Here is a 144,179-nt window from a genome sequence, read left to right as displayed (position 1 = left end):
GAGAGAATTTAGAAACTGACAGCTGAGTTAGAAGACATCAGAAAGACTTTGCCTGAAGTAGTAAAGTTCATCAAACAGCGAAGGAAAGCTGAGGCCGACGCTAGAGCAGTTGACCTTGCAGCTGTCAGGGATCATGAAGTGCCGGTGATCCAGGTAGACTACAAAGTCAAAAAACAATGGGAACCACTATCCAGTGTTATACTGGATGGAGGGGCCGGTGTCAACATCCTGGGGGCGCACCTTCAGCAAAGAATGGGAATCCCGAATTTGAAATCAACACCATTCAAGATTCGGATGGCCGATCATAGAGTTGTGCAAGCAACTAGGATGATTGAGAATATGCAGATAAGGATAGGAAAAGAAAATTTCAAGACCATTTTCTTAGTTCTGGATGTGCAAGGCGCATATGGGATGTTACTGGGACGGCCATGGCTGCGAACAGCACAGGCTGTTCACGACTATGCCAATCAGACTCTGACAATCCAGGGTTCCAGTAGAAGAATTCAGGTCCAGACAAACAACACCAGAAACTAGAGCAAGGCATTGCGACCAGAGGAGCTTTGCCAGAAGTATGGTGTAAAGAAAATTGAGAGAATGCTGGCAACAATGAATATTTTCCATTGGCTGAGATGGGTCTGAATGCAGTATTATTTAACAAAGGCCAGGCTGAAAAGCAAAGGAAGAAATTTCTAGATCAGTTCACTGAATTAATCCTCGAGAAAGACCAATTCAACTAACTAGACACCCAGAGAACCCATTTGACTCTAAAGAAGAGTTGTTAAATTCTAGTACACCAATGGCCATTGAACAAAGGCACTCTGAAAATATTTATGAAGTTCAGAATGACAGTTTAGAACTACAAGGACCATCCTGAAATTATGTTGAGGAGACAACCAAAAGGAAAGGAGGTGGGCCTAACTCGTTGCTTCTAGATGACCAGGAAATCGAAGAATGGAATCTGGGTTCTGAGAAAAATCCTCAACTGATCAAGGTAAACAAGCATTTGAATCCAGAAATGCAAGAAAAATCTCAACACATGTTCCAAAAGTACAAAGATGTGTTCGAATGGGAACATACCGATCTATAAGGTGTAGATCCAGAGGTTTGTCAACATAGAATACCTCTGAAGCCAAATGCCAGACCATTGCGTCTGCAATGGTGCATAATGAATCCAAATTATGCCAAGAAGGTCAAAGAAGAAATCGACAACCTTCTGAAGGTTGGATTCATCAAAGAGGTAGCCAGTAGTGATTGGTTGTTTCCAACTGTGGTTGTGCCCAAGAAGAATGGAAATATTAGGGTGTGTGCGGATTATCGAAAGCTGAATGCTCAAACAATCAAGGATCCTTTCCATTACCTTTTACAGACATGCTTCTTGATGAGATTGCAAGCCATGAGATGTATAGCTTCGTGGATGGTTATAGTGGTTATAATCAGCTAAAGATTGCTCCTGAATATCAGAGTAAAACCACATTTATTGTGGAATGGGGTGCATTCATGTATCTGGTTATGCCATTCGGTCTCTGCAATGCTCTAGCAACTTTCCAACTATGTATGATGGAAATATTCAGTGAAATCCTACACCGGTTTCTTGACATATTTATGGATGATTTCACTGTGTTTTCAATAGAGAAGAAGCATATATTATTATTTTTGGAAATGGTCTTTCAAAGATGTAAGGAAAAGAGGATCTGTTTGAACCCATTCAAATCTGTTTTTCTGGTCTAGAAGGGACAGCTATTGGGACATATAGTGTCCCGAAATGGCATAGAGATGGCCAATGATAAGATCCAGAGTGTCCAGCCGGTCAAGGCATCTCGCACAACATCAGAGTTAAGTTCATTTTCGAGATATATCAATTTATATAGAATATTTATTCATATGTTTTCTTCCAAGGCATTACTCTTGTATGAGCTCACAAAGAAAACAACAAGTTCAATTGGACAGGTGAATGTGAGGAGAGTTTTCAGAATTTGAAGAACGCCATCATCAGTAAGCCAGTACTCCGGCAGCCGGATTGGGAAGTTATCTTCCATGTGCATGTCGATGCATCGGGACTGGCAAAGGGAGCAATCCTAGCTCAACCGGAAGGGAGGACTGACTATCCAATATATTTTGCTAGTCGGAGATTCAGTTAGGCTGAACAAGGATACACTACTACGGAGAGATAAGCTTTAGGAATGGTTTTCAGTGCCACTAAATTTTGACATTATTTGTTGGGCAAGCTGTTTCGTTTTATGTGGATCATCAGGCATTGTTGTTTTTTATCAACAAAGTCATTATTCAAAGGCCGATTGATTAGATAGATGATGTTCCTCATGGAATTTGAATTTCGTAAATTCCATAAGCCTGGTAAATCCCATTGTGGAGCTAGCACTAATGGTTGTTTAGAAGTATCCTTGAGAGATTAGCCAATAGACACAGAATTGTTCCAGGTAACAGCTAAGAAAAACACAGATTCAGAATGGTCGGATGTATATCAGTTCCTTTCCAAAGGAGGATTCCCAAACAACTGGACCCAAAATCAGAAGAAGGCTCTGATTATTAAGAGTTTGAAGTTCACCATCATTGGAGGGTTTCTCTATAGACTGAGAGTAGATGGGGTTCTTCGATGGTGTGTGCTGATCCAAGGAAGGATGCAAGTTATTTTCAAAGCACACGAAGGGGATTCTGGAGGACATTTCTCCACTGATATTACTTACAAGAATATTTTACAGGCTGGATTATGGTGGAAAACTCTGATATATGATCTTCGAAGTTTTTGTAAAACATGTGATATATGTGAGAGGATGGGCAAACCAACAACAGCAGATATGACTCCATTTACCCCAGTTCAGCCATTGGGAGTATTTATGAAATGGGGATTGGACTTCATGCGTCCATTCAAGAAGATCACTCCTAGGAAGAACCGGTATATATTGATGGCCACTTGTTATGTCACCAAATGGGTTGAGGCCAAGGCTCCTCCAAATAACACTGCAAAGTCCACTGTTGTTTTCTTATTTGAGAATATTATCTGTCGTTATGAATGCCCTGTGGAAATTGTGTCTGATCAAGGAACACACTTTATTAATGATACTATGGAGATACTCTCAGTGAGGCACGGGAAATCAACTCCTTATTATCCACAGTGCAATGGTGAAGCAGAGGGTAGCAACAAAACCATCAAGAATATTCTTACTAAGATTGTTCAAAAGAAACCACATCAGTGGGATTTGAATCTCCAAACTGCTTTATGGGCCTATAGTACAGCTTACAAAGTCACTATGGGAATGATGCTTTCAGAATGGTGTATGGGACTGAAGTTGTGTATGGGATTTCCAGTCTCAGGATTGCAGTGGAATATGGATTGGATCTCAATCATAATCTTAAGCATAGACTGGAGGAGTTAACACAGTTGGATGAGCTAAGATAGAGGGTTGTGTTGGAACAGGAAATTGTTCATCAAAGAAGAAAGCACTGGCATGACATAAGAATCAAATTCAGGGAGTTCCAGAAGGGAGTTTTTGCTACTTTATCAATCCAAACTTGGTCACAAAAAGCTGAACTTAAAGATAGCTTGGGCTAGTCCATATGAAGTTGACGGGGTATTTTCTAACGGTAGAGTAAGGTTGAAATATTTATCTGGATTACTGTTGCCTGGTGTTTATAATGGGGCCAAAATCAAGCTATAATATTCTAATGAAAAAGAGATTTCCAGAGAACAGGATACTGGTTTTCAGGGTACTGAGGACTATGAATTTTCAAATCCACCTATTATGAACCTCTTCCATGTACAACCAGTACCAGAACTACTGACATTAGGAAATTCTCAGTGTTATAAATCAGTGCTAGTAGCTGAATCAATAAAGTCTACATACCAGTACCAGTTCTTATGGGAACAAGGGCCAGTGGGTATGCATGTGGTCATCATTAAAGGGACTATGGAAAGACTTAGCCAATGCATGTTTTCACGTCGCCGGTGGTGCACAGAACTCTAGGAACGATAAGTAGTGGATCTTTTATGGCACGGATGCATATAACAATAAGGCGGGTTGGCATTCTTCCTCATAAATCTCGTGCGTGACATCTCCCTGTTGTTACACATTCGCCATCACCGAGCTCTGAGGAGTCTTCACTACAACCGCAAACTTCATCGTCGTCTAACTCTATCGAACACTACCTATCTCTACCTAACACACCTGGCTACGTCTTTGACTATCCAAAGTCTTCTTCCTCTATAGATTTATCATCCTCATAGTGTATGGGTAGGAAGAAATGTCAAAGAAGATGCAGGATACCATAGACGAGACTTTGGCACTCATTACCTCTATTAAAGCCTCTCTCCCACTTATTCCCCATAGCAAGATACAAAGGTATGTGCTCACTGAACAGGCCGATGCGTTACTGCAATTATGGGACTTGCATGTGGTGGTGCAAGCCACCATAATAGATTTTGAAACGGCTATAATCAAGTAGGTTCTTGATTCCTTCAATGCCAAAGATGGCAGTGTTGTTGTCAATGGTATGAGAGTCACAACAACTCCTGACAGTATTGCGTATGCTTTCAAAATGCTCAATGAGCCCAAGCCAACCATAGAAACTGCAGAACAGATAAGTTTCGCTCTCAAAGAAGATGAAGCAGCTAAGAAAATACATAAGGCTAGTGCACAAGGGGTTCCAGTACAGCAAGTCTGGACGTCCATGCAGCTTATATGTTTGTTGCTGAAGCAGTGAGTCTGAAAAACAACCCCACGTATATGTCAGAAAAGTTTTTTGCCATGCTGCTTGCAAAGAAATTAGATGCTACCACTAAGATCAACTTATGTCATGTCTTATCTCATAATGTCCTCCAGCAGACCGCCAAGTTAAAATCCCATTACGTTTTTAAACCTTGGTATGTCTGGAAATTTCTTTACTGGGCAGCCTCTCCAGATGCTCATTATTAGGTATGGATGGCTTGGAGTCAGAAGCCCATTCCAGAGACCAACAATGTTGAGCTCTCTTCAGATGAAGAAACTCCAGGCAATCCGTTGGCTCTAACTGGACAAAGGAGGAAGGCTACACCAGTTGAAGCCAGTGGTTCAAAGAAAACAAGGCCTACATTGGCTAAAATCACTGCTTTTATTAAGCAATTGGAGAATCAGGTAAAGCCTTTGCCTACTGGGAAAGCTTTAGCGGTCCAAACTTCAGCCAGAACTAAAGAACAAACTCCAGCAAAGACCAATGTTGCGAAGGACTAGCAACAAGAGCAGACTGCAATAGATAGCAGCATTGTAAAGGGCCAGGAAACAACGACAAGTGTTGAGCAGACGATAGTTAAAGCTAAGGAAAAGGGACCATTACCTGGCAGTCCATCATACAGAATTCCTTTCTGTGAATTAGCCTTGTCCATAGCCAAGAAAGATAAACTGCAGCAATTGCAGCATAATCCCCTTAAAGGCAAACTGACATTTCAAACCCCACTGATTTAGCACATTTACCATACATGGCTTCAGTAATGTTTTATGAGCTAGTTCAACCTGACCAGGAAAATGTCATTGATGGCTGCTCAATGCTTATCCAATCATCATGGAATACCATTGTCAATGCCTTAGGACAGATGATGGATGCATCGGTGCCTAGTGAGCAAGTGGTTAAGCTCAAAGAAGACTTGGAGAGCAGCCAGTATAGAAGGTTAAGAAACTTCAGCAAGATGTAGATGCACAAAGACTCAGGCACACTATTGCTAAGAATCAGTCAGTGAGGAAAATCAATGATCTGCAAACAAAGCTGCTAAAAATAGAAATAGAAAATCAGCAGTTTAAGGAAGACAAGGCAGCAGCTTTGAGAGATGCTGATCGCTTTCAGACTCTACTCCTGAAGCGGATAGATTACAAAGAATTGATGACAGCTCACACTGCAATCAAGGCTTCTTTGACAGAGAGATATGTCTACAATAATCTTGCTGATATTCTGAGTCTAGACTGCAATGTCACTCTGAATATGGACAATCTGAAAGCTCTGATAAAGACTATTTAAAGTGATCTACAGGATAAGCTCTCAAAATACAATACAGCATTGGCAAATCAAGCCATCATGGATTACATTGAAAAGAATATTTATCCTCATGAGGATTCTGAGAGGGAAGAAGAAAAGGATGACGAAGGAGATGACCACCAGGCTGACAAGCCAAATGGTGAAGATGATGATTTTCCTCCTTCTCCACCTTCAGGATCTAGAGTTGGTGGATATGCTGCCACACTACAAGAGGCTCTTCACATTAGCGACGCTCACACAGCGACGCTCAAAAAAAAAATTCCCGGCGTCGCTATGAGCGTCGCTATAAGCGTCGCTATGAGCGTCGCAAATTTACAAAGAAATTTGCGACGCTCATAGCGACGCTCATAGCGACGCCAGCTGGGGTAAAAAAAATAACCGAGCGCGCCCAAAAACTCAGATCTCAGATCTGAGTTTTTCGGCGCCCTCAAGCAAAGAGCAGGTAACGCTCTCCCTCACTCTCTCTCTCTCTCTCTCTCTCTCTCTCTCTCTCTCTCTCTCTTTTTCTTTTACACACACACACACACACACACACACGAGGAGAGGAAGGAGAGCCAGGTATGCTCCTTCCCTCTCCTCATTCTCATGTTCCCTTCCCCTCTTTCTCTCTCCCTCGCTCTCTCTCTCACACACACACATACACACACACACATAGTGTTTTTGAGAGAGAGAGAGAGAGAGAGAGAGAGAGAGAGCGAGAGAGAGTGCAAAAACGCACACACATACATAAACAAAGAATCCACACACACATTGAGAGAGAAAAAGAGAGAGAGAGCATGCATAAACAAAAAACGCACGCATTGAGAGAGGAAAAGAGAGAGAGAACATGCATAAACAAAAAACGCACACATTGAGAGAGGAAAAGAGAAAGAAAACATGCATACGATCCAAAAAAACGCACACACATTGAAAGAAAAAGAAAGAGAAACTAAGGGAGCGTCGTAGGAAACTAATTAAAATTAAAAGACCTAAAGATCTAGCCAACAAAGAGTTGAACTGAAGACCTATTATTCAAGAGAGAAATGGCATAATCAATCTATCATACTTGGCATGGGTGATAGAAAGGTTATACCATTTATCTCTTTTTATTGGCACACACATCCACACACGCGCACACACACAGGAAGAAGAGAGTTATAACGTCGTATGAAACTATCTTAAAAGACGTTAAAGATTAGGTTATATGTAGACTTACATTAAATTAGATTTAGGTTTATTTTTAACTAGATTTACGTTTATTTAAGCTAGATTTAGATTTACGTTATATTAGATTAGATGCGGGTCTCCATAGACTGCGATGCCTGCATGAAGCGGGTGAAGAAAGCCCTCAATGGAATATAGGGTATTGCTGCCTTCACTCATGGTGGGCTCCGTCGATCCAAAAGTACTGGTGAAATGTCTTCAGAAGATAGGGAAGAAGGTGGATCTTCAGGGCGGCAAGAGTCACTACATCCCCGACACAATGACCATCTAGACAACCTCTAGTCATTAGACTTACGTTAAATTAGATTTAGCTTTATTTTTAGTTAGATTTACGTTTATTAAGATTTACGCTTATTTACGTTAGATCGAGTCCACGCAAGAATTACTTACGGTTTAGGGTTTAGAGTTAGACGAACAGTGAAAAGATCTACTGTGAAAAGATGTTAAGATGAAGTGAAGTGCTACAGCTAGAGAAGAGGCAAAGGGATTTTGTCCACTACATGCAGTATCATGTAGACGTGGGTGTCTAGATTTCTTGTACCCACAAATATAGGTATTGACCAATAAAGACGAGATTATAACCCGGTGGTTCTGATCTCCGTGCACCTCTAGACCGAGGTGTGCGGGGATTGGACATGACTAGAGAATGTGAGGTAAAGAGAGAGAGAGAGAGAGAGAGAGAGAGAGAGAGAGAGAGAGAGAGAGAGATATAAGACGAAGAATGCCAATAGAATATTAAATTTGTTGTCCAGGTTATAAGTTTTTTCTCCTCATTATGAGTAGCGACGAGGATGTGGGACCGTCCAACCGAAACACCTATCTCTCAACGAGGGTCTTATGTCCTTGTAATCAATGCAAGCATGCTGTGCGACGGACAAGACGTGTTTCTTTGCAGCACGTTCGCGAATTTGGCGAGTTCGATCCATCTATTATAGATCGAGTTGTTGCCAATTATAACTCGTCGGACTCTGACGCTGGCCAACAAGCAGCAATCTTGCAACCCAATAGACGTATTCGCAGGCGCTTTGGTCAAGCAGCATATGTGAGGCCACAAGATGTAGCCTCTGACAGCTCGGGGGATGATCATGCAGAGCACATTCCCAACGAGGCAATGTTTGAGCCCGAGATTGATGAAATGATCGAGACGATCATGGATTCAGAAAGGCTTATCTATGATGATATGAAAAGTGAAGCCGATACATCATTGTATAATGGAGCACGTATGTCTAGATTGAAAGCACTCCTGGTTCTTCTCAACATGCAGGCAAAGTTTGGATGGAGTGACACTAGCGTCACAGCGCTTTTCAGGTGATCTATTACAATTAGTTTACTTTAATAGAACTCTAAATGTATAATGATCTGATAGATTTTTACACGACTGTATCATATTTTTATGTTGTGTAGATTGTTGAAAGAGCACATTCTACCAGCTGACAATGTGATGCCAGATTCCCGAGATGAAGCAAGAAAGATTTTGCGAAACTTGGGGATGGATTACAATTCTATCCACGCTTGTCCTAATGACTGCATTCTTTTCAGAGGGGAATACACAGACATGGAGAAGTGTCCGAAATGTGATTCCGAAAGATATCGAGTAGATCTCCACGGGACAAAAATTCCACAAAAGGTTTTGCGACATTTTCCTTTGCTTCCTCGCATCAAGCATTTCTTCGAATGTAAGTCCATGGCCGCCCTAGCATCATGGCATGAGGAGAATAAATCTTCGGATGGTGTGCTACGAATTCCTGCAGATTGCGCAGCCTGGAAACATATAGATGGAACATGGTCGGATTTTGCCAGGGAAGCTCGAAATTTGCGCTTAGGCCTGGCTATGGATGGCGTAAATCCATTTGGTCAAAGATCAACATCTTACAGTGTATGGCCCGTTGTCATCGTCAACTACAACATTCCCCCGTGGTTGACTACGAAGAAGGGGCACCTATGGCTAAGCTTGATTGTGCCAGGGCGATATAAAGTGGGGAATATGGATGTGTATCTTCGTCCACTATTGGAAGAGCTACAACAATTGTGGATTGGCATAGAGGTGGTGGATATGAGCCGACACACAGGACGACGGAATGCTTTGATCAGAGGTATTCTAATGTGGACCATGCATGACTATCCCGGGCTAACAGAATGCTCAGGTGATCTATTGACACTCCTCTCTCAGACACTGTAAATCTTGTTTTTCCCCATAGTTGATCTATTATCATGTGTATACATGCAGGGCTTCAAACAAGCGGATACAGAGCATGTGTCACATGTGGACCTAGACTGAATGCACGTAGGGCACCCTCACTGAAGAAGCAAATCTACGAAGGTCATCAAGCGTATCTTCCGGAGAATCATGTATTACGCGACGGCTTTTTGGGAAGAGAGCCACCAAGGATGTCTGCACAAGCATGGTTAGAGCAGAAGGAGATGTGCGATGACGGATTGCCTCCAGGGATGAAGAGACTATCTCTATGGTACGAGTTACCATACTGGCCCCGACTCGTGATCAATCACTTGCTCGATCCAATGCACATATTCAAGAATGTGGGTAATCTACTATGGGACCATTTGACCGGCAAGAAAGATACTTTGGGAGCCAGAGTTGACCTTAGAAATGTGGATCGTATGGAGCAATATTGGCCGCAAACAGCGTCTGATGGATCGATAAAACTTCTTAAAGCACCATGGATTTTCACAGGAGCCCAAGAACGCAAAGTAAAAGAGGCCATTCGATCTTTGCGGACCCCCACTGGCGTAATGCACTCGCTCCGAACGTGTTTTACTAAAGAAGGAAAGCTTACCGGTTTGAAGTCACACGATTGGCATAAAATGTGTCAGGTACGTTCATAGTGGACTTTAATATCATTGCATAAAATGTGGACTTTAATATCATTGCTGCACATACTTTACAGTTTATTTTACCGGTTGCCATTGAGGGATGTTTGTCTCTCGACATCCGTAACACAATCTACAAACTTGCAAAGCTGGTGCAATGGATCTCACAAAAGGAGATCGACGTAGACTCCATACCATTCGCCAAACTAAATGCTGCGGAGCTTGTGTGCATGTTTGAGAAACATTTTCCTACTACAATGCTAACCATTCAGGTGCATCTTCTTATTCACATAGTTGATGAGGTGGAAATAGCTGGCACAGTTCATTCCAGATGGATGTTCTTCTTAGAGCGTTTCATGAAAACGCTTAAGGGATATGTGCGTCAAAAGGCACGTCCGGAGGGTAGCATGGCAGAAGGTTGGTTGGTATCAGAGTCCCTAGTGTACATTGGAGAGTGGCTAGACGGATTTGATAAATCCCGGGACACGCTATGGCGAACCATAGATGATGAGCGCATATCTGGGATTGTCATGTGCAATCTCGGTGTTGAGAAGAAGATGACGGAAGATCTAGAGGCTAAAATCAACCGATTTTGCATGCTTCACAATCCAGTGATGCAAAAGTGGATTTCACAATATGAGGATGCAAAGCAAGAGCGACAAAGGGCACGAATCGAGTGGAGACGGGGAAGACGACCACCGATGCACTATCCAGCGGTTCTGGAGAGCCTACCAACCTTCATGAGCTTAAGATGGTTGCACAACCAATTGAAAAGCGCACAACAATGCGGTGACGAAGTGACTGAAGAAGAGTGGGAGTACTCTCGGGGTTGCGCGACCAAGGTAAGTTTGCAATGTACGACTAGCAAGTGACTTTATTTATAAACGTTTGAACGGCCACTCATAATCTTTGTTCGTTGTAGTATAAGTCATACACAACAGCATGGTGTAAAGGTCGACATTTTAGGGTGGAACGAATCGACAAAAAGCGTTTTACTCAAGATTGTGGAATCATGGCAAAATTTGAACAGTCTAGTCGACGACGTTCCTCTGATGCAGATCCCGTGGTGGCGGAACTCACTTACTTCGGCACGCTGCAAGAGATTTTGAGGATCGATTACAGAGGATTTTTTGTCGACTTGTTCGACGTGCAATGGTTCAAGATAATCATGGAGGGTCGAAACGCTACTGTGCGTAGAGGAGAGTCTGGTTTTCTTGAGGTGGATTCTACTAAGAAATGGACTGACCTAAGAGACACTTTCGTACTACCCGAGCATTGTGAACAAGTAAGTATATAAATAGTTAACATCCCCCTTTTACAAGTTATGTGCTTGAAAGCTCTCATGTAAGTTATGTGGCTCTGGCAGGTAGTATTTCATCCTACAAAGTCTACATCAAACTGGTGGTACGTCATAGAGGTAGCCCCTCGTAGTGCAAGGACGTATGAAGGCTACCATGTGCCAATCACAACGACATCAATGGAGGAGATCAGAGAAGATGCTCAATCAGAAGCCGCTGCGGTGGTGCCAGACGAGCATCAAGATGCTACTACTCTATATGGGGTGCATGCAGAGGAGCTACAAAATGAAACAGAGGATATGTGTTTAAACGGAGAGCTCTATATAGATATAGGAAGTTATGCTGAGTTATGCGAGGATGAGAGAGAGATCTCTTAAAGCCACAAATATTGTATTTGAACAATTTTGCTCCGTGCTGTAAAAACTCTAGCTCTCTAAGTAGCTTCCATGGTGTGTAACGCTCTTTTCTACTCGCGCTCACATCTTTTGATTGAAAATTCTGAGTTTTTGACTTGCCTCTTCTACCACTCGATTCATTGCGTCATTGTATTTATATGCGTCATTACGTCATTGTATTTAATGGTCTTTGCGTCATTGTCTACTCTATTCATTCAATATTAAGTTTAAATATTCGTGTGTTTAATGCAGGTATGGATGATGAGGAGTTTCTTTCTTCTTTGTCACAGTAGCAGAGACAGTGGTACGTGGAGCGTCATCGCTCTGGCGCATCATCGCGCGTTCCTACACCATCCGCATCTCCCTCTCTTTCGGAGCATTCGGCGCGCTCCGAAGCTTCGGCGTCGACGAGACGAGCGTCACACTCGTCTAGACACCGGCGCTCTAGTGGTGGCGGTGGCGGTTGTTGTGGGGATTCCGCCACTGATGCCTCCACACCGCCTCGTGTTCGACGAGGCTCTTTACCCTCCCCTTCTTTGCCCGCCCCCACACCAGCCACAGCATCGCCGTCTACGCCAGGTTTTGCACGGCTGACTGTTCCTAGAAGCTACACACCTCTACCTACTCCGCCAGGAGCCACCCCACTCGACACTCCTCGCTTCGGCGCCCAGACGCCGATGGAGACACCTGACGTCCGTACCCCCATTGACACGCCGCTAGAGACCCCTGCCGGGACACCCAGGTTCACGCGTCACCGGCCAGAGGGCTTGCCTTACTCCGTCGACATTAGCGGCGGCATCATCATGGATGATGACGGCAAGAAGGTGATCTCGCGCATGCGTGGTCTTTGCTCTCAGCTGTTTAGACACTATATACTAAACAAATGGAGTGAAGTACCAAGTGATTTAAAAAACAGAGTCATCAGCATACTTCATGATGAGTTTCCCGTTCCAACACGGGATCAGCGCTTCAATGAAGACCTGATGAAGATTCGAATGCGTGAATACTGCAAACACAAGCGTTCCGAAGTGCAAAAAGCAATCAAGAATGGGTGGAATAGGCCAGATTGGCTGGCCAAAGAAGATTGGAAGAATGCGAAGAAAGCAGAGCGCGAGAATCCCGACAAGTGGAAGCAACAAAAGGATGCAGCCAGAGCGCGAGTAGAGGCAGGGAGCTCGCACCACTTGGGGAGCGGTGGATGGGCATCATTTGAGGCCGATTTTGTAAGTCTTTTCACATTGCTCTTTATGCATGTTCGATAGTTTAGGGTTTATGAGTTTTTTAGTTCTAACATAATGAAATCTTTGTATGTTTTGACAGTGGTCGATGACAGGACGTGATCCCACACCGTACGAGCGCGAGTACGCAGGCAGGAAGGGCTTAAACGCCCTGATGGACATTCTCAGTTCTCGCGGCGGCATGGTTAGTATTAGGGTTTACTCTTTTTTATTTTTTGTATTGTTTTATAAATGTCGTTATATGTTTATATTTACTGAAAACTGTCTTATTGTCTTTTTTTGCAGAATCCGACAGATACGCTGCTTGGACGCGATGAGACGTCTGATTAGACGACGTCAGTTTAGCCGTAGCTAGATAGCATTAGTTTAGGGTTTCTCATAGCTTATGTATCATGAGACGGATTTTATACGTCTTTTTGAACCATGTATATTATTACATTTGTCACCGCAATTCCTTTTGCCAATCAATTTTTTATGCCTATGATGTTGTACAATTGTCATTATTACATTTGCCAATCAATTCAGTTTGTCTATGATGTGTACAATTGTCAATTTTGCAAACAATGCGTCTTGTGGGTGACTATTTTGGGTCTATTATTTACCTTTGCACTTTTTTTAAAAAGTGAATCAAGTACAATATGGTTGATGGGTGGCAGGGCATTCAATGCCCTGCCACCAAAAAAATATTCTCTCAGGCGTCGCTATAAGCGTCGCTATTTATGGCTCTGTAGCGTCGCTATATGCGTCGCTATACTCTTCTGTGAGAGCGTCGCTATAGGCGTCGCTATGAGCGACGCTATATAGCGACGCGTATAGCGACGCCTATAGCGACGCAGATAGCAACGCTCTCGTAGCGACGCTTTTAGCGACGGTTATAGCGACGCCGGGGGTTATAAAAACCCAGTGTATTTCCGTCGCTAAGAGCGTCACAAGAGCACACAACCTCTTGTAGTGCCAGAGGAGCCAGTCAGCCCAACAGAGACCAGCCAGACCAGTTCAAAGACAAGCCAGACCAGCGGTTTGATGATCAGCAGCTAGGTAGTAGGCAAAAGAGCAACACTGGAGATTCTCCAGAACACCAGTCACAGCACCTTGCGGACAGTAAAGGAAAATCCAAAGCTGTGACTAAGTCTCCAAAAGGTAATGACCAACATTCATTACATCTCATCACACTAAATAAGAGACTAAGACATCAACAAGCTCCTATTACAAGGATGTATTTGGAGGATGATACTCTGATCTCTTATTGGCATGCTTTCAAATCCTATATGTGGGAGCCAAAGAAATGATTCAGCACTAGAAATCAGTTGCCTTCCATGATTAAGAAGTGTGCCAATTACCTAAGCATCCCAGCAGAATTCAGCTGGGACAGGGTACCTGAATGGGTGCTGAGTTCTGATGATAAGCTATTCAATCCACACTGGCAGCGACAGTCTACTATAGACTATCATTCTCTACCCATTGAATTAGAGCTACTGCTTGGGAACAGGCCTACATATAAATGTATGAAGGAGGTCAAGGATCAACTAAAAGAAGTTCTACTTCAGATGCAAATTGTCAGAGGAGTTTTAGACCAGAGAGTGCAGGCTATGATTGAAGACCATGCTTCTAGCAGCAAAGGACCTTGGACTCAAATGACAGTAGGAGAACAGGCAACTACTCTCCGAAGACTTTTTCAGCTTGTCCGAGTCACCAGGACGATGATGCAGCAAGAGAACCAGGCTCCCACCAGGCTGTCCTCAACTTTCTAGAGTTTGTACTTGATTCCCCAGTTCTCATGTATGCATTTCCTGCTAAAGAGGCTGAGCTACCTAGGTTTTTCCCAACTTTGTATCCTTAGCATCCAGAACCAGTGGGTCAGCTCACATACTCTAATATCACTAATGACCTTCAGGACTTCTATGAGCGAGCCACTGTAGAATGGAGAACCTGTCAAACACTGATCAATGATGCTCTCCACCTGAATGATGCTATGGAACTGCAAGGAGAAATGCAACGAATCAAACTCTATATGGGAAAATGGAAGATCCAGCTCTGTGGTCTCACAAAGATCACAAATCAGTTTCTTCAACTAACTGTGGAGTCCTCTAAGATCCCTGAAAAGGATATCACAGCTAAACCAAGATTGGGGCCACAATATAGAGAGATGACTGAAATTCTCTTTGAAGCAAGGATTAAAACAAAACAGCCTCTTCAGCAAGGATTCCACAGCCTCGCATTGTGATAAATTGGCCAAAACCCAGAACCCGTCTGACAAAGGGTAGATGCACTCTATATGATCCCGACACCAAAACTTACAATCCTCTCACGTCTTATGAATTGGAGATGACCATTGAAAGGTGGGATCCGCTTGAGCAGGAGGCCATTTACAAACTTATCCAGAAGGACAATGCTAGCACTAGGACTTCTGAGGCACCAACACCAAAGAATGGAAAGAGGAAGCGGGGTTCAATGGAAGGATACTGGGTAGTTCCATCTCAGAATCAAACGCTGGATTTTTCCAGCAAGGTACTGGGATCTCCTTGGGTGGGCACCCTTGGAATTACAATTATAGGGGTGTCAAGCACTCAACAAGCATGAAATATGGCATAAATCCATACCGAAAGAGTACTATCATGAGGAACGTTGGCTAAACTCATGAGGAACATAGGCCAACTCAGTAGCACCAAATCACAATCAGGTGGTGGATTTTTCAAAAATTCTGGGAATCATACCAAAATTCAAGAAAGGAGGGAACGATGTAGAAGGCGAAGACAGTCCTGGCAGGCAAGAACTGTCCCTTAGAAGATCGATCAGCGGAGGGAAATTAGACTGGCAATAATTACCACACGCAGTTACTGTAGTAACTCAAGAGAGATATAAATAGGGCCCACTATATTGTAATCGAGTCCCCGAACTGTTTGTAATTGGCTTTAGCTTTCTTAGCACTTACAAGCTCTTCGCCTCTAGATTCACTTTGTAAACATCAATTCTGTAATCATCTGAGCTTGAACCGTTACATACTGTACTGGTTGACCTTGAGCTGTTAATCTGAATTGGCAAATACTCTTCCACGTTTTCCAACTATGTCTCTTGTTCTAGTATCATAATTCAGTTATCTATTTCAGTTCAATCAATGCTCTGTTCCAGTCTCACTATCTGAACTTACGGCATACCCAGTAGCTTTAAATTCTAACACCAAAATTAGCTGACAGAGGTTAGCTCCAATTCCATACCCCACCAATGCCAGCCAAGCATCATGCAACCTTCTCTATATATTATCAATGAAAATTTACATTGGTGTATAGTCCTTTCAAAGATTGCTACACATGCTGTTGATACCTTGGAACATTGCTTGGAGGCCCTTGTGTTGTAGCTCCCTGTCTTTGCTATGTTGGTTCACAACTTTTATTGAGCTTTGAGGTTTGTTGCACCAGAAGAACTCCCCATATCCATCTCCTTTCCACGTAGGATGCCATGTCTATAGAGACATGTGACAAATCATGTGTTGGCATGTGATGCCTTAAGAGTCACGTAAAGAGACAAGTATAATGGTCAAGGGCCAAGCTAGCATCTTGCCCTTTCAAATAGAATCAACTCGACTATAAGAACTACATGTTATGCCTTAAGAGTCATATGAAGAGCCAAGTAGAAGGTTCAAGGGCCAAGCTAGCATCTTGCCCTTTCAAGTAGCATCAAATCACCTTTGGAGAGGTGTAAGCACTACATTCTATGCTTATGTAAGAAGCTTTGTAATCACTCTTGTGTGTTGAAATCAAGCTACATTTGTCAACACTCTAATCCATTGAGCATTGAGTTAATCTCTCTCTATAATCACTATGAATGATTAGTATTTTCTAATAATTATTAGATCCTTGATTATTAGGCTCTATTCTCTCTACTTCATTCCCTATGCCTAGTTAATGCTCCATTAGCTACTTTGAGGAAGTCCTTGAAATTTTAGTCTCTTGTGCCACTAATCAATAGCTATCAGATGCTTAACTAGCATTAGAAATCATTAACATGCAACTGAGTACCTGCATTTGGGCACTAGAAGCACAACAAAGCCTCAATTCTAGCATATTTTTGGCCAACAATTACTCCCCTCATAATGGCTATTTGGGGCTGATCAATGCTCTTGCTAGAGATATCTTGCAATAAGATCTTTCATTTGAAGCCCAAGATCATTGAGATTGTTGGTCATTATACCCTTAATTAACTTTGAAAATCTTGTGTTTAATCCTTAGAATTTAAGCAAAGTTTAAGACACTATTTTTCAAAAACAAGAGGGACATTGGCACGTGGGCCAAGTGGATTAGCTCACCTTTATTGGGTCATTGACCTTGAGATCATGGGTTCAAGGCTCATGGAATAATTTTACAAGAGGTGGGATGTGGATGATCTCCTCCTTTGTGATTAAATCCATCTGAAAGCTAGTGGTGTGTCTGCAAGTGGCACGTTGGACAAATGGATTAGCTCACCTTTATTGGGCCGTTGACCTCAATATCATGGGTTCAAGGCTAATGGAATAATTCTAGCAAGAGGTGGGATGTGGGTGGTCTCCTCCTTTGTGATTAAATCCAGTTGAAAGCTAGTGGTGTGTCTGCAGGCTCCAATTCATGCATCACGCCTTCTTTTTTTAATTGTCGCTCAGACCTCACCTTCCCTCTCAAATTGGTCCTAAGGCCTTTTTGGGTCCGTTGGGTGCTCTATTCACGTGAAAAACTACAGTGCCCCTCCTTGGCTTGCCAAGGGTACATTCACCCCGATGCCACTCCCCGGCTTGCCAAAGGTGCACACTTTGGGCACTAATGCCATAATCTTGGGAGTCTCTCACACCTGCAAAGCACCCACAAAGCCCATCAAGGGCGGTTTCCCACTCCCACATTAGGCTAAAACTAAGCAAGTCAAAAAAGGCATGAAGCAACTTGTTGTGAAGAATGGCTTTAACCTAGGCAAAGAGGTGCTTCACATCAAAAAAGGATCTCTCTCTCTCTCTCTCTCTCTCTCTCTCTCTCTCTCTCTCTACACCTAGGGTTCCATCTTTCTCTGTCGCCCCCTGGGCGAGGGCAACCCTGTGGGGTGTCATTAACCCATAGCCTTGCCCTATGCCTGAGCTACAATTGCCATGTGCTCATGCTATTTTTAGCTCTCGACTTCAGAACGCCTACAGCTCCGAGTGTCGTGGGTTACCTGCGAGCAAATATCGACTGCATATTGTGCTTCCATCGCTGTGGGTTACCTACATGCAGTTTTCGACCTCACTGACTCCCGGTTGCCAACGTCCCGACCTCAATGCAAACTGCACGTGCAGACCTCGACCTCACTGACCTTGCGTTGTTGCGTCTCCAAGTTAAATACTCGTAGCCTATTATTTTACCCAAAATTTTGAAGATTTGACAGCTTGAACAGGTAGTCTTTCACACCTTTGAACTAAAAACTCACTAACAAGCCTCTGCAGGTTATGTCAAACCCATTAATCTCTGTAAAGGTATTAAAGGAAGCCTCAATGTCTTCCTTTGGCACTCCAATCTCATGCAAAATCTTCCTCGTGGTGGCTGTAGCACCAAGAAAAGACCTCATCACTCGCCAAGAAGCACGGATTACGGCCCTTGAGGCTCAAATCCAAGATCTCATGGGAGAGAATGAGAAGCTCAAACAACGCTTATGTAAGCTAGAAGAGGAGAAGGAAGTAGAGAGCCAAGCTCTACTTGCAAAAGCTAACGAAGTTAAAGCCTCATTCACCGAAACCGTCAAAGTAGTTCAGCAAGAAGTCCATGAAGTGACACACAAGAAGATCGACACCAAGATACAAGTAGCTTTACAAGAATGCCGACTACAAGAATCCCTAGGCCTGAAGGTGAGGATTGGATGACTTCCCTCACCATGGTGCACTAGTGAGGACACTCTTGAGGAAGCAATCGACAAACTTAATGACATTCTTCAACCTGTCGACATCAAGTCAGAAACCGTTGTTTGGATAAACGACACACATAGACGTATGCCACCTGAACATTGTGTCCTGACCTTCAAGAACAAAGAAGAACGCATGAAGCTACTACACCAATCTCGCCTCCTCAAGGGAAAAACTCTTTGGATCACCAAAGAATTGACCACAAACCAACTCAAGGCTAAAGCAAGCGAGCTTAAGAAGGTACACAAAGCCCGCAAACAAGGTAAATGGGCAGTACACAAAGGTGGTAAAGCCAACATACAGGAGTTTCAAAACCTCAAATTGGCTCTCCCCACAGCTGACCCCCTCTAGGTTATGTTTTGTTTACTCATTTTCCCTCTTTCTTTTTACCCTTCCAATGGACCCTCAGTCCTTAACTGATATGTATCGACCATCTTCTACCTAGATGGAACGTTGTAATGTCTATTTTTGGTCCCATAGGTCATATCTGACCTCCGTGGATGATAATTCAATCTGTGTGTGTGTGTGTGTGTGTGTGTGTGTGTGTGTGTGTGTGTGTGTGTGTGTCAAAGAACTATATCCATGCACATTATAAATTTACAACATATCCTTTGAGAGTTATTGTGCTCTCTCAAATCCCAAGAGATACAAAAAATAGTGTTACCTCTACATGTTATGCCATCACTTTGGTTTGTATTTCATAATCTCTAAAGGGGTTTTTTACACAAAGAGGACTAGACACTCCCCCTAAGAAACTCGATAAGACCTTCCTCTCACTTCACAAATATAGTGCACCATCATTGGGAGGCGATAAAAGCCACTGAAAAAGATTAATAGACAGGGCATGGAAAGCCACGACCAAGGGGTACCTCATGCAAAAGCAATTGTGATATGTGGTCAAACCACTTGGGGAGAATGAAAGAACAAAAATCAAGAAAAGTATTGCTCAATTCCATGCCAAAGACAAGCAAGATTTAGGCATACTCCTCACTTCTCTTGATAAAAATTTTGTGCACTATTTAGATAGTTGCAAAACTTTTAACAAATCTTGGATCACCTTAGAGAGGCATTTTGGAGGTGTTGCAAAGAACTCCAAAATATCCGTAAAGATGCAACTTTATGGCTTAGTTATGGAGTCAAGGGAGGATGTCGCTTCACTTATAACTTTATGCAAAGAACTCCAAAATATGCCTAAAGATGCAACTTTATGGCTTAGTTATGCAAAGAACTCCAAAATATTCGTAAAGATACAACTTTATGGCTTAGTTATGGAGCCAAGGGAGGATGTCGCTTCACTTATGAACTGGCTCAAGAGCATTTTCACCCAAGTTGCCTACATTAAAAGTTCTATGGAGAATGAAGATCAAGTAGCCTTCTCGCTAAAATTTGTACTCGTGAAGAGGATGGACAGATAGTCACCATGGTGAAGTCGAAAGAGACAATATCCAACCTTCAAGATATGATCAACTCTCTACAACAACACAAGAAGAAAACCAAAGGAGGCACAAGTGAATCCAGTGGAGCTAATGCATTGATATCAAGGAGCTTCAAAAATAGGAAAAAAATCAATTGCCCTCATTGGGGTAGAACCAATCATCTCTCCAAAGATTATTATGAAGTAAACTCATGTAGAACATTTGACCAAAATAGCCATGCCACCAAATATTGTAGAGTCAACAACATACAAGTTAAGTTTTCCCACAACAACAGAAGAAACTACAAAGAAAGCTACAATGACAAAGGAAAAGCAAAAATCTACCTTACTACTGAAGATTCCAACGATGAAGACGTTGACAATAAAGTTAACATAGTCTACGGCGATGTGTTGCGAAGCACTATCATTTGTGTTGTAGGGGAGGATTTGTGTGTCCCCACTTGTGTTTGGGGGATTTTGTGTTACTTGTATAAGGGGGGGCTTGATATTAAGGGGATGCAAAATTGTGTGCCTATCCCTAGTGTGTTTTGAAGGGAGAAGTTTGTGTGATTAGCTCAACAAAATCCACAAGGGGAGGATTGTTGAGGTGCGAGGCTTGTTACACCACAAGAAACCCCCCAATCCATGTAGGATTCCATGTGTGTAGAGCCATGTGACAAACCATGTGTTGGGATGTGATGTCTTAAGAGTCATGAGACCAAGTAGAAGGGGCAAGAGCCAAGCTAGCATCTTGCCCTTTCAAATAGAATCAATTTTTCTCCTATATAAGAAGCCTTGTAATCACTTGTGTGTTGAATAATCAAGCTATATTTGTCTAAACTCTAGTCCATTGAGCATTGAGTTAATCTCTTTCTAATCTCTCTCTATAACCATTATGATTACATGATGAACGCTACATTAATCTTTCCACCTTAATCATCTAATTAGTCTTTCATCTTAGAGGCCTCTATGCTTCAAGTGCTGGCTTGCCCCCGTCTTTGGTAGCTCTTTGATAAAGATAACCTCGCCATAAATTTTAGCCAAGGTAGCTCATGGTTTTCTTGCATCCAATGGCCTCGGTCATCGTTAGTTTGGCTTTTGTTATCCATGCCATCAGCTTGCCTTGTTTGGTGCTTCACCTATGGCATGTGGCTATTGCTTTGCTTACCGAGTTATGTTCCATTTGGTTGTTGCCTCTGCACTTGGCCAAGGTGGTTGAGCTTGTCTACCGTACATTTTGTGAGATTCTTGAGCATTTTGACATAGAGTCCAACCCACGATGCACGATCAGTTCTTGTGTGTCCCTTCCTCTCGTAAGATAGTCTTTGGTGCTCATGCTTTGTAGGTTCTTTTGTGGTATTCTTGTGTTGTTTTTAGATTTCACTTCTATTTTCAGCACGTGTCTTCCTTGATTACAAGAGGATGTGTGTGTGTGGCGGGTGTATGGATATCGAATAAAGTGCACTATGTTTTGTTTATTTGTGTCTATACTATCAAGGTTTTCTTTTGTGTGTGTGTGTGTGTGTGTGTGTGTGTGTGTGTGTGTGTGTGTGTGTGTGAGAGAGAGAGAGAGAGAGAGAGAGAGAGAGAGAGTTTGGGGGGGGGAGTAGGAGCTCTACTCTCTACTAGGTTTCTTGTTGCTGCTAGATCTCTTTTGCCGAGCCCTGAAGTCCCCGCTATTAACTTCTTAGAGAGAGCCTCCCCAACTTTGGGTCACCTTCAATAATTGGATAGGCCTTCTTAGAAGCTCCAATAGCAAGTGGACATGCCTCCTTGGCATTTGCAATTGGGTGCTCCTATTGATTTCCCTATGTAGATATCTTGGTGATGTCATTGCTTTGTATCCATCATTTTATTGAATGTTACCTCTCTTTTATGATGCCTAAAGTCCATGGTTTCATATGGCACTAGTCGTCGTGCTTTCATTGAACGTTAAGGATCTACCTCTATAGCAAGTTCCTCACTCATTGATAAAAGTAGTGGCTTTTTAGCTATCTTTAATTTTTGGACTACAATTGTTTTTAGAACTTTTGGTGGTGAGTGCCTATCCTTTAGATGCACCTGTCATCATCTCTTCCTTGGATGGACTTCTTCTTTGGCATTGCCTCTTTTGCATCTTCCCACCCCCCCCTTTGCCCTCTCTCCAATTACCTCCTTATTTTGTGCCCATTATTGTGATTTCCTTATTGTTGATCTATCTCAGTCTCGATAAATTTCGTCATGAGTAACACATTTCTCACATTTCCATGATTGGGCAATTAGTTTTGATTCATCATTTAGTTAGTATCTTAGTTTCTTTGATGCTCTGTTGTTAGGTTGGTTGCAACCTCACTAATTTGGTTCATGTTCCTTCTCATTTCTTTGTGGTTGAACATTTTAGTTTTGACATGGCCTCCTAACTAGTTCCGGTGATATTTAGAAAGCCAATACTAAGGTGTTGTTATACAGGAATCTTTAAAATCATGGTATATTTAATTTTTTATTTGTTGAAGGGTGTTACAGTAGTTTGTCTTTCATTTTCTTTCAATATTTACAACTTCATTTCCAAGCAATAATTGCTACTAACATGCAATGATACTATGTATAAATGGCTTTCCCTTTGAACGTTTTAGTTGGCTAACTGGATGTCACTTGTAGTGACAACCAAATGGTGTGTATTTACTTAAAGGGTTGTCACTTGTATTGATAGCTCGCCAAATGGTTTAGTGAGAGTGTGAAAACCGTTTGGAAACCATTTGGACAGCTCGAACAATTTAGTTGGTTAAATGGCTCTCATTTGTAGTGATAACCAGATGGTTTAGTTCTTAGTGTGTATTTGGTTATATGGTCATCCCCTGCAGTAATAGTCCAAACGGTTTAGTGATAGTGTTTATTGATAGCCCAAACGGTTTGTTCAAACTATTTGGACTATCACCACAAGTGACGATCATTTATCTAACTAGACATTGACAACTAAACCATTCGAATGACATTGTAAGTGAGAGTCGTTTATCAACTAAAACGTTCGTGCTATCACTACAAGTGAGGGCTTATCAAATACACACTAACAACAGTTTATTTGGATGAATGGTTGTATGGTTAGTAGTAGTTATCTCTTAAAAAAAGGAGCTTTAAATACTTAAAGAAAATAAAAGACAAACTATTGTAGTATCCTTCAACAAATCAAATATAAATTTACCATGATTTCGAAGGTTCCACAAAATGACACCTTAATTTTGGCTTTCTGAATAATACTGGAGCTAGTAAGGAGGCCACTTTGCATTGAAATTGAAAAGCTCAAGTGAAACAAAATGAGACAAGAAGTATGAACCTAATCAGTGTAGTTGCAACCAAATTGATAGTAGAGAATCAAAGAAACTAAGAAACTAAGATACTCTCTCTCTCTCTCTCTCTCTCTCTCTCTCTCTCTCTCTCTCTCTCACACACACACACACACACACACACACACACATAACAAGACTTCCATCCCCCCCTCCCCCCCAAACTCTCTCTCTCTCTCTCTCTCTCTCTCTCTCTCTCTCTCTCTCTCTCTCTCTCACACACACACACACACACACACACACACACACACGAGAAATTTTATTGTCGTAGGAACTATCCCAAGAGACCTCAGATCTATCAAACATTAGTCTCGAACTCACGATTTGTTATTCAAGAGGAAACTAGGATAACTAATCTACCATGCTTGAGTGAAAACAGGTTCTTCAAATTTTCTCTTGTTATTTACACAAGGGCACACATACACGTGTGCATGCTCACACACATGAGAAAAGTAGTCTTAAAGTGGTGAAAACTATCCCAAGAGACCTAAGAGATCTATCCAAGGAGTGACACAAGACCTGTTATTCAAGAGGAAATTGAGATAACCAATCTACCACACTTGAGTGAGAGAGAGAGAGAGAGAGAGAGAGAGAGAGAGAGAGAGAGAGAATTATATTGACATCCTCTTGAGACCGTAATCAACGTATAGGAGAGATCAGATAGATCATTCTTAATACGTTTCACTTTAGGAAGCTGTAGGTGGAGTGTAAAGGAAACGAAGAAATTTTCTTAGAATAGAAAATGCTCTTTGCAAGAATGACCTACATTGTATGTGATCTTTGGGAGGCAATGTTAAGATTTGAAGGGCAACCCAAAATGTCTATTGATAGCCATGTTCACCTTATGCCCTGCTGCATTGAAGAGCAACTTTTACAATTGCCCTTCCAATGAACAAAGAGAAAAATTTGCACCTTTCCACATCAAAATACCCAAAAAATTAAAACTATTAAGTTTTGGCTTATCTCATGTTCTTTCATGCATTAAAATTTGAAAGATTCCTTTTTATAGCTTTGACGAAATTCAACAAGTAAACAATGTACTCTTCAAACCACAATCCACAACTTGGCAAATTTCAAACAATTACAAAGTATTAAAGAGCAAACCAAACCAATGACAACAAGAGTTAGTGAATTGTAAATCTGAGTTGATTCACATTATTAAAGTAGAAAATAGGAGAATAACCACCCTTTGAAACTTGGAAGAGAATGAAAAGGTTCATTCAATATTAATGCAATAGGGCATTGGTATTGGACAAACAAAAAAAAAAAGCAATTAGAAATCAATCTACCTATGTGTACACGTTTTCAAGTGCATTACGAAGTATGAAACACTTTTACATTAACTTAATGTGACACATTGGTTGTAAAAAATAACCGTATATGACCGATTGATGTGATTTATGCGACATATGCTTTTGAATCACACAAACAAATACCATATATTACTTTGATAGCTAAAAAATTCGAAGGTAAGAATTGGTAGTTCAAAATGACACACACAAGCCATATGATCATATGGAAAATTGAAACTATTGCATTTATGTGACACACAATAATATGTGACACACAGAACCAACATTATTACATTGCAATCTCACTCGGTGCTTATTAAATCCTATAGTCAAATGCTCTTTTTAATGTACAGAGAGACCTGTATTGTCTTTTCGTAAGAATCTGTAGCTCAAGATAACACCCGATCAAGCCATATGACCATGCAACAAATTGAGACGACGATATTTGTGGCTACATAGAAAACAAAGTGACACAACGTTTATGCTTTACAATCTTTCACTTGGTGCATTTTGAATCCTAAAGTCCTCAACCTTGTTTAATGCGCTCGATCAAGCAAGGCTGCCCCCTTGCCCCACTGCTTTTTGCGATTGGTTGTCACCCGTTGGTGACTTTACTTGAGGACAATGTGACGAAAGGGGAAATTCGAGGTCTTCCACTATCTGGAAGAAAGCAATTGCTTGCTAAGCTCTTTACAAATGTCTCTGTTGTTTCTCAAAGCTGAGTCAGAGACGCTAAGAAGAGCCCTTGAGATTGTTCAACTTTTTGCCACTGTCTTCGGCTCAATGTGCAGTGTTGAGAAATTTAGGTTGATATCTCTCTTAGAAAGCGACACTTTCGACCCGAGGAATGGTCAGGAAGATTATAGGCAAGGACACTATGTTCAGGCACCTAAATGCTCCACTTGCGGTGGGCATTACGCATAAACAGAGATTCGACTGGCTCTTGACCAAAGTTAACAACAAAATGAGAAGATGGAAGTTTGCATTCCTCCCCTTTCATAGTAGAAGCACGGTGATTAATGCTTTCATGATACCGTACATTTCCTTTGTATCGTTGTTGCTGAAAATGAGCAAATCCAATTGGAAAGAATTCCTGAAACCAAAATTTATGAATAAAAAGAGGCAAAAATTATGATTGAAAATTGATGACTCAAAATAACACACCCGATCAAGCCATATGACCATGTGGCAAATTGAGACTGATATTTGAAACTATTTAGAAACAGGTAACAATATGTATACTCTAAGCGGTTCTTAAATCCTAAAGTTTGTTACCCTCGTTGATGTAAAAAGAGACATGAACTATGATTTAGCAAGAGTTGATAGCTCAAGATAATACACGAAATCAGGCTATATAATGTCACCTCTTTTGTAAAAAGAGCCATGAGTTTCCCAAGACCATGTTCTCAATTTAAGAAGAGGAAACTGGAATGACCCTTCTATGAATTTCTCTATATACAATTCTTCGACTAAAACAAGAAAATTGAAATAATCTTTCTAGCAATAAACTATGGTAAATTGGTTATCACATTGCTCTCTCGAGTATGTGTCTTGAATCACACCTCACATAGATCTTTTAGGTCTCTTGGAATTGTTCCTACAATGTTAAAATCACACTTCACATTAACCTGACACTTTTCAATACTGCAACTCCTTGAATTGTGAATGGAAAAAACCTACGTTTAGTGTAATCCACACATCTAAGTTTTAATTATGAAGGTGAGAAAACCAACATAATTAAGGTTTGAAAGCCTGTCTATATAAACTATTTAATATATACCTCTAAAGTTTCTCATATGCAAGTTTTCCAAGTTTTTTTCAAGCACTAGCAATAAACATCCATGCAATTATCCAAATCACAAAGTCTAAATTGTTTAGAGGGCGCCTAAGTAATGCAATTGTTTTTCACTAAGATAGACGAAGTCACTATTTGACAAAAAAATCAACGTGCACAAAGTTTGCACTTGCGGTGTTCGGGAAAAATGTGTCTCAGCTTAATATTGTGTTGTTTTCAATTTCAAAAATGCCGGTTGAGGGCAAGCTCAAAAGGAGAAATTCCGCCCCAAAATAGGGAAAATAGTGTTAAAAATTAAAAAAATAGCTTAATTTTTAAAAATTTACACTCGGAAAATTCAAGAAAAAGAATTTAGTCTGTTTGGGGAAATGGTTTTTCGCGAACACCTAATAATGCTTCTGTCTTTCGAAGCCAAAAAATTAAACCTAGACAGAGTCGGACTCGAAAGACTCGCGAGTCACGATTTTCTCTGTCTTAAGCTTGAAGCTCCAACTTCCAAGAGGTACCAACGGGATGCGACTCGAGAGATGCCTTACGAAGGGATGTGAGGGATAATGAGCATAAGCAAAACGTGGCCTCCATTGCAGGTCGCAAGCTCAGGCGCTGACGCGTGTGAACACATATACAGCCAACGCCCTTCGATTCTTGCAAGTTCCTCTCTCTCACCCTCCACTCTTGTAACGCGTCTCTGCACTCCCAAGGGGTCACTAGGCAAATAGAAAGTATTATAATACTGTAAGGCATCACCAAAACTTTGAATTCGGATTTTGAAGGGCAATTGGATGCCAGCCCTTCTAATGACCGATTCGGCAAATTGACAATTGAAGGGCAACTTCAAGTTACGCGAGAGAGAGAGAGAGAGAGAGAGAGAGAGAGAGAGAGATTTTATTGTTGTCCTAGAGGTCAAATATGACCTATGGGACCAAAGACACCGTGAGTGTGGGGCTGATAAGTGATTTGACGAGCCCACACTTTGTATGGGAGAGGAAAGTGAGTAGGTTTGAGTCATGGCTAAACAAGTGAGGGAAGCAAGTTCGGATGCGAGCAAAGGCCGAGTATTGTGTGTTACATGGACTCTCAAAATTGCAATGAGCATAGCCTATGGGACAATTCTCCATTACCCTGTTTCGCATTGAAGGGAGTGGTACTGAGACTGTCATAATTGCAGTGAGCATAGTCTATGGGACAATTCTCCATTACCCCGTCTCACATTGAAGGGAGTCGGAGCGGAGCTAAGCCAAATGGCTACGATAGTGCATATCACCTACGAACGAATGGCTCAAGCATATAAGGGTGTGGACGGTTTCCATTTTAGACAAAGATGGTTTTGTAGTTGGGGGCAATATGGGTGGTGTAATGTATGAAGTGTGACCCACTAGGTTCCGTAACACAATGGCAATGTACAAAAGCTTCATTCGCTTGGGAGTCTATTGAGGGATCATGTGAGAGAGAGAGAGAGAGAGAGAGAGAGAGAGAGAGAAATGAAATGAAATGATATATTAATGTCTTCAAAAGGCCAAAATGACCTATGAGACCAAGCTGTTACAACATAGTGAATCTGAATCCCAAGAGACTTACAAGATAGATCCACCAAGTGTTGCACTTGTATTTCAAGAGGGGGGGAGGCAGAAGAGAACCGAGAAGCGAAAGACAACATAAAGTGGGGTGAGGAGGGGAAGCACAAGATTAAGGAAGAGGATAGCATCGATGACTAACAAGAGTTACATTGTAATAGACGTCTCGATTAGCTTTGCGTGACTTGTCACTAAATGTTTAAGCGTTACAGCTCAAAATAGTGGTAAGATAGTGATTTTCAATTTGCATGTCTACTAGAAATTGGAGGATCAATCAAGGAGTGATTACAGTGACAGCAGCATTTACTTTGCAAGTGGAAACTTTTCAACTTAACAGGAGTCCTTACATTCCTACCTGGCTTCCAACAGCCTAGATTAGAGAGATGGAGTATCAAAGGGAAGTTGGACCGAGAGGACCTTTTCAACAAAAGTATCAGCCAGCTCAACAGCCCATTGCCTAATCAATGCATCTTACAAAATTGTGCTTGTTCATTGATGGTTTACCTTACTTACACATCAAATCTCAGCAGTAGGGCTTAAAAGAACCTCCACAACATAACTGCAAAGAGACCTGCAAATCCAACATTATCCCTGCACAAAACAACAGTCCATCATCTTGCCTCTGACTAGCATACGCTGACCTGATTTGCAATTACTTCTAACACGTAAGGAATGGATAACTTGTTTTGCAGAGAAAAGGCCATATTTTTCAGCCATCTTTGAAGCGCTTCGAGACACTTTCAAGGTGTCACAAATAGGATCAATGATCGAATTTTATCTGACACACAGGCAATAGGTTTCTCCACCAAAGGCCTTCCTGTCTCACCCATTCTCAGCTCTATCATAAGCATTTGACTTATGGCGCGGTGTAAAAGAAAAACTTGCTGGAGGGGGGCCCAGGAGCATTTCCGAGATCCGAACCTAGAGACAGACGGCCAGTATGCTTAATTAAGATACAGGTAAATAATTTACATGAATTTTCAAAAATTGCAGCAGATTCAAGACCAACCCAATCAGCAGCAGAATCAGATGCCATGAGTGTCTCAAGATCATTACGCCCATAGTACAATGGAGGCCGCCAATTTAGCTTTTGAGGAATAGCTTCCAGCAAACCAACAGGAATATATCGGTGCATGTAGCTCAACCACTCCAACAAGAAATGCCTTGTTGTTTCCACACCTGCAGGAAGAGACCCAGTTTATACAGAGACGAGTTTCAACATGGGACAGCGCTGTGACGAGGGGAACGGGAGGACGATGCGGATGATGGGAAGCCCAAAAATGGGCGTCCCATTTTATTATGCTTACTAGACCTTGGAGTGTAAAAGTGGGAAGCAAACCTTTGGCATCTGAACCCCAGTGCTGAAGTCCATAGCGTACGTAGTCCTTCACAATGTCAAACCTTTCTGCTGATGATATGTCCCAATGTCGCTGCTCCTTTATTTCTGTGAGCAACCATGGCTATTGGCAAATTGCTTTAAGACTTGGATTGCAAAAGCCCCTCTGTCAAGAATCAATTTATTACACTACATCACAATACCTTGATCAGCACACCTCTAGCAAGCATGCATGTTGAGAGCTTTGCCGCACTTATGTGTTCATTCCAATCTGTATAGGAAAAAATATCTCCATTCCCTAAGACTTGAAGATTCTCCGATGCTAGGTAGCTGGTTTTATATATGTATTCCCAATCCGCAACCTTGCTGTACCGCTGTTGGCGTGTCCTCCCATGGATGGTTAAGGCAGAAGCGCCCCAATCATGAATGTCACCAATAAACGATTGAACACAATTTTTCCCTTCATAGTAACCCATGCGCACCTAATACACAGAAAAGTAGTGTACAAGCTCTCAATTACAAACTAGAATGAAATCTTTATCCTCTATGACAGCCATACCTTTACTGTTAGGGGAGTATCAAGTGAACCCGAGGTTGCCATCACAATCTGTTTTAATCTGGTTGGCTTTGTGAGCAAGCAAGATCCAGCACCCTTATTAACAACGAGGTCTATCGGACAGCCCACATTAATATCAATAAAATCAACCTCAGATTCTTTCTCAATCATCTCAGCTGTACGAGCTACAGTATCCGGATAAGCTCCACAAATTTGAACCCCAAACAAATCTTCACTGCGATGTCGTCTCAGTAGAGCCCATTCCGAAGCCTGGCCCTGGGGTCCTCATACAGTTGAAACAGAAAGAGGAAAAAAATTATTGGTGTAGAAATTTAGCTGTTTCTGCGTTAGAGACTGAAGAGAAAAGAATGTTTTAACATCATAAAAACAATACCGAGGGACCAAGTTAACCTGTCCAACTGGTATTGCAATTGGGCCTCCTTGTGTGAGTCTTTTTCTCTCTCTCTTTTTTTTTTCTTTGATGGGGTGGGGAGGGCAAACGCGTGCATGTGCATGAGAGAGAGAGAGAGAGAGAGAGAGAGAGAGAGAGAGAGAGAGAGAGAATTAGGCTCATTCACCTGAAGTAAATTGGTGCACATTGCCATTTCACCACAAGTGATGTCAGCTCCTAACTGCTTACATACTCTTCGAAACGGAAGGTTTCCTACTGTTGTCAAGGGCGCCACATACAGCTTGCCTCTAAAATCCACAAGCTTCTTTTCCCTCACAGTGAGTCTACATTCTGCATCATCACCAGAAGTTGGACTCTCACTAGCAGTACCTAATGAAACTGTCCCAGCAGAATCAGGCGGCATTGTTGGATAAGCCTTTGACTTCTTCCGAGCAGGTGCATCCTCTTCATCTTCCCCACCAGCAACTTCAGAAGTAACTTTCTCATTTTCAACAAGTTCGCAGTTAGTAAACGTTGTGCCATTATTCTGTTTATCAACAACATCACCTTCTACTTTCATTGCTTGAGATGCAGGGTCGATCTCCATCGTAATAACATCAGTTACCTCAACAGACACACAGTTTGGAGTCTTCCGCTTTCCTTTTCCCTTCAACATAAGAACCAAAATCAATCTCTCTCTCTCTCTCTCTCTCTCTCTCTCTCTCTCTCATATCAGGTCTTGAGTTCAACTCCTCGTCGGCTAGATCTTTAAGGTCTCTTGGGATAGTTTCCTACAACATTAAAACTATCCTCTTCTTGGGTGTGTGTGTGGGTGTGTGTGTGTGCGCTAATAAAAAGAGGAAAATGGTATAACCTTTCTATCACCCAAGTGTGGTAGATTGGTAATGCCATTTCCCTCTTGAATAACAGGTCTTGAGTTCAACTCCTCGTCGGCTAGATCTTTAAGGTCTCTTGGGATAGTTTCCTACGATGTTAAAACTCTCTTCTTCTCGGGTGTCTGTGTGCGCTAATAAAAAGAGGAAAATGGTATAACCTTTCTATCACCCAAGTGTGGTAGATTGGTTGTGCCATTTCCCTCTTGAATAACAGGTCTTGAGTTCAACTCCTCGTCGGCTATATCTTTAAGGTCTCTTGGGATAGTTTCCTACAACGTTAAAACTTTCTTCTTCTCGGGTGTGTGTGTGGGTGTGTGTGTATGCACTAATAAAAGAAGGAAAATGGTATAACCTTTCTATCACCCAAGTGTGGTAGATTGGTTATGCCATTTCCCTCTTGAATAACAGGTCTTGAGTTCAACTCCTCGTCGGCTAGATCTTTAAGGTCTCTTGGGATAGTTTCCTACGATGTTAAAACTCTCTTTTTCTAAGGTGTCTGTGCACGCTAATAAAAAGAGGAAAATGGTATAACCTTTCTATCACATAAGTGTGGTAGATTGGTTATGCCATTTCCCTCTTGAATAACAGGTCTTGAGTCCTCGTTGGCTAGATCTTTAAGGTCTCTTGGGATAGTTTCCTACGACGTTAAAACTCTCTTCTCTTCTTCTTCTTCTTCTTCTTCTTCTCTCTCTCTCTCTCTCTCTCTCTCTCTCTCTCAATCTGACTTGGTATCAGATACACCACATTGTAACTTCCTGGTCTCTTTGGTCACTTTGGCCTTTTGAAGACGTTAATATAACATTTCATTTCTTTCTCTCTCTCTCTCTCTCTCTCTCTCTCTCTCTCTCTCTCTCTCTCTCTCTCTCTCTCTCTCTCTCTCTCTCTCTCTCCACGTGCTCCTCCTCCTTTACAGCAGAGATGGTAGAGAGGGCCATACGCCGCATGCAGCACAGACGATCAGCTGACCATACTCGATTACAGAGTGAGCACATCATTTATGCGGCCTCCACTATAGCCCCATTGATTGCACATGTCTTCAACCGGGCTATAGGGGAGGGCTTCCCAGAGGAGTGGACACAGCACACCATAGTGCCTATCCACAAATCTGGCGACACCCTGGACCCAGGGAACTACAGGACTATCATGATTGGCCACACGATGGCCAAGCTATATGGAGCAGTACTTAGAGGCACAGCTCAGCTGCTACGCAGAGATCGAGGGTTTACGAGCTCGAGGCCAGGCAGGTTTCAGACGAGCTTTCTCCACCACTGATCACATCTTCGTTCTGCGCTGCCTCATTGATGGGGCAAAGGCGCTGAAGAAGAGGCTTTATTGCTGCTTCGTGGATTTCCGCAAGGCCTTTGACACAGTCCCACGCGAGAGACTCTTCCAGCGCCTTTACAGCATTGGGGTACCAACAGAGATGATTTGGGCCATATATGCTCTCTACGAGAGGGTGACGGGTCGAGTTCGTTGCCCAGGCGGTTTTTCAGAGACCATTGCTAGCACCATTGGTGTTAAGCAAGGATGCCCACTCTTCCCGACACTCTTTGGGCTCTACATCGACGAGATCTCCGACTACATACTGCGAGCAGGAGGAGAGGGGAGCGACTTGGCAGGTACTCCGGTCCACATCATGTTATATGCTTATGATATTGTGTTGATTTCAGAGTCACCCGAGGGCTTGCAACGCCATCTTGAGGCCTTGGACGAATTCAGCACACACAGGGGGTTGACTGTGAACCTTGGCAAAACCAAGGTTATGATCTTTCACACATCCAATGCAGTGAGGAGAGCTGCCACCTTCACAGCAGCAGGAGGACAGGTTGATGTAGTCACCTCCTATGTCTACCTTGGCATCACATTCACCAGCCTACCAGGACCCTTCACTATGAGGCAGGCTGCTGCTGACAGGCTCACCCGAGGATATGCAGCTCTGGCCATGCTAGAGCGGAGATGCCACCAGGCACACTTTCAGGAGCCCCGCACGAAGGGGTGGCTTTTCGACACCTTAGTCACCCCGGCCTTGATGTACTTGGCGACAGTATGGGCACCAGGATTGACAGCTGACCAGTGGCCACAGCTTGAGAGGCCACAGGTATGTATGATCTCACGCTTGCTCCGCAGCAAGAAGACAGTGCCACATGACATTATTAGAGCCGAGCTCGCCACACCACCTATGGTTGTAGAGGCACTATTCCAGACAGTCTGCTTCATCCAGAGGATGAGAGAGCTACCTCCTGACACACTTACTCGTAGAGCATTTGAGGCAGCTATACAGCTATCAGAGAGTGGGCATGAGAGAGCATGGTACTCACAGGTCAGAGCATGGTTTGAGGGACATGGTCTTGACATGGAGAGCCTACCACCATTCCAGTACGACCCCCACTCACCATATGTTCACCTCTCTCGCAGTGAGAGGAACTTGGTATTGAGACAGGATCTGTGGGAGCTATACACTAGGAGAGTCTGGGAGTCACCTGGCTTGGGGACGAGGATGTCAGATTACAGAGACCAGTTTCTCACCATATTGTCTGGGGGGTTCATACAGAGACCACGCTACATGGACACATATATGCCACATAGCTCACGGGTGGCGATTGGTCAGCTGAGAGTGGCTTCACACAGGTTAGAGATTGAGATCGCGAGACATACTGGTGTTCCCAGGGAGGAGCGAGTCTGCAGAGCCTGCACAGAGGAGGTGGAGAGTGAGGAGCACTTTGTATGTAGATGCAGAGCATACACTGAGATCAGAGGCAGGTATGAGGCCTTATTCAGAGGACAGCCCACTCTCCGAGAGATCATGGACACTCGAGATCAGAGACAGCTCGGACGTTTCTTACTAGAGATACAGAGCCATCGGGACACACTACTACAGCCACACACAGCTACACAGACAGAGGGGAGACAGTCACAGCTCACAGACTTCTTTCAGAGGATTGCCGCCCCTCCCTCACCAGACACTCAGAGGGGAGTGACACTCCCACAGGCGGAGGTGAGCCGAGCTAGACGACGACCACGAGTCACAGGCTACAGGGGCGCGAGCTCCCACCACCGACAGATCGAGGAGATCCGAGCCCAGGAGCGCCGTGCCACTGAGGAGCGAGTGGCTCAGATGAGGGCCGACCCGACAGCTTTCATCCGGGTAGCCTTGGCACCAGACCCGCCCATGTACCACATCTTACATCCCCCCATTAGTACAGGATGGAGCTAGATAGCTTGATGCATTCTCATGATTGTACTACCTTGAGCATATAGACATGCATATACCCCTAGAGATAGAGCTCCATCCCTCCTCAGATACTCCACTACCTACATTCAGTTCAGTTTTGTATCAGTTTTGTTTCATTTGTCTTTCCGATAGACGGATGACATACACACCATGTACATTTGATTTGTCTCATAGGCCGATTTCGGCCTGACATAGACGTTAAAAATTTTTCTCTCTCTCTCTCTCTCTCTCTCTCTCTCTCTCTCTCTCTCTCTCTCTCTCTCTCTCTCTCTCATCGGATAGATCTTTGAGGTCTCTTGGGATAGCTTCCTACGACGTTAAAATTCTCTTCTTCTTCTCTCTCTCTCTCTCTCTCTCTCTCTCTCTCTCTCTCTCTCTCTCTCTCTCTCTCTCTCTCTCTCTCTCTCAGGTCTCTTGGGATAGTTTTCTACGACAATAAAACTCTCTTCTTCTCGGGGGTGTGTGCTAATAAAAAGAGGAAAATGGTATAACCCTTCACTCACCCAAGTGTGAAGATTGGTTATGCCATTTCCCTCTTGAATAACAGGTCTTGAGTTCAATTCTCCTCGTCAGATAGATCTTTAAGGTCTCTTGCGATAGTTTCCTACGACGTTAAAACTCTTCTCTTCTTCTTCTTCTTCTTCCCTCTCTCCCTCCCCTTCACGCTCACTCCGCCTTCTGCAAATCTTTATGCTCACTACAGGAAAAAACGCAGAGTCAATTTACACAGTTTTGCGCGTTCTGTGACATACCTATCGTGTGACAGCTTGACTGAGTGGTCCGTGACAGGCCTACGACACTGTGACAACAGATTCGGGAAGTGACTAGACCATGAAGCCCATTGTTGGGGCAAGGCAATCATTTGCCTTCTTCCAAAATCTTAAGTGCAATCAGATGCAAAGGTAAAGCAGAGTCAAAAATTCCTGCACATCAAGCTATTTGCCAATCTTTAGGTCTTTTGGAGCTTAGGGATGATGAATACCTTTAAGACTCCCACCGGTACAAGACGGAGTTTTGCCACTGTGCTAGCAGCCCCTTGTAAAATGGATCGCATCACTCAACTCCAAGCAGCCCTCGATCGAGTTATGGAAGAAAATAGTGAACTCAAAGCTCGCCTTAGCAAGCTAGAGACACACTTTGATTCCATGGTCGATCGTGCCAACAAGGTGAAGGAAGTTTTGGGACTGCCCCATGGAAGAGCAGGTTTGTCTTCGAATTCTTCCATTGATGCCTACACTTTCTACAGCTAGCCAGTACACTTGGGATGTTGTAGCTTGGTCCGCACTCTAAGGCCTAGCAATTAGCCTTGAGATGGCTTCAGCCACCACGATGATTGTGATATAGGAGGGCCAGCCTACACTACATAGCTTGTTCCTCAAGAATGGAGCAAAGGTAGAGAGTGTTGTTGGGAGCTCATCTGCAGCCTGACATTGTGGTTCATCTGGAGAACCCGTTGCTTCTGCATCTTCAAGGTTCGATCCGTCCCATCCGCAGGGACTGTACGTGACATTTGGTTGGAGCTGATCCATACACTCAAGGGCCACTTTGAAAGACTTCAGGGAAGCTCTGATCACATGTGGGAGCGCCGTGAAGCCTTCTTGCAAATTTGGCGATCAAGGCCCTTCTTCACCATGGTTCATGGTGCGCCTAGATGGCAGTACCGCCCGCCAGTGTGGTTGTTTCCTCCTCCCATATCCTGATTTAGCCATCATTGTACATATCTAACCTTTTCATTGGGAGAGCCTCCCCACAGTTTGATGTGGCCCTCTCTAGCAGGAGCAGGTTGTAGCCCATTGGCAGTTTTCTTAACTAATGGAAAGATCTTTTTCTTGCTAAAAATATATATATTTAAAGAAGGCAACATGAAAAATACACCTCCAAGTGACACTCGGAGCATCATGACAATAAAACAGAAGTTGCTTGTCAATATCCCCATCCACGGGCACACACTTTGCCTTGTTTGGAAAGTAGTCCACCACGAATGGAATAATTTTCTTTGTAGCCAACCGACTCACATCTAGACCGCCATTGCTTTCCCGAGCACGCATCCCTCTTGGACGTGTCGCCATATCGCACCAAAGTGAGGGTCTATTTAGCAACGCCCTCTGAAAGAAAGATAGAAGTCAATCAAGAGGTGACTGAACAAAAGAACGTTCATCTCCGAGATCATATTGAGGGTGTCGGCCACCGCAGTGGTAGCGCCCTAAGGGTAGGCGCTAGCGAATGTCAAAATCGAACTTGTGCATGAGTTTGAGCCATCCTCGAAGGTCAGGCTTATCACAAAGATATTTCAATGAATGGTGGTTAGTCCATACCACAAAGCGGGCACACCATAGAGGTAATGACGCCAAATTTTCAAAGCATGGATGACTACCAACAACTCCTTCTCTTGTGTGGAGTAGCTGGTTTGTGTGTCTGTGAGCTTGTGTTTTTCAAATGCTACAGGTCCGCCCTTTTGATAGAGAACAACACCCATGGCTTAATCGATTGCATCCATTTCCACCACAAAGGGTTTGTTTGGATGCACGATCTGCAACATATGTGCAAATGTAACTAGTTGCTGTAACGTTGGAAACATTGATCGAGCTCATCGGTCCATGTGATAGTGTAGGGAATAAAGGCACTTTGACCTATTTCCAGTGTCCGACCGTGTGAACGGGGACTTAAATTAAAAAGTCAAAAGTCATCTCATGTGTATAATACTAAGGCTGCCCCAAAGACTCAATAATCGTGGGCTTCTAAAAATCTCAACGAGCTCTCTCCTTCTCTCATCTCTTGCGCTGCCCTTGTGCAGCCCCATACCTACGCACACTCTCTCTCCGAGCGCTCCTTCCCTTTCTCTCTCCTTGCACTAATAGCCTACAACAATCGCACTTTCTCTCGCCTCCTCCTATCGCGAGAAGATCACAGTAAGACCTCACAATTGGTATCAGAGCTTGGCTTCATCGCGAGAAAAGTAGGAATTGTGCACTTCTACGCGTGCGTAGTGATCACAGAAGTGTGTACGCAAAAAGAGGGACATTTTGAAAGCTGCAGAGCTGAAAACAAGAAATTCAGCGTGCAAATTGAGCGGACAGCAGTGAATTAAAGGTCTACGACAGTGAAAAATCAGCAAATTCAGGTTTCTACACAAGTTCTCACTCGATTCGAGTGGTTTCGGTGCCAATTCGAACTCAGAAATTGGGGCTTTTGCTGAAATTTCTGAAATTCAGAAAGTCTGGAATTAATTTCAGCAAATTAACTGAGTTTGATCCCGTTCGCATTTGGGGGTTTTGCTGAATTTTGATAATTCACGCAAAATTGGCCCTGGAAATGCATTAACAGGCAATTTCTGATGCAATTTTTGGCACATTGAACTCAGAAATTTGGGGTTTTGCATTTCGAAACGAAATTAATGCAATTTCTTATCGTTGAAAATTGATGCTGAATTTTCAAAACTGTTTCTGAACTTGATGTATTGACACTGTGGAATTGCCAAATTGATGACATTTTTGGTCATTTGGCATATGTATGATCAGCTGAGGTGCTGAATTTGTGTCATTACAGGTTAATTTCAGTGTTTACTGCTTGTATTGGAGTGCTTTATTGGTCTCTTGTGGTAACGCATGACCTCCAACAGTGATAGTAGTAATCTGTTGCACATCAAAAAGTTGGAAGGCGCCCATAACTTTGCTATATGGAAGAAGCAATGTTACAATGTTCTCTTACAGAAGAGGCAGGCGAGACCGATTAAGAAAAAGGGAGTTAAACCAGCACAGTCATTGATGATGAAGAATGGGAAGAGATGGATGAGCTTGCCCGCTCCACAATTATGCTTTCCGTGTCAGATTCTCTTTTGTTCAATATCGAGAAAGAAGAGAATGCATGGAATATGTGGAAGAGGCTCGATGAGTTGTATGCTCAACCAAGTGCTGCTAGCAAAGTATATTGGTTGAAAAGGCTCATGGACCTTCGTATAAAGAAAGGCACTTTAATGTCGGTGCATTTGAATGAGTTCAATTCAATTTTCAGCCAGCTGACAAATTTAAATCTCAACATTATTGATGAATTAGGCCAAAAAAGAGCAAAAGTTAGGAACGCTGCTCGCTGCTGCTGTGTTCGCCCACCCTGCTTCCTCCTCGAGCTACCCACCCCTCAGCCCCCGCGCTACCCTACCCACCCTTGTCCGCCCCCCGCGCTGTCCCCCCCTTCCACCTGTTGCCCCGTGCTGCCTCCCCCAGCACTCCCGTTGTTGCCCGCTATCCCCCATTCTCCCGTTGCTGCCCCCGCGCTGCCACCCCCTTTCCTCCCGCTATCCCCCATCCCTCCCATTGCTGCCCCGCACTGCCGCCCCTTCCCTTCCCGCTGCTGCCCGCTTACCCCCAGCCTGCCGTCCCTCAGCCCGCCAGTCCCCTGGCGAGCGCTTAATCCTGCTGGTCTCTCCCCCTCCCCGCAACCAACCCCCCCCCCCGCCCCCTGCCCACCCATCCCTTTGCACCCCATTCATTGCGCCCCCGCCTCCCTACCCCAGACCACACTCTACTTCCCTTTCCGCCCGCCAGTCTAACCTGTCCTGCTTGTCAGGCCACGCGAGCATATTCGGCGTGCTTGGTCCAGCGGGAATTGCCCCTCGCGTCGTCGTTTCTCCGCCTCTTCTCCACAACGGCAGACACAGATGGAGGCTCAAGCTCCACCACAGAGGAACTCCAATCAAGTCCCCTCGCCTGACCTCGCTGAGCCCACCATTCAACTTGCTCTTTTAGTGAGAGCAAGCGAGCCTAGCCGCAGAGGTTGAGTGCCTGCAGGCAAATTCTGTCATCTGCAAGATTCTCGGCACCAGACCTAGCAGAGAAGAGCTGCGTGATCTTCTCCAGGACCGCCTTCTCGCAGAGGTGGGCAAGATCTTGGACGTTCAGTTCCTCAGACAAGGCTACTATCAGATAGAGTTTGAAACCTCCGAGATGGCCTCCAAGGTCATCGCCATGAGCCCCTTGACCATCCGAGCAGTTCGAGCCCACTTTCGACAGTGGAGACATGGTTTTGACCCTGCTTTAGATGTTCTGGTAGAGGAGGCAGACCTTCCCTTCTCCATCTGCTTTCCTGATTTGCGGAGGGAGTACCTTATGCTTGAGTATGCGTACAATAATACGGTGCATTCGTCGACTAGCAAGGCACCTTTCGAGATTGTTGAAGGTGGCAAAAAAGTTCCTCCCATTTTGCATACAAAGGACAAGATCTTTGAGGTAGATCGATATGTTGAGAACATGGATGAAATGTACAAGAAAATTAAAGTTGCCTTGGAGAAGACTCAGGCAAAACAGAAAAAGGTTGTTGATCATCACCGTGGTCAATTGCTGTTATCACTTGGTGATTGGGTTTCGTTAAGGTTTGAGAAGACAAGGTTAAAGAAGATGAAGGGCAAGAAACGGCTGTTTTCTAATCTCAGCATGCATTACTATGGGCCGTTTCAAGTGCTTGACAAGATCAGCGATGTGGCTTACAGGCTAAAATTGTCTGATGCATGGAAGATTCATAATGCGTTTCACGTGAGTCTTCTAAGACCCTTCGTGGGTGATGTGCCACAAGATATGCTAGATGAGGATCAGCCAAAAGTTGAGGAACTTGATGAGATCCCGGTAAGTGAGCAATCTTTGGCACATAAGGACAGAAAAGTTAAACGATAGGTTGCAAGACGCTACGTGGTGAAATTCAAGAACTATCCACCTATGGATGCAAAGTGGATGGAAGAGCATGAGCTGTCAGAGTCACCAAATGTACTGCAGCTTTACCTTGAAGCTTTTGGGTTACAACCTACCTATGCCCCAACCCAACGTGTGCAAAGGAGGGCTAATGATAGAGCTAGCACATCAAATGTACATATGAATTCAGTGATAGATGGAAATGACAAAAGTATGAAGGTCTCATTAACTCATTTGTATCTATGTGTTACGACCTTTCTCGCAGATACATGCTATGATAAAAGAGTGCTAACAACACAAGATCATCAGTGGCGTGTATTTATGGTATGCAATCGAGGACGTTTGCGATTTCAAGAGTGGGGTGTGTCACGAGGACGTGGCAATTGCTAACCTTAGTTGTTGGTTTCTTTTCAATAATTTTTGTTTAATTTTTGAGACCCTCGTTTTGAAGTTGCAAACGGTCGGACATTGTATGGCCAATGTGAACAGTAGTTTCATCCGCAGACGGGAAGTTGGTCGGCACTGAAATTCGTATAGTAAGAGGATGTCTAGGCTCAATTCAAGATCATGTAGGTCCCGCGTCTCACTTAGCAAGTTGGTGAATACTAGGAAGTGAACTCAATAAAGGCATAGTGCCAAGGTGGGGTCACCAAGGGAAAGTACCCGACAGCTGGGCCACATTGCATTTTTGGATGCGGTCCAGTGGGGATAGATGGTCAAATGACCAATGAGAGTCCAATGGAAGCATCTCCTAAAATTTAGGGAATTGCTATTTTGGGCTACCAAATCTGTTCGCGTCATTAGCTCCAGAATGACGAGAGAGTCAACTGAGCAACCGGTTGAGATATTTTTAGCCCAGAAGGTCCAAAGCAGGGAATTAATGCATGAGTGCCACTTCGCACATTTTTGGGCATTTTCCAACTTAAGAGAGAGAGAAGCATTAAAACAAAACCTGGCCTGCATTTTCAGCCAGATGGTGGATTGTTGCAGGTACCAAAGCTTTTGTGTGCTTGCCTACCCTCTATGTACAGTGAAGTGCAAGAATTGAAGCCTTGCACAGCATTCATTGCTCTCTCTCTCCCCTCTGTGCAGTTATGTGATGCCCCACAAGAGGGCTCTTCATTTGACTTATGTACAGTTGTGTGGATGCATGCGCGATTGCCGACGCAAGAGCCTCTTGCACAGGTACTGGATTAGCTAGTTGCTAATCCCCCGCAGGTACAGGTGAATTCAGAGAGGTTTCACGAGAGAAATCTCGTCCGATTCAAAGGGCAAGTAGCCCTACAGGTGCGGGAGCTCGAGGACTTGCTACGGATGCCACAAAAAAAGGGAAATACAGCCTGCTGTGTATTTTTGCAGGTTTGGGGTTTCGGTCCTAACGGTCCCTAATACCTCCAGGAGGTCCAGGGACGCAAGGGGACCGCTATACAGGTGATTTGGCGCATTTTCAAGGCAGAAAACAGAGAATTCAGCGTGCTGCAGATTCTCGCAAGGTTTTGCAAAGTGTCCGTATGCATCGGGAAAGTCATCTATTGCCTGGGATAGTGTCTGTGAAGCGTCCTAGTACAGTTATGCTACCGAAATCGGGCCAGAACAAGTCGTTTTCAGCCCGGATTATGCCAAACAGCTTGTAGGAAATCACAAGTTTTATTCTCTCGGTTAAGACAATAAAGAAACACCGCCAACAGGTGTCAACGTTTGCGTGGTAGCGCTCTAGCTTCCAAGCCATGTGTGTTTGAAGTATCAATTCCCGTTACACGTTTTCTTTTGCAAAGTTTCTGTGTGTCCTAAAGTCTAAAGTAAAGTTTCGGATGAAAGCCTACGTCTACCCCCTACGGGCCGGTTTCAAGGTCTAGATGGATGAAGTTTATGTAGCTCCAGGGTTAAAGAAGATCAGGGCTTTCAAGCCCTTGACTTTGCCATATGCTCTGCACAATTGATTTGAACTCTCCAAATTTATGCCATAAATGTCAAGTACTAGTCCAATAGCACGTTGAGCTCTCTTAGCCAGAGGAGGGTCTGGAGATCTTTCTGTCGTGGGAGCTGAATGTTGCTCTGAAGACGTCGAGGCTTGTTGACGACATGTAGTGAACGTATGCCTTGTTTGAAAACATTCGAAGCATTGGGGTTCTTGTAAGAGTTCTTGTAAAAGGGTTTCTCGTTGACATTGTGCCAGATGAGGCCTTTGAGGTTGGGTTTCACGAGACTCCCAAGAATTTGTTCGTTGTTGTCGAGAGTTTGGTTAGTGGCCGGAGTTGCTTCTGTGGTAAACTCCATCTTTCCTTTCATCAGTTTGTAGCCGACTACGGATGGTCCATAAGCTCTTGCATGGTTGAGTCCTGCAATGGTGATGGTAGTCCAATGGGGTATCGCTAGCACTGGTCCTCCAAGGGAACAAGCTTAAATAAGGACAACGGGAGGTAGACGTTGAGAAACCTTTGGTTATAGTCGTCCATGGTCTCTGTGGCAATCATTTTCAAGTTGCCCCATTCCGACAAGATCTCGACTTCAAAGAGAGAAGTCATATAACTGCGTGAAAATATTGTCTTGAAAGCTTGCCAGGTCCTTGCAGCATGCGGTTGTATCGCGATTGAACTCCACCACTGCATAGCATTATCTCTAAGAAATCCCGCTGCTCGAGAAATCTTGGATTCTATTGTATAGATCCCCAAAGCATAGATGTTGTCGAATTGTTGTAGAAACTGCAATGCTTTCTTGTGATATTTCACCTCAGAAAAGGTAAAAAATCTGACTGTCCTGTCGCCATCCTTGAAATCTTTCGATTGGTTAGGCGCATATCCCGGGTACGATAATAAGGGTATCTATATGGGCTCCAACCATTGTAGTCTCGCAGCGGTGGTGGTGGGGGAGATGGGGGCAACGGCGGTGGCAAAGGTGGTTGCACTGGATTAGGGTCAGATGGCTACATCATATTCCTAAAGACTTCCCCGATTAGAACAAACGGCTGGGAAGGTTGTCGGTTGGAAGCTCTCATACTTTTTGGTGCCAGAGGAGGAGGTACCACGTGGGGCATCAGAGTGGATAACATGTAATTCAGAAATTGTTGAAAACTTTGCAACATTGGAAGATTCTAATGATAATGCCGCGAAAGAATGTCGCGAAGCTCGTCGAGAAGAAACTACAGGTACTCTACCAAATCCATGAACACCATGTGGTCTAGGGTTCTTTATGGCTTATGCCCAGTAAAAAATTTGACTGTGTCGCCATCCTTGAAATTTTTCGATCGGTCGCATATCCCGGGTACGATAATAAGGGTATCTATACGAGCTCCAACCATTGTAGTCTGGTGGCGGTGGTGGTGGGGGCAACAGCGGTGGCAAAGGTGGTTGCACTGAATTAGGGTCGGATGGCTACGTCATATTCCTAAAGACTTCCCCGATTAGAACAAACGGATGGGAAGGTTGTCGGTTGGAAGCTCTTATACTTTTTGGTGCCAGAGGAGGTACCACGTGGGCCATCAGAGGGGATAACATGTAATTCAGAAATTGTTAAGAACTTTGCAACATTGGAAGATTCTAATGAGAATGCCGCGAAAGAATGTCACAAAGCTCGTCAAGAAGAAACTACAGGTACTCTACCAAATCCATGAACACCATGTGGTTAGGGTTCTTTATGGCTTATGCCCAGTAAGACAGAGCGATGAAGATGGGAGCCCGATGCATGATGAACTAAGGGTGGGAGTGGCTAATAAGTCCACGGCAGGGACATGGAGATTTGGGAGCGCAAGTTTGCTCTATTTGCTCTTTGATAAGACTAGTATGCTTTCAGAAAAGCACACGATTGGAACTAAACACACTTTCGACGGTTCAAAACAACTGAACTGAAAGACATGCATGAAACACGAGACGTGGAGTGGCGGAGTTCCATCCCAAGAGAGCACTGGCTCCAAACCTTCACGCCCCTTTCGGTATTTCTTTATATTGCTTCACCATGGTACAACTCCCATGGCTCTGCTATGCATCTCCCGCGAGTAGACTGCCAGAGTGAGAGCGCATGGGCCATATTTAAAGGCCCTTGGCCTCTAAAAGCAATTTACATGAAAAGCATCAAGTTCTAAAAAATTTGGCCCAAAAGCTCGCAGCACTAAAAACAATCAGTGCTTTTTGCAAGAGTCCGTACTGCCACGTCAGCAAGCTGTTAGCATATTTTTCGGGTGTCCGTACAGTCTGCCACATCATCAGCCTGTCAACGCGTTTTGCGGAGGCTCCATACAACAGTGCCACGTAATCCTTCTTTTACGCTTATCAGTGCTTTTTGCAAGAGTCCGTACTGCCACGTCAGCAAGCTGTTAGCATATTTTTCGGGTGTCCGTACAGTCTGCCACATCATCAGCCTGTCAACGCGTTTTGCGGAGGCTCCATACAACAGTGCCACGTAATCCTTCTTTTACGCTTGGTTGTAGTGTGTGGGTCTTGCTTAAGTTCTAAGGACATGGGTGCCATCGGACGGGGTCCCATAAGTTGGTGGGAACTTCTTAAAATTAGGCCCACTTGGCGACAACTTGTAAGTTGGTGAAAACTTCTTCTGCTGCTGCTTCTTAGGGTTTAGGCCCTTCGGCCGGGAGCTGTAGGTAGGCTCAGCTCTTTAGTGGCTTGACACGTCAGCAGTTTGTGACAAAAAATCTCTTTAATCAAAAAAGAAAGTGTTTCCACTATTGTTTTGGTGACAGGCTTGAAGTTGCTGAAGTTACGAAGCTTGTAGTCTTTCGCATAGAGGTGACACAGTGGGGAGAATCCCCAATCCTGCTATCACCCGTCAAGATGGCCAAAGTGTTTTCACAGTTCTTCGCAAACTTGTAGACGTCCTGGGAAAAAGTCCACCAGATTGCGCAATACCAAGAGGGTATGTGAGTGCAATCCAAATATACATATTATTGGCAGTAGAGCTTGCAAATCTTCCAAAACCGTTGTCGAGGTCCTAAAAATCGAGCAAGCGTCCAAGGCCTTCTCGTCCATTCCCAACGTGAACAACATTCAATCGTAACCTTCGGCGCAAAAAAAATTGCCACTGGAGTGATCGAAAATGTGTCTAAGTCGTCGGTTGAGTGCGTATCGGAGCCCACCATGCATGAGCCTACGAAGGCCGTATATTTCGCCAATCAGGTGCCAATGGCGGTCACTTCGAACTCAACGAGTAGTCAAAAAGGGGGGCCAGACAAGTTTGAAGAGATAAAAGATGCCTGATCACACAGGCAAAAAGACGGGACATGCATGTAAAGCGGGAGATGGGAAGGAGTGTGTGGGGTCGGGGGGGGGGAGAAGCTTGAGTTTCCTCCATGTGTTGATGTGTGCTACTAGTGTCAATCTCGTGCGGAGATGCATCGTGTGATGCCATGGCAAAGAGATAGAGAGTGGGTAAGAGCGACATACTTGGAGAGGATGCCCAAAATCCATAGGTAAATAAACAGATGAGTGCGAGGGAAAAGAGAGAGATATAGAGCTTTGGGCACGAGCAAGTTTGCAACAATGCAGAAAAATGTCACGCCTTCCTGTACTAACACAATTTAGAGAGAGTGGTAAAGCAATCAGTCCGGAAGAGCTAAGCGCCCTAAGAGGAAGTGAGCCTTTTTAAGAGGTTGCCCCAAAAATGGGTTTTTTGTGCTCCTTTTTTGAGAAAATGTGAAATTTTCAAGTTTCAAACTCACTCGGCCATTAGATTATAAAAAATGCCAGTTCATATTTGCTTAAAAACAGTGGGTAGCTATCTCTTAAATAAAAGTCCACCATGTTAAGTGGAAATTTTCCTCTGCTTGTGAAGAATTAATGCGTTAACACTAGTCCTGTGATTGGACACTTAAGTGTCCTATTTTTCTACCAAAGTTTTGGTAATTTATTTATCAAGCTATAAAGAAGTTTTCTACCATAGGTTGGTTTTGAGGGAAAGAAAACATTGGATTTTTCTCCATGTCAAAATACAAGCCTTATGAGAGAATTACGGTAAGTTCTAAGTTGAATTTTGGTAAAATTTCAAGCTATTTTGCCCAAAAAAATCATAAAACTCTTATATCCTTTTGTAGAGATGACCTTTTTCATGTTTTTAAAATCCAAGTGTTAGTGCTTAGTGTTACAAGACAATGGAATTCCATTCAAGGACAAGTTTCCAAGATACTTGCAAGTTATAAACATAATTTCATTCTTGAGCACCTGCTGACTACGAGGATAATTTTGGCCTTCCAAACATTCTCTCATGGAATTGGGGCTAGTGAAGTTTGACAACTACAAATGATTGTATATGTTAAAACCAAAGAAACTATGTATTTTTTCGGCTCCCTAACTCAATTAAATCTCATCGCTTGAACTCTATCTTGAATTTTTTATTGTGCAAAATCTTGAGTCCTCCACAATAGCATTGAAACCAAGGTTTAAGGTGCCCCAATTGTGTCCGTACCACGTACTTTGACACATTCAGTTAATCTACGTGGAAATTTTGAAGTTATTTGAGATTTTGAATGCTAATGTCTCAAGAATTAAAATATCAATGTTTTCTCATGCACAATTTTGTATATTTGAAATGATCCAATAATTGTTGCTTACAAAAGCACTTCTACTTGCCATCTCGAGTCCTCAATGGACAGGGTAAGCAATGTATCACTTTCTAGAACTCATAAATACATTAAAAATATGTTTTTCTTTGTATACAACAATATTTTTGAAATGGCCATCGCAAACACGTAGAACTTTCCATAATTTTATATACTCTCAAGTAAATTTTTTTGCACATAAAACTTGCAATTATCTACATCACATTTGTGGAAAAGTCATGTAAAATTTTCTACGAGGTCTCTTCATTCTTTTTGAGCTTATAGAGTCAAATTTTTTAAATCATCAATTGCAGTCTTACGGGGGTCCACTTGATGAGTATAGTTCTGGATCATGACAGGTTCTAAAATGCAAGGTTATATTTTTAAAAGACCCTCTAGCTAACATATTTAAGCATATTAAGAGGGTTTTCTTAAATACATTGTGTGATGCACGTAGCTTTTAATCTAAATTTGTTAAAAAAGAACACTGAAAGTGTTCTTTTTTGTTTTTTTTAATCTAAATTTGTTAAAAAAGAACACTGAAAGTGTCCTGTTTTGGTACCAAACTAGTGTTAAAGCTCTGCCGATTGAAAGCTTGTCGTGTGAGAGTGTCGCTTGCATGTCAGGCTGCCGCATGTGATTTCCGCCCCACACCTTGCTGCTTGAGAGTGCCAAGCTGCCGCCTTTCCTTACACAGGCACTCTACTAGCCGCCCTTCTCCAAAACTGCCGTCGTTAGTCTGCTGTGTGGTCTTCATGCGGAAGTCCACCTACAACCAACATTGTGCCGCCCTATGGACGAGCCATGTCATCTTGCCATCCTGCAACGGGAGTTGCCATGAGTGTCGCCGCAGCCACCAAAATGCTGTCCTCAGCTTTGGTACCCTCATCCTAGGGACACATAACCAGCAACTCTAGAGTGACAGGGTGGCAGCCAATAGAGCTACAAGGCGAGCACATAAGAGTGATTCCGGAACGGGCAGCCAATGGAACGACCGAGCAGACAGCCATTGGCTCAAGGTGCCGTGAACTGCAACAACGAGGGACAAACAGCGATGACGCATCTGGCACAATAAGGGGCAAAAAGAAAGTTCTTCTCTCTCGCATACCACCTGCAAAACCCACTCTTACAATGAAGACTCTCTCATCGTATGTGCAAAACGAGGACTATTATCTCCTTGGAGTGGCCAGCTCCTAGTTTCCTCATGCACAAACAAACACAGAGAGGAAACATAGAGCAGACACCAAGTATCCACAAAACAATAAACATATACCTAGATATACTATGCATCCATGTGACGACCACTAGCATCAACCACTCCATACATGAGAGTTCATGTGCAAAACAAGAATAACAAAATTTACCATGACTCCCGCCATCAGCTTGCATGCGCCCCCCTTGCTCTCCTCTCTTGCTAGTACCGTCCCATACCACCCTATGCAAGAGGGTAGAGATCTTGGCTAGGCCATCACGGCCCCATGAGCTCTAATGGTATTTGCACATTGCCATGCCATGTTGAAAACAAGAAGTCGCTCTGATACCAATGTTAGTCCCTTGCCGGATCCATCCTCCACACATGACATGACACAAGCCATACTCACGCATAAACGATCATAGAGAGCGGACATCAAGCTCACCTCCGAGCCATAGAGCCAATATGGGCTCAACCCCAAGCCTGGGAGCCTACAACCAACGGGCTAGCCTCTACCACAAGAGCTGGTGTCCCATACCACCAAACCCATACCAAACGGGTGTGCGGGTAGAGTTGCCAAGGGCCTAGAGTCCAAGTGTGGTGATCACGCAAGATGGCTCACAAATAAGCCCAAGGTCCGATTTATAGCATTCCTTAACAGCCCTAACTATACACTTGGCTGGACATAGCTCAGACACCCGTCCTGACATTTGGGGACGTAACCCTATATCTGTTTGTAATGGAGGGCAATTACTCTTCTTTTAAGAGGAGGAGGTACGTCACAAAAGTGATGGTGTGGCCCTAGGACCCATGGAAACAAAGTGAATCGATGACGTGGCAGATCCCGGATTTACCACCAAAACACACAGCCTTTTACGCACTGATGAAGGGACGTTATTATCACTTGCTTTTGGGACTCTAGTGTTTAGCATACATTGCTTTTGGGGTGCCTTGTTTTTCACCGAGTCCTTTATAAGTGTGCCTTGAGGGCCCCCACTACATATCGTTGTATTGTTACACATTGCAGAGCGAGCTACTCCGGCAGTTGTATTCTATGATTATCAATACCAAAAGAAGTATCCAAAGGGGCGCCAAACTTTGGGGCCAATGCATCTGGAAGCGAAACTTTGCCGCTTCGTGTCAACTTCTCTCGTGTTTGCAGTTCAAGTGTTAAACTTCTTTTAGTTATGTTCATGTTTTGTTGAAGATTTCCGTCTTGGGTGTCCAAGCCCGGAGGCTCAACATATGCGTGACGGGAACTTCGGAAGCAAATGGTAAACAAGACACAACATATCCTCAAGCGAGCAATCCCTTTGTTAAAGCCTCACGAACGAGGAAAGAGATCAATAAACGTACTCTAACGCTTCAATTTGAGAGTGAATAAGGGAAAATAACATTCATAAAGAAGAGAGTGAAGCTATGAGGCCTTAAAGCCCCATCCATGTGGATGATGACCTAACAAAGCTTCAAGTCGAATCATGCAAGCTCAGAAAGAGGGCAATGAGGCCTTTTATAGAGATGGGTGGGTCTTCATTATTGGAAGACCAATCGCATAAAGATTGGTGGCCTATGACTCATGAGACAAAGGAGGATCCACCATTGATGGTTCCCTATGGACACACCCTAGGCGGTTAGAGGAGGTGATGGAGGGAGGGACATCATCCTATTGGGGGAGATGCACCAGAGTCAAGAGAGAGGCCTTCCCCACGTTCAAGGATTCCAATGGGGGACGTCATATTGGAGATTCACTCGAAGAAATGGCTCCTCTAGATCTCTAGAGGGTCAAGCAGGATTGCCATAATATTCAGATGGGAGCTATAGGTAAAGATAAGTGTGCTAAGAAGAGATGACGAGGCCAAATACATGTGGCTAAGGATATGACTCTCTGACACATAGGTGATCCACATTGCCCTATGCCATCTTCCCCTACAAGGATCTACATATGCCCGCCGACCGGGGATGGACAGCTAGATAGATGAGGGAGGGAAAGATGATAGAGAGGAGGAGAGAGAGACGATTGAGGCAAACAATGACCCACAGACACAGCCACCCTACTCTATGCTATCCACAGACACTACGTTCACTAAGAAGGGAAGTATTCTAAGTGGGGGACTTCAATGAGCATACACAAAGCCGCTAGTGTGATATCTTTGCTTTTGCACTGTTGCACTCAGCTAGCTTCTCACATATCACCTACACCCTTGACACCGCCAGTATTGGGACTATACCCCAGAATAGGTGATATGATGATAAGTGCGGACAATTATATCAAGGCCTCCGAGAGAAGAGACCCTGGGACAAATATGTCACATCCACAAGATACGAGATATGCACTCTTATTAGATGTAAAAGAAGCACATATGAGGAGGCACAGGAGTGGGACTTCTTCCATATGCTCATGAGTATTGAGTCTCGCCCATGCAACAACAAGGTCGACCACCTCTGCTGAGCATTTTCTTTTAGAAAGAGGCTACTTGTCTGACCTTGGAGGCATCGTGAAGCTCCTAAAGAAGTTTGGGTCACTTGATGCTCTGGTCGTGCGTACCATCAATTCTAACACCCACAATGCTCCAATCGAAGTGCCCAGTCATCAAAATTCATTTTTATGTGATACGATAAGTGGAAACCAAGTCGATATACCTAGATGAATCCAAGATAAGCCCCATTTCACCCTTAGAGGAAAGTGTAAGGTATAGACCCATGGTAGTCACCCACAAGACAATATTCAAAAACATTTTGGTGTTCGCTCTCAATTTGGATGCTGGCCCCTCCTAAGGAGTGCTTCGATATCGTGGCTATGGTCAAGTGATCTGTCAGCCTGTCCAATACGCCAATAGGCAGTCCAGGTACCCGGGAGATTGTCCCGCATCTGTATCGGAGCTGAACTTTGCTATTTGGAACTGTGAGGGTTCCTTGTGGACACACCCAGGCCGATTGGAGGAGGTGATGCGGGGTAGAGATGTCATCTTGCTCACAGAGACTTACCACAGCCAAGAGAGAAGCCTCCCACGAGTACAAGGCTGGTAAGCCAAGAGAGAGACCTCCCTCGTGTACACTGCTTTCAATGAGAGTTACCCTATAAGAGCATCACACAACCACATGGCTCTTCCGAAGGATCAGGAGGGAGAGCACCGCATTAATGCAGCACATAGTAGAAGGAAGAGGGAATGTTTTAGGAAAATGACTATTCTTTGGAACCAGAATGACAACCTGTAATGAAAGGGTATGGAAATAAACATGGAGCACCACAACATTGTGTAACTACGTTCATGATTTGCCACTTACATCTCCTAATGATTAAAAGAAGCAAAAAAGAAAGAACCTCAAACAATCTCATTATCGGTCATGAAGAACCATATGTTTGTCTCACGGACTCTCACATGAACTTCATTCACAAAAATTTGTAGGAACCGCCTGTGGATCAGTTCATGAGGGGCACTGAAACAGTTAGCTATGAAACGCATTCTCCCATCCCAAACAGCGGTCCCTGGTGATCATGATGTGAAAGAGGTGGTATTACACACTCTTCCCATAGCAGCATTCGAAGGAAAGAGCCTCAAGGAGAATCATTAGTGATTATGAGAATGCATATGTTTGTCTCACACAAAACGCACGCACAAAAAAAATTTAACAGTGTTTGGGATTATTTCAAATACGGGAAAGGGAACGGTTCTCTCTATGGAACGCGTTCCCCCGCTCCAAAAGCTTGGAATGGCATTCCCTTGTAACTATGATTCAGAAGAGGGTGGTATTGCACACACAACCAATCGAGCCAATGATTTTAGATGGACCTCGCACAAAATTATAGATAGAGCACAGACGGACATGCATGTCAGGGTCCTACAGGCCCGCAAGAGGGCAAAAGAGCTACATACCCGCCACCGCCAAGTCATCTTTGATGGCAAGGGGTCAAATAGGGATTTGCAGCCTATGAGACATCGCATCCAAAGCTTGTCCCTGCGATATGTCCTGATGTCTTCTTCTTGTTTATTTTCAATCAGAGAAATTGAAGTAAATGATAAAAAGAAAAAACTGATAACTAAGAGTTGAAGAATAAGATGAAGACTTAGAATATGCCCATTGCCTCCAAAATTCCTATATTGGCTCAGATTGTGAGCCATATGGGCCTTAAAAAAATAGTAAATATCCACATGGCCGGTGGCACATTAACTCAGCATCTGGCGGAGAGAGACAGCTGATGATGAGGGATCTTCTTTCTTCCTGATTGATTCAGATCAATGACTGAGCATCTGAGAGGTTGCTTTGTATTTTCATGTGAAAACACCAAGTCCTGGCAAACATGCCCAAAAGAAAAGAACAGAAGGACAAACCGTAAGATGGGGTGATAGCTTGCAGCAAGGCTACCACCAAAACAGTTCTCATGACTGACATCAAACTCCTTCTGGCCTTCCCATGGCCTTGTAATGAGTGGAGCTCGCCCAGTGAAACGGTCAATGATTCCGCAGGATTAAAGATGAGCTAAAAAAGCATGGACACAAACAAAAAAGATTTTTCATTTCTATCTTTCCTAAACCAAGATCATGCAAGAATAAGCTTGTGTTAAGACGTACCAAAATTCCCAAAGACATTAATTGCGCATCAGCTCTTGGGAACACAGCGTGATTTTTCCAAAGAATCTTTTGAAAATCTTTTCTAAGATTATTAAGCTCCTCTTTCTCCGCCTCCAAGGGCCTTGAAGCCAAGTCTGTAAGCATGTCATGGGTCCCAGAAAATCGGCATGCTGCACCATATGGACAAGGTTTTCTGGTATCCAAGAAAGGACATTTACCAGGTAAATCTGGGGGTTTCTGCATTGAAAGGACAAATTGAAAAGTGTTAAAGGCATACTGGCTGTAATGATGGATGCACACAGTCGCAACAAAAAATGCTACTAAGTATGCATAAACTCTCAACCATGCTGCACTCTCCCAATTTATGGATTGACACTTCCCCCTTTTTTTTCGTTTGAGAGAGATAGAGAAGAAGAAGAAGAAGAAGAAGACAATTTTAACATCGTAGGAAACTATCCAAAGAGAGAGAGAGAGAGAGAGAAATGAAATGAAATGAAATGTTATATTAACGTCTTCAAAAGGCCAAAGTGACCTATGAGACCAGAAAGTTACAATGCGGTGTATCTGATACAAAGTCAGATTAACAAAATAAATTAAACTAGCATAACAAAATATAAATACTGCGGAGTCCTAAGCTAAGTTGATAGGTGTGAAAGGTGAAAGGCGTGAAATGTGTGAACTAAGCAGTACAATGTGTAGACAAAATGGGAGGGAAGTAGAGATCCATCTTCATCTGCACTCTGGACGACGAAAAAGTATGGCTCGAATCCTTTGTTGTAGCCCCCTTCGAAACTGTGTAGCTCCTCTTCTCCATCGGGGTCGTCTAGATCTCCCTAGCTCCAATGCTCGGTCTATGAGAATGCCAGTAGTGCGGGAAGACCTCTCCACTGTTGGCTGCTCCTCTGTCTGTTCTTCTGGGTGTACATTATCTAGTGTAAAGAAATCTGTGATCTGTCTCTGGGGTTGTCTCTCTTCAGCTCTCCTCAGTAAAGTTTCTCTATGCCTGTGTAACTCAAGTAGATATAGCCCAAGACATCTCTCATCCTCATAACTCATGACCCTAGATAGAGGCCAAAAACCTTCTCTGAATAGACAATGAAAATGGCTTCGTATCTCATAGTACACTGTGCAATGACATATGTAATGTACCTCTGTCTCTGGCATAGTTACATGGGACGGCGGGTCGGGGTCGGGGTCGGGAACGGGGACGGGGACGGGGACGGGGACGGGGACGGGGACGGGACGGCAAAAGTCAAGAAACGGGGACAGGGGTCGGAACGGCAAAAAAAAAAAAAGATTTTTTTTGGCATTTTTTGACCTACACACATGCAACACACATAGAGCATCACTTTGACCACAAATTTACACTAATTAGACCAAACAACATGAGTAATATAGACGCAAATGTGCTTATAAAACATCGAAATTTTTAAAAAAGTCTCCTGCCGTCCCCTCCCGTCCCCTGCCATCCCGGGGACGTTTTGCCTGCGTTCCGGCCTGGCAGCCCTTTTGCCGTCCGTCCCCACCCGTCCCCGTCCCGAAATCGGGCGTCCCCCGTCCCTAGGGTCTGTCCCCTCCGTCCCCTGTAACTATGGGACTCTCTAGCTCTAGATGGCACAAGCGGCATATCCTGCTATCTGCTGGTGTCCCTCTGAATCTGCCAGTCTCAATCTCAAGCTGATGTGAGGACGTGCATATCTGGCCAATGGCACAACGCAAACCATGAGGAAGATGTGTGTCCATATAGCTAGGTCGAATCACAAACCCTCCCCCGTGAGGTGGAGAAGATGCTCTCTATAGAAAGCCATCTTTGTGTCCAACTCCTGTATCGGCTCTATCCATGTCCTCCTCGTGTCCAGCTGGATCAGATCCTGACGAATGAGTCTATTAATCTCTACCCGCGTCAAAGACCTCAAGGGTGCCTGTAGAGAGTATTGAAAAGGAGGCAACCTGTCCATGGTGAAACCATGTGTCTGAAACCATGATGCCATCTATGCATACCAGCATGATGTATCCCCATTAAGAGCTAATTGTCTGGAGGACTCTAGAGCCACCCTGGCATATCCGTCTCTGGTAGTATCCCACAGACTGTGTACAAAGGAGACTGATATGGTAAGCGCCTCAATCTCCATAGGGGGGGCAACTAATTCTGCTCGAATGATATCATGCGGTACGGAAGCCTTGGCTCTAATCAATCGAGAGATCATAGATACCAGGGGCTTCTCCATACGCCTCCAACCATCCTGGCCTACAGAACGTCCCCACACCTGCACCCCATATAACATAGTAGAGGCAACCAAAGTATCAAAGAGCCATAACTTTGTCCTAGGTTCCTGGAACTGAACCTCCGAACACATCCTCTCCATTCCTCCTAGAGCCGCACCAGCTCTAGTTAGTCTAGTCTCTGCTGCTCTTCTCAAAGAAAATCTCGGCGCAGTAAAGACTACCCCCAGGTAAGTGTATGCATCTGTATACTCCACAATCTCCTGACCATATTTGAAAGTAGGTACTGATCTCCTGACCCATTGCGGTGTGGTGTTAAACACCATAACCTTGGTTTTACCTAGGTTTACATACAATCCACTATCCTCTGCAAAACTGCGTAGTGCATCCAAATGTCATTGCATACCTTTTGGTGAGTCAGATATCAGCACAATATCATCAGCATATAGCAACAATGGGATCCACGTCCCTGCCAGCTGGGCACCCCTGTCACCCTCTCTGTCCATGTAATCAGACACCTCATCAACATACATACCAACTAGAGTAGGAGACAATGGGCAGCCCTGTTTCACTCCAATAGTAGAGTGAACTAAATCAGACACCCCTTCCAGAGTGCGCACATGTCCCATCACTGATCTGTACAAAGCCATAATCCCCCAAATCACCTTTATGGGCACCCCCATCTCCTGTAGTATGCGCATCAATCGAGCTCTTGGTACCATGTCAAATGCTTTGCGAAAATCCACAAAGCTACAATAGATCCGTCTCCCATGTGCTCTGCCCTCCTCAGTGATGGCCCTGAGTGTCAAAATATGATCAAGAGTGGAGAAACCCCTCCTGAAGCCGGCCTGGCCCTTTGCTCGTACACCCTCGCCCTCTGCCCAATTACTCAAGTGTTGCTCCAGAATAGATGCATACAACCGTGCCAATGTGTGTCCAACCATAATAGTGCGGTAGTTCCAAGGCTCTGTAGGGTCACCAGCCTTGAAGATGGGCACAATATTAGACAACCTCCAAGTCTCAGGTAATCCCTCACACATGGCACGATTGAACAACACTGCAAGAACCTCCATCAGCATATCCCTGGCATGTATAAAGTGCTCCGCTACTGGACCGTCATGATCATATGCCTTCCCGGTCCTCGTCCTGTCGATGGCCCTTTGTACCATCTCCGATGTAAAGAAAGTGCTCGTAGCTGGGCAACGCTTGGTAGGGTCTGGAAGGGGTTCCTGTCCAAGAACCGTATATAATGATGTCACATATTGGCCCCACACATCAAGTGAAGTAATCACTGAGGGAGGGAAGTGCTCACGGAAGAGTCGCCATGCCTCTCCTGAGTCCCTACTCAAGAACATCTGATATAAGTCTCGCTCCATCTGAGATAGGTAAGCTCGCTTCTTCCGTCGCACAAGGCGTCGGAAAGCAATCCGAGAGTCTGTAAGTGATGACTCCTAAGAGAAGATCCCTCTGAATCTGGGCTCTCATTTCTCTGCACTCCTCATCATACCAACTATTCTGGGGCATGCTCCCAGAATGTTGTCTCTTGCCCGGCTGAGCCTGTGGGTATGCCACTAATGCAGCCCCATGCAGTGTCTCAGTCAGTAGAGTGGTGCACTCCTCCACTGAGAGGCCTATACCATTTGTGCCAGCTATGCCTTCCAATAGACGGTCCCAGATCTCCTCTGTATAAACGAAATCAGTCTCTGGTGTAAATGTATAGCGGGTGTGTGACCTACCTCCTGATGTCTGGGTTATACTATACTCAAATTTAACGGACAGTGTCAAAAGAGCATGATCTACTGCTATGCCCACTGGCCTAGCTCCCACTGTGAAATCTTGAATGCAGGGGACAAAGCTCGGTTGTGTCATAACATAATCCACTGTACTAGCCCCATGTCTATGTGGAAAGCATGTGAAACCGGCTGCTCCAGGAAATCGCTGTAAGCCATTAAGTATGGCTAATCCATGTGTAGTCGTCATTTCTATGAAGTATCTTCCATACTCCGTCTGCTCTCTGTCATCTAAGCATCTGTCAAGTCTCAACTCACCCACATCCAGCTCTCTAAGCATCTCACCTGAAGTGTCGTAGAAGATTGTCTGCGAGTTGCCCGTTCGGGCATTAAAGTCCCCTAGGACGATGATATCACCATCCCTAGAAAACTCCCATATGTCATCATCTAGTATAGAGAAAGGCGACTGCCCTCTTGATGCAGCATACACTGATGTACTGGGAGGAAAGTAACATATGGCAATATATAGGAATCGACCTGTGTCAGCTCTCAGTCTCACCCACATATATCTAGCATGATCATCTCTTCGTACAATATGCAGTAATTATTGTAGTTCCTCTCTGAATTGCACTGCTACTTCTCCTGAACCTCTACTCCTATGCTCAGATCTCGCATTTGTTCTCTGAGCTGTCTCCCATCTGTATCCCACCACATGTGGCATCACCTGTCCAGGGGCTTGATGACTCTCTCAGAAGAATACAATATCCTTGTCTTTGAAACTGTCCTCAAATGCACCCACGTCCAACCTCATAGACCCATTACAATTCCAGGTAGCCATCTTCAATGTGGTCCCATAGGTCTCGCACCATCATGCAGTGCGCCGCTCTAAAATCACCACCCGTCCATCTCTATAGAAGGCCATCTTTCCCTTCTCCCTTGCCGCTGTAATCCCTGGCATTACCTCTCTCACATGTGCGAGCTGTGAGAGAGTCAAGTCATCACCGAGGAAAATGCATGTCTTTTTGAGAGTAGGCCTCTTCCTCAAGAATTCCTTCTTTTCTTCCAACGAGGAGAAGCGTAATATGAGAGCTCTCCCCTACCCTCCATGCCTTTGTGTGCAAAGGCTTCTCCATCCCCATCATGGATGTAAGGCTTGTGACCTCTTTCTCCACATTGTTTATGTCCTTGAGACCGGTCACTCTCACATGCAGTGCTCGCATCCGCCTTCTTTGTTCCTCTTCGAGGTTCATGTTGATTGTTAACCCTCACGGCTCACGGACACCATATCACCTTCGACGGACGTTCTATTATTCACTTGGTAGAGTCAGGTACCGGGCTTGTCGGTCCAATAGGGAAAGGGTAAGAGTGATCGCCGATGAGAGGCGCACTCTAACTGGAACATTCAAGGGATTAGTTGGCTAAGCATGGGCGCCCAAGTGTAAATGGGGTGAGCTCATATAAAAGTCAACTAAACCTAAAATTCACTCATTCTCTCATTTGTGCAATTGAAGAGTGCTCTTGCTCCATCTCCATCTTCTTCTTCTTCATCTCCTTGTGTGTGTGTGTGTGTATGCGAGAGAGAGAGAGAGAGAGTGTACGATCGAGCATTGCGGCGGCACGACGGCGGCGAGGCGGTTGACGCGGCGTAGTGGCGTCTCCCTCTTCTTCGCGGCGAGGAATCCTCCACGAAGCAAGCGTAGAGCGGTGAGTGACACACCATCGTTATCTTTGAGCTTACTAGTTTAGGCTTGTTGTGTGCTTGGAGCCATTTGTGGCTCGCACGCGGTGTATCGGCAAGTTCCTTGCATTGACACGTGCGACATACGCGCACATTTTTGGCGCCATTGTTGGGGAATGCGATACACTAAGCTTGAATGGCACTCTGTGCTTCTTTTGTGGTGCAATTTCTATTGTAGGAAAGGTAAGGAAGGAGGGTGTGTGTGTTGAGAAGAAGGATTTGGTGTTGTACTGTGTATTTTTTTTGGTAATGGAGTTTTCAAAGGTACTGTGTTTATTCTCTATGTATTAAGGTTGTTAGTTTTTTTTGTTAATGGAGTTTTCAAAGGTACTGTGTTTATTCTCTGTGTACTAAGGTTGTTAGTTTTTTGAGTACAATAAGTAGGAAGTAGATCTGTGAGAGTTAATAGAGTGTGTTAGTGTGTAACAGTAGGTGTATTAGTTAGAAGTAGGTAGATAGAGTGTGTGTGTGCTCTGGCGCAGGCCGCGGCGACCTTATCCTTTTTTTAAAAAATAATAATAATTTAAAAAAAAAAGACCCAAGTCCAGACCCAAGCCCAAGCTCACGCTCAGGTCTAGGCCTCAGTCGCCTTTTACAATTACGAATTTTAACTTCACACGTAGCTAAAAATCGATTTTTTGAGGACCAACAAAACTTCAGATGCCCGAAAATTGTGATGTAAAGCACACAGCGACCCTCTAAGTGATACGCTCGTTTTGAGTTATCACACACTTTAATTATAAAAAAAATCAAACATTAAAAACGTAAAAAACACGAGTGAAAACGTACACTTAAAAAATTAAGCGGTTAACTTTCAATAATGGTGCTCAGTATGCTATGGACCGCATAGTACCAGTGAATGCCCTACTTTTAGAGTAAAATTCAATGAGAACTGCAATGCCTGTGGGAGGTATGCTTATCAAGCTAAGGATTGCATAGTATTTAAGCGCGTGATGGCCAATAAACCAACCTTAGCATGGATAGACACACCTCGAGTGCCTGCATTGATGTCGGCCCCACCTCTTGAACAAACAGCACAACACATGGTACCTAGGACCCAAAATGTTATTCAAACAACACCTTTACCACCTCCAGTGCTAGGACCGCAACCACCACATCCGAGAATCACTTCTGTCCATCAAGTGGGTTGTGAGTCATCTATTGCTTGTTTGGAAGGCTGTAAGGAAGATATAGATCCTAATATTGCCTATGAGCTGGATGTGCTTGAAGAACATTCACAATACTACATGGAGGACTATTGGGGACAAGTCAAACCTATATATCAAGTAGCTGCTCTTGCGGCAAGAGGCCAAAACATCAAATATACTACTAGAGACCACCTCTTCAATTCTATGAGTGTGGAGGTCCACATCATGTAGCCGAGTGTCCTATTAGGCTACAAAAGAACGCCACACTAATGCAAACCAATCAAGCGAGCACCTCTACAATGCCAATACTCATGTGTAATCGATGTGGCATAGATCATTTGATTGTCCAATGTCCAAATAATCCAAATGCACCGAAGATCACGCCATTAAACTTGATTGAAGTTACCGAGGAGCCATCCCAAAGTACACCTGTGGTACCAATAAACGTACTCACACGATCGATGCTCCAAAATCAAAATTATATTCTCGAGGAAAGAGACACGGCATCAATTGCCCAATCTCAAAAAAAGAAGAAAACACGAAGGAAGAGATCGCAAAAAACAGCGAAGTCGGACCCCAGTTCAAAGACCAACATAGGGACTGGTGAAAACCCCGTATATATGAACGATGCTGAACAGGATTCGGATTCAGGTGAAACCATGGAGACCAAAACGACCACTAAGATAGAAACCAACAATAAAGATCTTCATGAGCCACAATGGCCAAGATCCAAGAAGAAGATAGAAACTTATCCAAACCCTACAGAGGAGATTGAGCGAGTCAAGCAATTAAGGAGTTTGGTAGAAGATACCCAAAGGGATCTAGAACCAGCACCTAGGCAGATCCAGATTACAGACACCGTCTACCCTATGCAACATCAACCTCACCAAGTCCATAGACCCTTAGCTATACCTGGTGTCATCCAAGAAGAAAGTGACTTAAAGTAATGGGAAAGTGGGTGTACTCACTTCTTGATGGAAAGAATGTTTACAGAGGAACTACCTGATCCTATCGAAGAAATGGAGATCCCATCTTCCCCACGTCAAGGGACTGAAGTCCAAGAGGTGCCGTTAAACATTGCCAAATTGATGGATTTCATGTCTTCTGAAGTTAGAACCACCATCATGTCCAAACTATATAAAGACCCTAAGCTAGTCTTAGCTCTTCGAGCCTTCCTCAATGGAGAACTAAAGTTTGGGCTACCACAATTTGCACAGATGGATAGAGCTGGAGAGATGCCAATAGAGGAGGAACACTTAGATCCACAACCCAACCTAGATGAGAACCTTGTTATAGAAATACCTGTAAACAAGTTGGGACAATACTTTGAGGGTGATGAATCCAATGCGACCATACCAATCACTACTAAGGGATTAACTGTGAAGGGAATCCTTGATGGTGGCGCTGGGGTTAGCATTGTGACTAAAAATTGTTGGGAAACTATGGGAAGACCTCACCTTGTGACCACAACCATAGTAGTGAAGATGGCCAATGCGTCTATTGTTAACTATTGGGATGCTAGACGATCTCAAGATCAAGGTCTTTGGACATAAAATAAGAGTTACCTTCATTGTTATGGATTTCTCCAAGCACACTATGGCATCGGAGATGATCTTAGGACGTCCTTTCATGAGGGAAGCAAAAATGGCGCATGACTGGTCTAAAAACCATGTCTACTTGCAATTCCAAGATTATGTCATTCGAGTGGATCTTGTTACTGGTCGAGCACATCCTCTAGGAAACAGGTTTATAATTGATCATAGATCTGACACCACAGTTCACTCTGCCCCATTGCACTATTGTTACACGTGTAAAGCGGACACTGATGTTGGGGAAGATTCTCCTTATATGGATGTACTACCTAGGATGACTGAGTCGGACAATGTGGATTGGGTCCACCTAGCAACAACCATAGACACTTGGGGAAATAGGAGGACAACCTGGGAAACACCTGAGGGCAATGAAATGCCACCACTCGTACCTTTAAATATGCTAGAAGCAATGTATATAGCTTTTGGCAAGACTCATTCTAATGTAACGAAGAAAACACACAAGTGGGTCCCTAAAGCTTCTTTAGCGACCATAGCTAGTGTTAAAAAACAGAAGCCTTGTAAGAAACGTTCCATTCCCCCTTAGAAATGTAAAGAAATGTTGCGTTGGATTCTTAAACGACTATTGGAAGCCCAAGGCTACTATCAAGGAAATGATCCAATCTGGGTGCCAAAAGGTAGATTGTATTCTTACCTGTCACCTGACCCATGTAAGCCCAATCCTGTAGTTCCAAAATAAATTGACAATCAAGGAAAGAAAAAAATTACAGAATGCTACACACCCGCTTCAGAGCTAGTTTGGGTATCGAAGAAAGAACGATTTGTTCCACCTAGCTCAGGAAGGGGGGAGTCCCATGAAGCTTCTAGCTTCTCATGTAATGCATCCACAGAGGTAAAAGCTTCTCCACAGCCTCCACCTACAATAGTGGACCTCCATAAAGCTACAAAGAAATCCACACCTCCTAGTCTTCAAGAATCACCTCATGAACCACTTCAAGTTCGATCCTGGAAAAGTACCTTACCACCCTTGCAACTCGACGAGGCACCTAAGGTAATAGAAAACTACTGGCAAAAAACCTGCCTATTATCGACTGGAACAATTGGTTTTAAAGGGTGACGAGCACATTTCAAACAGTATGACCTACCCAAGGAAGCGGGGAGTGTTTGCTGACAGTCAACATTCACTCACTCCCCTCTCAACCTTCCTCCTTGACCTCTCAATATCCCAATCTTAGAGAATGTATATATAAAGACTTATACTCACAAAAAAATAAAAAATAAAGAGCAAGAGCAATTAGCAAACGAGCATGCATAATAAAAGTCAAAACATTGACCCAGACCTACAGATTCACATCCGGTACACTGAAACAGAAACCTGTGTCATAAAACACCTTTGATCCTCATCACTCGAGTAATGGAGGGTAGGTAAGATTAGTACGATAGGAGTGTTTCTGTTTTAGAGTTGAGTGATTAACAAAGTTCTTTTTTCCCATTGATGTGCCTCCTAGAGGTATTCTTTGTGTTTCCTAGTGTGTACAAGAACGTGTTGTTGTGGTTAGGATTTGAACCTTCATGGGATCTTTCTCTCGTTTACATTTCAGATCAAGCGCGACCATCAACACAAACAGGTGTTTCTTGTCCATTAGCATTGCCCCTTATCTTTTTGCATCCATGTTTGTCTACTTTGATTGTGATTGGTAGCATAATATCCAGCACATTTGCTTAGTATCAGACATTTAATTCAATGTAATTTTTGTCATAATCACTTGTCTAGGTTTAAAAATCAAGCAAGTCCGACTAAGCTAGTTTGATCAAATTAGGTGGTAGAGATCTTCTCTTATTACCATGGGGAATGCCTTCCTAATAATCAATGGTTACTTAGGTTCTTAATCCGATTTAGACAGCATTGTGTGGAATGTACTAGGGCTTTCTAGTAGGCTTGACCCTATTGACCTTTAGCTTAAGTATTATAAAGGGATTTTACTAGTGTGATGAGCCTGGGGAGGTGTAACTTTTTTTTTTACTTTAGCGAGCCGGGGAGCCGGGCACGGTGCCCGGCCTACTCTCGCAAGGTGAAGCTTTTGTCACTGATTTCAATCTCAATTAGAGACCTTAGACACCGCCTTGGGGATGGATAGCCCGCCCAGTATTTTAGGACTTGCACCCTCGTTAGTTAATCCGAGGGATCCCTGGCGGATCCCGTTAGGGGCGTGACAGCGCCCAAGAGCCCCGTAGGGATCCAGATACTACGAGACTCGGTTGCCCTCACTTGCCAAAACCTTGATCACCCCGGCGGGTTTTCGAGAGAAATTGCCATACCCAGCTTGGATGTCGGCTCGTAGGTGGAGTCCCGATCCGGTGACAATTAGAGTCTCCCTCACTCTTCTTGCCCATCGATGAGGCAACCCATGTACCAGTATCTGAAGGGGATCGGGGAGCACCACAGACGGAGAGTGAGAGAGAGAAGGAGACACATGACACACAGATATGGGTGGGGAGACTCAAAAGAGTGAGCAGCCCTCTATACACTTATGCTATGTATAAGGTATACAAGTCAGTGGGCGCCCAGACTCTGGGCAGCCGGGCAAGGCACAGACGCCTATACCCCAACAACCTCCCACTTAAAGGCGACTGTGCCTTTAAGCAAGGGAACCTAGTCTAAAGACTACAAAAGGTGAGAGAAAACCGCTCTCAACCGATGCCCGTTGGCTGGCTGTGATCGTGTGCATCCGGCTGTCCTGCTCCCGTGTAAGTCCATACACCACCAGACGTACCGCACACGTACTGCAAGTATGTACGCAATACCTGCATATCTCCCTCGTGCACTATGCCATCATCAGTCAACAAACGACTGACAGCCCCAGCTGCAAATGCTCCCACTGCAGCTGCGATATCCGGTCTCAAGATCAGCATCTCATACATGAGACCACCGAATGCCGATGCAATGCTAGCGGGCCCTGCTAGCTCTACAGAGCATGCATCAACATATATATCCCTGGCAATAGGCATCTCTGACTGACAAGGCGTGTCAGCCACATGCATCTCCTGACTGTCCGCAAAAGACGCATCAACCTGTCGTGCAACCTCAGAGCAAACCAGCTGCTCTAGGTGTCTGCTGGAAGACATATCCTGCAAAACTATATCCCCATGCTCACTGTCGAGCATAGAAAGGAATGACTGCATAATCGTTGACATCTCAGTCTCCTCTGCAATCATCCACTGCAAACATAACCACTCAATCTGCTGTGACTCACTAGAGCTCTCATGCTCTAACTCCGTATGCATAGACTCTTGCACAACGTCCTCCTGTCATGACTCACTAGAGCAAGACCGCTCTACCTGTCTATCATGCATAGAAGTATCTCGCACAACTGACTCTCTGCTTTGCTCAGTCACTAGCAAAGCATGCATGTCTGACTTTGTCCTCACAACTCTGTGTGACTGCTCAAGTCGTGCCCCAACTGTGTGCACAACGAGCTCACTACTCTGCACTCCATGCAAAGCACCCTGCAACCCATGAGCAAAAGAGACTCGCCTGCTCTCTCGCTCTCTACCTGGCTGCATGATCACAGAGACAACACCGTCTCACGTGATCCACATGCAATGGGTAGCCTGTACCACTCCTGGCACCTCTCCCAATCACTAGCGAACCCAAATGCATCACAAAAGATCGCTCAAGCAGCGATACCCGACATCCACTATCCCGTAACTGTCTGACTGAGATCAAATCCCGTCTCAGATCTGGCACATAACGCACATGACGCAGGGTAAATCTCATACCACTGGGCAAGGACAAACATATGTCTCCTGCACCCTCAATGTCATACACAACACTATCAGCCATGTGCACACAACCAAGTCTCCCACTAGAAAACGTGCTAAACCACTCACGATGCGACGTGACATGGAATGTAGCATCTGAATCTAGTAACCACTGTGAAGACAATGTGCAATCCGATATGCAATCCGTAGACATAAGATCGTCTGAAGACAAGCTAGATGTAAATGTGACATCGTCGTCACAAGCATACTCAGTAACCACCGTACTGATCTCACTAGCATCTGTCATGCCCAAATCTGCTTCACGCATCTGTCGCCTCCGTTGTCTCAAACGCCTGAAACATCGACGCCTAATGTGCCCTCTATGTCCACAATGCCAACATGTCAAGTCTCTATGCCGTCGAGACTTGCGTGTGGGACTAATATCTCCCATGGACATAGAAGTGGGACTAGACTCCCCTGTAGACATGGATGTCGCGTACATAGCATGTAAACTCTGCCATAAAGCATGAGTTGTAGTCTCCCTCGAGACCTGCCAGTAAACAGACTCAACCAGATGCAAACAAATCGTAGACATGGCTAACTCATCAAGATCCTGTCAATCATCATCAAGCATAGAATTGGGCTTCGCCGATAAACCACACAAGGGTTTATCCTGCCCCAAATCCGCCAATGCAACAAGCATATGCTCCTTCCAAGCAACAAAATCTGCACCATCAAACTGTGTCACACCATAACTCTGGAAGTCAAATGAAAAATCAGCCATAATGCTCGCAAAAGAGCAACCAACAATGAGTAGCAAATGTCGACCAAATCAGCCCTAAACTGGCTCGAATCGCATCAACAAAAGTCTGCAAATATGGCTGTAAGATATGGCTGCAAATCAGCCCCAAAATTCAGCTCTTAAACAGCTGCATAAACAAGTCACAAACGTGTCCCAGATCAGCCTACAACTGAGCCATACATGGATACCTGCAAAGAGGAAACAATGGCTGAAAATTCAAGCGCCCAAATAAGCCCTCAAACCTGCCTGTAAACTTGTAAACCTGTAGCTGAAACCTGCTGAAAAACCTCAAGCCATAAGTGCTCGAATCCGGCTACCTAGCTCGTAGCCACACAAGCATACATCATAACATTCACTCTTGTGAGTGTGTCAAGATAACTGTACGCCTGTCAAACCGTGAGCTAATCACCAAGCCCACACTGTGCGGTATCGATGCATACACACGCACAAATCTCCCACCTGGAGAGAACACCGCACGCAAATGCTGAGTGCAACCCGCAATCTCTACCTAGATCGCATAAATGATACGCATAAAACTCCTGGGAAAATTTCGCCAGAGTTTCGTAAGTAAAACGGCCACAAAACCAGTAACCAAACTGACTGCACGCTCAAAACCATGAGCAACCAAAGCGCATCAAACCGCACTCCAAATGCATGCACCAATCTCCACACTTTGCATACATCATTGCAAACACCTGCAAATCTAGTACACAAATATCTGCTCTACCTGTGACTGCCAAAAAACATGCTCAAGGCATACATTGCCGAGCTCAAAATGCAATCACATTAGTCTCCCTCAGCATCAAACCACATAAGGCATACATCCTATCCTCCCACCTGTGAGGAAACTTGCAGCAAATATCACTCTCACATCTGAGAGCAAACCATGTGTGGAATCTTCGACACACAATAAACAACTGCATCTGCTGCTGCAGAAAATTCAGCGTTCAGAATTTTACAATTCTGATATGACGAGCACGTCCGGAGCGTGCTCCTGGATCACATGTATCCGACTCCGGGTGTGAAAGCTATGCCAAAAAACCTCCGTTTCGACCCAAAAACGCAGCATAAACTGCCAAAAGAGGGCTGAAAAATGCAGCTCCTCAACCGTAGCTCGAATGAAGTTTTTGATGGCTCAAATGGCTACGAAAGGGGGGTAAAACGCCAAGACACCTAGTGGAAACGCTCTCGAAAAGCTGAATTTGCCGATGCCGAAGTCGAAACCCTGTTTACACTCTTGAAAGTGCGCGCGCGCGCGCAGACGCGGTTTCGGGAATGAAACTGGCTCTCCGCTGTCGTCGTGACTGTGCACACGCGCTCCCTCCGCACCTACGCTCTAATACCAATTGAAGGGGATCGGGGAGCACCACAAACGGAGAGTGAGAGAGAGAAGGAGACACACGACACACAGATATGGGTGGGGAGACTCAAAAGAGTGAGCAGCCCTCTATACACTTATGCTATGTATAAGGTGTACAAGTCAGTGGGCGCCCAGACTCTGGGCAGCCGGGCAAGGCACAGACGCCTATACCCCAACAGTATCATCAAGTCATTCAGTTTTCGCACATAGTTTAAAAACTTTTTGCTACTAAGGAGAATTTCGTCCTTTCCCCCTTCCTTAGGCGTAGGGGGGATCTGATTTATCTCCGATTCATCCAATCGGTCCGTTAGGTTAGTAACCTAGCGTTCAATGCTCTTTGATACTGTGGTATTGCCTCACCAAGGAAAGCTGCTACAAGGTGGTGCCCTGCAACTGCTCCCCTCGAATGCGGATGTGGGTTAACCCAATGGGTCAACCTAACTCCGCGAGCCTCCCCACCAAGGAGGATAGTGGTAAATTCCCCGTCACTAAGAGCGACACCCACCGAGATCTGCAGGTCCTGAATGGTATCAAGCATTCCGCCGAGACGTTCATCTCGAGCTCGGGTCAGGGTCGGGCAGTTCAACACGATATGGTCAATTGATTGCCCGCCCTCCAAGTCATTGCACAGGGGGCATGCACTCCCCCTCGGTAACACCTTATCCACTAGTCTTAATCCTCCTATTCTAGCTAGCAATAGGAGGCGCTCGCCGTCACGCTTCATACTCGAAGATAAGTTACACCGGAAAAGATACTTACGTGTGATATTCATCCCACGGAGCTTGTAATTGGTCAGAGAGGCACAGTCGGCCCTTGAGTCCCACTTCTCCCATATCAGTTCCCTGGCCATCTCCGCAGTCGCCGCTGGACAGTGTTGCCGGAACCACCTGTCCGTCCTCGTTGTCCACGCCCACCCCTTCCGCGACTTAGGGATGGTTGCAACTAGGTCCCTAATGAGCGTGCTAACCGATCCGAACATGTCATACGCACGCTTCTGTTGGGCACCGCAGAAGGCGACGACAGGGGGGACATTCAGTTCGTGATGCAGGGTCGACACTGCGACTGTCGTCGACTTTGCCGCTTTTCCCACCAACCACCTCATTCCTGTGCCCACGAGGCGTTGGAGCGGTAATAATTGCTTTTGGTCGTGTGTCCCCATGATCTCTGCTCCGTAGGTAATCACTGGGAGCTGGAAGAGAAACCTCAGCTTGATTTCCTACTTCACTCACATGTATCACCTATGGTACTAGAGCCCTAGAGGTTCCCAGTGTGGACGCTTTTCCTTGAAAAGCAAAAAACCCAAGGCATACAAAATAAGCACACACATCAAAATTGAATCACTGTGAAAAGACTTTGGGAGGTCAAAGAAAAAGTAATCAGTCAAGGCGATGATTTCATGAGAAATTCCTTTTATCGTAGCTTAACTACAAGGTCTTATAGGTATAGCCTCTATCAACCCTCGAACATGTAATACTTGGCTCTCGCGACTAAACAACTTAATTGACCAAAGAAAATTAAGAAGCTTACCCATGGTATTAATAGTCGATCTCTAGTGCCTTTCGACCGTTAAATTAGCGACCCCAAACTTGATTAATTTTTTACCGTTACATCTGTTTCTGCATTTGATTATATTGCAATTTAATATTTATTGCTGACAAATGGTTTAAAATTCTGTTACCAATCAATTTGACTACCTAAAACTGCATATGCTTTTTAATTCTATATGAGAATGCAATTACTGTGACAATGTTGTTTGATTTTGCAGTGACTGAAGAAGGCTAAGGACATTCATCTCAAATGCTCTTCCACCTCGACGAACGAGCTTCAACTCAATAGCTTTCGAGGACGGAATCTACATCAGGAAGGGGGGCATGTTAACCCTCACGGCTCAGGGACACCATATCACCTATGACGGACGTTGTATTATTCACTTGGTAGAGTCAGGTACCGGGCTTGTCAGTCCAATAGGGAAAGGGTAAGAGTGATTGCTGATGAGAGATGCACTCTAACTAGAAGATTCAAGGGATTAGTTGGCTAAGCATGGGCGCCCAAGTGTGAATGGGGTGAGCTCATATAAAAGTCAACTAACCCTAAAATTCACTCATTCTCTCATTTGTGCAATTGAAGAGTGCTCTTGCTCCATCTCCATCTTCTTCTTCTTCATCTCCTTGTGTGTGTGTATGCGAGAGAGAGAGAGAGAGAGAGAGAGAGAGAGAGAGAGAGAGTGTGCGATCGAGCATTGTGGCGACACGAGGGCGGCGAGGCAGTTGAGCGCGGCGTAGCGGCGTCTCCCTCTTCTTCGCGGCGAGGAATCTCCACGAAGCAAGCATAGAGCGGTGAGTGACACACCATCGTCATCTTTCAGCTTACTAGTTTAGGCTTGTTGTGTGCTTGGAGCCATTTGTGGCTCGCACGCGGTGTATCGGCAAGTTCCTTGCATTGACACGTGCGACATACGCGCACATTGATAAGCGTCGGTGTACAAGGAGTTTCTTGACCTTTCCCTTTCTTGGTGACCTGAATCCATTTTTCGGCTTCGTCCGCCTTTTTCTGTGTCCTTATCATCTCCGCCCATGAAGATGTCTTTGCCACACTCAGTTTCTCTTACTCTGTGATCATCCTTACCTGTTCCTTGATTTTATCTATTATCGAGGGTTGAAATTCGCCTTTCTCTAGTCCACTGGCGAAAAGAATGGCAATGTGGACTTGAATAACTACAGATTGGCTGACCTCTTGCAACGTTCATTAGGGTGCTGGATCGGACCTTTAGAGAGTATCGATAGTTTGTGGGAATACCTTTTGATGACATCATTGTTTTCTCCAATCCTAAGAAGAACATCTAGAGCATTTTTTGGACATTACAATAACAAAAATTGGTTATCAAAGGGAAGAAAACTAAGTTCTTTTCATCAAAGACACTTTCTGGGGCATATTGTTTCGTCCAACGGTGTTAGCAACTTAGCATGGATCCAGCTAGAGTGGCATCTATTCGAGATTGGCGTCCTTTGAGAAATGTACATGATGCAAGGAGCTTTTTTGGGATTATGCTCTTATTACAGGCAGTTCATTCAAAAGTTTGCAAAGATTGCTTCACCATTCCACACCCGCTTCGAAAAGGGATACCATTCACTAGGGGACCTTCACAGATTGCACCTTTTGAGACTCAAGCAAAGTTGACTATGATTTGAGCAAAAACTTATGCACTACAAGACAGCTTCTTGTAGTTCCATCCTTATGAAATAGAATCTGTTCAGGTTCAATAATTTGCTATGTTTCTTCGACTTCTGGAGGATCTTCAATGATGAATTCTTCTGGTACCTGTCCCACATAAGGCTTTAACAAGCTTACATGAAATGCATTATGTATTCTCTAATGAGTAGGAAGCTCAAGCCTATATCATATTTCATTGATTTTCTCGATCACTTTGAAGGGTCCAAAGTATCGTTTAGAGAGCTTTGGGAAAATCTTTGTTTGACTTGAACTTTGCTTCAACCTGTTTTGATCAAACTTTGGTAGGACAAAGTCACCTTCTTTATAGACCAAATGTCTCCGTCGCTTGTCTGCTTGCTTCTTTTGTCGTTCTTGAGTTGCCTTGATAGTAGCTTTTAGTTGATTCATGGTTGTCTTCAAGTCTATGACAAATTTTTCAACTACAAAAAATTTATCCTTTGTGCAGATGATAGGTGGAGGTACTAGTCTTCCTTGTAGGACTTCATTTAAGGCTTTCCCACTTGATGAGTGTACCATGTTGTTGTAGGCAAACTCTAGTAACAGTAGATACTTTTCCCATTGTAATTGTTGTTCACTAATATAAGCTGTCAACATATCAAGAAGAGTGAGATTCATGACCTCTATTTGACCATCTGTTTGTGGATAAAAAAATGAGGAGAACTTTAAAGTTGTCCCAAAATTCTCAATTAGAGCACACCAAAAAATAACTAGTAAACTTGATCTCTCTATCAAAAATGATCTTTGAAGCCATGCCATGTCACCTAAAGATATGTTGAATCAAGAGCTGTGTAGCTTGTGTAGTCTTTGTTATTTTGTGCCAAGGAATGAAATGAGCTTGCTTACTGAATATGTCTATGATGACCCATATCATGACATTTCCTTGTGGTGTCCTTGGAATTCTTGTGATGAAATCCATGGTGATAGACTCCCAAGGACTATCTCATACTGGCAAAGGTTGTAATAAACCTGAAGCCTTTTGTCTTTCAAACTTTGATTTCTAACAAACCCGACATTTTTCGATCTAATTGTGTGTATCCTTTCGAAGTGTCCGCAAGTAGAAAGAGCACTCTAAAGCACTTAGAGTGGCTTCCTTTCCTGTAATGTACCCAACATTTATCCATATAAGTCATTTCAGTTATTTTGCAAAATAATTGAGATTCTCGATTTTGTGAGTCATCGTGAGTTCATCAAAGCAATCGGATTGAAAATCGGGTTCAGAATCCATTTATTTATGATCTTTCTTTATGTGGAACAATAGATTTATGTGGGAACCTAATCTATGTGTGAAGAAAAAGCTTAGAGATAGTATTTTTAAGAAAGAAAGAGAGGTGAGTCAAAATTAAGATACTTCTTTCTTTCTCTCTTTCAAAATAGAATGTGAACTTGTAAGTATAGAGCTTTTTAGAATCGCGCATAGGATTCGCGCACCTAAAAATAAAAATTAAAAAAGAAAAAAAAATTGAAACGCGACGACGCGCGAGCTTTTTCCTTCTCCTATTCTTGAAACCTCTCAGTATTCTTAGCACCCCCTACGGCCTATATAAAGGACCCTTCTCTTCTCACTTTGAACACACACATCTACAGAAGCGGAAGCTCTCTTGCAACGACGAGCCGGAGGAAACCTCTCTCCCTTAACCTCTCACCTTCAAATCATCTCCATCTCCAATCGTCGACGTACCGTCACCCTATTTGTGGACATACTCTCTCTCTCTCTCCATCAACGCGCTTTTCTTTCTCCATTCCGAAGCTATGGCTCCGAAGCGTGTAACACGAAGTTCTAAGGACGCCCATGCCGTTGCACCACCAAGGAAGGTGAGAAGGAAGGTGTCTACTCCGAACAGATCTCATGCGGAAGCATCAACCGAAGAAGAAGTCGAGGCCGTCCAACCTCCAGCACAGGAGTTAGTTGCACGCGCTCTAAATCCAGTAAGATAAATTTATAATTCTGCATCGCTATTCATGTTGACTTGGGAAGCTAAGCATAGGGAACTCTTAAACCGTCCGAGAAACGTGATTCTATCACATGAAACAAGCATATGTTTTCATAGACTAGTGAAAGGACTGTTTGATAATAAATTGTTACTTGGATTGCTATTCAATTGTTATTATTTGATAAGCGGTTTCTGATTGATATGAAGAATTGGTTGATCATGTTTAATGAATCATTAATGAGATAAATTGTTGAAAGAATATATTTTCTTCTCGTGGGTAGCGAGATGATTCCGCGGATAGCGGAGATTAAAGCTGAGGTTATCGGCTCTCTTTTGTTCCTCGCGGTTAGCGAGATACCTCGCGGGTAGCGGGATGCCTCGTGGTTAGCAAGATGGGAAGGTTGCGCAATTCGCGGTTAGCGAATAAATCCTTTGTAAAGGCTCTGTTGGTTAGACAGAGAAAGTCCGCGGGTAGCGGCAAAATGATGAGAAATTGGAAAAGTTGTTTTTGTTGAATAATAGGGTTGCCTTTATTAGCGTTGTTTGAATTGTTTTGGTATTGTTTGAAGGGCTGTATGAAAGAACCTGTGTTTGGAATTAATTAAGGAACACTGTTTGTATATGTAAAACAGTGTGGGAAAAAGTGTGCGTGTGGTGTGGAAAGTGGGGACTGGCTCAGGTTGCCAGTCAAGGATGGGTGGACTCGATTAGTCGAGTACTTTTCACTTTGTCTCTGTTGTTAGAGATTTATCTCATGTCATATTTTGGATTTAAGGATGGCGGCCGTGCCTCTTAAACGCGGGGAAAAAGGCGTTGTTTTTGGATCCTTAATATGTGAAAGGGATTTCTTCTCTTATAATGTAAGATCTAGAGTCCATAGAACCTTTAACCTCATCGACCTGGCTTGTGGCGTAGGGTCTTGCAACTACGAACACAATAGGTGGAAGTCTTCTTCTCTTTCGTTGCTCGTATCCTTGCTTCGCATTATCGGAGTAGGGTGTCATCAACGGATTTAGAGGATAGAGAAGGCTATCTTCCATGTCGTCCCGATCTTTTAGGGCAGGGACCTTACATTTCCTCTATGTCCTGCGTAAGGCGGTTCATGACTTTCTGTAAGGACCTTTTGAGAAAGCGCAGTGATGCATAGCAATTTATCCATCATGAGATAACATCTTTGATGAGATAATTTGGATGAGACACTCCTTGTAGCTTTAGTGATACTTCTTTAAAATCAACATCCTTGTCATATATATTCTTCATACCTTGAAAGTCTTCATGATGAGCCTGGCCTGTGATAGTAGAGATTCGAGGTACTCTAGCAAGTGCGACAACAACCACATTATGCTTTCCACAAATGTATAAGATTTGAAAATGAAACATCGACATACTTCAAGCTTTGATGGTTCTTACTAGAAACTCACTACCTAAAGCACATTGCTTCCATATCTTCAAAGCATGAACTACAGCAAAAAACTCTTTTTCATAAATATTATACCTCTTCTCTACCTCATTTAGACGTCGGCTTTCAAAAGCTAATGCATGTCCTTGTTGATTGAGCCAACACCAATGCAATTGCCACAAGTATCTTCTTCAACCACGAATGGTTCTCACAAGTCAGGAATGATGAGGGCCCCGCAGGTAGCAGAGTGTTGTTTCCAGAGGATCCGAGTTGTGGGCATCTGTGGGAGGACTTGCGTCATAGACCCTGACCCAGCAGCTCTCGAGACAGGTTACTGGAGGCTATGGGCTTGGGAGTGCTGTCCACTGGCACAAGTACAGTGGGATCCTGGTGAGTGGCTATGGAGGGACCCCTTCTCTTCTGCAGACCGCCCAGGAGTCCCTTTCTTTCAGTACACTGTTCGGCTTGGACGTCATATACTCGCAGCACAGAGAGAGGCCCGCCCCGCTGCAGCACAGCATTGGCAGGAGGAGGGTCTCACAGTTGAGTTCTTGGCAGCTTTTTGGCAGAGGCTGTGGGACTCCAGACAGCAGAGGCGCGTCACTTTGTTCCAGTGGTTGGTTGCACACAGAGCCACAGCAGTAGGGAGCTGGCTTGTGCATAGTGGTCTCTCGGCCGCATGCACAGCCTGTGACCAGTTGGTGGAGAGTCAGCGACACTGTCTTTGGGACTGTCCCTCGGCCCAGCAGGTGTGGCTACGAGTTCTTCGGCTGATGCCTGCCCTCTCCACAGCTCGACAGTACACTTGGGGGGCAGCGGCTTTGTCCACCCTCACGGGCCCGGCACTACCGTTTGAGCTATCTTCCACCAGCAGGATGATAGTGATACAGGGGGGGCGACCTACACTCCAGCCTGCTACAGACCTTACTCCACAGGAGTGGTGCAGTGAGAGAGAGGAGTGCTAGGAGCTCATCAGCGGCCTAGCTCTCTGGTTCATCTGGCGGGCCCGTTGTTTCCGCATCTTTGAGGCTCGCCCTGTGCCACCAGTAGAGACAGTTCGTGACTTTTGGCTACAGCTGATCCATACTCTCAGAGGACAGCTTGAGGGACTACAGGGCAGCTCCGACCGCATGCGGGAGCGCCGCGAGGCTTTCCTTCGACTCTGGCGCCCTGGGCCTTTCTACACCATGGTCCAGGGGGTGCTCAGATGGCACTACTGTCCACCTGTGTGGCTCTTCCCTCCTCCCATCTCTTGATTTAGCCCCATTGTATATATGTTGTTTTTTCATTGGGAGAGTCTCCCCATCATGCTTGTTGTAGCCCTCTCTTGCAGAGGTGGATGTAGCCCTATGGGCAGTTTTCATTAACTAATAGAAGGATCTTTTTCTCGGAAAAAAAAAAAAGTCAGGAATGATGAGAATTGGGCCTAAGTTAGTGCGATTTTCAGCTTTTTAAAGTTGCCTCTTCTTTTTTCTTCCATTGAAAAGTCCTATTCTTCTTGGTTAGGTCATATAGAGGAGCAATATGGGAAAAATGTTCGATGAAGCAGCAATAGTAAGAGCATAACCCAAGAAAAGATCGCACCTCATGCACATCCCGAAGATCTAGCCATTTTTGGATTATTGTGATCTTCTCTAGATCCATTTGACTGCCTTCTAAAGAGATCACATGTCCAAGCTAATTTATTTTATGCATGAAGAACTCACTTTCTTACCATTGATGAGAAGCTAGTTCTCATGAAGAAGTTGCAAAATAGTTTCCAAATGTTGACTATGCTCCTCTTCATTCTTGCTAAACACAAGAATATTATAAAAGAAAGTGCAGACATATTGGCAGTCATCTCTAAAGATACACTCCATCATACGATTGAAAGTTGCCTGTGCATTAGTTAATCCAAAAGAAATCACCAAGAATTCATATAAGCCAAATGAAGTACAAAAAGCAGTCTTGTGAGTGTCTTGTTTACCTTGATTTGGCGATCCAAAATGTAATCAATTCATTAATAGAAAACCTATGCTTCACAGTTACTTTGTTGTGTGTCCGATAGTTGATACAAATTATGAAGGTGCCATGCTTTTTCTGAACAACAAGAACTGGAAAACAAAAGGGTGAGCTACTAAGCTTAATCAACCCACGATTAAGTAGGTCTTCCACTTGCTACCTAATTTTCTCTTGTTGAGAATGACTCACTCGATAAAGTGCAATGTTGGGAGGAGAGCTTCCAGGGATGATATCTATTTGATGATTCTCATGCCTTTCTGGAGGCAATTGATAAGGAAGATCTTCTGAAAAACAATCTTTGTACTTTTCCAAGATTTTGAGCTGTTCTTGATTTTCACCATGCAGCTTATCGTGGCTATCATTTACATAAAACAAACAACATTGGAGACAATCCTTAATTGCTCTAGAGACTTGAGTATGGATAACCATCAGTATTGTGTCCCATCTGCTTTGATCTCATACTTTTGCCTTTATGGGTGAACTCGACGGTCTTCTTTTGAGAGTAGATAGTTGAATCCACTCTATGGTTCCAAGGCATGTCAAGTATGACATCTATGCAAGAGTTACCTAGAATGCGGAACGGGAACGACGGGCCTCCCCGCGGAATGGGGGAATGGCAAGGGGTCCAGAACGAGAACGGCGCAGAACGAGAGGCATAAAAAGCATCCAAATAATGCAACTTTTAGCATTGTGTGTTTGAATACAAGTAGTATTAGAGTCAAACTAGAGTCATTTGACTCTAATACTTACAAAAATCACACATTCAACCTTATTATGGCTTGATTGCGTCGTGTGGTGATGCGCGGCACCACGATCAACCGTCATAGTACATACACTACAGACACAATGCTCATACGGAATAACACATGTAATTACAGATTAGAGCTCTCAAATAATTACAAGAGTAGAAGTTAAGAGATAGGACTTGAAAGTTGAGCCATAACATTGAGCAAAATTTAGTTTTCGCTTAATTTTGGCTAACAAGGCCCGCGAAGGCGTTACAAAAAAACCAAAGGTGACATATACCATAAAGAGACTAGAAAGAAGACGAGTCGCAATATCAAAAAACCGAAGGTGGCATATCCCACAAAGAGACTGCAAAGGGGCAAGCAGCAATACAAAAAGGTGTGGATAATGGAAGACCTAAAGTCTCAAGGAGTCAAGAGTCAAGACACAAACTCAAAGGCCACTAGCTTGAGAAGCCTCACATTTAGTAGTAGTCGGTTGTATGTCATGCACATCCTCCCATGCCTCATCGTTGAGCTCTGGGCCCCGCTCGGCCTCGGCCATGGAGGAAGTACCTGCTGTCGGTGCCTCTGTATCTCCATCTCCCTGAGGAGCCTCTTGCTCCATCTCCCACTGTGTAAAAGCATCTATCTATTTAGTTGTACTCTTGCAAAGCATTTTCAACTTTGTGCTAACAAAGACAAGATCATTTGCCTTCTCTACTCCAAGTCGATTCCTCTTCTTGGAAGCAATGTGGTTAAAGGTACTTCACAATTGCTCCAAGCATGAAGTACTAATTGACTGGTTGAGAATACGGATTGCCAATCTCTGAAGCTTAGGGCCATTATAGCCATAGTCCTCCCACCAAAGCATTAAAAATATCTTCTTGCGATCAATCTGAGCATCTAGACTGCCAAATGGCCCCCGCATCTCTTTGTACTATCTAAACTGATCCTTGATAATGCGTCGCCCATCTCTGTCTAGAACCATCTTGTTTAAGATCTCTGTAAATTGATTCATGACTTCTTTATTTGCCTCTTCCCTGCACCTTGGAACTCTAGATCCCCCATGTATGCTGCCCCGTTTAAAGGAGAGGCATATGAATTCCACCTTGAGCTGCAAAGCGCATGGATCTCTGCATATCGCTTTGCATTCGGCTCAAGCTGTGCAAGTTGCTCGATCATGTGGTCTATTGCCTCAAAAACCTTGCCAATGCAAGGGTCCATGCCATCCACAACCCGAAGAAAATAAATCACCGGTTTTACCCTCTGCATCTACACTCTTGAGGTCCTTCCAGAACTTAAGATAATCTGTCTTCTCCTTGCACAAAATTCCTCCAACAGTCTTTGCATAGGGAGAGGTGGTGAACTCATCACTGATGAACACCTATCGGACCGCATTTTGACATTCAAACAACCTGCGCACAAAGAGAAAGTTGAATGTGAAGCGGGTGTCTGAATACTTGAGGAGCACTTTGCCGCCCAACCTCTTCGAGTACTCGCACCGAATGAAAATGTGAATATTAATGAAATTCACAATCTTCACTGCATCTGGAATGACTAGTGCGATCCATTATAGCTTGCCGATGTCTTTTATAAGGTTGTTCAAGCAATGTGCCATGCAAAAGCACAGTGACATGAGGATAGTGGCCCTCTACAATAGCTAATGCTGCCTTGTTTAATGCCTCCCCATCTGTGACAAAAGCCATGACATGTTGCTCCTCGATCGTCTCTATGGCCGTTATCTACTCTGCGGAGAGGACATCGGCCGACTTTCCACTCTCGGTGGCATCATGAGAGTGCACAAAGTACATCTCTCCACTCCAGTATGTAAGGTGGAAAGGTACGTAAGGTACGGTACGTATTCGGTACGTCTGTACGTAGTACCGAATGGATTGAGTTGTTAGGTACGTAAAATTCGTATGGTTTTTTTTGTGAAAGCCAAAAACCTACAATACAGTCTGTACTTATTAGTATATTCATAAGTATAACAAACTACAAAGAGCTTCATAGTGATCTTGATTTACACATTGCATGATTGCACACTACACGACAGACGACTCTCGAAAAGTTTAAAGCACGGGCATGACATACTTCATAAATGGTAAACCATAATCTCATCAAACAAAAGGTACATCCAATGATAATTCATCCACAATAAACAAAGGTGGAACAAAGCACGAGTCCTGACTCAATAAAAAAGTAAACTAGGAAGCATGCTATGATGCTAGCAACCGCAAAGTACATACTACATACTACATGGCAATCAAGACACTCAAACATCCCTATCGGACTCTGAAAATGAGGAGGCCATGTCTCCTTCTCTCAAGACATTACCCTCCTCATCAAACTCTGGCTCAACAATGGTGGGATCTCCTGAAGCACCTGCCTCCAGCAGCTCAAGTGGGTCATCCTCCTCCTTGGTCAGAATCAGACACACTGTCTCATTCGCTCCCACGACTACTGCGCACAGGAAGCTTGCCTCTACGAATGCTCTCCCGTCGTGCTCTCTCTCTGGATCTGCAACCTCTTGGCGAAGAGGGATGGCAAGGGCTCGTGCTCATGATCTAGTGACCCGCCGATCCACGCTCTCAAGCTCTCTATGAAGCTCTCGAAGAATCTCCTCTTGCTCATCTCTGATCCAACAATCTATCTCCTGTGCAGTAGGATCGGGAACCATCTTCACTTGAGTCGGATCTACCTGCTCAAAAGCTTAAGTAGCCAAGTATTAATTTTAACATCGAGTCTCTCATATCCAAGACTCATGTAGCAATGATATATTATTAACACTTACCTGCTTGGGTGACCCCAAAGCATGAAAACTACGCACGAGCTTCATGTTCGCTCGACAATAGACCAAATTCTCCAATTGCATACTGCTCAAGCGGTTTCAAATTTTCGTGTGTATCAGAGAGTAGGCGCTCGAATTGCGCTCACAAGCACCAACTAGGCAATCCTATAGACATTTGTCATGTGACATACACACAAGATAAAGGAATAAATGAGAACCACGAAACACCCTGAGCGTAGTACACACTGCTTGGTTTATGCGAGAAATTAGAATAGCTGTGAAAGAATACGTAGTGCAAGATTGCACAAATTTGGAAGCCCGGCTCTGCCATAGTTCTGCCACCAAGTGGGGGAAGCTTGGTAGCTTCCTACCTCAAAGAAACACTACTCAAGAAAGACGGTCCCAGATCTCTCTACCTCCTTGGCACACGAAGGCGGGTGGCGAATCAAAGCAAGACGTGATTGCTTCCAAATCTGCAGCAAGCATCATATCAATAATGATTGTATATGGCGAGAACAACCACCCGTTGAAGGCATAGGCGGGCGGCTGGGCTCGTAATTCCCAAGTGCAGTTAGTGTGGTAACTGGCAGAGCGGACAGTCAATCACAGCTCCAGTCCGGCAGCTATATATAGGGCTTACTAATTCATTTTGGAGATCTCTATCTATCTCTTCTCGCCTAGTGCTTTGTATCTCAAAGCTCTTTAAGCTCTAGTATCTTTATGACCCTAATAGAGCACAGAGCAAACTTGACTAACATTGTTGTACTGGTTTACACTAATCTGAATACATTCCAATTATAGTCTCCAGTTTCAATGTTCGGTTTCAATTCTAGTTTAGTCCATATTTCAGTTCCAGTCTATGTATTTCATTCCAGTATTGTCTAATATGAAGTCCTAACTTGATCTAAACTAACTCTAACTAACCAACCTTTAATAGTTGTCATAACTGTTCAACTCATTGCATTTTGGCGATCACGGTGGCTTGAGCTAAGTTACTCTTGACAGCCGAACTATCTCCCAGTTGGTGTTAAAAGTCATCAGGAATCAACCATGCCGCCTAGACGAGTTGCACGTGATAGAAGACCAGCTACCAGATTCATGGATGATCTGGACCGTGTCAGTCCAATTCCAAAAGAGTCAGAGCGAAGCTCTCATACTGAGAGAGAACCTAGGAATGAGATAGAGCTTCCTCTAGAACCAGAAACAGCTGATGAATCAAGGGATTCTCAGCATTCCACCCATTCCAAGTGAAGGCGTGCAAAAAGAGCGTAGAGATGGACCCGATCTCATGGATCTCGGCGTAACAGGAAACATACCGAAGAAAGTGAGGGCAGCAAGCGAAGTCATCGATCAGCAAGACATAAACCAGCAAAGAAGATTGAAGAAGACACAGTGACTAAGACTGAAAAAGACAATGATTGGGGAGCTAATACAGACCATTACAGTAAAAAAAGATCCAAAGACAAGAAACCAACTCACAAAACCAAAACCAGTCACCACAAACGCTCTACTGACTTGAAAACTTCATTTCCAGTCTTCAAAGGAGGAAATAAACGATGACCCAGATGTACACATCGAGGCCTTTGAACAGTATATTGAACTGAAGGACATAGATGAGGACGAATCGGAGGATTATTTTCCTCAGTGTAGCGCGGATAATGTGTCGTGCTCTCTATAGTGTGGGTGTCCCTCAGTGCAATGTGCGTGACAATCTCACTCAATAAATAGAAACTCTCTCAAACAGAATGAAACACAGAAACAATGGATGACAACAGAGACACAGCAGTCGACCAGAACATATGGACTCGACTAGCTCAAAGAACCATGTACAGACTCTGGCGTGGCAGCACACTCAGCTCCAGCCCAGGACTCACAGGTACAAATGGGGTGTCGAGGCTCAGATGTGCATGGATGGTGAAGCAGTGCTCTGTGTAAGACTCTCTCTAGACGACTACGTGCAAGATAAGATGGGCTGGCCCAAAACGACTACTCATATGTATACCCATAAGAGCCACCAACGGCCCATAAATGTCCAGCCAGCTAAGTCTATCTCCAAACTGAGTGGTGGTGGTGACTTGGCCACGATGTCCACTAGACCACCGTAGGTACCCTGCCACATGTCACTCCCAGCCCAAAGGGTCCGTCCAGTGTGAACCAGACCAACTGTAGCTAACTGTCCAAGTGCCTGTCCTGTGAAGTGACACTGTAGCCCTGCTACAGGTTGCCCGCCACAAGACCGCTCACCGTCTCGGTGAGAGGAGGACTGAAACTGTGAAAGGAAACTACTAGTATGTACAATAGTGAGTTCCTGAATCTGTCATCCAAGAGATAGAGTGGTGGCCACTGCTGCATCCGAAGTATCAGCCTCTGGAGGTGGAGCCATCAGATCGATTGTGGGGCCTTGCTGTATGCGAGCTCTCCTGTCAGTAGTGTGTTTCCTGAGAAATGACCAGCCACCTGCTGCTGAGCAGATGGTAGCACCTGTCCTGTAGTGTACTGAGGACGTCGAGTAACACAGCCATGGCGATGTGCTCCAGCAACTCCATCACAACAAGTCATATTTTGCATCTGAGGCAATGGTGAAGACTGAAACCCCTGAGGAGGAGGATACTGTTGTTGTTGCTGATTGTAGTACTGAACGGGAACTGGAGTCTGTGAGTAAAGTCCCATAAATTGCTGAGAAGGACCCGTTGCTGCATGCTGCACTGGTGTACCTGCTCCAGTCCACCCATATCCCATACCCATCATCGTGGGGTGCGTTGCCCTATTTTCCTGTAACAGCAATTCTCTAAATCCTTGTAGTTGATTCTGAAGGTCACTAATCATTTGAGACTTTAACTTCAGGGCCTGCTGGAGTGTGAAAATAGTGGCATCCCTATCTGCGATGGCGCTCTCAGCAACCTTCAGAGCTCCCTCCATAGCTGCGTAAGTAGCTGCGTGACGCTGGTGTGTGGCTGCTAAACGCTCTGCTCCCAGCTCAATGGTGGCAATGGCTTGCCTAGACTCCTGCAATATATCCTCAGATAGCCGAAAAAATGACGTAGAGTCCGCTCCTGTAGAAGGACCTGTAACAGTGTCAGGGTGAAGAGAGCTGGAGAGTGGTACAGCTGGTGGTACTGGTGTGACAAGTGGAACTGCTCGCGGTGGACTAGGCGCATGCCTCTTTGTCGAAGTAGAGATGGTAGGAGTGGTTGTCGCAGGATTAGGCATAGGAGAAGAAGCAGCTGCCATTGGGACGTGGGAGCTAGTCACTGTGGTAGGGGTAAAAATAGCAGCAGTAGAGAGAGGAACACACACTGTAGAAGCCACAGCTGTGACATGCATAGTGTGATCAGGACCACTTGAACTTTCCATCGAATCAGTAGCCGTATGTGAGGAACGTCGAACTGGCTGCTTCACTCGAAGCTGTTGGCTTTCCGAAACTGGCAGGGATACTAAATATTCTACTGTGTCCTTCACTACCTTTGCTCTCTTTTTCTTTCGCTTTTCAGATAGATCCATTGTTTGTTCAATATCTTTCCCTTTTCCCTTAGTGCTTTTACGCTGCATCGCCGCATCCACATCCATAGGACTAACAGGTATATTAATGACCCAGGCCAACATCGGAGCTGCGAAGCATTGAAAGCTAGATTGCACAGATTGCACCTGAGCTCTGAATCTTTTTGCCCGCGACTGTAGAGAGGTAAATAAAATTTGATGAAAGCCACACGGGATGGTGTGGATGAGGCAGTATAGGCCTTCGCAGTGCGAGAATATAGTAGGCACGTCACATCTGGCCTTGCCCTTATTCTTGCCCTTGCCCTTGCTGACTTTAGGATCTCTGACCAAAAAGTAATACTGGAAAATAGCCCAAGAGCTGTTTATTCCTTGCATAGTCAGCATGATTCGTACTGAGTAGCTCTTTGCATGCCTCAATTGTCGCATCTTTCGAAAGTTGTGAATAGGTGCGCGTAGCCGGTTTTACTGCAGAAAAGGTTGTCATCCCCAAAGCGTTACCTATTCGTGTAGCAGTTAGTGGGTGTCCTCTGACTTTGGGAAAAAACTTTAGGAGTGCATGCACCATATCCATGGGAATATCCGAAGGCAGATCGGTGTCTGCTAAAGCTGACACACCTAGCTTGTGTAGCTGGTCTTTTGATAAGACTTCTCGAAGCGACGGATGAGGCTGCTGCACATGGAAGTTCAGTGTGAACTTGGTTTGGGTCTTGGAAGATTGAGGCTGAGGAATTTGATGACTCAATACGTGCATGATGTCTTTTCTCTTCTTTTGGCTCTTTACAACTTCTTCTTCTTCATCATCCTCTTCCTCTTCCTCTTTGCTAGAAGATTCTGAGTCGGAAGCAGAGCTTGAGTCGGACGCCTTGTAATTTTCATCACTGTGATCAGTGGAAGAAACATCGGTGAGGCCATCGCTGGAGGTATCCACATCCTCTTCCTCTGCAGAACTTTGGGTTGTCTCAGTTGGCCTCTCTGGAGAGAGAGCTTTCTTCTTCCTTACTTGTTTGCTTGTACCAACCATAGTAAAGCTAGCTCCCTGGCTCGGTCGATGTGCAGTGTGCAGGGTGAACTCTGAGATGCAGAGATGAGATATGTTGCGCTGTGGTTGGAGTATACTGTTTTGGAAAACTGTACCTGGAAAGGCTTGATTAAGCAAGAAGGGAGAAGCCTGTACTTCCAAAAAAGCGCTGGCCTGTTATTTCAAAAAAAACGCTGTTGTACTTTCAAAAAGCACTGGATTGGTAGGGCGCTGGCCTGTACTTCAAAAAAAACGCTGGATTGGTAGGGGCGAGGGTTGCAAGAAGTATATGTGAGAGGGTAGGTAGGGGCGAGTGGCAGGGGAGGGGAGGGTAGGTAGGGGCAAGGGGGGTGTGAGAGGGTAGGTAGGGGCGAGGGGAGTAAGTGAGAGGGTAGGGGCGAGGGGCAAGGGAGTGTAGGTAGGGGCGAGAGGGTTAAGCGAGAGGGTAGGGGCGAGGGGCAGGGGAGGGTAGGTAGGGGCGAGGGGTTAAGCGAGAGGGTAGGGGCGAGGGCAAGGGAAGGGTAGGGTAGGTACGGGCGAGTGGGCAGGGGAGGGTAGGGTAGGTAGGGGCGAGGGGGTTAAGTGAGGGGGTAGGGGCGAGGGCAGGGGAGGGTAGGTAGGGGCGAGGGGGGGTAAGTGAGAGGGTAGGGGCGAGGGGCAAGGGAGGGTAGGTAGGGGCGAGTGGGGTAAGTGAGAGGGTAGGGGTGAGGGGAGGGTATGGTAGGTAGGAGCGAGGGTGTGGGATAGGGTAAGGGCGAGCAGCAAGGGAGGGTAGGTAGGGCGAGGGATTGGGAGACTAGGGTAGATTAAGGCGCAATGAGCGTGAGCAATTGCAAAGTGCTAGCAGATACAAAGAGGGGATAGTTTTTGAGCAGGGACAAAGTTCCAGCAGATACAAAGAGAGGACTCCAGATAAAGAAGGGTATTAAGGTTCGCAATAATCTTTAGTAGCCAGCTTTGGAGCACCAAAGGACAAAAGGATAGAACTCTAATGGCCCTTTCTGCAGCAAAGCTGAAATTTTAATTGCACCAAAGGTTTTCTGCTGGTATTGGAATCAAAAGTTCTTTGACATATAAACTCTGCCATATTCTTCACATAGACAGCCTCAATCGTCGTCTAAGCAAAATCCCCAAGCAGATTCCACTTTTTCAAACTGAACAAAAACACTCTGACTAGAAGCTTGACTGAAAGCAGTTTGGAAGGACCTTAATACTTAACTGCAAATAACATTGAGGATAGAAACAATTAGAGGAATTAGAGGAGTGACTGATTAGACGAGGAGTGACTGGACTGCAGAAGTTCTCGATAATACCCAATTACCAAGAGGACTTAGTGGAGAAAAGATATCTTAGAGGAAAGGCGGAAACTTACAAACATAGCAGAAACTGAGACAATAACAGAACATCCATTCTGGTGGAAAGCTAGTGGAGAGGAGAGAGATGGGACATAGAACCTACCGATGGCGGAATAGTTGCAGACCCTTTACTCAGAGGAGTAATAGCACTTGATTCTCGAGCCATTTACCAGTGGCAAAGGAACGCCTTCCAAAGTGACTAACTGGACAACCCCCTGTGGCAAAATCTCCTGTACTATGAAGGGCCCTTGCCAGGCTGGAACCAACTTCTTTGCTTTTTTCAAATATTTTGCTTGATAGAGTAGCACCAATGTGCCTTGCGTTATTTTTGGCTTTCTGAGGTGGCGATCATGCCACGCTTTGCGACGAAGTTGTTCCGCTTACAGAGCATGAGAAGCTAAAAGGCGGCTTTCATCCAATAAGGTGAGACGGGAGATAGAAGCAGATTCCATGCCCCAACTTGCACACAGACTGCCCACCCTAGGGGATCCGGAGTTGAACTCAAATGGAGCTATGGCTTCCAAACCGAAAGCGAGTTGAAAAGGCGTTTGATTCGTTGTTGCTTTGAAAGATGTGCGGTATGCCCAAAGAGTGCCGTGCACAGCCTGAGCCCAAGATGCTGGATGGAGATGACATGCTTTCCTTAGGAGTGCGATCAGAACCTTGTTGGTGCTCTCGACCTGCCCATTGGCTCTAGGGTAATAAGAGCACGACTTGCAATGGAAAATCTTATAATTGGCCAGCAAATTTGAGATCATGTCATTGACAAAATGACTGCCCCTGTCACTGGTGAGCTCTAAGGGACATCCAAATCTGCATAAAATATTTTCATATAAAAATTTGGCTATTGTATTGCCAGTGCAATCTACTGTCGCCAACACCTCTGTCCACTTTGTTGCATAGTTTGTAGCCACTAGCAGATATTTGCGATTACCTGGTTGAGCCGGGGGATATATTGGACCCACAAAGTCCAAGCCCCATCTCTCAAAAGGTAGCCACGCCATCGAAACCTGCAAAGGTCGGTTAGATTGCTTACTTGGCTTCGGCCCACAGCGCTGGCACACATCACAAACCTTAGAATATGCTATTGCATCCTTAAAAACGTAGGGCCACCATAGACCACTCTGTAGAATCTTCTGGGTAGTGATGTGACCAGGGTAATGGCCACCAGTGGGACCATTGTGGACATCCTCCAGAATATGCTCCACCTCATGAGGCGAGACACAACGCTTCAAAACACCATCTGATCCCGATTTGTAGAGCTGGCCCCCAATCAGAGTGAAAGGCCTGGACTTCAACAACAATCTCCTCTTCTGCAGTGGAGATGCCTTCTCTGGGTATAGCCCAGTAGATAGAAAATGTAGGACCTCGCCATACCATTCCAGTGTTGTATCGATTTTAAAAAGACTGCTATCTAGAAAGTCATCCGCAATCCCAATAGCTTCTTCACCAGTGTGAATGCGAGAGAGGTGGTCAGCCATTACATGATGCTTACCAGGACGGAGTACCACTTCAAAATCAAACTCTTGGAATAGGAGGAGACATCGCCATACTCGACCTGCAACTTGTGGCTTATTAAGCAGATAGCGCAAGGCATGGTGATCAGTAATAATTGTGAAGTGGACCCCTAGCAAATAGTAACGAAATTTGTGTAGAGCATACACTATAGCCAGACCTTCCCTCTCTGTGGTGCTATAGTTGCGCTCTACTTTGGTGAGCAGGCGACTTGCATAATGTACAGGGCGATCCAAGTTGAACTCTTTGCTAGGCTGAGTTAGCACAGCACCCACAGCCAGCAGACTGGCATCAGTATGCACATGAAAAGGCAGGGCCCAATCCGGGGCAACTAGAATAGGTGCTTCAGTGAGGCGTTTTTTGAGGTATGCAAATGCTTCGGCCTCAGGTGTTGACCACTGGAAGGGAACAGCAACACTGGTGAGCCGGGTCAATGGTTGAGCCACCTGTGCATACATATGTATAAACCTGTGATGATAGCCGGCGTGGCCCACAAAGCTCTGAACACCTTTGGGATTTATGGAAGGAGGTAACTTCAAGATGGCCACTATCTTCTCTGGGTCAGGTGCCAAACCTTGAGCAGACACCAAATGGCCCAACAGTGTGCCCTCTATGACCAAAAAATGACACTTGTTCGGATTGAGCTTCAAACGTGCCTCTCTGCACGTGAGGAAGACTGCAAAGAGCTGAGCAAGATGCTCCTTTAGATTTTCTACTGGCGTCGAACATTGAGCACCCGAGAAGGTGGAAAAGTCATCCATGAATATGCAAAGGTGATCAGTAAGCAGAGGACAAAAGATGAGATATACTATGCGATTGAAGGAAGGCGGTGCATTTTTAAGCCCAAAAGATATTCTAGTGTAGATGAAAATACCCCAGGGAGTCACAAAAGCTGTTTTGATTTGGTCGTCAGGATGTATTCCTAACTGATTGTAGCCGCTGAACCCGTCCATAAAACTATACAATACATGGCCAGCGACATCTTCGAGGACTCTCTTAGTGAAAGGTGTCGGAAATCCATCCAGGATTGTGACCTTATTCAGAGCCCAATAGTCGACGCAAACTCGAATTTTGTTTGACTGCTTCTTTGGGGCAATAACCATAGGAGACAACCATTCTGAGTGCTCTACTGGTACAATAATACCTGCTTCTTGCATTTTTTCCAACTCGATTTTGATTGCTTCAGCATACTTGGGAATTAGTTTGTAAGCCCGTCCTCTGACCGGCTTAGCCCCCTCAACCAGAGGAATTGTGTGGACACCGAGCTCAGTTGGGATTCCTTCCAAATCTTGGTACGACCAGGCAAACACATCCTTGAAAGAGCGCACGAAGGAGATTACCATGTCGAGTAGAGTGGGGTGATCCCATAAGCAAGTGGCTAATAAGATGGGCTGATGGTTGTCAGGGCCGCCTAGGTTGACTTCTCTAACTGGGTCAAGCGGTGCAGTGGGCGATGTTGCGTCAGGGGGAGAAGACCGTGCTGCCTCTGTTAGCTTTTGGACATTATGAGCTGGCGTCTGATCAATGTTGAAATCAGCATACTCTTCTTGCAACCATCCTGATGGAAGCTCTGCAAATGGTAAATCCTCAGATACCTCAAAGTGCTCCGGCATGGGTGGAGAGTCAGATGGAGTAGAGGCTAAGGAAGGAGCTGGGGTGTTGGCCAACTCTTGCAAGGGAGACTTTTTTCCCCTTCTATGGTGGGTTATAGGCTCACCGAGGCCGACGGTTTCCATCAAGGGACCCTCTGAAGGATGGGCACCAGAGACCGGTCCACTTGGTTCTGGCTCACTTGGTTGACTGGGATTACTGGCTTCAGGTGTACCTTCATGTTTAGCTTCACAAGTAAGATCAGGGGGAGAGGGTGAATCTGTTGGCAAAGGTTGAAGAGAGACTACATAGCTTGGCATCGAAGAGGTGGCGTCTAACCACTGCAATAAGTCTTCATCGGACCCATCAAGTGGGACCGGCTGCTCCAAGTCAGGGTTGGACTATACTGACAAAGAGCTATGCTGAACGACTGGATCCATGCCTCCTTCGAGACGAATTTGTTGCATTGGAGAGCCAGGAGTATGTATCCACATGGCGTCGGTTCCCCAGTCGTGAAGTGCTTTCGTATGTCGCAACCATGGCCTACCAATCAGCAAGGGATAACCTCCCTCTACCTGGGGAAGATTAATTACCACAAAATCCAAGTTAAAAGTGAAATCTTGTACCTTCAGAAGCACCTTGTCGACTACGCCCACTAGGTAGACAGTTCTCTGATCTGCCAATGTAACAGTGAAAGGAGCAGGTCTAGTAGGCTTTAGTCCTAAGGCCATCATAGTGAATTCAGGCATCAAATTGATTCCAGATCCTCCATCAACGATGACGCCGGATAGCTGGTGCCCAAGAATAGATACAGTGAGGCGAGGACTTTTATAATCGGTGAGGGGAGCAGATGGATAAGAAATCAAATAAGACTCTGAGGACTATACAGGGAGGTGCCCGCCACTAGGCCCAACCCCCGGGTACAGAGACTGAATGACTGACAGGGTGTCACTTCTAAGTGTTGCGTCGAGCATTAGCATGTCGCATAGTGACACCTGTTGAAAAGTATTTTTCAAGATGGCTTCTGCTGTGGGCTTGGCGCCTTCAAACTGGGCTCCCTTTGGGACCTTAATCTGTTCCAAGTCAGCCACTGCTTCCAAGAAGGCTCCATCAATGTCAAATAACAAGGAAGTTGGTTTGCTCTGAGCAATTTTGAAGGACTCGTTCTTTGGGTCAAATGGACCAGCTTGAGGAAGTGGGGACTGGCGAGGTGGACCTGTGGGCAGACTGAGACCAAGAGCTGCTCTTTGTGCCCGAGTAAGGACACCAGCAAGCTCCTCCACTTGCAGTGGCTTAACCACAGGAGTAGCAGGTGATGGTTGAGGCACGGTGTTCACAGTAATCAAGTTTATCTTCGGGAAGGTGAATTCTTGTTGGTTCTGAGTCAAGCTTGAAGACGTGGATGCCCTTTGCGTGGGACAATCCTTACTGTAGTGATCCTTCGAATCAAGGCAATGACGACAAGGAGGGGACCCCTCAGGTAAAGGACACTTGCTCTGATAATGCCCATATTCTCCGCATCTGTAGCAAAGTATGGGCCGATTGGAAGGACGAAACGGGGGACAAGGTGGTTGCTGCATGGAGTTGGAGGCTGAAGTGTAGAAGCTCTGAGGGGTTGAGGGGGCATTAGCATTATAAAAACTTTGAGTCGGGAAAGTACTTGACATACCTTGGACAGCACGGGTATTGAGCAAAGGTGGCATGTAGTTGGGATGGCTGTAGTGGGAAACCATGTTTGATGCTAGTGCTAATCCCTGCTGGAGAGTAGGACCAAGACTTTGTTGTATTTTGTGCAATCCCTTTATATAGTAGAAATCCTTATCTTCATGACCCGATTTTTCGCAGAAGTGGCAATAAGAGCGAAGGGGACAGTCCTGTGGAGGGTGTCCTGGAGAGCGGCACGAACTACACCATACCATAGCCTTAGTCTCTTGCTGAGACTTGAGCTCTTCTAACTCTCTTTTAAGTTGATCATAAGCCTCTTGATGTGGAGGCTTCTCTTGTCTGAGAGAGAAGGATCTCTCTTTGTGAAGGGCCCGCTGTAACTTTAGGGCTTCCAGTTCCCTTCTTAAAGAAGTCAAGGGGTCTGATGGACTGTCCATGAGTACAGGGGCAGTATCTAACTGAAGCGAGTCAGTGAATTGCCTTCTTGCTCCCTCTATTCTAGTAGCAGTAGCAACAAAATCCTCCAGACTGGCTTCACGACGGAGACTTTCTCTGAGCTTTTGTTGAGAAGTCTTAGGCAGAGCCTTCTCTACCCACTTCTTCACCATGAATTCCCCTGGTTGCTGAGGCAGCTTGGCGACCAGGGACTTTGTTCTGGTCATGAGCTCTGCAAATGTCTCCTTGGGCTGGAGAAACAAGTTGGCCAACTCATCTAGAATCTTCTCTTGATAATCCCCTGGTCGGAAAGCTTCACAGAACTGCTGTCTTAACATGGTCCAAGTAGTAAAGTGGTTTTCAGCAAACTGACTGTACCATTTATCTGCAAGACCATCCAAGGTGGAAGGGAAGAGCACCAAGTATGCGTCTTCTCTGTTGACGCCACGACCTTTGCAAAGAGAGACAAACCTCCAAGCATGGTCGTCTGCATCTTCTGCAGAGAGACCTTTAAAGGTAGGGAACTTGATGTTCACCTTTGCCAGAACACTTGTGAGCTCCTCCATGGCCTCTTGCTCCTGAGTCAGTGGCTCCCTAGCTTGCTGTAACGAAATGGGGGAGAGCCTTACCGGAGAAGGTGACCTGGAGGATGTAGAACCGGTTGAAGGAATGGAGGTAGCCGTATGTGTAGGTATGGGTGATGGGGTTAATATGCTTCTACTGGGCACCAAGGGTTGACGCCTTCTGTGGTAGTACTTCAGAGGATTCAGTAGTGCACTTTGACGCTCCAAAGACCTCCTTGTATGTGTCATGCAGTAACAGCCAACCCCACCAAGCTTTGGGCAAGAAGACCTTCACTTGGGCAAGACAACCTTCACCTGGCTGAACATTGGTCTAGACTCTACTAGACCAGGGCGAGTGACTAGACCACCTGGCCTGGACCTGGACGAGGAAGGACTAGACCAGGGACGAGAAAAACCAGACCAAGACTAGCATTGGGTGGACAAGGGCGAGAGAGGACCAGACCAACAAGGCAAAAGACTAGACCACTAGGTTAAGCTATCAAGAGACTAGACCAGCTCGGTTAAGCTGTCAATGGGTGAAACTGGATCAGGCTGCACAGGCAAAGCGAAGAAACCAGCTACTCAACAGAGTGAGACTTCAATTGATGTCCCACCGTGATCGCCAAAATGAGAGCACCTGTAGCGCGGATAATGTGTCGTGCTCTCTACAGTGTGGGTGTCCCTCAGTGCAATGTGCATGACAATCTCACTCAATAAATAGAAACTCTCTCAAACAGAATGAAACACAGAAACAATGGATGACAACAGAGACACAGCAGTAGACCAGAACATATGGACTCGACTAGCTCAAAGAACCATGTACAGACTCTGGCGTGGCAGCACACTCAGCTCCAGCCCAGGACTCACAGGTACAAATGGGGTGTCGAGGCTTAGATGTGCATGGATGGTGAAGCAGTGCTCTGTGTAAGACTCTCTCTAGACGACTACGTGCAAGATAAGATGGGCTGGCCCAAAACGACTACTCATATGTATACCCATAAGAGCCACCAACGGCCCATAAATGTCCAGCCAGCTAAGTCTATCTCCAAACTGAGTGGTGGTGGTGACCTGGCCACGATGTCCACTAGACCACCGTAGGTACCCTGCCACGTGTCACTCCCAGCCCAAAGGGTCCGTCCAGTGTGAACCACACCAACTGTAGCTAACTGTCCAACTGCTTGTCCTCTGAAGTGACACTGTAGCTCTGCTACACTCAGACACTAAAAGAGGCAACTAGAAAATGGTATTACCATTATCCAGCTTGCCAGCTCACATCATACAATAAGCTGATTAAAGTTTTTCTCTTGGAGTTCAGATAACAGGAATGATGAGGACATCTTATGCGAACTAGATAAAATTAAGCAAGGAAAATTGTCGGTCAGACGCTATGGAGAAGATTAAGGATTGACCATACAACTACAGGAGCCTCCATCACAAAAAAGGATGCGAGCCTGGTTCCTTAATGGTTTCACAAGCAAGAGGTTAAGGGAACAAGAGGTTCCAACACCCAGAAAGAAATTTAATGATCTGGTTCAAAGAGCATTGAAATTGGAGCATCAAGCCAAAAAGGAGAAGGGCCACATGAAAAGACAATCCAGTGACCATGAGTCATCGACTAAAGGGTCAGAATCAACACTATTTCCAGCTCATCTGAGAGTGACTCACATGAAAAGCGTAAAACCAAGAAGAAGGGATCATGGACCAGAAGGCTGGAAGAGATGTCAACGTAAAATTGTTGAAATAGCTACGACAAGGCCTTCAATCAAAAAGATGGAGATCAGGTGTTCGAGATGCAGATCAAGAGACCACAAAGGTCTGTGAAAGGATTTAGAAGTTAACAGTAGAATTAGATGATATCAGACGCACATTACCGGAAGCTGCAAACTTCATAAAGCAGAAAAGGAAGGTTGAAGTGGAAGCGAGAGCAGTGGACCTGGCTGCCACCAAGGATGATGAGGTTTCAGTTATTCAAGTTGATTACAAGCTATGGAAGCAGTGGGAACCGTTATTAGGAGTAATACTGGATGGAGAAGCTAGAGTCAACATCCTCACAGAGCATTTGAGGCAAAAATTGGGGATTACTGATTTGAAACCAGCACCATTCAGAGTCAGCGTGGCTCACCATAGGGTAGTCCAGGCTACAGGACTGATTGAGAACATGCAAATTAGAGTCGGTAAAGAGAAGTTCAAGACCAGATTCCTAGTCCTAAACGTACAGGGAGCCTATGGGATGCTTCTGGGCAAACCATCGTTATGAACAACTGGAGCAATTCATGACTATGCTAACCACACGCCAGCAATTTAGGGATCCAGAAGGCGAATACAAGTAAAGACTCATAATACCACAAGTTGGAAGAAAGCTCTCAAACCAGAGGAGCTATATAAAAAGTACAGTACTAAGACGACAGAGAGAATACAGACTTCCATGAACAGTTTTCTATTAACGGAGATAGATTTGAGTGATCTCTTGATGGACAAAGAACAAGCTGAAAGGCAGAGAAAACAGTACATAGATCAGTTCACTGAGCTAAATCCTAGGGAAAGATCAGTTGAGCTAGAAGGACGACCACCAACAAAGCAGCAAACAGAAAATAAGTTTGACTTAAGACTCGGATGAGGGGAATTAAGCAGTCGATGAAATAAAAACTAAAAATGGATTACTGGAGTTAAGCAACCCCTCTAATGATTATGTTGTTGACATTAGGACTGAAAAGGAAGCCGAGTCACTAGCCACGCGAAAGGAGGAGGCCCGCTTCCAGATGACCAAGAACTAGAAGAATGGAATCTTGGCTCAGAAGAGAATCTTCAAATGATCAAAATTAATAAGCATATGAAGCCAGAGATTAAAAGCAAAGGCGTTGTTCTAGAAGTGCAAGGATGTGTTTGCTTGGAAACACACTAATTTGAAAGGAGTAGATCCACACGTATGCCAGCATAGAATACCACTAAAACCAGATGCCAAATCGGTGAGGCTGCAGAGATATAGGATGAACCCCAACTATGCCAAGAAGGTCAAGGATATGAGATAGACAATCTTCTCAAAGGAGGGTTCATAACAAAAGTTGCAAGCAGTAAATGGCTATTTCCAATAGTGGTAGTTCCCAAGAAGAACGGAAAGCTAAGAGTCTGTGTAGATTACAGGAAGCACAGACATGCTATTGGATGAGATTGTAGGCCATGAGATGTATGGTTTATAACGGTTACACTGGCTACAATCAGCTTAAGATTGCACCTCAAGATCGAGCCAGAACAACATTTATCACTAAATGGGGAGCATTGATGTACCTAGTAACCCATAGTGACATAAAAACCCATTTCAGTCCTCTGAAACCCCGAAACAACGAAACAACCGAAATGTTTTGGTTTTTTCTGCCTCCTTTTGACCAATTGACCTCAAACCACCTGTTTGGGGATTTTTTAAGCCATGAACAAAGGCCGCATCAAAAAATCAATAGATTTTTTGATCCTCACACACATCGAATATCTCTCTCTCTCTCTCTCTCTCTCTCTCTCTCTCTCTCTCTCTCTCTCTCTCTCTCTCTCTCTCTCTCTCTTACACGTCAGTCTCGCCCCCTCGTCTTTACCTGTACTTTACTACAGTTGGCTGCCAACTTGCCTTGTTCACTCGTGACTCAGAAGCATCAGGCCTTAGCCATCTTTCGTAGCCATAGTACCCTTGATATGGTGCGGCCCTCCAAGACCAGGTTTTCATATATGTATTTGGTGTTGCAAAGACTCTCCAAGGTGAGGGATCCACTGCTGCAGACAGTTGTGGACAAAGTGGAGAAACATAGCTCGTGCAAACAGTGAGAACACCAAAGCCATTCAGAGGCGTGTGTTGGATGAGTCTTTTTGGACAGAGGTCCATACCTTGATAGTGGTTTTGCAGCCAATGTATGTCTTGCTACGAGTCACGGACATGGAGGGCTCGACATTAGGCCTTGTCTACCATCTCTTCATGCAGATGAAGAGCCACATCACGGCATGCCAAGCCTTGACTCAAGAGCGGTGAGTGTCAGATTTTTGCATGCCATTCTTTTTACATCTAGGCCATGTATCCATTGCTAATTTGAGTGTGATCATTGCTGATTTTTTTGCAGACGAGATGATATCCTATTCTTTATAGAGAGTAGGTGGAAGTTTATGAGCCGTCCTATTCATGGGATGGCTGCTTTACTCCATCCTTTTTACAAGACCCTAGAGTTGTTTCATGAGAGTGATCTCCTCACACTAAAGGACGAGTACATTAATGATTCGTTTGAGGAGCACGAGCAGCTGACAATAGATGCAGAGATGTGCAAGTACATGAACAACTTGGGGCCATCGTTTTCACGTCAGGTAGCATTGCGTCCAGAGGCAACCAGTTGTCCTCTCACTTGGTGGCAGAGTTATGGTCGCCAAGGTCTTCCATGCCTGACTACTATGGCTCTACGTTCTCTCACAGGTATCTTCTAAATCTCACTTTATTTCTCTATCTTGGGTCTTGCACAATGCGTTTAAATCCTACCAACGACACCGGCAAATGCTTTAATACAGGATTGCTCAGCGGGTCTTGTGAGCGCAACTGGAGCGCTTACTCTTTGATCCATACCAAGATCCGGAATCGCCTTAGCACTTCTCAGTTGGAGAAGCTAGTGTATTGCAGGGCCAACATGAGGCTTTTGCGCTCTTACCACGCTTGGGGGACACCCAAGCAGGTAGTATGACGATGTAGTATGACATCCTATGTATATGTTTCTTATTTACACTATTGTTAACAAAATGTACATTGTACAACAGGTTGATCCATCACGTATCAAGCTCGTAGTTGATCCTACTGTGGAGGAGGCGGACCAGCATATCAGAGATGAGCAGGAGGAGATAGTACGCATGCTTCATAGAGAGCTAGAGGATGTCGATCGGCGTGTGACAAGGTCTCGTGCACGTGCTTACAACATTCCATTACGCCTCCAGGATACAGGTGAGGGGAGTGCACGACGGAAGAGCATTCGCAAAGGCAAGCTACCCATACGTACTCCTCGGCGGTGTGCGAATGAGGCAGTCCGTCTCATTCACACTCCAGAGGGAGAGGAGGATAGTGATCCAGACCCAGTTGGTGCAGACGAGGCCACATATGCTATGGTGATAGAGCCAGAGTTTGATGACGAGGACAATGTCGTGGCAGATGGCGACATATGCTCTTTTCAATATCATCTTCTTCTTCTTCTGACGATGAGTTTCACTAGGCACTAGTGACTGGTTACTAGTCTAGAGTCTAGACATTTTCACATATTTTAGCACGATGTTGTTTTTTATGAACGCTCTATCAGGAGCCATTTTGGCTTGACATTTGTCATTATTTTGGTTCCATCCTTATTAGTAGTTTGTGCCATGTGGGCTACTTGAGTCTTGAAGCAATGTTTGTACAGTTCTAAGTTTATTGTGAGCAACTTACCTTTTGTTCAATTGCTTCATGCTTGAAGGTTTGTCATTGTTCTGAGTTCTCTTGTCAGCAGATAGAAATGTTTTTACGTTGTTCAATGTATATTGTTTCTTGAAGGTTGGTACTTGTTTTGAAGTTAAGTGAATTTCTAGTGGATAATGTGTGTAGTAATGTGTCCCCAAGTACTTTGCATGATATAGATTGGTTAACCCTCTAACGAGGAAAATAAAATTTTCTTAAATTTCCTCTCATTTATTGTTTTTTTACAAAGGTACGTATTTTTACGTACCTAAAAAATTTATCCGTACTGCACGACGTACAGTACGTACAGTCACGACCCGTACAGTACGTATGGTACAACCTTGGTGACATGGCTGCTGACCTGACTGGCTGGCTGGCTGCGGGACAGAAAACGCTGACGTGGCAGACTCCGTACAGCTCATGACGTATCAATCCGCAAATCGCAGCGGAATTTACGGAACCAACGCTCAACTTTTGGACTGCTTTATTTACGCAATTGTTGGGGGGGGGGGGGGGGGGGGGGGCGGAGAGAGAGAGAGAGATAGAGAGAGAGATTTGATTTGATTTGATTTGGTATTAACGTCCGCGGGGGGCCAGAAATGACCCATGGGACCTCAAAGTGATACATAGTCTCCCCTCACGGGGGTGTATGGTGTGGTGTGTGTTATTCTCTTTTTGTGTTCCTATGAGTGTCTTTTGATGCTCAAGTATGCGGGTGAGGTATGTTCCGAGAGATGTAGGGGAGGGGTCTATCTTGGATAATAGGTCCACAAAGGTAGAGCAACCGCTTAGAAGTGGTTGAAAATTAGCCCGGATGTGAGCGTATTCTAGGCATTCCAATGTCACATGTGCTTCATCTTCGGGAGCTTGCATTGTACATGATGTGCATATCCGTTTAGAAGCATCAATTTTCAGCCAGCCCTCTGTTTCTATTTTGAGCATATGTGACCTTGTGCGCATCAAAGAGATGGCTCTTCATGCCATGTGGGGCATGGGTGTTCGTATGTGGGCCTGGGCTTCCATTGGGTTTGTGCTATAGCCTTCCCAATACTTTGTGTTGACATGCTTGCAATAGTATTCAAATTTCGAGCGGTGTTGCGTTGTCTTCCACTTGGTGTGGAGGCTATTTAGTAATTTCAAAATTCAGCATGTGTTCTCCCTCCTTGCCCTCCTCAATAAGCATGTCCACATATGCCTTACATTCCATTTAGCGAACCATTTCTTAATGTCCTGTATGAGGCTCGATGACAGAAATTTGCCTTTTTTTGTCTTTTGCGGCGCACATCCCGTTTCCCATGCAATGCGGGGGATTCGAGTAGTAGGCATCGCTTTGACCTTCATGATATACGTGTACATTTTTTGCAATGCTTTCATTTCTAGTGGTCTCTTGCCTGTCTCCAAGAGTAGCACGGAGTATGGTGTCGTCTTTTTGACCCCCATGTGTCGACATAGAAATTTTTTCTGAATTTTTACAATTTCATTCCATGTGTGGGCTGAAATGCTTGCTCCCCAGATTTCCACTCCGTAGAGGATGGCTTGCACTACGCATGTCTCAAAAATGGTCGCTTTTATCTCCCATCTTTTTATGCTCCTTTGTGTGCACATGTTTTCAAATTGATAGTACTTGGCATGGCCGATGTCAATTCTATTATGTGCGCATTGTCCCCGAGCATAGTTGCACGGGATGTCTATCCCCAAGTACTTGAAACTGTCGACTTTCTCAATTTGTTTCCCTTGATACATGAGGGGGGCGTGGATATCCATCTTACGAGTCTTTACAATCATGAACTTTGTTTTGTCTACAATGATTGATAGACCAACATTTTCACAAAAAGCATGTAACGCATCGACCAATTTCTGTAGAGCTGTAATGTCATGGGCGAAAAGAGCCACATCGTCTGCATAGATGAGCATGAGAAGTGTAAGCATCTTGATGGCTGGTTCATCCCCTTCTAGTTGAGGGAGGAAGCTTTCTATTTGATCAATGCACAATCCAAAAAGAGTAGGGGAGAGAGGGCATCCTTGTTTGACCCCCATGTTGCTCGAGAAAGCTTTGGACAGCCCTTCGTGCGTTTTTAGTTGACATATGACTCTGTCATCGAGACGTGCTACCGCACTCCTCAGATGCATCGGTACTTTTATGCATTCCATCCTTTTCCATATACCCATTCTCGGGACCGTGTCAAAGGCTTTGGTGAAATCTACAAAGCAACAGTATAATGTTTTTCCCTTTAGCCGACTCTCTTCCATTAATACCCTGAGTGAAACAAGGTGATCAATGGTGCTATGTTTTGGTCGAAAACCTGCTTGTTCTTTTGCTCGTTTTCCATTTGTCTCTGCCCATGTGCTTATGCTTTGTTCTAAGATGCTGCCCAAAAGCTTTGCCATGCAAGATCCTACCATAATGGTACGGTAGTTGGTAGGCTGATTTACATCCTCTTTTTTAAGTGCTTTGATCCAGTTCTTTTGCCAATCCTCGGGTAGCCCTTGAACAATGGCTTGGTTTAGCATTCTATGTATCCACTCTCTGGCTCTCATACCTGACCATTTAAGCATTTCTGAGTTCAAGTGTAGTATGTCCGGAGCTTTCCCATTTGCAAGTTTCTGTATGCCTTTTTTAACCGTTTCGGAATCAAAGTGGTCTTGGGCATGGAGATCGGTTTGCATGTGTGGCATTTCTTCCGCATTATTATGCACATATAGTTGTTCCACATACATGTACATGTCATCTGAGCTTATGTCCCCCATAATGTCATGTCTCCGTCCTTTTATTTTCAGCCATTCCTTTTTGGGATTTTTCTTGAAGTTGGCTATGGCTTGTGTCTCCGTGCGTAACTCATAGTTTCTTCTTTTCCACCTCTTGAGATTTGTGTAGTCTTTTGATAGAGTTTCCCATTCCGTGTTCGTCGTTGACAGTGCCCACAATTGTTTTTGACATACTTGCACTCTTCATCAAACCATGGGTTATGCGGTAGCCCATTAACATGATTTCCTCGCCGATGCGTTTTTCCCATTGTTTGTTCCACGGCGTCACATAGAGCTTGTTTGAAAATTGGCCATGTTTGTGCGACGTGTGATGGTATGGGTACATGAGCAAGTGAATTGTCTAGATGTTCTGCATACATTCTTTTCTTGTCCACTTGCATTTTGTATGTCCATGATCGGGCATGGGGCTGTTTTTGTGCTTTTTGAGTGGGAACTTGTAGCCATACATAGATTGGGGTGTGGTTCGAATTGGGTGACCTCTTCCCAATTGTAAAATTACTTACAATATGGGATGCCTCATATGCAATCAATACATAATCAATAACACTCATGCCTTTGTTGGCCATGTAGCATGTGCATTCTCCCGATTTTTCAAACTTACTTGTTCCATTGACGGCGATTAGTTGTAAGGATGTCATCATACTGAGCAATGCAATACCTTGCGGGTTTGTAATGAGATCTTTCGAACATCTCTCCCATGTGGGATCTAGTATCTCATTATGTTCAAGCATTGGAGGTGTCATGAGATCCACCATTTGCATTTGCGCATGTGCTATGCGAGCATTCATGTCCCCAATAAGCATAATCATCCCTTCTTGTGCATAGCCATGGATATCGGCATACAGATCCTCGAAAGGGTAATTCTTCTCTACATTGAAGGCACCATAGAATGGTGACTCTCTATGGGGGATGTAGCACCCGGCAATGAACATAGGTTTAGGTTTTGTGTCAAACTTGATCCATATGTACCGGTTATGGGCATCTATCTTGCAAATTGTGATCATTTTTCTGAGTTCCTCTCGGTATATCACTGCGACTCCTTGTCCCCTCATTTTTGTACATGGCATCCGTAGGGAGTGTGTGACATATCCTTCAATGTGTGGTATTCTACATGCATCGTGTTCCCATGTTTCCAATAAAAAGAGGGCTATTATCCTCGAAAACGCCCGCATCTACATAAAGGATAGCGCACTATACATCAGTGAAGATAGAACGCCGAAGCAACAAAAAACCAGACGTGAAGCATACGAAGCTCGCATGAACAAAAAAACAGCCCAAGCGGACACGAAAGGGGAAGCAAAAGAGGAAACAAAATGACAAAGCGAGACCCATGGGTTCACGGAACTACACGTGACAAGTTGGAATTGCAGAGGCTTTCCGTGGCACAAAATAGAAGGATTAACGGAAGTCCTACCACAAGCCAGAGAGAGAGAGAGAGAGAGAGAGAGAGAGAGAGAGAGAGAGAGAGAGAGAGAAAAGCTCTGCTTTATTTTATTAAAAAGAGACAGAGAACTTTTGGCTTTATTTTTATTAAAGCCTAAGAGAGAGAAATAGCCTTTGCTTTATGAAGGCTTTAGAAACCTAAGCTTTTGATTTTTATCATCTTTTGGGGCTTTGTTTTTGGCATCCCTTGTACTCTTTAAATAAGTGGGTAGGCCACTCACAACTCAGAGCATCTGGACGCAGAGTCTGAGTGTGAGCGCCTGCCCGCACTCTTGTACTCTGAACTCGGATTAATACAAAAAGAAATACCGAAAGGGGCACCACTCTTTGGGGTCAATAACTCTAGGCACGGAACTCCGCCGGGCCAGAGTCGAATCAATTGTAAACTATGAATTGTTTTGAAGTGGTTACTTGTGCTGTCGCGGTAGATTCTCGACTTGGAGTGTTCAAGTCTGTTACACTCGTTCCGCATGATAAAGCCCGTGTAAAATCAGCTCACGTCCATCTTTGAACAGATTGATAGTATGTCCTCAAAAGCTAATTGCTGGATTATATTGGAATAACCAATGCTCACCAAGAATCATGTCATAATAAGAAAGAGGCATGACTTCAAAATCCAGTTGATCTGTATAATTTTGAATACCGAATTGCAACTCTCAAACTGCCTTGTCACAAGTTAAAATTGATCCATCTGCTAATTCCACATCATATAATTGAGATGTCTTCTAAGTTGGTAAGCCAAGCTGTTGAACTATCTGAGTGCTGACAAAATTATTCGAGCATCCGCTATCCACCAAAATATTGATGGATTGACCATTGAGAGTTCCAAGAAGGCTCAGAATTTGCTTTGAAAGAGGCTCCAAAACTGAAGAATTGCACTGAGCATGCTTCATGAAAATAATCGTATCCTTTGAGATGCGAATTGTATTGACCACTAATTTTCCTTTATCTTGAGCAGAAGATGGTTGTTCAGAATTTGATGATGTTTCCGTGTTGGAATTTCTTTTCAAATTAAACGGATTTGGTCTCTTTGGACATTGATACCATCTATGGTCACCACCGCAAATAGTACATAATACTTTCTTCTTTGAAGTCGAAGAAGCATTTGACGAAGAGCCTTGCTGAGTATTGGAACACCGATCTTTAGAAAAATCACGTCCTTTACCACGATCAAGTGGAGCATTTGAAGAAGATCTACTTTGATATTGCCGATCTTGAGAATAGAACCTTGAAGTTAAATTAGGTGTTGTGGCTTGTTTTGTCTGAACAGAGATTGTTGCTGCTGACTTTGGTTATAGCTTTCTCTGCGATCGCGCTGTGAAAAGCGAGCGCTAGTTGAAGGTTTGTCACCACAGAGAATTCCGTGTAGGGCGTTGATTATCACCAAGACGCTCCACATAGACAATTGCAGCATCCAAGGTGGTAGGGTTGTTATTGTGTACATCGTCCTTCAGGTTGGGTTCGAGTCCGTCGATAAAATTGTGAAGTTTATCAAAGGGACTAAGGATCTCTATCTTGAGAGTTAGCCTTTGAAACTCTCTGATGTACGCAGCCAAGAAACCTGTCTGGCTCAGGCAACGAAGAGAGGACCGGGCATGAAAATCCGCATTGGCAGGTTCGAACGACTTGTAAATAGCACGCCGGAATTTGTCCCAAGGTGTGTTTACCATCAGCAACCCGTCGTTGCCACCAAAGAAATGTTGTGTCCTTGAGCAGAGAACTAGCAAGTGCAACTTTTTTACTCTCGACCAAATCTGTGTTTGAAAAGTTAACCTCCATTTTGGACAACCATTGGTCTAGTATGCGGTTGTCGCGGCGACCGTTATACGGCTCGAACAGTTTAACATCCAGTTTCTTCTTCTGTGCAGCATTAAAACTTTTATGAAGTAATTGAAGTTCGCGATCGTCTACCTCATCAATTGGATCTGGTTCATTTGGTTCGTCCACACTGAAGCTTCAGATGAAGGTGTTGAATCAGCATGTGTAGTCCGAGAAGTTGTAGAACGATTCTGGGAAGTGTTTTGCGTCAGCATCTGATCCAAGCGAGTGTGTAGTGATGCGAGGCTTGCGAAAAGTGTGGCCATTTGCTTTTTGATGAGAGTAAGGATATGGTCACATTGACCACCTCCGTCCTGAGAATTCGGCATAATTACACCTCAAAGGGAACTCTCGAACAGATGCAGGTTCTAGTTCGGGAATAGGTTCTGGGACGGGTGCTCCGAGAGCAAAAACTCTGTTCCAAACAGGTTCGGACTATGGAGTAGAGAAATATGAAATTATGATGACCACCTCGAGCGTAGGAGAATTTGTCGGTAAAACTCCTCAAGTTTTGTCTACATACGAGATATACGGAAGAAGGTGTGATCATCGGCCATGGTGGTGGTTCCGACGGCGCACAGATAAGTAGTAGAGAGCCAACGCTAGAGGAGAGAGAAGGGCAGCGTGGAAGAGGGTGTAAGTGTCGGAAAGGGACACACCTTGGTGAGAAGAAGCACACCAGCAGTAGAAAGCGTGTGCATGGCGTGAGGGAGAGCAACCGGGTCAATAGGGACACGTGAGCATGCAAGGGGAATCTGCAGCCATCACTCCATCTCAGCCCGAGTGGGTAAGGAATTACTCCCAAATCAGCCACCAGAGGGTGCAAAGAAGGCTACATCAAAGAATTAAACACCGTCATCGCAATCCACCTTTCCACTGCTTCCATGCAACTCCAGAAGAGGGGGACCGGGTAGCGGCAAGGGTGAGAGGCTCACAACCTTCGGGTCCCAAGAAGAAAAAATTGCTCTAATACCATTGTGAGGATTAGTGGTGCTAATCCTATAATTAAAACTTAAACTTCATACTTAAGATCAAATTGAGACTCAATAGACTAAATGTGTGTTTGATTGATTGAACGAATGCTTGAAAACTGGGTACAATAGGCTCCTTATATAGGAGACAAAGAGACACATCTCATGGTGAAGAGACGTGACTTTACATGTAAAGACACATCCTTTCAGTGAAGAGCTGCAACCATTGGACGAAGAGTCAACCGTAGAGCGAAGGGGTGTGACCAGTCGTCGAAGGAGTGTGGCTTTTGGCGAAGAGGCACGTCTCTTGAGCGAAGGGTCGTGACCATCCAAGCGTAGGGGTTCTCCTTGGCATGGCACTTTGCGTATCTGCAACTAGGAGTAGATGTAATACTGCAACATAGTCACAATCGTGACACTCAACCCCAAGACTGAGCGACTCAAAGAAGCAGGTGAATCTTCTTGTAGCACAGGTAGAGGCGACGACTCCAACCATCCAGTCACTAAGAAGTTGACGCTTATTAAGTATGACTATAGGATGGATGCTTCTGTGATTCGTTCTTGGTTGCATCAATTTAATGCTTACTTTGCGACTGTCAAGAAAACAAATAACAGTAAAGTTTTGACTGTTGCCATGTACCTAACAGGTGATGCCATTAATTGGTATCAAAGCTTGGCAAGAGTCACAGATGGCCAAGCATCTTGAGCATGCCGAGGAAGGCGTACCCCTCTCTCTCAATTGGGTCGACTTCCAGGACATTCTCGAGGCTCGCTTCATGCCACCACAGTAACTTGATCGGTTAATAGAAGATTGGCATGGGCTTAAGCAAAATGGATCCCCTGTTATGTCTTTTTCTAACCGTATTTTGTAGATTGGCATGCAATTGCGTAAGTCAGATGAGGATCGCAAGGAGATTTTCCTCTTTGCGTTAGACGAGTACATCAAGTTTGATGTGCAAGTTTTTAGCCATAAGGACTATAATGACACCATCGAAATCGCCTTAGCACAAGAAATGAAGCACAACAAAGACAAGCCGAAGGAGAACAAGACGAGTACTTCGCAAGATTAACCGAATAGTAAGCACGGTAAGACCATTGGTAAGCATGACGGTAATTCTTCTTCTCAATGTTCTTCTACACCTAGCGCACAAAAGTCTCACAGTGATGATAAAAGAAAGGCTAAAACTCAGCCTCTCTTGCTGTCATGTCTTCTCCGAAGCACGACACGTATTTTTTGCATGATAGGGATGTGATTGTTCGTAAGGAGCAATTTGGTGGTTTAAATGATGATGTTTCTAGAAAAGCTAACCTCATTGCAGATACAATCCGCCTCGCAAGACCAATCTTCGCTTGCGAGTTGAGGTCCAAAGAACCCATTCAAGAAGTATTTTTTATTTGAATGATTAGTCAGTACGCATTGTTTGAGTTTCTCATTCGTGAGGGTCTCTTGTATTTTCGTCACTGTCTTTATGTGCGTCCTTTTCACAGGCATGACGTATTGCATGAAGCACATGATTCACTCATGGATGAGCACGGATGTATACGGATTACTCTAGAAAAGAAAGAAATTTACATTCAAGGAATTGACAATGTCTCACGATTGTCCGTTTTGTTAGTTGCTTTTACATGTTTATTGCTTGGCATGACAAAGTTATAGCAAAAGCATGGGCACGATTGTCCATCCAGTATTGGCATTTCCATTTATATTTGCTGCAGTTAATAGGTTTAGGTCGAACGGTCAAGTATTGATCTCAATTTTAGCATGTGTTTGGTGAACGGCTTGGCACTCCGTCACTTTGTTCATCTGCATTGCATGCACACTCATTTAGGGAGATCGGTATTTTTCCAATCACTCTACATGGAACGGGTATGTTCATGGTTTTCTGTTCTCATCGGAGATTTTTGAAGGTGGACCGCTACCATAAGCCAAGTTGAAGCATTGCAACCGCATCAAGTTATTATGTGTCGCTTTCGGCACGGCCCAACGAAGAAAGCATTGCAGACCTTCATGAAGTTCAAGTATCGCTCGACCACGCCAAGGTGAAGAGGTACGTAAGGTACGGTACGTCTTGTACGTAGTACCGAATGGATTGAGTTGTTAGCTACGTAAAATTCGTATGGTATTTTTTTTGAAAGCCAAAAACCTACAATACAGTCTGTACTTGATAGTATATTCATAAGTATAACAAACTAGAAAAAGCTTCATAGTGATCTTGATTTACACATTGCATGATTGCACACTACACGACAGACAAGACTCGAAAAGTTTAAAGTATTGGCATGACATACTTCATAAATGGTAAACCATAATCTCATCAAACAAAAGATACATCCAATGATAATTCATCCACAATAAACAAAGGTGGAACAAAGCACGAGTCCTGACTCAATAAAAAAGTAAACTAGGAAGCATGCTACGATGCTAGCAGCCGCAAAGTACATACTACATACTACAGGGCAATCAAGATACTCAAACATCCCTATTGGACTCTGAAGATGAGGAGGCCATGTCTCCTTCTGTCAAGACATTGCCCTCCTCATCAAACTCTGGCTCAACAATGGTGGGATCTGTTGAAGCACTTGCCTCCAGCAGCTCAAATGGGCCATCCTCCTCCTCAGTCAGAAAGAGACACACTGCCTAATTCGCACAACCACGACTACTACGCACAGGCAGCTTGCCTCTGCGAATGCTCTCCCATCGTGCTCTCTCTGGATCTACAACCTCTTGGCAAAGAGCGATGGCCAGGGCTTGTGCTCGTGATCTAGTGACCCACCGGTCCACACTCTCAAGCTCTCTATGAAGCTCTTGAAGAATCTCCTCCTGGTCATCTCTGATCCGACAATCTATTTCCTGTGCAGTAGGATCTGGAACCATCTTCACTTGAGTCTGATCTACTTGCTCAAAAGTTTAAGTAGCCAAGTATTAATTTTTAACATCGAGTCTCTCATATCCAAGACTCATGTAGCAATGATCATTTATTAAGACTTACCTGCTTGGGTAACCCCAAAGCATGAAAACTACGCACGAGCTTTATGTTCGCTCGACAAACTTCTCCAATTGCATAGTGCTCAAGCGGTTTCGAATCTTCGTGTGTATCAGAGAGTAGGCGCTCCAATTGCGCTCACAAGCACCAGCTGAGCAGCGGAATGATTAGGTGCAGCGGAATGATTGTTTGCGCTTTGCTCAAGATGAGTGCTCCAAACTGTGCTCAAGGGTTCCTTTTAGTTCTTATGGAAGGGAGAGCCTTCCGTTCTTAATGGAAAGTGCTATGATCACAAACAAAGTGAATGGAGACTGTGCGTGCAAGTGTATGAGACTGAGAGATAGAGAGAAGAGAGATACGACACCATAGATGTAAAACCCTCCTCCGAAGGCCCCACTCTCGTCGGCGAGAGTGGTCCACTTTTGATTGCACAAAGTGGTACAATGCGTAGGCAATGGATTGATGCAACTTGGGACTATGCCGATGACGACGACGGTGATGACGACGACGACTTTAGGGCTGAAATGTGGTCTTCTATCTGCTGAAATTCGGTGCTGTTTCCGTGGCTGAAAATGACTGTTTTGGCTGCGTTTTTATGGGCTGAAAATAGGGATCTTCTGCAACCAACTAGGGCTGAATCTGCTACCATCTTCAAAGCTGAAAACGTTGCTGCTTCTGCTGCGATAAGGGCTGAAAACCAAAAACGGTGGGCTGCCTGATAGCGTTAGTGAAAAATGTTGGTTCTGGGAACTGCTGGCGATCATGGAGAGGCTGGAAACGCCAAGGCTGTGGAGGTGCTGAGGATATGCAAAAACGCCAGGGCTAGGTGTTGGTGGAGAACAAAACACTAGGGGTACTGATGGGGGTTCCTGCTGAGAAGGTGCCTGTTGGGCGGGAAGCTCCTGCTGCCTCTTCTGCCAGAAAGTGCTGACTTGGGTTTGCTTATATATTAACTTAGCAAAATTGCCCTACCTACATTTGTTGGAAAGTCACTTAAAAATAATAAGTGAAAAATACCAAAAATAAGGAAAATAAGCTAAATGCATTGGAAAATTCCCCTAACTGATTCTAATGGATTCTGATGGGAATACTGATGATCATGCTGTGTGCAACCAGAGGATATGCATCTATGCTAAGTGACCGGGCATACACGGTCTACGAATAGACTCACAAAAGTGCCAGATCACTTCTAATCTAGACTGATTGGATTGACTGAACCCTGGCCATGTTGTAGCTTGTCCATGGACACATAGGGTTGGATGTGTCACGTGACATCCCCTCCTTTTCAAAGTGAGGTACTGGTACCAAACTGTATGGCGTCGAGAGAGATCGCCAATAGCATCCGGAATCTTGGAAGGGACTCTTCGCTGGCCTACTCTGATGTGTGGGTCGAGCGGTACTTGAACTTCATAAAGGTCTGCAACGTTTGCTTCTTTGGGCCGCGCCGAAAGCGACACAAAGTCTTCTGGGGCTCCTTCCTTGCTTCAACTTCGTCTAGAGAACTGCTTCTTTCGTCTTCAAGAATCTCCATGGCTGAAAGTTCCTAAAACCATTTCCAACACAAAACCATGAACATACCCATTCCATGTAAAGTGAAGGGAAAAAATCTTGTCTTCGCTAAAGACTGTGTATGCAATGTAGATGAACATAAAGACGGAGTGACAACCCGTTCATCAAACACATGCAAACAATGAGATCGAATCTTTCTCTTATGATCTAGAGCAATCAACTGTGGCAATTCACAATGGAAATGCCCATGCTTGGTGCTCATGCTTTCATGTGCTCGTTCGGAAATTGTGTCATTCCAAGGAAGAACCATGGAATGTGACTTCCTAACATATATACTTTTCAGCTTTTCATGAAAAATCCGCATACATTCGTGCTCATCCATGAGAGAAACGTGTTCAACATACAATATGTCATGCCTAGGAAAAGGGATCACATAATGATGCTGACTAAAATACAGGAAACGATCACAAATGAAACACTCAAACAATCGTGCGTATCAATCATGCGAACACATAATACTTCCTGTGAGGGTTCCGTGGACCTAGGCTCGAGAGCCAACATCAATCCTTCGTGATTGATCGAATCTGCAACGAGGTTAGCTTCGCTAGAAAAAGCATCAACTAACACATCATCCTTGTGAACAATCACATCTTCGTCATGCAAATCATCATGCTGGTCTTTATCATCCAAATCATCGTACAAATCATTGTCATTCAAATCATCATGCAAATCTTGTGTGTCATGCTTTGGAGAAAAAGAGACTGAGAGAGTCTCCTTCTCCTCAATCCTTTCAATCTTGTCCTACATATTAGCAATGAGAGATGGAGAATGAACAATGTCCTCTCCATGAATGACAAAGGAGAATCACTTTCGACATTGAGAGTGAAAGTGTTAGTCTTAAAATCAATGAGAGCGTCATTATCACGAAACCATCGAATCCCCAAAATCTTATCATATCCTAAGAGAGGAGAAACAAGAAATCTTCTAGTGCAGGCAGTTTGTTGAATTGCAAACAACACATCAAGGCACTCCTCCGTGATAAAAGCGTCCATATCGGGACGAAAGCCAGAGACCTCGATAGGAGATCTCGGACTAACTTCGAGGCCGGCTCTCTCAACAAGTGAGGAACTGATCACATCATGCATACTACCTCGGTCAAACAATATGACAAAACGTTGCCCCGACGTGCAACCATAACATTTAATGAGAGAATCATCAATGGGGGGTCAGGAGAAACGTGAGGCACACTCGTGTTACCATTCATTGCATTGACAGAGGAAGTGGGTTCTGTGGATTCTTTAGATTCATTCGATTCAAGCTTAGGACATGTTCTTTTTATGTGACCCTTAATGTGGCAATGAAAACAACGACCTTCCTTAGAACAAGTGCTTTGCTCTTCGGACGTGATGTATCTTCCTACAATTCCTTGTGCTACCTTTTCATCTAGAGTAAGCTTAGGTTTAGCAAATGTGTTAGCTTTACCCTTAGATTCATCGGAAGAATTCTTTTCTGAGAGACTGTTGGAAGATTGGTTAGAAGAGTTACCATTGTTACCGTTTTGAGGGTTCTGAGAAGTCTGCGAGGTACTTGTGGAAGTCTTGTTCTCCTTAGGCTTTCCCTTGTTGTGCTTCATCTCATGTGCTAGAGCAGTCGCTACCGCCTTGTTGAGATCGATTGGATCGAGCACCTCGACATCGTACTTGATTTACTCGTCCAATCCAAAGAGAAAAGCCTCTTTGCGCTCATCATCCGAGTTTCGTAATTGAGTGCCTAGTTGCAAAACACGATTAGAAAAAAACATGACTGGCATACCATTTGCTTGAGAGAGCGTCAATCGTCCTTCAATCGTGCAAGGTACTGAGGTGGCATAAACCGCACCTTGAGCTTGTCTTGGAAATCAACCCAATTGAAGGAAAGGGGCGTGAATCTGTCGGCTTCCTCTAGGTGCGCGGTTAGCTGTGCCTCTTGCCATGTGTGGTACCAATTGATGGCATCACCGGCAAGGTACATAGCTGCCGTCAAAACTTTGCTATTTCTTGTCTTTTTAGTTGTCGCAAAATAAGCATTAAATTGATGCAACCAAGAATGAATAACCGTAGCATCCATCTTACCGTCATACTTATTGAAAGTCAACTTCTCTGTGACTGGATGGTTGGAATCCGCATCGTGGCTTGCGCCACTTGATGAAGTCCCACGATCTTTCGGTGGCTTGGACTTCGAGGCAAGTACTAGCCGAATCAATTCTTGAGTGCATAGTTCTCGTTGAGCCTCTCGCTCGACCTCCAAGGGCGCGCTTCGTGCTGCCGCTTCCTCCTATCTTAGTTCTTTTCATTCTTTTCGTGCATCGCGTTCGCGTTCTAAAGCAAGGCGATTGTCTTCTTGTTGTGCGGCAAGTCTTCCGTTTCTTTCGTCGCGCTCACGGTCCTTAGCTTCTTGTTGTTCTGCTTTGCTTGCGAGATGTGCCAACGCAACTTGATTCGTTTCTTGTTGTTGTGCCATCATGTCCAACATCGACTTGACCATCATCTCCATACGAGTTAGTACAACTCGTGGCGTAGATGGCGAAGGGGGAGGGTCGAAAAAATCTCCTAGTGGGGAAAAATCTTCGTCGCCTCTCTCATGCTCATTACCTGTATACGAAGTATCCATTCCGCTTCGGATGACGACCGTGCACTATGATCTTTGGTTCTTAAGTTCATGAGGAACTTAGGTTCTTGAGGGTCTTGAGGTTCTTGAGGATCTTGAAATTCTTGAGGTTTTCTTTCGCTTGCAAATCGCGTTTGAGAAGGATCTTCTCTTCACCCGGGTTCTACTCTTTTCCGCGGGGGCACCCCTTGGCGGCCTTGCGCTCACACCAAGGTTGCTTTTTCCCACCTCACGTCGATTGGCCGGCCGCTAAGTGCACGGTCCGCTCTCCATGAATGAAAAGAGACACAAGGGGAGGCTGGACAAGCCCTTTTTTCTTGGGATTCCTGTCACTCTTCAACAAAACACGATTAGGAATCGACACGCCCAAGCGAACTTGGGTTCATGCGACCTCAACAAGCAAAAAAAAATCTTGTGGGTCTTGTGGTTCTTTCCTTGAGTGATACAGAACACTGCCAATGTAATGGGAATGGCCTATGAACTTAGAGAATAGCGGAATTTAGAGTGAGCAATTTTGAGAGCATAGAGGGTGAACTTAATTGGTAGTAGCAACTCTATCATAACACTTAATTAACTAGGCATGAACAATACTTTTACAAGAGAGAGAGTGTAGAGAATATGACAACAGTTGAGGACCGGATTTATGTGGAGTCGGCATTTGTATTATAGATTCTCTCATTAAGAGAGACTTGGTACAATACAATCTGTGTTCCTTGAGACCTACTTGGCAATATGGAGATGGAAGGTTCACACACCAAGCTTTTGCATAATTTCAACAATCAATCTTAGCTTGAAAACAATCAAGAACTTGTGAACATCATTAATCTTTGTGTTCCCTAAATCATTTGAGTGCATGAAGATGTATACTTTTATACATCAACTTGTGCTTAAAGCAATAATTAATCTACCTTGCAATACAATTAATCTACTTGCATTAAGTAATTAATCTACTTGCAATAAACCATTAGCCTTCTTGCAATAAGCATAACATGCACTTGTAGAAAGCATTAACTATCCCAAGCCTCAGTCCCAAGACCTCAAACACCTTCGAAGGTGGAGAGAGCTAGTAGGGAATGAGGGTAGGGAAGAGGAAGAAGAAACATTTCGTAGGAGAAAGAATTAGTTCCTCACTTATCATACTCTTGTTGCTAGCATACATAATAGCATAGTAATGAAGAAAAGGAGATGGCAAGCTTAAGCATTGAAGCATGGCTCTTGGTTGGATTTGCACTCCATAGCCAAGAGTGTTGGTGTAGGCTCTCAACCTCTACTTGCTTGGAGAAGGAGAGGGAGCTCTTGCACTTTGCATAGTACACAATGAGAGTGCTTGTGAGTGTGTGTGGGTGAGTATACCCCCTAAGCACCCCCCTAGCTTGCTTGGGTCGACCCCCCCTTGTAGCTCATGCTTGAAGCTCATTGGACCCCTCCAGGCCTAGCCAATCACAAGCAGAAGCCATTACAAGCAACAGGGATAGCCTTGGGACAAGTGTCCCCCTTTCCCCTTTGAGAGAGAGGACTTGATAAATGCAAAAACAATTAGATAATTCAAGTAATTTATCATCGGACCCCTTTGAAGCCTAGCCAATAGGCTTCAAGCAACACATGAAGGTAACATGGGTAGGGACCTGACATGTGTCCTTGCTGCCTCTTCAAGCTGGGGCTTCCCTTGTGAGTGTGAGTGTGTGTTCTCTCTCTAATCCCTAGGAAAAGGGCTCGCCCCCCCTCTTGTAGGGATGCTTTTGACTCTAGGAGCTCAAGCACCTTAGTCATCAAGCATGACAAAGCACTTGGACTAGGAGGTATTCCCACAAGCATCTCAGGCAAGCATGTCAAGGCACCTCAAGCACCTTAATCAAGCGGCAAGTCAAGCACCTCAAGCATGGAGTAAGTCAAGCACCTCAAGCACCTTAATCAAGCACCTCAAGCAGGACAAACACCTCAAGCACGACAAGCACCTCAAGCACGTCAAGCACCTCGAGCTTGGGCCGGGTTCCCACCTCAAGCTCAGCCCTAGCTTACCTAAGGTCAAAGGACTTTTACACACATTATTGGAGGTCTTCAATGAAGCTAACCCTAAGGTCTTATGCTCCATTGGTTAGCCTTGCTCTTTGACAGACCATCTCTCATTTGGGCCCCTTAACCATTGGCCCCGTGTTGAGATAGATCTATAAGCACATGTCTATATCTTAACCCTTGTTCCCGTGTATTCTCCCACATTAAGTGATCAGTTTAATATGAGAAAATCATTTGGGTTGGATAGATATTAATTTTTATGACAGCCAAAGCTCTGATACCAATGTTAGGTGCAACGGAATGATTGTTTGCGCTTTGCTCAAGATGAGTGCTCCGAACTGTGCTCAAGGGTCCTTTTAGTTCTTACGGAAGGGAGAGCCTTCCATTCTTAATGGAAAGTGCTATGATCACAAACAAAGTGAATGGACACTGTGCGTGCAAGTGTATGAGGCTGAGAGATAGAGAGAAGAGAGATACGACACCATAGACGTTGTAAAACCCTCCTCCGAAGGCCCCACTCTCGTCGGCGAGGGTGGTCTACTTTTGATTGCACAAAGTGGTACAATGCTTATGCAATGGACTGATGCAACTTGGGACTATGCGGATGACGACGACGGTGATGACGACGACGACTTTAGGGCTGAAATGTGGTCTTCTATCTGCTGAAATTCGGGGCTCTTTCCGTGGCTGAAAATGACTGTTTTGGCTGCGTTTGTATGGGCTGAAAATAGGGATCTTCTGCAACCAACTAGGGCTGAATCTGCTACCGTCTTCAAAGCTGAAAACGCTGCTGCATCTGCTGCGATAAGGGCTGAAAACCAAAAACGGTGGGCTGCCTGATAGCGTTAGTGAAAAACTCTGGTTCTGGGAACTGCTGGCGATCATGGAGAGGCTAGAAACGTCAGGGCTGTGCAGGTGCTGAGGATATGCAAAAACGACAGGGCTAGGTGTTGGTGGAGAACAAAACGCTAGGGGTACTGATGGGGGTTCTTGCTGAGAAGGTGCCTGTTGAGCGGGAAGCTCCTGCTGCCTCTTCTGCCAGAAAGTGCTAACTTGGGTTTGCTTATATATTAACTTAGCAAAATTGCCCTACCTACTTTTGTTGGAAAGTCACTTAAAAATAATAAGTGAAAATTACCAAAAATAGGAAAAATGGGCTAAATGAACTGGAAAATTCCCCTAACTGATTCTAATGGATTCTGATGGGAATACTGATGATCATGCTGTGTGCAACCAGAGGATATACATCTATGTTAAGTGACTGGGCATGCACGGTCTACGAATAGACTCACAAAAGTGCCAGATCACTTCTAATCTAGACTAACTGGACTGACTGAACCGTGGTCATGCTGTAGCTTGTCCACGGACACATAGGGTTGGATGTGTCACGTGACACACAAGATAAAGGAATAAATGAGAACCACGAAACACCCTAAGCGTAGTACAAACTACTTGGTTTATGCGAGAAATTAGAATACCACTGAGAGAATACGTAGTGCAAGATTGCACAAATTTGGGAGCCCGACTCTGCCATAGTTCTGCCACCAAGTGAGGGGAAGCTTGTAGCTGCCTCAAAGACACACTCCTCAAGAAAGACAGTCCCCGATTGTTCATGTAGCTGCTCATCTCATTGTCAAGGTCCAGTTTTGCTCATCCTCAGTGAACATCCTGTCTATGTACTACAGTCACAAGTTGAGCAAACCGGTGTCTGCAAAAAGCTCTGGAGTCTTGTAGAGAGAATGGAGTATAGCAACCATCCGATAAATAGGACGACTCATATACGTCTGTCTACTCTCCACAATAGCGAGGATGCCATCCGGCCTGCAATTCACAAGACTTCACAGTCAAGACTTAAAACAAATACAACATCCAACTTTCCAAGAATCAAGCGAGAAGGCCGAGCCAAAATACAATACCAATTTTCAAATGCATTGACTAAGGACTTACCGCTCTGATGTCACGGAGGTATATGTTGCTATGTGATGCCTCATCACAACGCCAAGAGTCAACCCGTCCATGTCTGTCATACGCAAGAGAACGTAGAGAGGCTGGAGAGCCACTGCCAAAGAGTGTACCTCTACCCAAAAGCTCTCATGAAGCACTTTCCTTTGTATGTACTTGGTAGGCTCCATCTATGCATGGTGCATCAACCGCCACTTAGGGTCCACAACTGTCAGCAACAGTGGATCCCTCAACCTGTAAAGCCTTTGAAGTACTAGGTACATGTATGCAAACCTAGAGTTCGAGAGACGCACCATGTCTAGTGTGCTGTGACTCCTGAATATAGCAAGTGCTTTTTGTTTCTTGCGGAAGAAAGTAATCTTCGATGCATCATAGACAATAGGCTGTACCTAAGTCAACTTGCCAATATCCTCAATGAGTAAGTCGAGCCAATGTGCAGCACATGGAGTCCAAACTATGCGAGGGAACTCCGCCTCAACCATCTCCCCCATGGCCTTTCAATTAGAGGCATTGTCCGTAACAACCTGCAAAACCAGTGACCATTATACGACCAGTATCTTGTTAGTTACAAACTATGGCTTCTAAAAAGAGCAAGAGATTCGACAAACTAAAAAGCACAAGAGATTCGACTCTCGAGAATGATAGAGTACTTGTACGACATTATCCTTCCCGACCTTTTTGATGGCTTGCCGAATGTACCCAAAAATAAACTCTACCGAAATACGCTCACCAGCCTTGCCCGCATCCACAACACGTAGAAAGTATGTACCAAGGCAAGAGGAAACAAGGATGTTGATAATGTGGCGTCTCCGAATATCACTCCACCCATCAGAGATGATATTACCACCAAACTGCTGCCACCCAGCTTTCACTGGGACCAATGCTCTGTCAATGGTCTCTCGCTACTCATCTAACATTTTTGTGCACATCTTCTGATAATCCAAGCCACTCCAGGAATCTGTGGCGCCAACTTGTGCAATGGCTCGGACCATTCGCTTCCATTGCTCTGTCGGCAAGACATTAAATGCAATGGTGCACTCTATGAGAGTGCGAGCAATCTCTGTTTCTGCAATTTTTTACCTCTCTTTTACCCAGGACTCTGCATGGACACATGAAGGCAAAGTAGACTGCGTATACATGCGTGTCCCTTGATCTATCCTCATCTACATCCTGAGAACAACGAGCCCTTTTCCTGCTAACGTCCTTTTCCTGCTGAGTAGGTGCATCTGGAAAATCTGCAAACAATGCATCCTGCAAGGCATCCTGTGTTGCCTCATCTGCTTTCTTACCCTTGGACGAGGGAAGACTCCCTCCCAGAAGTGCTCTAGAATCAAAGCATCCTTGATCTCTCGCGGAACAAGCTTGCATCCTCCGCATTGGTCAGTAGTGCCGATGCCAGTAAGATGCCTCAACACACACATCACCGTACTTGTCTTTTGCTTCCACAATATTTGCAAGTCCAAGTGCGTGTTCCTGATCCTGCTTGCCCTCCTGTATTTACCACCGCAATGACATTGGTGTGTGCGCTCCAGTCTGGGTTGGGTTTGTGAGGCATGGTAGACCTACACATGCAGTAGGAACACAACATTGTGACTAAAACGCATGTGCTATCACCATAGAATCACAAAGAAATGTGCGAGGGAGAGAGGGAGAGACAGAAGATTTGCTTTCTTACCTGTAAACACGCGCGAAAAGGCTCTGCAGATGGACTTTGCAGGGACTTTGCAGGTTGCAAGTCACTGTTGCAGACAATCCCCAATAAAATCACGCGCCCAAACTAAACCCAGCCAGGCGAAAATAAAAGGCCACTCATGTAGGGTTTTTTTTTTAAAACCAAAAAAATTATGTACACTACGGATCCGTACGGTACCATGCCGTACGATACGGACGTACATTACCGTACGGATCCGTACGTACGTCCCGATCCTTCCTTGACCCACACAGCAGAGTCGGCTGGCAAGGAGCACTTCGCAGGATCCCAGGAGTTGTTGGCAGACTTTACGAACGCCATACACCTCGATACCAGTATCTCACCTTGAAAAGGGGGGGTGTCTCATGCACATCTTACCCTATGTGTACGTAGACAAGTTGTTCCTACTACTAGGGTTTAGAAAGCCTAGGAAGTGTTCTGGCAACCTCGTGAGCCTGTGCGTAGGCCGTACATGTCCAGGCACTTAGAGTAGCTGCATACCCTCTCATTGCACAACCCAGGACCATTAGCATCAGTAACAAGTACCAAGCATGAGTATTCCCCATCACTTGAACCCAGTTTTGTGCACGTGGGAACCACCTCTTATAGGCCACTTCAATTATTAAGTGACTTATTAATTTATCCAGAATCGTGGGGGCTAAATTGACCTTGCTCGACCTAGGAATTGGCAGCTATATAGGAAGGCCCTTGGCACTAGAGAGATGCAGAAGACAGGAAGGGAGCACAAGCATCAGGTGCACATGCCTCCCAGCGTTTTCTCAAGATCAGCCTAGCATTTTCAGCATCAGGGAAACAGCGTTTTCGGCCGACAGCCATCAACGTTTTCAGTTTCCAGCCTTAGCCTCGCGAGAACCCACATCCTCTAGTTGCAGATCCTCGCCAGATTTCCCATCACAACCCAGATCAGCCTAGCGTTTTCAGTTTCAGCAATTACAGCCAGCGTTTTTGCATTTCAGCCCTTGCATGAGCCGGCGGTTGCAAATCAGCCCCGCAATACCACCACAGTTGCAAATCCATAGCAGAGCGTCTAGCATTTTCAGATTTCAGCATTGACCTTGTCGTCGTCATCAACATCGCCATCGTCATAGTCATCGTCGTCGTCGTCAAGTACCACAGCATGTAGAAGCATTGTACCAGACTTTGTGAAATCTAAAGAAAATACCTCTCTAGCAATAGAGGGGGTTGGGGTTCCTTGGAGGGGGGTTTGGGACCGAATCTGGTGTCGTCTCTTCTCTCTCTCTCTAGCACTCTCTTGCGCTCTCACTCACAATTAGCATTCCACTCTCTTGTTTGGTCATTGCACATTCTCTCATTAAGTCAAGGAAGGCTCTCCCTTCCGTCAGTGAAAAGGAACCTTAAGCACTTACTGTTCACTATCCTAAGCCATACACTATCATTCACTTCTGTTGCACATTACAAATTACGCCTGCAAAATCAAACATAATCAGTAGCTACTGACTCTTAAGTACCAACGCACCATATGACACAAATCCAACACTAGCACAGAGACGACAGTCACTGAACATCAAATGGACCATGATTCCTGGTAACGTGTTTAGCAATCGCATCTAGATCCACACCGGACCTCGCTAATGTTAAATTAACTAATTCTTATTGCGATCATGTCCATAGAATCTCAAGACCAAAATGTTGCAGTCATTTCGTCTTTCAAACCTGCACTCAAACACAATTACATGAGTGAGCACTTGTCACGTGACACATCCCAACCCTATGTGTCCGTGGACAAGCTACACCACAGCAGGGTTCAATCAGTTCAGTCAAGTCTAGGTTAGCAATGATCTGGCACTTTTGTGAGTCTATTCGTAGACCGTGCATGCCCAGTCACTTAGCATAGAAGCATATCCTCCGGTTGCACACAGCATGATCAGCGGAATTCCCATCAGAATCCATTAGCATCAGTTAGGGAGATTTTCCAATGCATTTAGCCTATTTTCCTATTTATTGGTTATTTTCACTATTAATTTTAAGTGACTTTCCAACAAAAGTAGGTAGGGTAATTTTGCTAAGTTAATATATGAGCAAACCCAAGTTAGAACTTTTTGGCAGAAGAGGCAGCAGGAGCTTCCCGCTCAACAGGCAACTTCTCAGCAGTACCCCCCCAGCAGTAGACCCTCGCCATCCTCCCACTTCCCTTGGCGTTTTTCATCTTCACTGGCTATCGCCATCATCCCCCAGTGCTTGGCGTTTTCCCCAGTTACCAGTAGCAGCAGCAGGATCTACGAACGCTAGATAAATCTTGCAAAAGCTCAGTGATTTCAGCCCAAGGTCCAGCGTTTTTGGTTCTCTGTCCCAGGTCTACCTAGTGGTTTTGGCAAGAGATAAGATCAGCCAACATTTTTGTTTACAGCCCTAAACTGCATCAAACCACAGCATTTTCAGCCTTAGATACAGTAGCAGATCCCCCCCAAGTTGGTTGCAGATGCTCCCCCATTTTCAGCCATAAAAACGCAGCCAAAACAGTCAATTTCGGCCACCAAAACAGTCCCCGAATTCAGCGATTAGAAGATCTCAGATTTCAGCCATCAAGTCGTCGTCGTCATCACCGTCATCGTCATCGGCATAGTCCCATTGCATCAGTCCATTGCATTCGCATTGTACACCTTTGTGCAATCAAGTAGACCAAACTCGCCAACGAGAGTGGGGCCTTCGGAGGAGGGTTTTACAACCTCTCGGATGTCGTACCTCTTCTCTCTCCTTCTCTCAGTCTCATTCACTTGCACGTACAATATCCACTCACTTTGTTCGTGACCACAGCACTCTACAGACGGAAAGCTCTCTCTTTCCCTAAAGAACTAAAAGGAACCTTCAGCAATAAAGATCACTAATCTTGAGAAAATACAACGTTCATTCCGCTGCACCTAACATTAATATCAGAGCTTTGGCAGTGTTCTGTATCACTCAAGGAAAGAACCACAAGAATTTTTTGGCTTGTTGAGGTCGCACGAACCCAAGTTCGCTTGGGCGTGTCGATTCCTAATCGTGTTTTTGAAGAGTGACAGGAGTCCCAAGAAAGAAGGGCTTGTCCAGCCTCCCCTTGTGTCTCTTTTCACTCATTGAGAGCGGACCGTGCACTTAGCGGCCAGCCAATCGACGTGAGGTGGGAAAAGCAACCTTGGTGTGAGCGCAAGGCCGCCAAGGGGTGCGCCCGCAGAAAGGAGTAGAACTCGGGTGAAGAGAAGATCCTTCCTAAACGCAGTTTGCAAGCAAAAGAAAACCTCAAGACCCTCAAGAACCCAAGAACCCAAGGTCCTCGTGGACTTAAGAACCCAAGACCCGCAAGAACCCAAGTTCCTCGTGAACTTAAGAACCCAAGACCACAAGAACCCACGACTTCAGAATGGTCATCACTCGAAGCGGAATGAATACTTTGCTTGGAGGTGATGAGCATGAGAGAGGCGAAGAAGAATTTTCCCCACCAAGAGGTTTTTCCGACCCTTCCCCATCTACAACACCGATTGCACTAACTCCAATGGAGGAGTTGGAGTTGTTGTTTATGGAACAGAATTTACAACGCGAAGCAAGAAATGCCGCAAGAATAGCAACCATAGAGCACACATACCAAGACAGAATGGCAGCCATAGCACGTGAGCACTAACAAGCACGCTTGAAAGCCAAAGAACGACAAGCCAAATTGGATCGTGAATGCAAAGAAAGAAAAGCAGAAATGGAACGCAGACACGCAGAAGACGAAGCAGAAAGACAATCAGCGCACAAAGCAAGACAAGCAGAATTTGATCGCGAGATCAAAGCAAGGAGGGAAGAGTTCTTTCTCAAGCTCAGGCACCGATGCAAGAGATTCGGGAAAAGGAGACTCTCTCAGTTTCTTCTTCTCCAAAGCATGACATACAGGATTTGCATGATTGTGTGAAGCATGATGATGATTTGAATGATATTGATATGCATGATGATTTGAATGATATTGCTAAGCATGATGATTTGGATGCCAATGACAAGCATGATGATTTGCATGATCAAGATGTGATTTCTCACGAGCATGATGCTTTGCATGACCAAGATGTGATTTCTCACAAGCCTGATGAGTTGCATGAAGATAATGTGATTATTCACAAGAATGATGTGTTAGTGGATGCTTTTTCTAGCGAACCTAACCTCATTGTAGATTCGATCAATCACGAAGAACCGATCTTGGCTTTCGAGTCGAGGTCCAAAGAACCCCCAAAGGACGATTCGATCATTCAGGAAGAACTGATCTGGGCTCTCGAGCCTAGGTCCAAAGAACCCTCACAGGAAGAATTATGTGCTGGGTTCAAGCCCTTTTCCGGTCAGCCCGTGAGAACAAGTCTCATAGGCATGCAGTAAAGTTCAGTTATAAGCCCAATTTGCATGATACACTTTTCTATATATACAATGTAAGGCTCTTACACAAGAAGTAATAAACAATAGCGTTTTTTCTATTGGTGTCGAGTCTCTCCTCTCTCTCTCTCTTTCTCGCTTCTGCTGCTGCTCATCATCTCGCCATGGCCCTCAGGCAGCATCCCCCATAGCTCCAACCACAACAACTGGTATCAGAGCCATAAGAGCCTGCCCCCGGTCTCGGCTCGACTCGAAGAAGCTGCCCTGTGGGACCCGCTGCCTACAGAGAGGAAGGACCCGGAGTCGACCTGCTGCAAAAGACACAAAGTTGGCATCAATGGATTCGCCCTGGCTTGTTGGTGAGGTTTCGCCTCTTGAGCCCCTGCCGGTTCGACCTCTACGGGCTCTGAGAAGAAACGCCATCGTCGGTGCTGTTCTCTGCAAAAATCGCGATCGTTTTTTTTTTTTTTTTAATTCACGCTATTTAATAACAGTGTCCACCCATTCCATTTGTTAAAGCACGGCTTCCCACCGTCAGGTAACCTCGGCTCGGCATTCGGTATTCGCTGTTTGTTAATAGCAGATTTAAAAGATATCAGCTTTGCGACGACAGGAGAGCATCTCAAAAGGGCTTCGAGCTGCAGTATTAATGCCTTTGTGTCCACCTGCAAGCAATGAAGCAACCGTACCGTAAAACAACAAGCTTGTATATCAAAAGGCACTACAATCAACTTATGGCTTGCAAGCTAGATGCTGTCACAAAGTTTTTTAAAGAAAAGACAGATGATGATTATCAAATAGACATGACACTAGATGCGGTTCAAGTAAAGCAGAGACATGCGGCCCCAAAAATGGTAAAGAATTTTTGACGTGGTTATCCAATCGTTGCTAAGCTGCAAATTCTCGAGTTGAAGTCAAAGAACGAAGTATAAAGAACTCCTTCAAACTTACGGTACCAATTTCACCAACTATGTTTGTCCGTTTAGTGTCATAGATCTATGGTTTTGTCTATTGTCAACATCATTATTCAAAGACTTATTTTAGATTATCTATTGTCAGCTCTTGTCATGCTTGTCGACTATCATCATATCAAAATTGTACGGGCTCTAGACACTACCACACAAATAAGTGGTAAGACCTCCCAATTTTTTTCAGTTCTCAACCCTATTTCGTTGCACTCTCATGAGGTTACTGGGTACACCATAAACCCAAGCTTTGGCAGTGAACCAAAAACTCCATTTTTTTGGTAGCTCACCTTTTTTTACCTACACCCTATCTATTCAAGGGGGGGTTACAGACATAGCACCAGGTTATGGATACACCACAAATCCTTGGTTGTGAGAGAACCTAATACTCACTGTTGACGAGTACACAAAAAACTCGAGGTATCAGGAGTTGCTTGTCCAGTTTGGGCTTGAGGGGGGGATTGTTGGGTTCAAGCCCTTTTTCAGTCAGCCCGTGAGAACAAGTCTCATAGGCATGCAGTAAAGTTCAGTTATAAGCCCAGTTTGCATGACACACTTTTCTATATATACAATGTAAGGCTCTTACACAAGAAGTAAGAAACAATAGCGTTTTTTCTACCGGTGTCGAGTCGCTCCTCTCTCTCTCTCGCGCTTCTGCTGCTGCTGCTCATCATCTCGCCATGGCCCTCAGGCGGCATCCCCCATAGCTCCAACCACAACATTATGTGTTCGCATGATTGATACACACGCATTGTTTGAATGTTTCATTCGTGATCGTTTCCTGTATTTTAGTCAGCATCGTTATGTGATCCCTTTTCCTAGGCATGACATATTGTATGTTGAGCAGGCTTCTCTCATGGATGAGCACGAATGTATGCGGATTTTTCGTGAAAAGCTGAAAAGTTTGTATGTCAAGAAGTCACATTCCATGTCTCTTCCTCGGCATGACACCATTTCCGAACGAGCACATGATTGTATGAGCACCAAGCATGGGCATTTCCATTGTGATTTGCAACAGTTGATTGATTTAGATCAAACAGAAAAGATTCGACCTCATTGTTTGCATGTGGTTGATGAAAGGGTTGTCACTCCGTCTCTATGTTCATCTACATTGCATACACAGTCTTTAGAGAAGACAATATTTTTTTCCTTCACTTTACATGGAATGGGTATGTTCATGGTTTTGTGTTGGAGATTGTTTCAGGAATTTTTAGCCATGGAGATTCTTGAAGACAAAAGACGCAGATCTCTCGACGAAGTTGACACAAGAAAGGAGATTCAAACGACTTTGCGTCGCTTTCGGCACGGCCCAAAGAAGCAAGCGTTGCAGACCTTTATGAAGTTCAAGTACCGCTCGACCCACACAGCAGAGTGGGCCGGCGAAGAGTCCCTTCCAGGATTCCGGATGCTGTTGACGATCTCCCTCGACGCCATACAGTTCGGTACCAGTACCTCACTTTGAAAAGGAGGGGATGTCACGTGACACATCCCAACCCTATGTATCCGTGGACAAGCTACACCACAGCAGGGTTCAGTCAGTTCAGTCAAGTCTAGATTTGTTAGGTGCAGCGGAATGAATGTTGTATTTTCTCAAGATTAGTGATCTTTACTGCTCAAGGTTCCTTTTAGTTCTTAGGGAAAGAGAGAGCTTTCCGTCTTATGGAGAAGTGCTATGATCACGAACAAAGTGAGTGGATATTGTGTGTGCAAATGAATGAGACTGAGAGAAGGAGAGAGAAGAGATACGACACCGAGAGTTGTAAAACCCTCCTCCGAAGGCCCCACTCTCGTCGACGAGAGTGGTCTACTTTGATTGCACAAAGGTGTACAATGCGAATGCAATGGACTATGCGAAATCGTTGAGCTTTTGCAAGATTTATCTAGCGTTCGTAGATCCTGCTGCTGCTGCTGGTAACTGGGGAAAACGCCAAGCACTGGGGGATGATGGCGATAGCTATTGAAGATGAAAATTGCCAAGGGAAGTGGGAGGATGGCGAGGGTCTACTGCTGAGAAGTTGCCTATTGAGTGGGAAGCTCCTGCTGCCTCTTCTGCCAGAAAGTGCTAACTTGGGTTTGCTTACATATTAAGTTAGCAAAATTGCCCTACCTACTTTTGTTGGAAAGTCACTTAAAAATAATAAGTGACAATCCCAATCAATAGGAAAATAGGCTAAATGCACTGGAAAATTCCCTTAACTGATGCTAATGGATTCTGATGGGAATTCCGATGATCATGCTGTGTGGAACCGGAGGATATGCATCTATGCTAAGTGACTGGACATGCACGGTCTACGAATAGACTCACAAAAGTGCCAGATCACTGCTAATCTAGACTTGATTGAACTGACTGAACCCTGCTGTGGTGTAGCTTGTCCACGGACACATAGGGTTGGGATGTGTCACATGACAAGATTAGCAGTCACCTGGCACTTTTGTGAGTCTATTCGTAGACCGTGCATGTCCAGTCACTTAGCATAGATGCATATCCTCCGGTTGCACACAGCATGATCACCGGAATTCCCATCAAAATCCATTAGCATCAGTTAGAGGAATTTTCCAGTGCATTTAGCCTATTTTCCTATTTATTGGGATTTTCACTTATTATTTTCAAGTGACTTTCCAACAAAAGTAGGTAGGGCAATTTTGCTAAGTTAATATATAAGCAAACCCAAGTTAGCACTTTCTGGCAGAAGAGGCAGCAAGAGCTTCCCGCTCAACAGGCAACTTCTCAGCAGTAGACCCTCGCCATCCTCCCACTTCCCTTGGCAATTTTCATCTTCAATAGCTATCGCCATCATCCCCCAGTGCTTGGCGTTTTCCCCAGTTACCAGCAGCAGCAGCAGGATCTACGAACGCTAGATAAATCTTGCAAAAGCTCAGCGATTTCAGCCCAAGGCCCAGCGTTTTTGGTTCTCTGACCCAGATCTGCCAGGCGGTTTTGGCAAGAGATAAGATCAGCCAGCGTTTTTGTTTTCAGCACTAAACTGCATCAAACCACAGCATTTTCAGCCTTAGATACAGTAGCAGATCCCCCCCAAGTTGGTTGCAGATGCTCCCCCATTTTCAGCCATAAAAACGCAGCCAAAACAGTCAATTTCAACCACCAAAACAGTCCCCGAATTCAGCGATTAGAAGATCTCAGATTTCAGCCATCAAGTCGTCGTCGTCATCACCGTCGTCGTCATCGGCATAGTCCCATTGCATCAGTCCATTGCATTCGCATTGTACACCTTTGTGCAATCAAGTAGACCACTCCCGCCGACGAGAGTGGGGCCTTCGGAGGAGGGTTTTACAACCTCTCGGGTGTCGTATCTCTTCTCTCTTTCTCTCAGTCTCATTCACTTGCACGCACAATATCCACTCACTTTGTTCGTGACCACAGCACTCTACAGACGGAAAGCTCTCTCTTTCCCTAAAGAACTAAAAGGAACCTTGAGCAATAAAGATCACTAATCTTGAGAAAATACAACATTCATTCCGCTACACCTAACAGCACTCAAAAATCAGATTCATTTCCAGGAATTCCCATTTCAAAGTACTTCTAGTCATCCAGCAGAATATTGTCAGCTCACCAGTATCCCTAAAATCCGAAGGAAAATCAATGACTTTATTCCATCTGGGTAATCTATGACAAAGAAGTGGAGTGACTCCCCTCTTGTGTAGTCCCGTCTGCACCAGATTCAACCCTGCTGATCTCCGGGATCTCTCGGAAGAGTTGAAGCTAGACCGAAAACCTCAAGGTAAAGTTCCAATATTTGAGGAGTATCTACTAGGTCCTCCTCCATCCACTTCGCATCCAATGCCGGATAGTTCTTGACTAAGAACTGTCATTCACTTTACCTTTCTCTTTCCTTTCCTGGTGAGCCAGTATCTGTTTCCGAACGAGAATCTCCTCGCTCATTTCTTTTTAGGTTGCTTCTCAAGCTCCCTGTCGACTAGCACGTCACCCTTGAAAGGTTTCGATAGACTCACATGAAAAGTATTGTGAATCTTCCAAGTATCTGGCAACTTCAGTTCGAAGGAAACAACATTTATCTTCTCTTGAATCTGGAAAGGGCCATAGTAACACATTCTTAGCGTTGAAAAAAGCCGCTCCTTTCCCTTTCGTTTCCTTAGGCGCGCCTTCTCAAACCATAAGAGCACTCAATCATCTTTCTTCAGCTGCAAGTCGCATCGATTCTTGTCGGCTACCTTCTTACGCCGTGCTTGAGACTTCTCAAGAGCCTTGTACACCTTGGCAAAAGCAGTATCCACATCTAGATCATACTGATCTGCTTCAAAAATCTTATCCTGGGTCTGGGGCTCTGTGGGTAGCTTCGCTAGCTTCTCCTATACATTGGCACATCAGTCTCAATCATCAGAACCTTGAGACACCCTATCATATGATCCCCTTTCTCCGGAATCCTTTGATGAACTTGCATCTGGTTCCCTTAGTTCGTCGTAACCTTCGGATGTCATGAGCTCTCATCCGGTGCCACAGCATCTCTAAATTCAGCCTCACTCTGCAATGAGCGTCAACCACTCTACTGTTAATGCCACCTCAAACAAACCGCAACATCCCAGGCGCTCATGCAACTGACTGATCCAGGATCCCTTTCAAACTCTAACCAAGTGGCAACAGCCATACCCACACAAGATGAGAAAGCACAAGCTGGTTGTCAACTTGTAGGGCTATTCTTGAGCGGACATTCATTTAAAGCTATTTAATTGCATATCAAAGAGTTGCTGACATAAACAAATTCTTTCCTCCTCCATTATCATGGTAAGGCTCGCAAGTCTCCCATAGTCTATTCGAGAACTAATGTCTTAAGATTGGGTAAACCTGTTAAACTTACTTCTGATTTCATTGTTATTGGCATGTCTCAGGTGTCAAATTTGCATTGTCTATAGCAACCCCCTCAAGTCAGTCATTCTTGGAAGCAATTATTCCCAGCAGACAAGGGACCTTCGGGCTTTGGCTCCAGGGCATGAAGAGTTGCTGGGACTTTAACAAATTCTTTCCTCCTCCACTATCATGGTAAGGCTCGCAAGTCTCCCATAGTCTATTGGAGAACTAATGTCTTAAGATTGGGTATACCTGTTAAACTTACCTCTGATTTCATTGTTATTGGCATGTCTCAAGTGTCAAATTTGCATTGTCTATAGCAACCCCCTCAAGTCAGTCATTCTTGCAAGCAATTATTCCCAGCAGACAAGGGACCTTCGGGCTTTGGCTCCAAGGCATGGGCAATCAACCTCACTTCAAAAACGACATGTACCTGTTAAAGGATGGAAGGCTAAAGCCTGAAAATGTTCGAGCCAATCTTTGTGCAGCAAAGCCACTTGATAAAGTATGTCACACTTTCCCTAAACCCCATAGTCACAAGGAAATACCGTGTCATGCTGTTGAATTGGGAAGCACATTACGTGGAGAAAGCATTTCCGATTCCTGTTCACTTTTAACCCTAAAATGTATCTGAACAACACGTTTTATTAAACACATCTAACATTGTCATGATAATTAACAAGATAATTTAAAGGTTGTTCTAGTATTAAGGCTCTTTCCAAAAGATTTGCAGATACATTTATCAAATTTATAAACATATTAATGCAAAGATGTGTCATTCCCGACTTGGATCCCGTATAATTAAGCTTGTTAGACTCCTCCCTTTTCTCTTGTTATTAACAATCCAGTTTCATGATGATGTTTCAACACTGGAATTAAATCCCAATTAGTCTTTTAAGTAGCAACATAAAGAACTCTCAAAAGCACCAAGTACGATATGAAAATTGACATCAAAATTTTTGTTCCAATGCAAGAGATATCTAATTGCAATTCTGCAGTTGCGGCCTCTTTCCTGCAAAACATTATTCTTGGAAGCTTTGTCCCTTTAAACACACGGTTTTTCATCACAAAACTGAAAGGCGAAAGACTGCACAAGTCAACACCTGTGCTAGAAAGGCCTCCAAATCATGATTGAAACGGCAATCTTTGCCATAAGGGCAAGCATTGACATCGTTTGCTTTTGCAACAGCATTGCATATATTCTCTGCTGACTTCTTTGCCTGCACATTGTAAACGCTAAAATGTCATTAACGGAAGGCAATCACTAATAAAAAACGGAAGAGACCAACAGAGATTGATTCAACTAAGTCCAAACTTCTCTTGTAATCTACCAAGGTATGAATTTTTTTATTCTTCATCATATTCCCATACTTATAAAGTGTCACACACATTACCCATTTTCTTAAATTTCTTGACACATTAAACGAGTTTTTAAAATTGCTTGGCACACCTTACACAATTTTCTTTATTTTCTTGGCAGCACATTACACTTTCTTGATTCTCTCACATACTCAATAAAAGCAACCCTGGTGCGGATTTCAGATGGACTCACCCAATTGCAACCTCACAAGTGTAGAGGGAAACAGGCACTAGCAAAGGGTCTGCCTGTTAAGTGGACGATGCACAACATTGTGCCAATCCACAAAGCAGGCGATATAATCAATCCAAGCAACTACAAGACCAATATGGCTGGCCATATTTTGGCCAGCCTTTATGGAGTAATGCTTGAGGCAGGGTTGAGCATGTATGCTCAGCAAGAGGGTGTGTGAGCATCGAGAAAGGCGCCTTCATGAGAGCCTTCTCTACCATGGAGCATGCTTTTACTTGGGAGATATTCGACTGCACAAGTGAGGGTACAGCAGAAGAAGTTAAATTGTTGCGTTGTGGACCTCCGCAAAGCCTTACACACAATTCCACAAGGGAGACTACGTCGGCTCCAATGGTCATAGGGCATACCATCGGAGATAAAATGAGGCATATATGCTTTGTATGAGCGAGTATTTGGCAGAGTCCAATGCACAGAAGGGATGTATCAAATCATGCTAACATCGGAGATCAAATGAGGCATATATGTTTTGTGTGAGCGAGTATTTGACAGAGTCCAATGCACAATAAGGAATGTAGCTAATCATGCTAGCACCATTGGTGTCAAGCAAGCGTACCCACTCTCCCCAACACTATTTGGGCTCTACATCGACAAGGTGGCTTACTTCATAGAGTACTGTCACAAGTGTGAAGATGTAGCATGGTCCTAGTGACCATTCTGAGGACTACTAAAGAGGCCGGACCTTTTCCTGATAAAAGAAGACGTCCAAGATTTTGTGTAGAAGATGACGATGTGGCATTCGTAAATCGCGCCGTGATTTGCGCTGCCATGTGGCACTTCTGTACGACCAAGAGCAGGGCCAATCGCATGTATCTTTTTGGGCTCTACTCTACAAGATGAAAACCCCAGCTTTTGGCACCCAATTTAGGGCTTGTATAGAACATTTATAAAGATTCCACTCAGGAGATTGGCATGGCACATGTGCGGAAGCCACAGTGGCCACAATGCTAGATTTCTAGTCAAATGGCTGATGTTGCAACTTGCTTCAGCCAGAGAGAGGCTTGAGAGCGGCAGAGAGGGGCAAACAGTGCTCCTTACAATGACTAGGACCCATGTGTTGGGGTTCAAGTTATTGGTGTTTGAACCCATCGATCGGAGTTCATGGCTGGCAAGGAACCAACGTGAAATATATAAAACATTATGGATGTGTTGCACACAATCCATAGTTGTTGGCCCGATTATGGACCGGATGTGTTCCAAAAGTTCATTGTCTAGGAATGTTTGGACGTGCTATGTTCACAGTCCGCGAATGGGGATTCTTGGACGTAGTGTGGTCTACAGTTCAACTTTTTGTGAGACGACCGGTGCTCAAGATGGCATTATTCTAACGTAAAAAGTCGTGGTAGCATAACTAAGGTGTATCCAATAGAGTGTTTTAGTTGTTGGGGTCTCCATGGTGTCAAAGATAAAGCGGAAAAGGGTGATCGGGTGATGATCTCCTCGGCAACCGTGAGCAAACCTCCTCTCGGGACCGAGCAGCCAACGGATCTCAGATCTCTCGCACTAGATTTTCTCATACACAAGCTTTTAGCGCGCACCCCCCACTGTACAGGCACCGCGATGACCTACAAGCACAAACACCGCGTGTAGGGTGTTTACACGCTGTTGAGAGAAGGCACTAGAGAGAGGATGAGAGATCACTAGGCCAAAAGGGGGGAGAGAGAGAGAGAGAGAGAGAGAGAGCACACCAAAACGCGATGGGGTGCGGGGGGGGGGGGGGGGGGGGGGGGGGGGAGGGGGGGTTGTTGGTTGGATATACAGCCAATTCCCAAAATTGCTCTACCTCCCGGGTTCCTTCTCATAAATAAGCGACGTCTATGGGCCGAAAATAGAGGAAAAACAGCAGCTTGTCGCGATGAAAGCAATCTTTGAAGACACTTCTTTGTGATGGAACTCGCCTACATTGTCCAATGGTTTCTTACTAAACTTACGGAACAACTCCTTCACGATGGTCTATGTCCCCCATCCCATGACGCGTCAGAGATCTCTGTTCCGGATGGTCGAATACTTCTTTTTTATGCTCTTTGTCACCCAACCGATGTGACGCATTAGAAGTACCTGTTCTTGGTGGCCTACAGATATTTCTGTTCACAGTTCTCCCATCATTTCTTTGAATGGCGCACTAGAAATATCCTTACTCGGATGTCTCAAGCAAGAAAACCCTCTAACTTATAAATCCAATAATTTGTTTAAAATTGTATTTCCTTCAAATAAAGCTAATTTGGCAACACGATACAGATGATCAATGTTTGGTCCAAGGCTTGATCTAATGCTTTCGAGGGCTCTGCTTTTAGCATTCCTTGTATTGTTTGTAAGGAGCCCTTGGGCTACTCTCTCGCAGAGAGTCTGGATGCAGGGTCGCAGAAAGTTGGACCCTTGGGAGTTCTACTTTTGGTGATCAGCAGTCAAGAAAGAAATACCGAAAAGGGCGCCAATCTTTGGGGCCAGTGCATCTAGAAGCGAAACTCTACCTTCGTCTCTCTCTCTCTCTCTCCAAGTTCAATCCATTTGTTGTAGTTTTTGTTCGTGTGTTGCCATTGATTTCTCACTTGGAGTGTCCAAGCTTTGTAACTCTCTCTCTCTCTCTCTCTCTCTCTCTCTCTCTCTCTCTCTCTCTCTCTACCTACACACATATACACACGCACACACTCTCTCAAGAGTAGGGTCTTACAACTTGTCTTTCTTTCTTCTGTTGCCTCTTAGACTTTTTGGTGGTGGAGACCTTGGAGGTAGCCGTGTTTTCGGACTCTGCAACAGCATGTATAGAAGCTGCGTCAATGACAGGGAGGCGGTCACCTGGTGTACGTAGAAAATCCTTCTTCACAGGAGCACGTGCTTTGGCGACCAGCTCTAGTACAGAGAGTTCAGCTTCTGCATTATTTCCTCCACTCACATACTCACTCTCTGCATCGTTTGGCAGAAGATCCCCTCCATCATGCTTCCCCTCCCCGCTTGTCATACTCGAGAGTCAAGTGCAGCCGCGGTGAGAGAGAGAGAGAGAGAGAGAGTGCGCACTGTGCACGCCGCCAGATAGGCTAGCCGAGCCTCCTCACTATCTCACACGGGCATGGACAGGAGGGGATCAATGGCTCACGCCCATTTCGGGGATCGGGTGCGATCTCAGCCGTCCGATGCGCTTTGTTTAAATTCGGAAAAATAGGTAAACTCAGGTGCAGCAAAACTTGTAAATTTGGGCACCTGCCTTTTCCCCCTCTCTCCTCCCCGCGTGCTTGTGGAAAGCAAGGTTTCTTCTATGATGAACCCGTCGCATTGTAAATGTAGGTCAATTTAGTAAACTTGGAAAAACTGGTAAATTCAGGGCACGCTGCAAGATCGACGGCCCACAATGCCCGCTCTATCCAAAGAAGGCGTGGCCTATTGATCCCCTCCTGCCATGCCTGTGTGAGATAGTGTTGAGGCTAGCCGAGTCACAAATTGAAGCCATTGAATCATTAATTCTGATGAGTGTCCATGAAGAGTGGTAGGATAGCTATTCGGAAACCATGGCTCGACGCTACTTGTACAAGAGTAAGTGCTCAAACAACCAAAAGGCCAAGTATGTGCCAAGGATTTTAAAAAAAGAAACAAAAAGGAGAATGAACAACGTCCTCTACATCAGACAAAGGCCCTGCCTTTGATTGAGTAAAATTTCTTTACACCATTCCATTGAATACAAGGAGGAAAGTTTTGCTTGTTTATTGAGATTTATATTGCACTATTTTTATTGTAAGCATTGTTTTTTATTTTTTGAGGATTTGTCCCTTTGTTTCTATTGGATAAAACCATAAGTTACATCATTAATATAAGAAAGAAACACGATCATCTTATTTATTTTCTTTGAATTTTGGAAGAAGTTTAAAAAACGAGATGCCAATGTATGCCTATCTCAAGGCAAAAGAAGAACTTTTGTAGCCTCAAAGTCATAATGTCGTCATGTTCTACCAAATTATTGTGAAGAGGGAAATGAAGTAGGATTGTTCAAAAAAAGTAATAAAAGCAATTGAAGAAAAAAGTGTCCCAAGTAGCATCATCTTGAACCCCACTATAGAGTGCTTACTTTATGCCCTCCATGGATACTATGGAGTTCTTATAATGCTTGTCTTAGGGTGATGGAAACTAAGTGTTGAATTTTCTCGACAATCATCATGTAAATACCAGCCGTTGTGCTAGTAGGATGACTTTGAATCAAGCAATGACCTTGTTCCATCGAGATGAAAGGCAAGAAACCGGAATTATCAAAAACCAGTTGATCGCAGCTAGAAAGCCACTAATTCTCAAGTTAGCATCATCAAGTGTGGAGCTTTTCCATGTTTTATTTAGCTATCTGCATGAAAAGTTGAACCTACCTTCATTTCATACAAGTTGTAGAACATTAACTCCTTACAACAGGCCTAACTAGACAACCAAATAGCCAATGGATTCTTCACAATCAAAGAAGGACAACTCAACCAACAAAGCTATAAATTCCACGCTACTGAAACAGGTTTGGACAAAGAAACCTTCAATGCCAGCTTGGTCCTTCTATAATCCACTTTTTGAGGATTCAAGCTTACTTTTACCTGAACAAATGTTTGTAATAAGATCAAGAATGTAAAATTTCAAGTCACCACGGTGCAAAAAACACTAGAAGGTGATTTTTTAATGTATGTTAGATGCAAAGGCTTTTCTTCTCATGTTGATTTACAAACATAACACCCTCGGTCAAGATATTAAAAACTAGCAAATGTGGGAAATGTTGAAAATAATTTGCTGAGAAAACAAGAAAAGGAGCACATTGTTTGAAGAGGATTTTAGTTCATGCACGCAAAGCTCTAAAGTGAATATACCTTACTCATAATTGGGGACTCTAGCGTGCCTATTATCCTCCCAACCATCTCCTTTTATAGACTCCATGAGCCAACTTTAGAAGACCCCAACCTTGTCCTACCCTTGCCCTTGCCTAGAACCTTGTCCTACCCTTGTCCTCACATTACTCCCCCCTTTAAAGGAGATTTTTCGTCCTCAAAAACATCAATGAAAAAAATATTCGTAAGAACATTAATGTCTTCATACTCTAAACTTGCACCAAATATACTTGAGAAATACAAAATCTTATACTCATCCATGGAACTATTTGCTCATAGCAAAGACTAAACGTTGTAAAAGTGAATGATTGCAATCAAAATTACAAAAATAATCTTTAAAAGACTGTCCTTGGCAAAAAAGGATCTCTACTTGGATCTCATATTAGGAGAAGACCCTACCTCAAATAAGATGCTCTGATTGAGCAAAACTTATTGCTCCTACTCATGAAGTAATTCCTTCCGGGGATTGAATGTTTACATACTAATGCAGATCACTCAACAAGCAATTGATTAGCATTTGTACATGCTTGTGACACATTAAATATTTTGGCACCCTATGATTAAGTCCATGGGTACATTTACTCTCGAGCAGTTCTCCAAAAAATGCCCCATTCAAAGATGATGGGGGTAGATGGGAATCTCGTTCCTTTATATCCAAGTACTGCGATTTTAGTTCCAACAGAGCAGATATTTGGCAAGTCCTCATCCACTACAGAGAAGTCTCATCTTCCTCCACCCCACCCCTTACCCTTGCCTTGCCCTAAAACCTCCTATGTTTATGCCAAACCACCAGGGATCATCAATACAAAATTCAAATCCAGTTCAAATCAGGATGCTACCTCCAAGAACCCTAAGAAGGTTGACAAAGGTAAAAGACCCATGTTGCATGGTTTCATTCAACATTTGAAACTTTTAGAACTAGAAACCTTGCTTCTAGCTACAACTCCCCCAATGTGTCTGTTGTTCTCCAAATTGTACACACCCCTGAAACCTTAGTAGCCCTATGCTATATGATTATTCAATAATGCAAGATTATTAGTCACATTAAAGTCTAGCTAGGCCGCCAAAGATTGCCTTGCCATCAACTTAAAAATTAACACATGTAGGATGCATCCCCTAGGTTAGAGCAAACACCCCTTAATGAAGATTAGTAGCATCAACCAACTCAAAGGGAGTTATGATTCCTCTCGATTACTTTGCTTCAATAGATGGCTCCTAATTATAGAGTTGGATGTATGTATGGATCAAGAACAAAAGCTTTACAAAAGGGCTAGCTATCTAATGCATTACATAGGGAATAAACGTTCTTCGGCAGTTCAATCAAGTAACTTTTATGGCATCAAAAGTTCGCTCAATCCACATTGGACTCGTGATCATCCTCACCTCTCATCATGATCTAGATTAGATAGTCTCTACTTAATGTATGATCAATCTTCGCTACCTTAGCTAAACCAAATGTATGTTGATATGTCCAATGTATTGTATATTTCTGTTATTTGGCTGCTTAAAATTGGTCTTGATTAAGGCATATGCACGATGTTGGGTATACAAGACCATTGATGATAAATAAGAGTCTATTTGGTCATGGAATGCATCATAAAAATAGAAAAAAAAGTTGGCTTAATCAAAAGAACGTTAAAAATATTTAGGGATGTTGAAAGCATGATTCAAAATTATATTACTTGTAATGTAATTTTGAGTATATTGCTTGCGTATTGGATGTAAGCCAATGAAAAATGTTTTGAATTTGTATTCAAATACATCTGCAGAGAGAGCAATGGAGAAGACTTTTCCAATAATGGAAGCCAAAATCCCAATATAGGAGGACTTGCACAAAGCTAGCTAGAATGCAAAAGAGTTAGGAGATTGTTGTCACACGTTGACCAGATGAGTTTTCAAGAGAGGAAGAATTTTTTGGTTGCATTACTTCTTCTAAGCAAAGACAACCTATCATTAAATTTAATCTTTCAACTAATTAATATAATAATAAATGCCTCGCTATTAGCTACAAGTGCAAAAATCAATTATCAGCTTAAGAATGCCTCATATTGGCTTCCATGATGAATCAATCTTGAGGAAACCGATTAATGTGATCTTCTATCTGAGCAAGATTTTGTAATGGAGCATGTGCATTACGTAAGCAGTACTAGTGCGATATGTCTCGTTTCGTGTTTTGATTATGCAAGCTTTGATCTCTACATAATAGTAAACAAAAACGTGTTTAATTTGCTCGAAACATTAATCAAACAAACGAACTTGTCTATATTGTTTAGCTATAGTGAAAGAGTATGTCTTTGCTCGAGATTCAAACGTTGTTGATTTTTGTTTGTTTATTGAAAGGGGGACAATACAATGTGAGGATCAACAATCAAGGGGTGTTGATCAATTAATGGGGGCCATCGAGCAGCTTGGGGCCATTATATTAGTACCAATCATAGAGGATAATTGGTCAAGTTTGTTGGGACCTTGGGGCATGATGTTGATGTTAGAGGCCTGCACTAGGTCAATTGACTTCAACTTGTCTGGAAATAGAATCAGCAGGACCAAATCGCGACTAAACTTCTGACATGTCTTGATGAAGACCAAAATATGAACGAGGCAAACTAGTAGTAAAGTATTGAGTAGTCAGGTCTACCAGAGAATAATACAATATAGGAGGCGATTCAATAGCAATCAAGTATTGATTGTTATGAAATTAATATTTACCCATTTATTGCAGCTGATAGGTGGCAAAAGCATCAGCATATAATGGATTATGCAGAAGGATATTACATTTTATGTATATTTGATTACTCAAGTGCTCTTTATGAGCTTTGGCCATTTATGTCTGGCCGGCCATTTGTACTCATTTTTGGGCATTCAAGAAATCTATAAGTAAATACATGCAAGAGGGAAATGCTCACTCTTGCACGGGGGGAGATTGTACCCAATGCTTGTGTGTTTCTTCTCTCCTCTCCTCCCTCCTCTCTCGCCATGCCGGCGTAGCACTCCTCTCTAGGAGGTGTGTCTACACATGCTCTCTCTCTCTCTCTCTCTCTCTCTCTCTCTCTCTCTCTCTCTCTCTCTCTCTCTCTCTCTCTCTCTCTCTCTCTCTCTCTCTCTCTCTCTCTCTCTGTGTGTGTGTGTTTGTGTATCGCGCGATTATGTGCTTATGGGATTGCCAAGTATGTCCATTAGTCTGTTTTATGGTTTGCAATGTGCTATTTTGGGTATTATGCAGGGCAGCCAACGTGCTTCCAGCTGTAGCAGTGGTATCAGAGCTTTAAAAACGATCTTGGAGTTGTGGCAATGGCTACGAAACCATGGATATGTGCGAGGAAAGATCTATGATGAATCAAGCTATGTTATCCTTACTCTTCTTTTTTGTGGAAATTAATGCTTGGAATGTGAATCTTGAATCTCGTTGAATGAGCACATAAAGGTTGATTTTTTATTAGCATGCATGGTAGACAATCGGTAGCAAGAAGAAGAAATAGTCGAAAAATAAAGGTATGAGTGATCAATTTAGCACGATAAGGTGTTGTTTTGATAAGAGTAATTCTATATACAAAAGTGATTCTTATGAAAGTAGAAATATAACTTGACGGCTCATACTGCCTCCTATCAGAGCAAGGAAATGATATTGGAGAAAGTGTAGCACATTAATAAGAAGTAGAGGGGGTTTAACATCATAGGAAGTGACCCACAATATTGATGGCTTAGACGAGAACATGAAGAGAAGAGAAGTTCTTACTTGTGGGAACAAAGCCCTTCATTCCCTAGTACAAGATCGAGCACAATGTATTAATTTATTCCTGCTCTATTAACAAAAGATGACATCATTCTTAGCTAAAATAGCATAGCATCTCGATAATCTCTCCTTGGTGGCTTGCCATATAGTAACTATAATTGCATAACATTAGCAACATCTAAACATTCACTCCTTGCAGTACTATAGCGTCGAAGGAATGGAAAGAACACAAGAAAACAAAATGTTTTCTCCCCACCCTGCAAAGAGATAGCTTGCCGACAGGACACAACACCGGGCCATGAGTCTATTGGCACGTGAAACCTAGCACTTGCTCACAATCATTTGGTTTATCTGTGATTGAAATGCCTGCAGTGCACCTCTATGCCCTCTGACAACAACGACCAGTAGCACCAATGACATCAACAAACGTTGGCGGCCGTTAAAGCGTTAGGAATAGTGGAAAAGGGGGAGCAAATAAATAAACAAATTTGAAAAAAAAAACAATTATCCGACGGTGTCAGTAGTGTCACCCTGCAAAGAGAGCGCGCAGGTAAAGAGCAATGCAACAGCAGTCGACCTCCTTTACCCCACTTTTCTCTTGACCAAGTGGAGCAGACCTCCACCCACACACATGCTATTATTCCTAGCCACTCACCTTTGTTCTCTCTCGTTCTACATCACCCCCACTAGCCGCCATGCAGTTTCATTACATCCAATGCATTTGAAACTCACCAACCCCATGTGTGGCCTACTGGCGGGCAGGACCTGTTGTCTTGCAACCTCTCAAGGCACTAAACTATTAACAACCAGCCGTCCTTGGTCCACCCACCCAATCACCTAGTGATCATCATGGAGTGTTTGGTGGCACCATCAACAATTCTGCAGTTGCATCCAACCCTTTCTCTCTCTCTCTCTCTCTCTCTCTCTCTCTCTCTCTCTCTCTCTCTCTCTCTCTCTCTCTCTCTCTCTCTCTCTCTCTCTCTCTCTCTCTCTCTCTCTCTCTCTCTCTCTCTCTCTCTCTCTCTCTCTCTCTCTCTCTCTGTCCCTCGTTTGCTACACATGCACACACACCCACTCCCAGGTTCCAACCAACCATGCAAAGTCTCTCTCTCTCTCTCTCTCTCTCTCTCTCTCTCTCTCTCTCTCTCTCTCTCTCTCTCTCTCTCTCTCTCTCTGTGTGTGTGTGTGTGTGTGTGTGTGTGTGTGCAGTTCGGCCGCTTGCTAATAACCCTCTCTCGTAACAATCAGTGGCACCATCCCATTATCACTCTCTCTCAAATCTGCTCGCTACTTGTGACAGTAGCTTGCTAGTCCTCTTCCATGGTCGTCACTGTTGCTTTTTTACAGATGTACTTCCCTAGTTGCTAAGCATTCTACCTTGTGCTAGAAATTCCAGTATCATTATCATTTTCAGTTACACTCATATATTACATCATACTTAATATACTGATGTCTCTGGTTCCAATTTCAACTATCTTTCCCAGTTTCTTATCTTAGCTTTCACTAATTTGACTACAAAATCTTAGTGTAACGAGTTACTCACTACTTGAAAATCCCATGAGATACCCAATGCTCCAATTTCACAGACCTCGCAACTTGATCCATATCTCCAACAAAAGTAAACAGATTACCCTAAACACAAAAACAAATGACTCTCTATCTTTAGTTGTAGGCTAAGAGTGCCTTCCCATACCCTGCCCACAGCGTCACCTCTTGCTAATAAGGTCCTCCAAGGTTCAAGGACCTTCCATTATTGAATTGCATTCTTATCCACGCGCTGTGTTTAATCCTTCCCACTACTTGTTCTGCTACCTATACATCAGCAATAAAGAAGCGAATCTTGCTTTCTAGTCGAGGATGCTTGGACCACCCTCTAGCTCAACTGTGGTTTCTTTCCCAAATTTACCACAAAAGCTTCCCCAATAATCGATGGGGACATGATATTGTTCTTGCTGAGCTCCCCTTCCCTACTCTCATAGCAATGTCCAAGATGATGGATGCAAACTGTGCCGCAACTAGTGCTATTGGATTGAGCAAGGCGGATTGCAAAACATATAACACGTAGGGAAGCAATGTATTGTGTTGAGCTACCAGTAGTGTTGCAAAGTATGCTTGGATTTCATGGCATCAAGTACGTCCCAAGTCAATTACAGTAGCCCGCGGCCAGTGTAATGATCATCCACTCTTACGACAATTTCCATTTCAATGGTCAACACACACATACGCACGCACACACACACATACACATCTGTTGAGCACATCACAGAGGATGGCATTGAATCTCTCGAATACTTCATCATATGTATTTACGTTGTTCGTCATCACGACGATAGAAAATCACATAGCACGACACTGAACTATATTAAACAATTGTCTTCTTTTGCGGTACTTATTATTTTGGCTTGGAAGTAATAATCTCTTCATTATTGGTTTTGTTTGTTGTTTTGGATAATGTATTTACTATTGGTCTTTATTCTTGCACAAGTTAGCCTCAAATTGATAAATCTAAATTTTTGTTGGCTTTTACCAAGATGCAGCAAATCATCCTTATCCATTGGTAATAAGTCACATTTCGTTTGCCAATTATCATTCACAAAGTAAAACCATGATTTGTCTCATACCAACAACCCTAATTCAAATCGTAAAATTTTCAAGGGAAAGTGTGCCCATCTACTAACCCTAAGTTGACCTTTAATGGCTCTTGAAATGATGAGTCCAACTTTTATGTACCTTTTGATCTATGGACTATAAAGATAACTGATATTGCCAAAACTGTATGGCAACACCATTTGGAGTTAATTAGAGACTCATTAGCGACTTATTTTTTGCCTACTCCAACAGTTATTAATTACGCTTAGTACCGCTTTGAAGAAAGACCACTATCTATTGATCATCCCAGCCTCACAAATCATTCTATAAATTCATTTAACACCTTCATTATCCGCTCAACTGGACTCAAGATTGACTGTTCTCATTCTCTTTTGTTGACAAACAATCCTAAATTTTTAAATTAATTTTACGCCTTTTCAAATGCCAATGTACTTACTATCTGCTTAAATTGTTGTTGAATTGAATAAGCAATCACTTTTAGTGCTTTTTCTTGGAGTACCACTTTCGCAGATAAACCTAAGTACAACGCCGTCATATCAAAGAACCTCCTGAATTTCTATTGAGAACCTTGTTCATGCATCTATACAACTACTCACATTACCTCAGTTGATTTGAGACAATCGTTAACATTTGTCACATACTTCAACATTCCAACCTACTCCAATTTGGTACAAGGTAACTATTTTGTAATTTTTTATATGCCTTGTCTAGTCCATTGGTCACGTGCACACAGATTCGCCGATGTAGGTAGTGTGAAAATGCTCATCCTTGTGCAAATCCACCGATTTAGGCAGCACATTGATAAATTACAGATTCATGAATTTTAAACTTATACCAAATGCAGATTCGTCGATTTAGGAAGCATTAGTGCAGATTCGTCGATTTAGGCAGCACGTTTTATTGGTGTAGATTCGCCGGTTTAGGCAACACCGATCAAAAAATCATGCTGGAGTGGCTGGCCACCACTATAACCGGTATGATTTTGTTACCCGGGTATAGAAAATGAAAGATATTTGGGGTTTGGATTATATTTGGAATTGGAATTGGAGTTGGATTCTCTATATGATGATTTTTTTTGTCACGACAATATTTATGGAATTACAATTGACATTGATGAGAATTGACTTATTAAATGATGAATGTGACCAATGATATCCTGATTCATCAGGATATGACATATACTACTTATTCAAGTGGTATGGGACACTAGAATAGGTAGTATGTGGATGACGACAGGCATATGCAATGTTGTTTAGTTCATTATTTTTATTATATGCTATTTTTTTTTAAACAGATTTCTAATCACTGTTTTTGACAAGTATCGTTTGCAAATTTCTTATCTTTGCAACTGAGGACATTTGCTTTCCAACAGAGAGGTATGTTATGAAATTGATATTTACCCATTTATTGCAGCTGACAGGTGGCAAAAGCATCAACAGATAATGGATTATGCAGAAGGATATTACATTTTATGTATATTTGATTATTCAAGTGCTCTTTATGAGCTTTGGCCATTTATGTCTGGCCGGCCAGTTTGCACTCATTTTTGGGCATTCAAGAAATCTATAAATAAATACGTGCAAGAGGGAAATGCTCACTCTTGCACGGGGGGAGATTATATCCAGTGCTTGTGTGTTTCTTATCTCCTCTCCTCCCTCCTCTCTCGTCGTGCCGGCGTAGCACTCCGCTCTAGGAGGTGCGTTTGCATGTGCGCTCTCTCTCTCTCTCTCTCTCTCTCTCTCTCTCTCTCTCTCTCTCTCTCTCTCTTTCTGTGTGTGTTCGTGTATCACATGATTATGCGCTTATGGGATTGCCAGGTATGTCCATTAGTCTGTTTTATGGTTTGTAGTGTGCTATTTCGGGTATTATGCATGGCAGACAATCTTTCGGTTGTAGCATTGATCACGACGCGGAGCGCGTGATATAGATGATCATGTGTGTGAGCAGGAAAATCAGAAGGAATTTATAAGCGATGTACTTGCAAGTGAGCATTACAGTTTTGAGAAGGTACTATCGAACCCTGATTAGTAGAAAAGTTATCATTATTAGCAGCAAGTCATTGATGACACAATCATGAAAACCATGATCAATCGCATGAAAATTGATGCTCCCATACGCATAAACAGCCACAATCTGCTATCTCCAAGCATGCAATCTGGGACAAACATCTCAACAGAGCGTAAAGCGCATAACCATATACGCAAGTAGTGAGCAAACACGCTCAAAACACATCTCACAAGAAAACAACGTGCAAAAAGACCTATAAATCCTGTGATTGTACATAATCTATAGCCACACAAGCATATGCAACTCCCACTCATGGAGAGTGGGTACAAGAACACTAAAGTGTGTCCATGCCGCTGACAAAACTTGTCAAAGTGGGAGTCAAACTCAAACCATTGATTTAAAGAGTAAAACTACCAATAGACACAAAGCATAGTGAGAAACTAGGAAAACTCCGACAAATTTTCCCTTGAAAACTAAGTGAAAACTCAAGAAATTGCACCAATCGCAGATTCATAAACATGAACAGATAGTGTCTCAATAGCAAAATCCACATATGGCATACATAACCTGCCCAAAGCCTAGCAAATTGGCTCACTCCTAACTATGGACAACTGCACTTGTTTAAAATGCGTGTGAGCCTGCCACCTACGACCTATACCTAGCTCACATTGTATCTACATATGCATACATAGCAAAAACTGCACAAAACCATGCCAAAATCAGTCTCTGGAACGACCCGCATTATCATACATGAGCACTACATGTGCCGCATAATCTGCACTTGAAAAAATGCTCAACCTCGTCTAAAATCTGATACACACTACCTCATCGGTCAAAAAAATTATCGATCAAAAACCAAACATAAAGTGCAACTAGCCGCCTGTGGTCGTAAACTTTGTCCAAGGGCTAAGCGTGCTATGCGTCTAAAGTGTGTGGTCGAAGCTGGAAAATGGAGAATCCTCAATCGCCAAATGGCCAATTGAGGGGGGGGGGGGGGGGGGGGGGGGGGTCGACGAGACACTACAGAGCGGAGTCGCTCCGGATGGGGGCTAGAGGAGAATCCGATGATGCTCTCATGCGATTTGTCTCTAGGTAAGTTGAAGTCAAAATGTCAGGGTGCCGGGGGAAATGTCCGTCCGGAGCAAAACCACTCCAAAATGAGGGTATGTCAAAGGAGGGTAGCCGATGTTCAGGCTATAATGGAGGACAGCCAAGCCTCTCTCCCTTGCTCTCGCTAGGTCGAAGTCCCAAGAAAATGCTCGAAGCCGCCTTCCGCCGTCGGACGGAAGCACCAATGCCATAGCCACAGCCACCTGTGGTCAAGGCCAATGCCGAGAAGGACACCGAAAGCCGATGCCGAGCCAAAATCTGAGAGCCAATGTCGAGAAGAAATCGCCGTCGAAGGATGTCGTGTTGATGTCGAGAAAATCGAGCTTACTCTGTGATGCTTGCACATGGGCTGTATGTGTGTGTGCACGCTCGTTGAGAGTGCACATGCCCTCTTTTCTCTCTCTCTCTCTCTCTCTCTCTCTCTCTCAGCTACTGCAGTTGAATTATGTGTGTACACACTTGTTCTTGGTAGTAAGCCGACATCAATCTCCCTTTTCGCTTATGAGTGTGTGTGTGTGTGTGTGTGCGCACACTCTTAAGAGAAAAAGAACTTATTTTCTTTGTTCTCTCTCCTTTGCTTGCTTAAGCCCTCCCTACTTTTGCTGCTTGTTGGCTCTGCAATTCAATTCTCCTTTTGCTGAGCTTTTTATTAAAAAACATCACGTTGCCTTGAATATTGACCATAGCTCTGCAATGTGTGTTAATGTGCCCTTGCACACACACTGCCTCTGCAATGTGTGTGTGTGTGTGTGTGAAACACACACACTCACTTCCTTCCACTCTTGCTCTGCTCGAACTACCTGTGACCTCTTCAATTGGCTGCCAATTTACTACTCAATGGCAGCTAGCGTTGCTCTTGACCTTTGCTTGCTCAGCGCTACTCAAAGGCAAGCTTTTGGAAAACCTCACGCTGCTCATTTTCAATGCTCAAGCCCTGTTGATTGCTTTGATTTGGTGTTGCTTGACACTTCTTAGCTTTGCAAGATTCCAAGGACCCTGTTCCACTCCCCTTGCTTGATTCTCCGCAAGTCGATCTTGCCTCCCTTTTAATGCTCCCAGTCTCGATTATCTACTACAATGCTCAAATTTTCCACTCAATTTACTGCTTCCCAATTGTTTGCCCCCTTAAAGCTCTTGCTCCTTGCTGGCCCGCTACCACCTGCAATGTGTGTGTGTGTGTGTGTGTGTGTGCACAAGTGTACACAATCAAAGATTCCAGTGCTCTCATTTGCAACCCGTTTGTACCTGAAAACCTTCCAAGCTCTCCAATGGTTGACTGATTTTGGATCTATTGAAAATTCCCCCTTTTTGCCTAAATGTGCTCACTTTGCAAGCTCTGTTGCAATTTTTACTACAGATCCCCAAGCACTCAAGATCTTTGATTGTCCTTTGTTGAGCCTTGCAGACTTGCTCATCACAAGCTATGCAGATTGCTGCTCGCAAGCTATGCAAATTGATGCTCGCAAGCAATCTTTGTTGCTTGCTCAAAAAACTCCCAATTTGTCAGCACAAATATCCCCATTTCCATTGCAAATGCTCTAAATCTCCTCAAGATTCTGTGCCATTCAAGGGGAGTTTCACATGCAATGAGAGCTCTGCTCCGAGTTGCACATGATCTCCTCATGATGCGGCTGATTTGCTTCGGTCCGGTTCCACCGTGCCAGATCTTTGCCAGGTCCGGTTCAACTTTGTCACTTCCGTGCCGATCGTCGAGGAAATCAAGCAATATTGCACTAGTAACCATGGGTGTGGCCTTGACAATCCGAGCCCCTTGGGTAGATTCTGCAAATTCAAACCCCTTGGTAAGATTCGTATCACCAATAGTGGGTGTAAGCAACTTAGTATGTTGAACTTAGCTACTACCCTTTGGCAAAGTGAAAACTAATTTCTGTGAAAGTAGAAGTGTGAAGAGGTCAATCAATGACCATCAACATTCATGGAGTGATTATGCATTAGTTGGGTCATATCCCTCGAGATACCACTCTTATAGCCACAATCAGTGCTATAGAGTAAACATGAGATCCTCTCAAATTGAAATCTTCTTCACAACTGGATCAATCTCAGCATCAGATCCTCTCAAGGTGGAATCGTATTTACATGGAATCTTAAAACAATCTTATCTCCCATGGAAAGAGGAGAAAGGTTCCCAACACCCAAAAGAAGATAGTCATACTATATTTTCTTTGGGT

At 44.2% G+C, this 144,179-nt stretch overlaps 1 protein-coding gene across 4 annotated transcripts; it reads right to left on the bottom strand.

Annotated features, from left to right (window-relative positions):
- Positions 1–28,403: 28,403 nt before the first annotated feature.
- LOC147443541 (FMN-linked oxidoreductases superfamily protein) lies at positions 28,404–130,792 on the bottom strand. 4 transcript variants are annotated; one of them, XM_086526341.1, is made up of 10 exons: positions 130,361–130,787; positions 127,187–127,303; positions 52,663–52,899; positions 52,423–52,570; positions 30,740–31,212; positions 30,165–30,437; positions 29,809–30,087; positions 29,609–29,729; positions 29,279–29,448; positions 28,404–29,190 (listed from the first exon to the last, which is right to left on the bottom strand). In XM_086526341.1, exons 1-10 carry the CDS (start codon positions 130,646–130,648, stop codon positions 29,092–29,094), a joined length of 2,205 nt encoding a protein of 734 aa, XP_086382467.1. In that variant the 5' UTR covers positions 130,649–130,787; the 3' UTR covers positions 28,404–29,091. The 4 variants fall into 4 exon arrangements, 3 of the variants coding, with proteins under 3 accessions (XP_086382467.1, XP_086382468.1, XP_086382469.1); XM_086526342.1 differs by lacking the exon at positions 52,423–52,570 and having other exon boundaries at positions 30,740–31,219; positions 130,361–130,784; XR_015189975.1 differs by lacking the exon at positions 28,404–29,190 and having other exon boundaries at positions 29,431–29,448; positions 29,609–29,713; positions 130,361–130,792.
- Positions 130,793–144,179: the final 13,387 nt, after the last annotated feature.

The sequence above is a fragment of the Adiantum capillus-veneris genome, chromosome 13 (genome assembly GCF_014529385.1).
Source record: "Adiantum capillus-veneris isolate H3 chromosome 13, ASM1452938v2, whole genome shotgun sequence".
Classification (NCBI taxonomy): domain Eukaryota; kingdom Viridiplantae; phylum Streptophyta; class Polypodiopsida; order Polypodiales; family Pteridaceae; genus Adiantum; species Adiantum capillus-veneris.
Note: the sequence above shows the minus strand (reverse complement) of the source record. Positions and strands in the feature narration are given on the sequence as shown.

Excerpts from the sequence above, each read along its gene's own strand:
- LOC147443541 (XM_086526341.1), bottom strand. The coding sequence starts at position 130,648 with ATGACAAGCGGGGAGGGGAAGCATGATGGAGGGGATCTTCTGCCAAAC. Across the intron at positions 52,900-127,186 it reads TGGAGGCCTTTCTAGCACAG|AAACCCCCAGATTTACCTGG; the intron begins GTGTTGACTTGT and ends CTTTCAATGCAG. Across the intron at positions 29,191-29,278 it reads CTGATTCTGCTGCTGATTGG|GTTCGGATCTCGGAAATGCT; the intron begins GTTGGTCTTGAA and ends GTCTGTCTCTAG.